The 144179-nt window shown below is 43.0% G+C and overlaps 1 protein-coding gene across 1 annotated transcript; it reads left to right on the top strand.

The window, feature by feature from the left end:
- The first annotated feature begins 55770 nt into the window (after positions 1-55770).
- On the top strand, positions 55771-95233 carry LOC124549533. Its single transcript, XM_047125250.1, has 4 exons — positions 55771-55820; positions 73911-74016; positions 86692-86790; positions 94714-95233. The coding sequence occupies exons 1-4, from the start codon at positions 55809-55811 to the stop codon at positions 94746-94748; spliced, it is 252 nt and encodes an 83-aa protein (XP_046981206.1). The 5' UTR covers positions 55771-55808; the 3' UTR covers positions 94749-95233.
- The last annotated feature ends 48946 nt before the right edge of the window (positions 95234-144179 follow it).

Here is a 144179-nt window from a genome sequence, read left to right as displayed (position 1 = left end):
AACAAGAAGATTCCGTGGGATTCTGAGAAACAGAGGTCAATGAGAAATAATGCGGTTGAAGCTCATGGAAGTTTGTACCTAGAAGAAAGCTCAAGGTAAAACGACAGATTACGAAGTAAAATGAATTAGCAAGGCATACGGGAGAAATTAACTTACCAATGAAGAGAGCCGCAGATGTCAAGACTTGCAGTAAAAGTATCTGTGGCTTTAAAAATCTTCATGTCACAAGGGACGATCAATAAGTAATGCAACAATTTCTTCTGAAAGCAAGTTGGTTTCATTCTGGATTCCAATACATCATACACCACTGGCCATTAAAATTGCTACACCACGAAGATGACGTGCTACAGAAAAGAAATTTAACCGACAGGAAGAAGATGCTGTGATATGCAAATGATTAGCTTTTCAGAGGATTCACACAAGGTTGGCGCCGGTGGCGACACCTACAACGTGCTGACATGAGGAAAGTTTCCAACCGATTTCTCATACACAAACAGCAGTTGACCGGCGCTGCCTGGTTAAACGTTGTTGTCATGCCTCGTGTAAGGAGGAGAAATGGGTACCATCACGTTTCCGACTTTGATATAGGTCGGATTGTAGCCTGTCGCGATTGTGGTTTATCGTATAGCGACATTGTAGCTCGCGTTGGTCGAGATCCATTGACTGTTAGCAGAATATGGAATCGGTGGGTTCAGGAGGGTAATACGGAAAGCCGTGCTGGATCCCAACGGCCTCGAATCACTAGCAGTCGAGATGACAGGCATCTTATCCGCATGGCTGTAACGGATCGTGCAGCCACGTCTCGATCCCGGAGTCAACAGATGGGGACGTTTGCAAGACAATAACCATCTGCACGAACAGTTCGACGACGTTTGCAGCAGCGTGGACTATCAGCGCGGAGACCATGGCTGCGGTTACCCTTGACGCTGCATCACAGACAGGAGCGCCTATGATGGTGTGCTCAACGACGAACTTGCGTGCACGAACGGCAATACGTCATTTTTTCTGATGAATCCAGGTTCTGTTTACAGCATCACGATGGTCGCATCCGTGTTTGGCGACATCGCGGTGAACGCCCATTGGAAGCGTGTATTCGTCATCGCCATACTGGCGAATTACCCGGCGTGATGGTATGTATGGGTTGCGATTGGTTACACGTCTCGGTCACCTCTTGTTCGCATTGACGGCACTTTGAACAGTGGACGTTACATGTAAGATGTGTTACGACCCGTGGCTCTACCCTTCATTCGATCCTTACGAAACCCTACATTTCAGTAGGATAATGCACAACCGCATGTTGCAGGTCCTGTACGGGCCTTTCTGGATACAGATAATGTTCGACTGCTGCCCTGGCCAGCACATTCTCCAGATCTCTCTCCAATTGAAAACGTCTGGTCAACGGTGGCCGAGCAACTGGCTCGTCACAATACGCCAGTCACTATTCTTGATGAACTGTTATATCGTGTTGAAGCTGCATGGGCAGCTGTACCTGTACAGGCCATCCAAGCTCTGTTTGACTCAATGCCCAGGCGTATCAAGGTCGTTATTATGGCCAGAGATGGTTGATGGGTACTGATTTCTCAGGATCTATGCACCCAATATGCGTGAAAATGTAATCATATGCCAGTTCTAGTATAATATATTCGTCCAATGAATACCCGTTTATCATCTGCATTTCTTCTTGGTGTAGCAATTCTAATGGCCACTAGTGTAATTTGTTATCTGTCCATCATCACAGTTTTTTTTAAGTTTTCTTACCCATCGTCCGCTGTAGTTCATGCAATTATCAAATGCAGCAAGGAGGATGTGAGACGGCTTATTGCGTGATTACGGAATCTAATTCAAGGAAGTAGTAAAACGTCTGAAGTAAGACAGGATACAGCTCTAGAGCTCTGACACAGCAGTTGATGATTTCAGCCATGAGGATAATCTGCCGTGTCCTCCATATTGTATGAAACACACATGAGAACGAACTGCTAAGCGTTTTCCGCGTTCCGGATATTCAGCGAAGAAAGAGTTTCTGTGAATCTCTTCATTGCCATGCGTGAATCACGTAACTGCTCCGCTCATGCGATCCGGGTTGGCTACGAGTACTTAATTATTGGCGAACGCACTAAGAGTGATATACCCCTTTGGCAATGGGCGATTTCAGAGAATGGCTGCTACTACGAGGTCCGGTGGGCGTGGCTGTCGGGCCCTCGACAGCGAACTGAGCGGCGATGTGTCAGGAGTGTGACCCCGCTCTGCGAGCGACGACTGGGCGCGTCCTTGGCAGCGCCACTTTGGTCCGCCGGTGCGGTTCCCGCGTAATGGCAGGAAGCGCCGTAATCTGTGAGCACGCGCGCCGAGCGTCGCGTGCGGTCTTGACATGTGGGCGCAGTTCCTGGCTGTTGGGCATCCCGCGCACGTACCGCCAGTCGGCTGCACCCTGCACGCTTCCCTGATGACTGCCAAGTGCCCGCCTCTTGGCCGACACTTCCACAGTGCATGTGCTAGCACGGCTGTTCCGCGTCTCCTAGTGTATAGAAAAACTGGTTGTACTACACTACTGGCCATTAAAATTGCTACACCAAGAAGAAATGCAGATGATAAACGGGTGTTCGTTGGACAAATATATTATACTAGAACTGACATGTGATTACATTTTCACGCAATTTGGGTGCATAGATCCTGAGAAATCGGTACCCAGAAAACCACCTCTGGCCGTAATTTCGGCCTTGATACGCCTGGGCATTGAGTCAAACAGAGCTTGGATGGCTCGTACAGGTACAGCTGCCCACGATACCACAGTTCATCAAGAGTAGTGACTGGCGTATTGTGACGAGCCAGTTGCTAGGCCACCATTGACCACACGTTTTCAGTTGGTGAGATATCTGGAGAATGCGTTGGCCAGGGCAGCAGTCGAACATTTTCTGTATCCAGAAAGGCCCGTACAGGACCTGCAACATGCGGTCGTGCATTATCCTACTGAAATGTAGGGTTTCGTCGGGATCTAATGAAGGGTAGAGCCACGGATCGTAACACATCTGAAATGTAACGTCCACTGTTGAAAGTGCCTTCAGTGCGAACAAGGGGTGACCGAGACGTGTAACCAATGGCACCCCATACCATCACGGCGGGTGATACGCCAGCATGGCGATGACGAATATACGTTTCGAATGTGCGTTCAACGCGATGTCGCCAAACCGGGATGCGACCATCATGATGCTGTAAACAGAATCTGGATTCATCCGAAAAAAGGATGCTTTGCCATTCGTGCACGCAGGTTCGACGTTGAGTACACCACCGCAGGCGCTCCTGTCAGTGATACAGCGTCAAGGATAACCACAGCCATGGTCTCTGAGCTGATAGTCCATGCTGCTGCAAACGTCGTCGAACTGTTTGTGCAGATGGTTGTTGTTTTGCAGACGTCCCCATCAGTTGACTCAGGGATCGAGACGTGGCTGCACGATCCGTTACAGCCATGCGGATACGATGCCTGTCATCTCGACTGCTAGTGATACGAGGCCGTTGTGATCCAGCACGGCTTTCTGTATTACCCTCCTGAACCCACCGATTCCATATTCTGCTAACAGTCAATGGATCTCGACCAACGCGAGCTACAATGTCGCTATACGATAAACCACAATCGCGACAGGCTACAATCCGACCTATATCAAAGTCGGAAACGTGACGGTACCCATTTCTCCTCCTTACACGAGGCATGACAACAACGTTTAACCAGGCAGCGCCGGTCAACTGCTGTTTGTGTATGAGAAATCGGTTGGAAACTTTCCTCATGTCAGCACGTTGTAGGTGTCGCCACCGGCGCCAACCTTGTGTGAATCCTCTGAAAAGCTAATCATTTGTATATCACAGCATCTTCTTCCTGTCGGTTAAATTTCTTTTCTGTAGCACGTCATCTTCGTTGTGTAGCAGTTTTAATGTGCAGTAGTGTATTTATGCACCGACTAAGCGACAGTGTCTGTATCATTTTTCACATAGTCTCTAAGAATGTCGTTAGTTGCTCTGTACATAGAGCCGTCATAAAGTAAATTACAGATGTCGTCATACACTTAGACCGTTGCAGAACAGCAGTGGCGCAGTGTAAAAAGAAACTCCATATGCTGAGCTCCCTGCAGGTACCGTTGTTCTAGCAGGTGGTTATAATTAAAGTACAGCTATTCACATTGTCCTGTGTGGGTTGTAGTTATCTTATGGTAGTGGAACTTGCGGAAATGATTTACGCTGGAGAAAAATTAGTCATATAATGAAGTCTTTCACGACCGGACGTTTCAGCTGCCGAGAATTATCCCGGGTTGTATGCCCGTGCTCCATGGATCTCTTCTATCCCTGACGTTTCGTCCTAAGCTAGGTTGCACATCTTCGGAAGTCCTCCTTGTTGTGCTGATTCTTGCTGACTGACGAATCGGACGTCGAAGAACGGTCTAAATACCATTGAAAGTGGGCGTGGTCTGGACTTGACGTGATAGCCTAGATAAACCTTGTCAAGGATAAAATATAACTATCGATCATGGTACGTCATAGATAAAAACTTCTCATCGATTCTGTAGCGCCACTGTCCATATTCCGCTGAGTTTCATACCTACTTCCTTTTTGTTAAAATTATCCCCGTATTTATATATGTCGATGGCTTCTCTATATAGCCGTCGATAATAGTTCGTCATAGTACACAAAACTTCAGTTTCCGAAAATTTCGCTACGTGATTAGCCGACTGAAGAGCGTGTTCCGCCACGGCTGACTTGTCCTTTTTCTCTACTCGGCAAAGACTTTCATGTTCCTTCAACCCTGCATTCACACTTCCAATGTAGACCCTACCACATGTATACGGAATCTTGTACACACCCCTTGCAGACAGAGGGGACGTTTATCCTTAACGGAACGAAGTGCTAGCCTATTTTGTTAATTGGTCTGAAAAACGGTCGAACGTTATGTTTCCCTAAAATCTTGCCGATTTGGTCCGTTACTTTTTTGATGAAGAGTAGAGAAACCGTGTTCTTCCATCGCTGTGTCCTATCGTTGTCCTTGGGCCTCTTGTTATTCGCTCGCAAAACTCTATTTATTTCCTTACTAGAGTACCCATTCTTCTCAAAAGTCTGCTTTAGATGTTTTTAGCTCTGTCCACTAGACTTTTAATTACACCTCTTTTTTGTTGTGGATGATGATTGGAATCGTTATGCAAGTATCTGTCGTTATTTGTAACCTTCCGAAAATCTTTATGTTTCAAGCTGGCATCAGTTTGTCTCATGACGAAGACATCCAAGAAGGATATTGCATTGTCTTTCTCCATTTCCATGGTAAACTGGATTTTAGGATTTAATTTAAATAACAAGAGAATTTATCTAAAGCTTTTTTGCCATGTGATCAAACCACAAATGTGTCATCCACGTATCGATACCATCGACATGGTTTCTTATTTGCTTTTTCCAGAGTAACTGTTCGAATTTCTTTCCATGCAAAAATTGGGGATCGTAGGACTCATGGGTTACTCATGGCCACACCATCAACCAAGTTTGCCCACCAGGTGCAAATCTGGCGCCGTGAATTCAAGAAAGACGTATAGAAATGTTTCCATATGTAACGGATTCAAAATGGAAAGTAGGTAGGAAAGTTCAAACAAATGAGAACGGCAAACTCATGATTTCATTACCAACTTCCGCTTAAACAACATGTTCATTATGAGCACCAGAGACGTACACGAGTATTCCGTAAAGCGACGTGATCAACTGTTGAGCAACGTGTTCCTGTTTGGTGGCCTTCAGATCCGGTAGAGGCTTGAACGTGTCCCTGGTAAACGTGTTCTTTCAGATATTCCAAGAGCCAAAGTCTCATGCATTCGAATCAACCTTGCAGGCCCTACATCTGGAAAACCTCTGAATATAACACGTTCGTGAAGGTTACATGAATCAGACCTCCGACTGGGTGAGCGACACTATATATTGCCCCATCTTGCATGAAAACAGTTGTTTCCAAGCAGTTGTGCTCTTCCAAAGCAGGAATCACATGCTGCACAAGGAGGTCTCATAACGTCACGGTACGCCTGGCAGGCCCTCTGGCTACATACTCTTCAACGGACTGAGAATGAAGGTGTTTGTGAATCCACACCACACAGCCACATGTGGCGAGTGCAGTGGCCCTTCGTGCACAACGTCCGCAGCTCGTGGTCTCACGGTCGCGTTCTCGCTTCACGAGCACGGGTTCCCGGGTTCGATTCCCGGCGGGTTCAGGGATTTTCACCTGCCTCGAGATGACTGGGTGTTTGTGTTGCCCTCCCATTTCATCATAATTAATGAGAGTGGCGAGACTGGGCCGAGCAAAGGTTGGGAATTTGTATGGGCGCTGATAACCGCGCAGATGAGCGCCCCACATACCAAACATCATCATCATCATCTTCGTGCGCAACACACGGTTTAACAGTACCCGAAATTTGACATTTCTGTGTATCTACTGCACCCTGTAGTGTAAAATGTGACCCATCACCACACTCATTATTGCCCAACTTTTATCATCACCAGGAACCGGAGAGCTACTTCAGAACGTTGCAGCGGATCATAAGATTTGAACTGCTGCATCGTCTGGATCCTGTACGTGTACCAGTGTAATTTAGACCGTAAAACTTTCCGTACTGTTGACCTTGGGATGGACAATCCTCTTGATACTGCACGGCCACTAACACTACCTGGGGCACATGCTGCACGGTCAGTTACAGCAACAGCAGCCTCGTCAATAACTTCTACCGGGATAGGGCGCTTCCTCTTCCAGGTGCCACACCGAGGTCACCAGTGTTTTATAATTTCCTTATCATCTTCTTCAAAACATTTAATGACATTGGGCCTCTCCTCGTATCTTTCGCCGGGATAGTTTCTTTGAAAGGGCACGGCCGATTATTTCCCTGTCCTTCCCTAATCCGAGCTTAAGCTTCGTCTTAATGACGTCGTCGTCAACGGGACTTTAAAATCCCCTCCTCCTGCTCCTCAGACCTTTCAGTCGCCGATACTCTCTCGGTGCAGCGCTGTAATTGCCGCCGCTCGTATAAAACATTCCCGCTGACGGCATACTTCTACATAGCCATATTGTTGACTCATGTTATGGCTTGTCAGATGACGGTGTGTATGTCATACAGTCGTGTAAACATACACTGCCAGATTTGCACCTGGTGCCCAAAACTGGAACTAATTTTTCCAACGTAAATCGATTCCGCATAAACGCATTAGTGTGTGTACCAAGTTTCACTCCGAACGATAATTACAGACCACACTGGACGTCTGTGAGTAGGTACTCTCTAATTATAGCAACCCGATACTTGGTCATGAAGGGCACCTTTGTAATGTCCTCAATACGTTCAAGTGTCAGCCTGGGTAGAACAGAGTTCTATGTAGTTGTTGGTGCATTAGGCCGTGAAACGTCCCCTTTGAACAATTTATACATGACTGTGCTTTAACTGACACACAATATTTTGTTAGCGCAACGCAATCTGACTTTCAAAATTCCCTACAAAAGAATGGCCCTGACTAACATTAAACGATACCTTTCACAAATCACTTACCTCACAAAAATCTTCGCTGTTCAAGCTACTGCAATACAGCGAGCGCCACTACTGCCAGCTAACTAAAAGATTCAAACTATGGAAGGCACTAACTACTGATAGGGATAGTTAGCAAATGAAAGATATTAATAGAGAACAAACAATGTATTTACCTTGATATCATCATATATAAATATAGCAGTTCATGACAAATTACAAAACTCCGCCATCTCTCTCCCCACATCCACCACTGCTGGCGGCTCACCTCCAACTGCGCAACGCTACGCGCTGTTCACAGCCAGCTGCCTAACACTACAATGGCGAGTATTACAACAATGCAAAGCAGCCACAGACTGCACACAGCACAGCCAGTGATTTTCATATTGAGCGCTACGTAACATTGCCAATAAGAACCTAAACAGCCTACTTACAGCCGAAGCTAAGCGAATTGGTCTGTGGGAAAATTGTTGTCGGTCTTACGCTTCCGTAACCAAGGGGGAAAAGTGTTTAGTGCTTCAAGAGGCACTGTGTCAAAGATTTATACCGCTCACAGGAAAAGTCAAAAAATATCATACGCTAAGTCACAACGCGGAAGAAAGTCTGTGTTGACAGATGGTCATTGAAAAGAGCTGTGCCGAAAATTAAGAGGGCGACTGCTGCAAAAGTCACTGCAGAACTGAATGTCGCACTCACGAACCCTGTCAGCACCAAACCAACATGAAGATAGCTCATTGTGCAGGGATTTGCAGGTCGAACTGTAATTCCGAAACCATTTATCGGTGATGGAAAAGCCCGTAATAGGAAAACTTGATGCCTAAGCAACAATGGACTCTGTAGCAGTGGATGAAAATCATTTGGCGGGTAAAGTCTTGTTTCACATTGTTTCCAACTTCCGGCCGGATGTACCTCCCATGAGTGAGACATGGTTCGTTGATGATTTGGGCAGCCATATCGTGGTATTCCACGGGCACCAGGGGTACTTTCCAAGATAGCATTACTACCAAGGATTTTGTGACCCTTCTGGCTCATCAGCTCCATCGCAAGGTAGAATGTTTGCTCCCCAATAGCGACGTTGTGTCCCAAGACACATGACCCCTCTTTACACAGCTCACGTCTTCCAGGAATGGGCTGTGGTCGAGCGGTTCTAGGCGCTTCAGTCTGAAACCGCGCTGCTGCTACGGTCACAGGTTCGAATCCTGCCTCGGGTATGGATGTGTGTGATGTCCTTGGGTTAGTTAGGTTTGAGTAGTTCTAAGTCTAGGGGACTGATGACCTCAGATGTTACGTCCCATAGTGCTTACATCCATTTGAACCATTTTTATTCAGGACCTGTATTTATGCATTCCAAGTTGTTTTGGATGGCAAATGTTTTCCTCCGACGTACTAGGCATATTAATGTGTTGTGTTTGTGGTGTTGCCATATTTGTGTCCACTGGTTGTACTTCTGTTGCGTTACAGATGTATCACAGTATGTGACTGAATTGGCGCGGCAACTGAAAACGTGCTCCAAAGTTGAAGTACGTGGACACTACGATTTTTGTGAGCGAAACATCTAAACTGCACTCAGTTTTGCTGTGAATTCTGGCGATATATGGACCAAATGCAACATCGTGTCCAGCAGTAGTGAGATGGTATGAACCAGATGACACAGGTAGCACGGATGCGGGTGATACTGACCGGGTTGTCCACATCTTGCACCACACGATTTGCATCTTTTCTGGAAACTTAAAGGACGTTTAGGGGTTAGAGTATCTTTACCGACGAAGGCGTTGATAGAGCGCTTCTCGAAGCCTCCGTCACCAAGGAGCAGATTTCTATCGTTGAGGAATTGAGCGATTGGTAGTACCAAGAGTATACATTACCTGGCAGAATGTTAGAACTCTGCGACTGTCGTTTACAGAATCTTTGTGACTACGAAAAAGAATGCCATGTATCTGTGTCACTTTGAAGACTAGTGCAGCTTTCAATAAAAGTTACTTGCCTGTCGTAATAACGTCTAACTTTCTTTCTGCAGTCCTCTCGTAAATATCGTTCCGTTGACAATGGTAGCAAATAGTTTCACAAGTTGCGAACTAATAGAGGAAGTTGTCATAACATTTTAACTGTTACCTTAAAAAATGTCATTGACGGCCATGACAGCTTATGATCGCTTTAAGCCTAATCTACGTATTTACTGTCTAATGCGACACATTTTCCCAACGATGCGTGACTTAGCGGGGACCTTGGGTGTTCATCTATAAGACACATCTCTTCAACCGAAAGCTTTTTCTTTTCACTATTTGGAGAGGTGGTAGTATGGACGGAGTTTGAATGCAACCTTAATGTGGGGCTCTATTTGACCAGCCCGTCGAATCGTGTAGTATCAAAATTTATGGAGCATTCGCATGTGACAGCGCCTCGATGTTGGACTACATGGGGCAGTCAGGTGAGGGATACTCGTCGTCAAGGCTCTGGTCGACCGTGTCTGACCATTACGAGGAAAGGTCATCGTATTGTGCACCGAGCACATCGTGACCCCTTCAAATCTGCACCTACCATCCGAGGAACACAGACGGTAGCATTTGGAGCGACAATGATGTCTGGGAATCATCGCGTTCTGATGAATGGCGTCTCATTGTGTTCACTGATGAACTGCTGATCTACCCTAGCCTTCATGACACTCGTTGGCGAGTAAAGTGATGACCTTGGGAGATTTCATTCTACCAATGTTTTGGAAACTCACTGTGCGGTTACTCGTAGCGTCATTGTGTGACGAGCCATCAGGTGAGACTTTATATTACGGCTGACGGCTGGTAGTAATTGATGGAACTGTGAGGCAAAAACGGTACGTCACGGACGTCCTACGTCCTCGTGCGTTACCTCCCGTGCAACAGTATCATGGTGTCATTTTTAACGGGACAATGCTCATTGTCTGTGTGATGCAGAGGTACTGCCATGGCCATAAGATTCCCAGATCTGTTCCTGACAGAACGTGTGCGGGACCGGGAGGGACATCAACTCCTTCCCAGTCTAGTATCCTGGATATCGTAGACCAGTTACAAAGTTGTAGGTTATTTTGCCTCAGGAGACATTATAACGATTTTACGACACCCTTCCCAATCGAATCAGTGTAAGCATATCCGCCGGTAGACGTTATAAATGGACTCATACTGCCAAGTTTTTTGATAATTTGACTCATTGAAATAACGTCACATATTTTTCACAACCCGTGAGTTTTCATTTCGTTTCCTCCTCCCATGCTGGGTGTTTTACTTTTTTTGTCAGGCGCACATGCTGTATTAGGCAAATCCTGTGGTCTAAATTCTCTGAAAGCTAGATGAGAATAAGAGGTCCTATTTGGTTGCTAGTTCGCTACCTTAATCCTACACTGGATTCCTTCTTGTGAGATTAATTGGAAAGCCGATGCTGAAAAGGATATTCTGATAAGGATTCTCACTGCATATAACACTGTCCGAGTAAGGTTTGAACAAATACGACAGAAGTTTGTACGACAATATCGTGTCTTCATGAAGACTGGAGGACCTCACACTGTACTCCTGCTATGAATGTAGCATTTTGGGCAAGTTGGCCAGACGAGCGAATCGTTTCAAAAATGCACCTACTTCGATTTTTATGATCGTTACCAGTGATAAATTAAAATTTTTTTAGTTTTTTATAGTTTCTACTCTGTCAGTTACGGGTCAGGATACATTTACCCTTATAGATTAGAGTTGGATATTCTTAACATTATCAAGCAAACTTCCCGTGTGCAGTCAGGTTAGGCTAGTCAATGATATGTGGAAGATCATTTAGATGGTTCTATGTATTGTGCTGAGAAGCTCTCGACGCTAAGTTATATAAAGATAGCTCGAACTGAAACCCACCTAACGTCTCGTCCTTGGAGATGGCATAGCGTTGCGCAATATGTCACTTGCGGCCACAAACATAACCATGTGTTCTTGACTTGCGAGACAAATAACGGGACGTATCGTTCCGTAGATTAGAAAGGAAACATTTTTTGGCGGACAAACAACTGTTTTCTGCACCCCACTACTCTTACAAAATAGTGTTATTAGCGGACGGCAACCTCGCTTTGGCCCGCGAAATTGGTATCTAAACTTGTCAGTTTTCCAAAGTCAAATATTCCGAGTTCCAACCACTACACAGGGAAACGTACGCTGCTAAGAGGCAATACATAGTTTCCATCCAATTACCAGCAACTTGTGCAGGTAGGCTCCACAAACACGGAGTAGAGTAACAGTTCAAAGCAAAAAAAGGATTTTGGTAGTGTTAGATGGGGAAGATTTGGCAAGATCTGAATAGATTGGAAGGCAACTGGGAATCATAAATATGTACAAAAAATACCTGAATTGTGTTATAATTCGAGTGGTTTGTAACGGACAGAGGGGTTCGGCAAAGTAGTCTGCTCTGTCTCACCAGTGCTTTTTAATATAGTCATGGACAACATCATAGAGAAAGTTCGTCAACGGTCAACAGCAGATGATGTGAAAATGATAGCATATGCGGACGACGTGATGATTTGGGAAGAAAATGAAACTGGAAGAACAACTAAAAACCTAGCAGAGAGTAACTGAAGAAGCAAGTATGGAGAGCAGCTTAAAAAAAGTGAAATAATGATAATCTTCAGGAAAAAATAAAGGAAACCACTACATGCTTTCAGGCACCTAGGAAATAAATTAACCAAAAAGGAAACATCGAGGATGGAACTTCGGAGAGAATAGAAAATTGTTCGAAATTTTTTATTGTGTATCGGACACAATTGGAAATTAAAACATACCCTTAAGGAAAAGATCTTGATGCACAAGTCATATTACTTGCCAAATCTTATCCATGCATCAGAATGAAAGACTTGGACAAAGGAAGATCTGAGCAGAGTACGAGCAACGTAATGCGCTTTCTACGCGGGTTTCTCGGTAAGACGGAAGGGGACAGGAAGAGGAAGGAATGAAATAATTCGGAACAGTGTGGTGAAGATCAAGCCCATAAAAGAAACAAATCTTCTTGCAAAGTGCAAGAAGGCCTCCTGCAAGGATTATAAGATGAGCATTAGCATGGAATATGAAGCCCGTGTATGTAAAAAGAAAAGGAGAATGATGTGTGGCATCGATGGCCGTGAGGTCCCATTCGGTGAAGTTTGGCCGCCTGGTTGCATTTCAGGTGACGCCATATTCGGCGACTCGCGCATCCCACCCACTCCATGAGCGGAGAAAATCTTCAAACCTGCCGAGAATCGAGCTCCAGCGTGCTGCATGGTGGGCAAATACCTTTTCAGTCAGTTTAGCTGGCGGACGCTTCTGTTTGTGTGTGTGAAAGGGGGGGGGGGAGGGGAGGAAGGGGGCTGGGCTTCTCATGGGATATGGGCCCTCAGAGGCGTATAAAGCTCGTACACAAGGTAAAATATCCTATACTTTTCGATGACATCATCGAAGAACATTTAGTGGAATCTGATATAGCTGTAAACGTGTCAACATTCTTAGCGTTTTGCGGAAAGCCGACCGCATAACTGGGTCGTCAAGAAGGTAAATACTGAGTTGGAAAGAATCCTAAGGAAATACACGTCCTCATGGATTGCTCATAGCTCTCTCGTTCGAAAGGTATTTCTTACTCTTCAATCCACAACCAAGTTAGATTAACAGAAGGTACATGGACATTACAGAAATGTTCCACAAACTGCAGTGGGAGATATACAAGGGATATGTTGTGCATCACGAGAAGGTGTAATCATACAAATCGAGAGTGGACTTTCCAGGACGAGTCACGAAACATATTACCTCCTTCCAATGACCGTGAGATATAATTAAATTACGTCCGGCTATATGAAGGAGAACAGATGTTTTCCCTGCGCGTTCGTTGGGAATGGAATCGTACGGCGTGAAAATAATGACGCTGTTTTACCCTCCAACACATATCGTACTGTGGCTTGCGTATTTCTGATTAGCTTAACGCGAAGGAGGAGAAGTGAAAGGATATTATGAAATGAATTCAAATTTCTTTGCCAACTGTCTGTAAAACACTAATCGAAAGAGTTAGTTTAGACTCCATAAACATCAAATGCGATAAACGGAGATGTGTGCGAAATTAGTTCAGATATTCGGAGCAGAAGTCACGAGCAGAAATTGTGTTTACGAGTGATTTAAAAGATGTAGAAAGGAAAGGAAACTATAATGAGCCACATTTGAGTCACTATCTTGAAATATAAAGACTGATGTCGAATGTGTATGACATGTACTTGAAAAAATATGCCACTCACTCTTAGACTGACACTAGCGGTATTGGTAAGCGGAAAATCAGTTCTCTACTTGCACAGCACAAATTACCTCATAAGGGCAACATAGTTGGAAACTGTTGGAAATTACGTTCATGAGCCTGAACATTATGACCACTTGCCTAATAGCGTGTTTGTGCACATATGGAATGCAATACAGCAACAGTACTGCGTAGCATGTAGTTAACAAGTCCTTGATAGGTTTCCGGAGTATGTGACACAAGATATCTGTTGACAGGTCACGTACTTGCAGTAAGTTAGAGGTCGATGGTTTGTGGTTGCGGAGCTGGAGCCAGAAAATGTCCTGCATGTGTTCTGCCGAGTTCAAATGTTGGGAATTTGGTGGCCAAGACATAAATTTGAGTTGATTTCCATGCTCCTAAAACCACCGTAGTACGATTCTGGCTTTCCTGCTGGAAGATGCAACTGCCATTGGGGAAGACATTAAGGATGAAGAGTTGTAGATGTCTAACATTCTGCGTGGTGTCTGTTTGTTCTACACACGGTCTCCCTACCACTTTCGCGCGACGACACTCTGAGCGTGTTTTTTGGGGAATTGACTAGTTTGAACCTGGGACCTGTTGCTGGTAAGGAGACGTCAGACCACACATGATATGTAGAGTTCAGAAGAGTTCAGTGAGACTAGCGATGATAAAAGCAAATACTTAATGATTTCAGCGTCAGCTCCACTGCACTCCCTGTAAAAGAATCTTAATACTAACTAAATTTAGTGGAAGGGGTTCAAGGCTTTCCTATTTTTAGTTAGCTGGTAAAATAACGTCGAAAAAGCAGTTAAGTTTACCATTGGAAATTTTATTCTACTCACAAAACATTGTTTATAAATTGCACTATTGATAAAAGGAAATGTTTTAATATAGGATGGTAAAAACCAACTGCGTTTAACAAAAATGTGAACGATTATTCCCTGAATTGGTTTCCAAGTTCTACAATGGATCGAAGGATGACCTATACCATATCACATCTATAATCTAGTTTTAAATTAAGTTTCACGAGAGAGAAAACTATCAAAATGGTCTACAGTTAGCCTCAATTATCTTTAATTACTTATCTAACTTGTCGTAAATTACAGTGGCTGATGTGGCTTCTCAATAACTATATAACAGAAAAATCATCGCGTTTCAGATTTTTACTTCAAGTGGCAAACGTGAACACCATGAGCTTAAATTGATGATCGACGCTAGTATTCCGCAAAAAGGGGGTGTAACAGATGAGACTTCTACAGTTCTGACTGAAGCTTTATGCGCTGTTATGTGGCATCGCGTGCGTTCATTACCTTGTCGGTGTTCGTCAGGGGGCGGCGGAGAGCACAGCTCCGCTCATCTCGCCGTCTCGGAAACAACTCTCCCCTAACTTCTCCTTACTACAATTTACCGAAGTTGGTTTTAAAAAAACTATCTGGTTGTGTTTTCATCTGACCAATCAGGGTCTCAATGTTAACCTTAAGCTCCGCCTACAAAAATTCTGCCTATCCAATGAGAAACGTTATACTTTTCGTGGTGGGGCAATGTTTTTAAAGTTTGCAACGTAACAGAGAAGCGAAAAAGTCTCACGCTAAAACTTGCAGCTGGTGTGGTCCTTTTAGCGTTATCGTAAGATCTATACTGTTCTTCTGGAGGGCTCTATCTTTTAACATGGGCTGGGGGGTGGTCCTGACGTAACAGAGACGCGAAAAAGTCTCACGCTAAAACTTGCGGGTGGTGTGGCCCTTTTTGTGTTATCGTAAGATCTATACTGTTCTTCTGGAGGGCCCTAGCTTTTAACATGAGCTGGGGGTGGTCCTGATGTAACAGAGGCGTGAAAAAGTCTCACGCTAAAAGTTGCGGCTGGGGTGTGGTCCTAGCGGTTAGCTGGCGACGTGGGTGTCCGTCCCTTATCGTAGGGCCTTCCAGCTTAACACGGTTCTGCTCTCGGCCTCTGTTCTCGTTTCTACCCTAGGAACTGCGTCTGTCTCACGGTGGGAAGGTATGACATGCATTTAGGCATTCTTGTGTTAGTCTGTGGTATTCCATTTGCTCACTCGTTACTCGTATTACTTTGGTTAATTTAATGTCACGATTTATTCGGAGCTATGTGACATACTACTGGATTTGCTTATCATGTCAGGGTTTTCATGGAAGGTGTTGGATTTGCCTGACACCTTACAGATGGTCTGAAATAATGTTCAGGTAGTCGATAACTGTTATATGTCTTCGTTTATCACCACAGATTCCACAGAGGCACAAATGAATTTCTTCACTGTGATGCTGCCTCCCACTGGCCTAAGTACGTGGCGCAGCGTGGTGCGTGTTTAGAGCAACCATTTGCTTGGATGACGATGTAATTGGACTCGAACATCGACTTGTTGTAGGAAGAAACATGATTCATTCGACCAGACGGCTCGTTTCCGATAAATCACGGTCCCAGTTCGATGATCCCGTGCCTAATGCAATCGTAATGGACAATGCCTCTGGGTCGGGATGGGAACACGATTGCTACGGAACCAGAAGTACAACAATGTGCGCTGTACGGTGTGCTCTGAAAGATTTGTGCCTGCACCAATACAATCGCCTACCTTACTTTTCAGAGCGGACAGGCCTCTGACCTCCGCGCTCTGTGATGACGCAGCGACGTCCAAACTTGTTGCCTACTAGTGGTTTCACCGATCTTCAGCCTTTTTCCATAGATGTTCACCACAGTAACGCACGGATAGCCGTCCGGTTTTGCCATTTACAAGATGTCCATTCCAAAGCGCCGGGCCATAACAAACTACCCTTTGACAAAGTTGCTTATGTCAATGGATTTTCCCATTTGCGGCCCGTAACGTCGTTGGAATGGTTCATCACTCGTCTCTGCTTTACTTCTCCACATCTACAAACGTACTCTGCAAGCCACCGCTTGGTCCGTGGCGGGGGTACCACTAATCCTGTTCCACTCGCAAACAGGAAAAAATGGCTCTGAGCACTATGGGACTTAACATCTGTGGTCATCAGTCCCCTAGAACTTAGAACTACTTAAACCTAACTAACCTAAGGACATCATACACATCCATGCCCGAGTCAGGATTCGTACCTGCGACCGTAGCGGTCACGCGGTTCCAGACTGAAGCGCCTAGGACCGCACTACCACCCCGGCGGCACTCGCAAACAGAGTGAGGGAGAAAGTCTGTCTAAAAGCTTCCGTACGAGCCCTATTTTCCCTCATCTTTTCTTGGTGGTACTTAAGCGAAACGTAAGTTTGTGGCATTAGAATCGTTCTGAAGTCGGCTTCGGATGCCGTTCCTCTGAAATTCCGCGCCGAAAGAGCGTCGCATTCCCTTTAGGGACTTCCATTTGAGTTCACGAAGTATCTCCGCAGTACTCGCGTGTTGTTGGAACCTACCGGAAACAAATCTAGCAGCAGGCTTCTGACTTGCTTCGATGTCTGTCTTTAATCCGACCTGATGTGGTTCCCAAACATTCGAGCAGTACTCCAGAATGGGACTGATTAGAGTTTTAAACGTAGTCTCATTTATAGATGAGCTGCACCTTCCTGGAATTCTGCTAACAAACTGGAATCGACCGTTCCCCTTCCCTACAATGGACCGTATGTGCTAGTTCCATTTTATATCGCTTTGCAACGCTGCACCAACATATTTAACCGATGTGACTGTGTCAAGCGACACGCTACTAAGGCTGTATTGGAACGTTACAGAAGTTTTTCCTATTCATCGGCATTTACTTAGATTTTTCTACATTTAGAGGAAGATGCCGTTCAGCACACCAACTAGAAATTCTAAGTCATCTTGTATACTCGCACAGTCATTCAAGGACAATAACGTTCTGTACATCATCTCGTCATTAGCAAAAATGCTTCAAATGGCTCTGAGGTCATCAGTCCCCTAGAACTTAGAACTACTTAAACCTAACTAACCTAAGGACATCACACACATCCATGCCCGAGGCAGGATTCGTACCAGCGACCGTAGCGGTCTCGCGGTTCCAGACTGTAGCGCCTAGAACCGCTCCGCCACACCGGCCGGCGCGGCATCAGCAAACAGCCTTAAATTGCTGCTCACCTTGTTTTTAAGATCATTTACGTGTATAGAGAATAATAGTTGTCCTAACAAACTATCGCACCCTGTCACTTTCCGACAACGCCACCTGATGGCATTGAATCTCGTGATGAGCAGTTTTCTTACTGTTTTGATGCATCGTTATATATTTACGCCCTGCAACCGAGATGCACGTTGTTGTTGAACCGTTAATAACATCTACAGTGTATGAATTTCTACGGGCTTCAGACTAATGAGATAATTGTTTTTTTCTTGAAAAAGAAAATCCTGCAACTTTATGCACATTTTCAAAAATTAATTGTAATCAGTACAACTTTCTTTGCGTAGGAATAAGAAAATTTGTTTCTTTTCTCCTTCAATTTTCTTTGTTTGATGACAGTTGTAATCGCGAAGATAATGTCTTCAGCCCAAAAGGGGGGGGGGGGTGGTGTTCGTAAGAATTTCGAATTTCGGTGTAGGGACAAAAAGAGTAATAATGCTATTGAGGAGAACATGTCAAGTGCCATAATCCGATTTTTCGATTTCTCAGAAACTTCGCTCAGTGGAAGAGAAGCCAAAATAAACAGACTCTTGTCTCATCCGTATGCACTTGACGGCTTCTGAGAAAATGACAGTAAAAGTTTTCGGAGTAATTTACCTACCTTTCAGTGCGGAAAAAGCTTAGCATAGCTGGCGGCATAATTACTAACGTTCCGGCTTCTCATTTTTGCGTCCCGCGCTCTAAACCCGATGATTGGTTTTATTCATTTTGTTTTATTCTTTTCGTTTACCTACCCATGTTTCTTATCAAGTTAGGGGGTGCAAGAGTGTTATATTACTTGTAAAGTTATAACTTGCTTTCACAACAAGTGCCATACATTTGCTATATAATATGTTTGTATGGTATTTCAGGGGTTATAATCTTTTTGAACCCTCATATTCTTATATTTCATTCTTATATCAATTCTTGGTTCTCGTATTTTATTCTTATGATTATTCTTTAGGAAGATATAGTGATTTCTTTCGGATGATCCGATGGTACAGACATTCGAACTAAAGAAATTTTGAACATCACGAGCATCGCACGAAGGTAGGTTTGTCAGAGCGATGTTTCGCTGTATGAATCTCACTCGGGAAAGACGTGTCGTTAAAACTGCTGAAGACTTGACAATAATTTTGCGGAAAGCCATGCACAACAGATCACTTCTCCGAAAACTGGCTTTGCATTTGATTATGAATTAAGTTAAACTACAGGAATTTCACCGAAAACAATTTCCAATAATTTTTCCATTCATTTATTGTTTTTTTTCCTTCTTTTTTTTAATGGTTTCAACAGACATACAGTTAGTAGACAAATACGGACAATGTTATTTCAGTATGCGTTGGAACATACTCGTGGAGTAATCCTCTACGGTCATGGGTAGATAAATGAAAAACAAACGTGAAAACAAGAATCGGTTTTCGAACATTGGGCGCAGAACTATGAAGCCCTGACAGTAGCCGCTGCGCCACCGCTTGCACTGCGCTGTTTACTCAAAAACTTTGACCGTCGTTTTCTGAGAAACGATCCAGTATCTACGGGTAATCCGAGACATGGGTTTGCTCATTATGATCCCTTTTCACTGAGTGAAGTTTCGGGGAAATCGGGTTATACCACTTGCCGTGTTTTCCTGGTCTGCAGAAAATGAGCAATAAGCCAAAACTGATTTTGTTATGAAAACATTTTAGGGAAGTACTGACAGCAATAAACTTTATTAATAACAGAAATATACTCACTTCCGCTCTCCCTTAGTAACTCGACAAGCATGAACAAATTATCCGCAGGACGTATTTCTTTGCAAGCACATTCGAACAAGATCAAATTTACAGAACACATTCTAGGACACAATACCAGAAGGAACTGATGACGAAAGGACTATCGGAGGACGAGTAAAGATGTTATGGACATAACACACTGTCAGAGCTGTGCCTTGTACCACATACAATATGAATTTTAAGTAATGCGATAAACTTCCTGACAGGGAAAGAACCACAAAGTTCGACTGAATATACGACCTGAAATGGATGGTGAGTCCTGCAACAAATCAGTTAGCACTGGCACATTACATTGCACATAACGTGGTATTAACGGCTTCCATGTTCAAAGTGGCCTCGAAGCAATGCATTGCAAGTATTCACTTGTCGCGTTATGAATTGAGCCATTCTCTAGAATGTTCCAAACTGGAGTCGAATAGCATCATAAGTTACTCGGATACGCTGATAATGTGTGTGCTCGTCAGCAACAGGTTTAGTATAGACAACACTTTTCAGATGTCCTCGCAAATGAAAATGGGCAGCTTATACCCAGCGATCGAGGTGTGAAAGCACGAGCGCCTCTCTTTCTGCCCAAGATGCTGAGGTTTTGGCGAGCAAGAATACGTAAGTGGCCAGGTAGTCCATCACCTACGAGCCACATTACCTGTCGTACTGATGAAGGCACTTTCGCCAGCAAAAATGTCAGGCAGTTCTACAGGAACATTAAAGCGTTGTGTGTCCGCCAATAAGCCCTGCCCAAATATTGATGCTAAACCGTTTCTGAGGTATCGGCTTAACACTTCTCCGAGAATTTTTTGTTACCTACAGATGACGACTGTATGGGTTCGTATTGCCATATAGACGAAAAGTGACGTGTTGCCATAGACGAAAAGTACTTCGGCTCGCTCCTGGAATGAATAGCGGACCATTGTGTTTCAACTTAGCTGAAACCACAAACCTGCAACATAGAGAATAATGTTCCTAATAAGTGACACTGATGCTGGAAAATATACATTAATTAAACAATAACTTCATGCTGTCTCATGCGCATCTTAACTTACCATTACTAATTGCCGTATGTAGACTCACAGTACATTCAGTTTCCCTAGATTTCCGAAAGTTGTTCACGCTGTACACTTCGCTGGCTGCTAACTTGGGTACACTCAAGAAATATTTGAGTAATACAATCCAGTAAGTTGTAATGGACGGCGGATGTTTCGCACAAATGAAATAACGTTGGGTGTGACAAAAGAAGCGCAACACCTCGTACAGCAGTGCTAAAAGACTTTCCGCTGACGATTCTATTGTGTACATGCAACAGTCGTCGTTGAACAGTCGTAAGGAATTACAGAAAGACTTGCGCAAAATTTCCGCTTGGTGTACTGAATGGCAGCTCTCTTCATCTATGGATAAATTTAATGTCGGTACAATATCTATACACTGAGCAAGAAAGAAAGCAAACCAAAGAAAAATTTGGATGAGGAATTAGATATCAGGGCGAAGGAATAAAAGCTTTTAGGTTTGCCGATGACATTGTAGCTCCGTCAGAGACAGCAAATGTCTTGGGAGAGGAGTTGAAAGAATGGGGAGTGCCTTTAAAGAAAAATACAAGATGGACCTCAAGAAAAGTGAAACAAAGTTATTGGAATGTAGTCGACTTAAATCAGGCGATGCCGACTGAATTAGATTACGAAACGAGACAGTAAAACCAGTACATGAGTTTTGTTTACTATTTGGCAGTAAAATAACTGATGACCTGATGATGGCCAAAGTAAAGCGGATATAAAATGTAGACTGGAAATGGCAAGAAAAGCGTTTAGAGAGAAGAAATTCTGTTAACATCGAATACAGATTTAAGTGTTACGTAGTCTTTTCTGCAGTTACTTGTCTCGAGTGTGGCCTTGTACGGAAGTGAAACGTGGATGATAAACAGTTTAGGCAAGAAGAGAATAGATGCGCTTGAAATGTGGTACTACAAAGGAATTCTGAAGATTAGGTGGGAGGATCATGTAACCAATAAGGATGAACTGAAAAGAACTAGGGAGAAAATAAATTTGTGACTTAACTTGACTAATAGAATGGATTAATTGATAGGACACATTGTAAGACATTAAGGGCTCACCACTTTGGTACTGGAGGAAGTGTGTGCGGGGGGGGGGGGGGGGGGGGGGAAGGAGAGGTGGGAGAGGGGAGCAAAAGCTGTAGAGGGAGACCCAGGGATGAATACAGAAGGAGGTTCAAAAGGATGTGAGTTACGGTAGTTATTCAGAGGTGAAGAGGCTTGCACAGGATAGCGTGCTTAGATGCATCAAACCGGTCTTCGGACTGAGGACCACAAAGACAACAAATGTAATATAATGCCTGTAACAAAGAGAAAGAAGCCGATAGCATCTAATTACGAGATAATTGGTGAACGTCTTGTAAGTATTTAGGTGTAATGCTGAGAACAGTGTCAAGTGAAATGATAACATAAAATCATTATTAGTGAAGGCGAGTGGAAGACGTAGGTCTGTCGGACTTATCTACTGGGAAAATGCCGTGCATCAGTAGAGGAAATCCCATACATGACGCTAGTGCTAACAATCCTGCTGTTCATGCTTTTGGAGTCCTTCTCAAGTTCTGTATACCACGTACGAATGTCTGAGAGAAATTCTGCGGAAACTTACTCCTAAATTGCTATCGTTGGTAGAAAGACGACGTCATTGTCGTGGAACAATATTGGGTTAATGCTGTATAGAGAACCTGTCCACTAAGACTGCCTGTGGTCGAGCGGTTCTAGGTGCTTCAGTCTGGAACCACGCGGCTGCTACGGACGCAAGTTCGAATCCTGCCTCGGGCATGGATGTGTGTGATGTCCTTAGGTTAGTTAGGTTTAAGTATTTCTGAGTCTAGGGAACTGATGAACTCAGATGATAAGTTCCGTAGTGCTTAGAGCCATTCGAACCATTTTGATACTAAGACTGTGACAGCCATGACAGTGCCACAATTGTATACTTCGCGTTCGGATCATGAGAAAAATAAAAGAGACTGGGGCTTTTTAGAGGCATAGAGACAGGAGTTTTTCCATGACTCAGTTAATAGAATGGAACAGGAACGAAAATGGTAATATCTGTAGGACGTATCCTTTTTGCTGTAAAGAATGACCTCCTGAAGTCTGTTCTCTTATTTAATATTCACACTGTACACCAGATGATCAAAAGTATACGACCACCCAGTAGTTAACATTAATATGGGGTTTGTCAACGCTTCGCCTTCATGACGGCTTGAATTCTGCTGGCGATATGTTTGGTGAGGTCCCTGAATATCTGAGTAGAAATGGCAGCACATCCTCCCTCAATAGCCAGAACCAGAGAAGATTTTGGACTCAGAGTCGTTGTGATTGCTGGAATGCTGGCAGCGGTTTGGAAAACAAGAGTGATTCCATCCGTTGATTTCATGCGATTTTTTACAGCTACCCCGCACTGTGCTCGACGGCCCTTATCCGTTGGTACATGAGCTCTGCTCGGTCTTGGTTTAATTGTGGTTATTTCTTCGCATTTCCGCTTCACAATCACTTCACCAGTAGTCGACTTGTGCACTTTAGACTTTCCGTCACTTATTTTTTACTCAGGTCCATATTCGAACTCTGAGCTCTGCTGACTGCCCCACTGTGCTGCTACAGCTCCTCTACTAACAGCACAATACTCCCACCTCCATTTATACTAGCGGGTCCGCCTCTAGTGACATCTAGTATCAGTCGTGCATTGCACAAGGTGTCGGGGTACTTTTCATCAGTTAGTGTATATTAAATAGGGATGAGAAGAGGCAGCAAGAGAGAAATGGTGTACTGCTGTAAACCGACGTCATAGTTCCAGAGGTCCCGAGTTCGAGTCTCGGTCCGGCACACAGTTTTAATCTGCCAGGAAGTTTCGACTTCATAGTTGATCACTAGACTGGAGGGGGGAGGGGGGGAGAGAAAGAGAGAGAGGGAGGGAGAGAGAGGGAGGGAGGAGGGAGAGGGAAGCTGGATGGGAAGAAAGGGGGGAGACGTCCTCGTGAGAAGACGGCCAGCAAATCGAGTTAGGAAAGAAGGGCGTTAAACGAGTGTTGATGAGTGCTGATTGGGTACTACCTTCGACGGCTGGTCAGTCAACGGCTTCCTTGGTGTATGAGAGGCAGAAACGATCACCATTTACGTCCCTCGGTGCTTGAGTCAGCAGCCCGCAGCCCCGCCATTCTCTCGGGACCCTGCCCCACATCTCCTGCAACAGATCTGAACATCTGCGCGGCCACCACTTTAGTGCATTTCGCGTCTTTGGCGCCTGTAACGGCCCAGAGCGGAAAAAAAACTGCCAATGCCGGCTAGAGTGATTGTCAATGTATCTGGGTTGCGCCGCGGTAACAGGTGTACGCTCTCCGGCGGTGCCAATTAGCGATAAAGCGACATTTTCTAGAGAGCTGCAGTTAATCTACTTCGTCCCGGCGCGACCGATGCACGGCAGTCGATGTAGAGCTATGACACGTTTCCCCTAGTAGCAGTTCACCAATGCAGAAATAATATGACCGTGTTTCAAAAGGCCTTCGCTTCGACTGGTTCGCGTCGCGTTCCATTCCTTAACAATAGAGGCATGGCAAAGCATATCAAGCAGGGACTGTCTCTCTGAACACGACGTCCGTCGTTATAATTCGTTAGGTACTTACCTATTAAACTAAGTTCCAAGTCTGATTCACAGACCGCAAGTAACCAAACTTGAATACTGTCATGAACCTGAGGTGTGTCTCATTAACAGACACAAAAGTAACTTCCTGTGCGCTCCTGTGCGCTTCGTGACGAATACCTGTGTGCTGCGTAGGCAGTATGAGATGTTTCTCCTACGTGATGCGTTTACCTGAGGGAGTAATGTCTGAGCAAACTATTGAGATTCACACCTAGCTGTTAGCGAAGGCAAGTATAAAGTAACGGTGTTTACGGGCTGTAAAAAATTGGTAATCTCTGATTACAGCTGGTGTCAGCCGACTAAAACAAATGCATGGGCGTAACGAAGCTCAAATTAACTGATGTAGTACTGTGATACTGTGCTTCAGTATGAAAGAAACTGCTGCCAAACACTGGATGCCTCCAGTGACAAACCGTTCAAGTTTGTGGGGACAATGTGACGTCCGATTACTAAGACATCGAGCATATACAGAGGACGATAGATGAAAATCTGAATAGGCAGGCCCTCCATTAAAGGCACAATACATTTCGAGAAAGCTTTCTTAAATACATACGGGAACCAAGTTACAAACTGAATTTAACAACAGTCCATAGCTCCGTATTCATCACTCCATGTCGTGAATAACTAGAGTAATTACAGGGAGGTTATGAATACAGGGACAGTTTCCGTGGAATGAGATTGAATTGTATGGCTCTGAGCATTGTGGGACTTAACATCTATGGTAATCAGTCCCCTAGAACTTAGAACTACTTAAACCTAACCAAACTAAGAACATCACACAACACCTAGTCATCACGAGGCAGAGAAAACCCCCGACACAGCCGGGAATCGAACCCGGGAACCCGGGCGCGGGGATTGAATTGTACTAAGTGTTTATTTCAACATATGAGTGTTGAGTGCTTAGTGTTTTATCAATGTAGCGAGGGAAGTGACCCAAAACATGCTCGAAAGTAGGTCCATGCTCAGTTTCTTCGTGATGTTCGTGTATCTTCAAGTAAATATCGGAATGAGATATTGAACGTAACTGCAGTAGAATTCCTTATGTACCTTTGCAAACTGGGCAAGCGATCCTTCGCTGGTGGCTTTGAACTAGACTCAGAGACATAATGCGTCTCCATTTTATCGTGTCCATTGTGGTACAATTGTGTGGAAGTTCTGGCAACAATATATACATCATCATTCACAGATTAGACCATAGACCAGTTCCAACTGGCCGACTGCTGCGTACAAGGTAGTACTATGATCGATTTCTTATCGTGGGACTTGTGACCAACATGTCGCCTTTCTATCCAGCTACTGTTACCAGTATTTCAGTACGCTGCCAGAGCCTGCTACAGAAGACACAGCTGCGAAAAATAAAATTAGTAAACTTAAAATTGGTTCTAAACCTACCAATAGAAACAGAAAAAGATTTGTACATTGTTTTAGAGAAAGACTGACAGATTTACGAAGGCGTGCTGAAAAGTAATGCCTCCGAATTTTGTATGTGAAAACAAATAAAACTTTTTACATAAAAGAAACGTTATTTAGGTCTTTATTCTTCATGTCTACATATTAGCAACTCTCTGTCACTAGTGTTCGTCTACACATGGAGCATCGTCTTCTTCAGAATCACAATGCCAGACCATACACGAGCACTGCTACAACAATCCGACGCCTTGTGTTTTCTGTCATCGATCATCACTCATACAAACCCGTCATGGCCCCATTCCGTTTCCACCTAAGTATAAATAACACCTTCGAAAACATCTCTTTGATAGTGATGACGCGGTACAACCAGAGGTAAGGTTGTTGGTCTGTCAACAAAGATTCTATAGTGATAGTACCAACAAACTGGTCTCTCCTTGGACGGAATGTGTTCGTTGCCAGGAGCATATATTGAGAAACAGATATATAGACAAGAAGAATAATGATGTAGCATGTTAATTACTCTTGCAGTATTTAAAAAGCTTTAAGAATTTTCACACAAAAAATTCGGAGGCGTCACTTTTCAGTTCGTAGAAAAACTATTATCTATGTAGAGTACATACTTAGTGATTTTCTCCTACCTTTCCTACCTTACATAATAATTTAGTTTCGTTTATAATCATCATCATCATCTTCTTCTTCTTCTTCTTCTTCTTCTTCTTTTCCTTAGTTCCAGGAATTGGGATAACTGCCTCCTCTGCCAACAAAGATTATTGCTGAGTCCATCTCATTTTGAGCCTACCAGGGTTTCTTCTTCCTCTCGGCCTGTATCTCAGCACTTGTTTCATCAGTCTTTGTTCTGGCATCCTACTCGTATGCTCCTTCCAAGCGTCCCTTTATTTGTCTATTGTGTTGTTTATCCCTTCAACATTCTGTTTCTCACTATTTGTTTCACTTCTAATGCAATCTCGGAATGTGCAGCCCTTCACTATTCATTGAAATCTCATTCCAGCTGCCGCTGTTTCACTCTTATTTCTCTTATAAGAACGCAGGCTTCAGTCCAGTACAGTAGAGACATCACAGCCGTAGTTTTATAAAACTTTATTTTGTTTCCTTCCTAACTCTGAGATCCTGTATAGAGATCAAGATATACAAAGTGGTCAGTAACAGTCGGAAAAGCTTGTAAGGGCGCTGCGGGGTAGGTTGTGTTGAGAAATAATTATCAAGAAAGAAACTAAATACCTGGCACCGTTTTCGATTTAACTAGCAAAAATTGGTTCAAATGGCTCTAAGCACTACGGAACTTAACATCTGAGGTCATCAGTCCCCTAGAACTTAGAATTACTTAAACCTAACTAACCTAAGGACATCACACACATCCATGCCCGAGGCAGGATTCGAACCTGCGACCGTAGCGGTCACGCGGATCCAGACTGAAGCGCCTAGAACCACTCGGCCACAGCGGCCGGCAATTAATTAGCACTGAAATGAGGAAGTTAGGTCGCAGCTCTCCCAAATTCAAGCAGCTTGCCAGAGCCGGGGTTGCCAAACGTGTTCTCCGTTAGGTTTCCTAAAAACCGATCAAGAGAGCGATACAAAAATTGGGCTTGTGACGCTAGTAAGGATCGAATTAGAGCCAACAGCTGAGCAGTCGCGTGGGCTACTATCTACGCTATGAAAACAGCTGACACTAATCGTATCGATTTGAACGAGCAACGACCTGACTAACTTCAATGCAAACTAGATAGGAAAGGAGGCAACACATCAAATGTTTTCTTAACAATTATTTCTCAGCATAACCTACCCTGGAACACCATTACGAGCTTTTCAGACTATCTCTGCCCCACCCTGTATACTAAAACTGACGAAGCTTACTGTCAGTGCCTCCATTATTCTGATAACGTATTTGGTTTCATTATTGCTGACAATTTTTAATCTGAGTGGCTCGACTTCTTTAAATGTCAATACCTTTGCCTAGCATCTACAACTTACGTATCGCACAATGTAATTTATTTTCATCGTCAAATACAATAAACGTCATCTGCAAAAAGGCAGGAGTTTATTGTTTCATACTTATCTGTAACCCAGGCTTCATCTTTTCGTAAGACAAGCCACAGGAATGTATTGCATTTATGCTTACAATGCTCTGGTCGTCGAAAAATTTGACAAAAACAGCCGTCCGGCTGTCCCATCCACAGTGTCCGAGGTCCTTCTCGAAAATGTTAAATTCAGTAAGTTCACGTGGACAGTATCATCTGATACAATCTGTCTCCGAATTACTACTCAAAACTCTTATGAAACAGGTTTTTATTTTTAAGAAATTTAAACGCAAAGAAATCCCTTGATCTCAGTCACGTCCCTCGGGCCCCGAAGAGGGCGACTGATGGTCGTAGCCGCACACAATTCCTTACTTTCACACAAACCGTGTATTCACCTATAGTAATACGTCTTTCCTCAAAATACTTGCTACTACCTTAATTCTTGTTTGACACTTGAGCGTCGCGTTGCATTGTTCAGATTGTCGCATATGCTTTTTCTCATTATTTTATCCCCGTACAACCATCTTCTTATAAAATTTGCACTGTGCAAGTACGTGCCAGCATGATCGTGGCGCCGGCCGAAGTGGCCGAGCGGTTCTAGGCGCTACAGTCTGGAACCGCGCGACCGCTACGGTTGCAGGTTCGAATCCTGTCTCGGGCATGGATGTGTGTGATGTCCTTAGGTTAGTTAGGTTTAAGTAGGTCTAAGTTCTAGGGGACTGATGACCTCTGAAGTTAAGTGCCATAGTGCTCAGAGCCATTTTGAACCATGATCGTGGCCGTATGTCAAAACGGTGTCCGGAGTGATCATAGGAAATACAAAGAACTTTACACGCTTCTAGTAAGTAACAGATTTACAACTTCGACAAGTGACATACACAGAATAAAATATGAAGATTACTCAATGGTTGCATCGAATGAAACCATTATTCCAGCAAGACTGTTTGTTTATTCAGCTGGATTATTTATGCGTCGCGGTTAACTAACTTCAGCTATTTCGTCACATGTAAAACCACTGTCTCATAGGCCTGTATGATTAAGCGTGCTATTTACGTGATCGTGCATAGTGTTGGCCAGACATTGAACGCGTGTGATCTATTGCACTTATTCCCGAGTTGCAAAACTCCATCTACATAACGATTACTGCCTTCTGTTGGCCTGCTGAGAGCTATGCAGATTTTTTAATAGCTGACGAGTACTACCTACACCCGTTAAGAAAAGCTTTGCATCACCCCGATATTGTGCATATGAGTTGCTGTTGTGACTGTTTCGGTGTCGGTCGGAAGGTTAACCCTGACTTTGTTTGTAAACATGCACATAGTTACCATGAAACTACCTACGTGTAGAACGTCGCTCTCGCCTGAATTTCAGTTGAAGGTAACGGGACGCATTGGAGTCGTCTGTGGAACAGTAGAGTGAACATTCTTCATGCCATGAAAGACAGTTGCAACCAGTGATCGAGTGCGCACACCAGGTTACGTGCAGGTGGCTTGTGAACTAGGAAAGTTTCTCTACGTGTACACCGGAGTCAAAGCGATGCGGCGCGTTTAATCGGTTCCATTTGACGGACAGTGTTGAGAACTTCACCGCACAGGCCATCCGCGATCGACAGGTGCGTAGGACAATCGATATCTTCGACTTTTGAGTTAGAGGAACCTTTGTCTTAGTGCTCTAGAACTGAATACTGCAATCTAAGAGGCTACAGGACGTCAGGTATCACAACTAACTGTTAGAAGACGACTGAAAGATGCGAACCTTCATTCACCATAGCGAGCGCCACAACACGATGGACTCCGTGACAGATGGCAAGAAATCACGCATAATGGGCGCTCCAGGATTAGCATTGACTGTTGCTTACGGAAGAAACTTCGATCTGTATGTACCCTGATAATCGCAGACAACGTGTCTGGAGACAACCCGATAATACTGAACGCCTCCAACAACGCGTCCCACGTGTGTGACAAAGTAGTGGTTGAAGCGATGTTCCAGGGTGGCGTTATGTGTGGCCTCAGTAGCCCCTCATGTTTGGCTAGGAATGTATCACTGCTCTATGGTCAGGGACGAGCTTCTGCAACGAATAGTGGGACCGCATCGCCAACATTTTGGTGAAGGTTTGATCTTAATGGACGATACGTCGCGTGCTCATCGTGCTGTTCCTTCAGCATGTTAGGATCACCAGATGCAAGCCCAGCATGTTCCCCGGACATGAACGTAGCCGAATATGTATAGGATCGATTGAAACGAGCTGTTCGTGGACGTCTATAATGACCACGCACTCTGCACGAGTTACGCAGAATCACCATAGAAAAGCGGCGCAATTTGGACCAGGGCTGGCATATTAATCTCATCGATGTGGTGCGACGACAAATTCAAGCCTGTATCCGAGCATGGGAACGTTCCACCACGTACTGTCGTTGCTTAGGAATGCTGCGAAACATCCCCTCACCCTCCCCAAGGGCATCAGAGTATAAGAGTATTTTGTAATATTTGTTTCTATTTGGTGATACGGACACACTGTAAATGAATATACACGTTCACCTCAGAGCCAGTTTTTGTTTTTCGTTTCATGAATTTCGAAATAAAGGGGTGGCGTAAAATTTTTATAAAACTTTATATAATCTCTGAACAAACTTGTTTAACCACACAGATGTTGACAGTTGACGGTTGGAGTGCTGACACATTATCTGCGAATTCAGTAAGGCTGGCAACTGATGGGTTATGCATGGGGATCGTATCCACCTGTACCGCATCAAAACAGCCTGAAACGACGCAATGAAGCGTCGAAACGGGTAGCGACAAAATAAAATAAAATCGTAAGGACGGCTGTAGGTGATTTTATTTTTTTGTCAAGATAGTAAACTGCCGTCGTCCCAGAGGCGTCCTGCTAAAATGATGGACATACAAAAACTCTCCAATGATGGGTGGCCACTGAACCGCCTCCCCCTATGTCTGGACGTCGTTTCACCTTGGATTCGCCACGTGTTGAAGACACTCAACACAGCACTCCTCGAACACCCGCCAAGATGTACAGTTTCCGAAATGCTCATGCCGAGCCTCCGGGCCATCACAATCTGACCTCGGTCAAACTGAGATAGAGCGCGCATCTTCCCCATTCTACACACAGACAGCACGCTCACTGATGTTACATGCACGGTATGTGCGTCTGACTAGCAGTCATTTCTCGCCAGGTGACACTGCTATCGCCTGGATGCATTTATATCGATAATAGGTAGGTGGTAATAATGTTATGGCTGATCAGTGTTACGTTCAGAAGAATAGAGCAAAATGGGTAATCTCGTATGGACAAATATAGTTCGTCAGTACAAGTGTTGCACAAGGTCGCACAGCTCATGATCATTTGAAAAGACACACAATGAATGCTACAAAATGTTTCCCCCATACCTTAGAGAAATAGAGAGAGGGAGAGAGTGTGTGTGTGTGTGAGAGAGAGAGAGAGAGAGAGAGAGAGAGAGAGAGAGAGAGAGAGAGAAAGATGTTCACATATGGTCTGATATGAAAGGAGAAAGGATACTACCATCCGCACGAGCACGTGGATTTGAACAGATCATAAAAGAATACTGAACTCTTGCTGCAAATCAGACAAGCAAGTGACACAGGAGCTATCCTGACTAAGCATGACTCGAAAATGTGGATAAAATGGATGAAACCTAAGTGAAATGTGAGTGAAATGATAGCTAAATCCTGCAGCTTGCAGCGATTTCGCCCATTTATGCCAAGCGCCTTGTTGAGACCACAGGACAGGCACCTCCAATACACGACACAGCGCGCGAGTGCTCCTTTCTCTTACGGACTTGTGAAACCGGACCGAATTTTGACTTTCAGTGCTTTAATTTGCTCTCACAGCTTGAAATCCCTGAAGCAACCGAGACTTGCGACGCCAGAAGTCATAAAGGTAACAAGTGCTCGCTAGTTTAACGCGGTAACCACACAAGAAAACAAACGACAAGGGTGGGGCCGGCTTGCGTACAACATGGAACAGTGAGACGCGCACTGCGGATAACGTGTTGCATTATAGAGGGACCATTTATAAGTATATAACATGTTTAAAAACAGCCTTGCAAGAAATATGGTGTAGTTTGATAAACACACAGTGTTGTAGAACCATGCATCAAGAAATACTCTGGTAAGTAACTTATTCAATGACGTGTTGCTGCCAAGTAACATGGCTCGTTGAAACTTGGACCACACACAGAAAGTACTGCTATAGCATAGTACAGAAGTTAACTGAGACATATACGCAATGAGACGAACAGAAGTCACACTTTTAATTATAAACAGTGATTACACTGGAGTCACCGCGATTCATGATGTTCACCTGGCCATTACAAACAGCGGAACATGGTCTTTGACAATGCGCACAAAGTGAAGGAATGTAATTTCACATGAACGGTGACCGGGAAGTATACCGTGTTCAAAGATTTGGAGTTCAGTATGCCCATGGAACATTATGACTCCCCACAAGGAAGAACCTGGGCCGGCAAAATCAGCGTGTTCGACAGTGCCGGAATTGCCCTCATAAGGCGAGAGATGACTTGGACAAGATTTGTGATTGGTGTAAAGAATGGCAGCTAACTCTAAATATAGATAAATGTAAATTAATGCAGATGAATAGGAAAAAGAATCCTGTAATGTTTGAATACTCCATTAGTAGTGTAGCGCTTGACACAGTCACGTTGATTAAATATCTGGGAGTAACATTGCAGAGCGATATGAAGTGGGACAAGCATGTAATCGCAGTTGTGGGAGAGGCGGATAGTCGTCTTCGGTTCATTGGTAGAATTTTGGGAAGAGGTGGTTCTTCTGTAAAGGAGACCGCTTATAAAACACTAATACCACCTATTCTTGAGTATTGCTCGAGCGTTTGGGATCCCTATCAGGTCGGATTGAGGGAGGACATAGAAGCATTTCAGAGGCGGGCTGCTATATTTGTTACTGGTAGGTTTGATCATCACGCGAGTGTCACGGAAATGCTTCAGAAGCTCGGGTGGCAGTCTCTGGAGGAAAGGAGGCGTTCTTTTCGTGAATCGCTACTGAGGAAATTTAGAGAACCAGCATTTGAGGCTGACTACAGTACAATTTTACTGCCGCCAACTCATATTTCGCGGAAAGACCACAAAGATCAGATAAGAGAGATTAGGGCTCGTACAGAGGCATATAGGCAGTCATTTTCCCCTCGTTCTGTTTGGGAGTGGAACAGGGAGAGAAGATGCTAGGTATGGTACGAGGTGCCCTCCGCCACGCACCGCGTGGTGGATTGTGGAGTGTAGATGTAGATATAGATGTCGATGTAGAGGTGGGAACATAAAATACATCCAGGAACATTGCAGTGGTGCAGGTGTTATTGTGTGGTGAGGCCTGATGTTGCATGGGAGTACTGACCTCCAGATCTTTGAAAACGGTACACTAACCCGTCAATGCTATTGTGACCCTGTACTCCTTCCCCGTGTGCATTTTCTCAGGGGTGTACTCATCCCTGGTTAATTTTTTGGATGACAGTGCCCGACCACATCGAATAGCGCAGGTGGCAGAGCTCTTAGAACAAGAGGTTAGTCATCATCTGTGATAAGATCCGTTACAGTTATATTTTTTTATTTCATAAAACTGAAGTACAATCCGGTTTCGGACTTCGTACCGCATCTTCAGGTGCATTTGTAAAGTTATAAATGAGTAACTAGGCTTATCCAAAGAAAGCTAAACTTATTCAAAAACATTTTAGAAAAAAAATCCAAGTACGTACATGAAATTCTAGTCATAGAAGCGATACAGGACATAAAACAGGAGACCCTCTCATTTCTCAGGAGTGACGGAAAGCCTCTCACAGACCAGAGCCTACATAAAAAGAAATATGTCCCTAATTTAAAAGAACTGAAAAACCATCAATAAAATCCTGGTGTAATCTATTATACGGCCCTCTGCCCCATAGTTCCCATTCCAATTCTTACAAAGATCTGGTCTTAATAACTTTCTAAACATGGATCCGCATAAAGTTAGATATGAAGTCTTTCAAGCACTGAAATGCACAAAAAATGGGATATGTAGCCTGTGCACTTACAGGCGTGTGTGAATGGACAATGTGGCCCCTGAGTAAAGGTTGTGCCTCATTAGTGCTGCATAAGGCCCGTGCCAAGAACGCATTGAAGTTGAAATGCCGGAGGGAGACGCCTTGTAGCCGTAGCGTAGGCCAGTGCACTGCTCGCGCCAACTGACGGTCAAGATCTGATATATTATAACCGTTATCATCGTGTCTAAGAACTCAAAGACTTGCGTCAACTGCAGTGAAAGCTAACTACACACATGTGCCAGAGAGGTACTAATATTACGCGTTACAGTGTGTCCCTTAACGAACAAATGGGCCTATAACCAAGTAAATGGGCATGACTCTTATAATGGCATTCAATTGTCGGTACAGGCCCGTATCATTGACGTCGATATGCAGTAGGATTTTGGAGGATACATTGTGTTCGAACATTATGAATTACCTCGAAGAAAACGGTTTATTGACACACAGTCTACACGGATTTAGAAAACATCGTTCTTGTGAAGCACAACTAGCTCTTTACACACACGAAGTTTTGAGTGCTAGTGACAAGGGATTTCAAACTGATTCCATATTTCTAGATTTTCAGAAGGCTTTTGATATTACTACACAAGAGGCTTGTAGCGGAATTGCTTTGCTATGGAATATCATCTCAATTATGTGACTGGGTTCGTGATTTCCTGTCAGAGGTAACAGTTCGTAGTAACTGACGCAACGTCATCAAGTGAGGCAGAATCATTTCTGGCATTCCCCAAGACAGTGTTATAGGCCCACTGCTGTTCCTTATCTATATAAACGAGTTGCGAGACAATCTGAGCAGCCGTCTTAGGTTGTTTGCAGATGATGCTGTCGTTTATCGTCTAGTGAAGTCATCAGAAGATCAAAACAAATTGCAAAACGGTTTAGAAAAGATATCTGTATTTTGGTTACACAATAAATCAGTCAAGCCTAAAGGGCATAAATTCTACTAATACCTAGGGAATACAATCACAAACAACTTATTTTGTTAAGAACACATTGAAATGTTATGGGAAAGGCAAACAAAAGACAGCATTTTACTGGCAGAACACTTAGAAAATGAAAGACACCTACTAAAAGACTGCCAATACTACGTTGTGCGTCCTCTGTTGGAGTACTGCTGCGCGGTCTGAGATCCTTACTAGATAGGATTACGGAGTACATGGACAAGGTTCAACGAAGAACAGCACGTTTTGTACTATCGCGAAATATGGGAGAGAGTGTCACAGAAATGATTGAAGGATTTGGGGTGGACATCATTAGAACAAGATGTTCGGCGAAGCTTCTCACGAAATTTCAGTCACCAACTTTCTCCTCCCAGTGCGGAAATATTTTTTTGACACAGATCTACATAGGGAGAGACGATCATCGTCATAAAATAAGGGAAATCAGAGATCTCACGCAAACATATAGGTGTTTATTTTCACGCGCGCTGTTCGAGATTGGAATAATAGAGAATTATTGTTAAGGTAGTTCGATGAACACTCTCCCAGGCATTTAAGTGTGATTGGGGGAGTATCCATGTAGATGTAGATGCAAACAAACTAAAGCAACGGGGAACAAACTTATAGGGTACTTTATAGCCTACCGACAACACAGACGAAGCAGCTAAAAATTACAGCAATACTGATCATAGTAACACTAACCATTACAATAAACACCAAAATGAAAATTTTTAAGGGCTACTGCACGCAGAAACAATAGCCATATCAATGAAAACCAAATAATAAAAATCAGTGATAAAACAGAAAGTTACCACACAGACACCAAATCAAAAGTAAAGTTTCAGGGTGAAATATCGAAGGCATTCAACATAAAAACAGGTGTAAGGCGAGGTGATGGCCTATCTCCACTCCTCTTTAACTGCGTACTAGAGAAAATAGTAAGCGAATGGAAACAAAAACTAAAAGAAGAGAAGCTATCACCAGTCAGACTGGGAACTAAAAACAAAGGTACCAAAATTTACTGTTCAGCATTTGCGGATGATTTTGCCATTCTTTCTGAAAATCTCACAAGTGCTGGAATACAAATCAAACTCCTAGAAGAAATAGCCAACAAAGCAGGTTTAAGAAGAACTGTAGAAAAAACAAAATTGATGACAAATATAAAGAAATGCTCCGGAATCCCTAGTAGCAGATGTTGGCCAGATAAAGAGGTTAAATAAACATTTGAGAGAAATTATCCAAGAAAATGGCTTACAACAATTCGTTACAGAAGAAAGAGTACATAAAATGGAGAGAGCTTATGGCATAACTAGGTATGTCTACAACAAAAGGTGTCTGTCTAAAAATTTGAAGATACAGCACTACAACACAGTTGTAAAACCAGAATGTCTTTATACAAGCGAATGTTTAGTACTGAACTACAAGTTACACAAACTTGAAGTCCTAGAAAGAAAAATCATTCGAAAAATACTTGGACCACCAAAAAATACAGAGGTATTGAAATTAAAAAGCAATGAAGAAGTTTATTGCAACATGTTATTGTTAATGTTGTGGTCTTCAATCCATAGATTGGTTTGATGCAGCTCTCCTTGCTACTCTATCATGTGCAAGCTTCTTCATCTTCCAGTAACTACTGCAACCTACATGCTTCTGAATCTGTTTAGTGTAGTCATCTCTTGGTCTCCCGCTACGATTTTTACCCTCCACGCTGCCCTCCAATACTAAATTGGTGATCCCTTGATGCCTCAGAATATGCCCTACCAACTGATCCCTTCTCCTAGTCAAGTTTTGCCACAAATTTCTCTTCTCTCCAATTCTATTCAATACCTCCTCATTAGTTATGTGATCTACCCATCTAATCTTCAGCATTCTTCTGTAGCACCACATTTCGAAAGCTTCTATTCTCTTCTTGTCTAAACTATTTGTCGTCCACGTTTCACTTCCAAACATGGCTACACTCCATACAAATACTTTCAGAAACGACTTCCTGACACTTAAACCTATACTCGATGTTAACAAGTTGCTCTTCATCAGAAACGCTTTCCTTGCCATAGAAAACATAAATGAAACACTATGAAACCGGCGACTGCTATTTTTTGGACACTTATACAGAATGAACAGCAACAGGTTAACCAAACAGATCATTAAATATCTTTGGGACAAGAAGTCAACAATAGCCTGGATTCAAGAAGTTATGAAATATTTGAAAAGAAACTACATAAGTGAAAAGGATGCAACAGAAAGAGAGAGTTTCAAAAGGAAAGTGTTAAAAATGGAAGGATTCCAAGGCAAGAGGGAGATGAAGACAGGGCCAAAATGGTCCGAGAAGAGAAAATAGATACATAGTGAAAAGATGAAAGAGTACTGAAGGAAAAAGAAAGAACGAGAAAGAAGGAAGCATTGAAATTGGTGCATGGTCCTTAGATGACACAAACGTAGAAAGAAAGAAAAAAGAAAGAAAGAAGAAGAAAGCAAACTCCCACACAGAGGCCTGTAACTGTGCTGCAGCTCAAAGGGTACAAACCTCTCCCTTCCCCCCCCCCCCCCCCCCTCTCCCCCTCCGCCGATGTTTGCCGAATGGGCTACCTATTCTCCCGACTTATATCCCATCGACCGATTGTGGGTTCCGCTGGTGAGACTTATTACAGCACATCAATGTGCAGCATCAGCCATCTAGTAGTTGTCAGCCGCGCTTGTCGAGGAGTGGAACGCCCTACCACAATAACTCTACACCTGACTTGTGGCTAGCATGGGAGGACGTTACAGAGCATAGATTTCCGCATGTCGTGGCCCATTAAGAACCATATCCCACCGTTTGTAATGTGTTGGGGAATATCATGAATCGCGGTGAATTTAATTACCTTTGTATGGTCTTTAATAAAAGTATCATTTCTGATCGTCTCATTGCGTATTTGTATGAGTTACCTTCTGTATACTGTAGCAGCGTTTGTATGTATGGTGCAGTGAAGCGCAGTCCGAATGCTCACAACTTAAGTGCCGTCGGCGGTGGAGCAGACAGGATAGTGGCAGTTTCTTTGTGGGAGAAGCAGTTCTTATCACGGCACGGTGGGAGATGTCCTTGCGCCGTGTGAGGACCGGGGGCTGGAAAGTGGGTTAGTCGGCAGTCCTCGTCAGGCGACGCGACGCCCCGGCCCCTGGGGACAATGCGGTCCGCGGCCGTCAGCCGAGCGTCGCGAGCCGTGGCTGGCTCGCTAGTTGCACCAGCCACTGAGCGCCAGAAGCACAGTCGCTCGAGGGTTCCCATCAAAAACTGCAACTGGCGCCAACGTTCAATGACCACTCCGGTCAGATATTAGTCCCCCCATCCCCGACGGTACAACACTGTATAAAATCGTCAGCAGATTTGATAACACCCACAATTCGGCCAAGAAAAACTTCATTATCATATCCAGTTGAAGGCACTCATGGATGATCCAGGTTCCGTAGTGGATGCTAATTTCTACATTACGCCCGCCGTCCCAAATAGTCTCGCACATTTTCTATAAGGTTATGGTCATCAGATGATTTAGTGGGTCAGTCGAGATGCGACAGAGTCATTAAGGCAGATTCATACATACATACATACATTAATGCTTGTTCCAAAGATCATGATTACGACATTTCGTAATGATGTGGAACGCGTCGCTTTAACATAAGTTTTCTTTGCATTAATTAATTAATTTTTTTACAGTTACTACTTCATATCTAAGAATTCATCTATTGAGTAGAAGGAGTTGTCATTCAGAAATTCTTTTAATTTGCTTTTAAATATTGGTTGGATATCTGTCAGACTTTTAATACTATTTCGCAAACGACCAGAGATTTTTGTGGGAGCATAATTCACCCCTTTCTGAGCCAAAGTGAGATTTACTCCAGAATAGTGGACACCATCCTTTCTTCTAGTGTTGTAGCTATGCACTGCGCTGTTATTTTTGAACTGGGATGGGTTTTTAATGACAGATATCATAAGTGAATATATGTGTTGTGAAGGTTCTGTGAATATCACGACTTCCTTAAATAAATGTCTGCAAGGTGATATTGGGTGGGCTGATTACACGCTTTTGTCCAATGAATACTTACTCTCTTAATGACGTATTGCCCCAAAATATGTTGTCATATGAAAGCAGTGAATGAAAATAGGCATAGTAGGCTAATTTAATAATGTGATTATCACCAGAATTTGCAATAACCCTAGTAGCATAAGTAGCTGAACCTAACCGTTTCAGCAGATCATCGATGCGTTTCTTCCAATTCAATTTCTCATCAATGCACACACCCAGAAATTTTGATTATTCTACCTTAGCAACAGACTTCCGTTCATAGTCTATGTTTATCAATGGTGTTATGCCATGTACTGTACAGAATTGTATAAACCGTGTTTTCTCAAAATTTTGTGAGAGTCCATTTGCAGAGAACCACTTAATAATTTTCTGAAACACATTATTTGCAATTTCCTCAGCTGATTCTTGCTTCTTGGGTGTGATTACTATACTTGTATCATCAGCAAAAGGAACTAACTTTGCAACTTCATGAATACAGAGTATCAAGTCGTTAATATATATTAAGAACAATAAAAGGGACCCAAGACTGAACCCTATGGGACACCATTCTTGATACCTCCCCAGTTAGAGGACTCTGCTGGTTTTTGTAGACTATCTGTACTGTTAATTTCAACCTTCTGCATTCTTCCAGTTAAGTATGAATTAAAATATTTCTGCACTGTCCCATTTATTATAGTCATCTTCACAGGAGAAGAAATAGTGTACCTCAACGAATCACAACACTTTTTCGTCAAATATGCCCCAGCTAAATGTAGAACACACGTAACTGTTGCTAGAGTCTGTCTGAACACAGTCTACGTAAACGTACTGTACCGTAATACTGTAATTACACCAAGGCGCAGCACGTTTGCATGGTCTTTGTACAGACAGACTCTTAAGACTGCCTTTTAGTCCCCGCACTGGAGATGGCAGCCTGATGGTAGTTTCTCTTTTGCTGTCCACAATCCCCCAGGAGACATTGCTTTCCACAGCTCATCGCTGCTGGCTTCTGCTGAAGACGGAAGTGCTGACATTGTAAGTTGGAAGCTCCTTCCTATTTGGTATTGGTCCCACGCACTTGACCAACATTCAGTTAATACTAGGCAGAAATCCAATCAGCTTTCGGATAGCACCTCCATAACTCCTGTGCAGAAAAGCATACAATATTTTGCTTCAACCTTTTTCATAAAGTTGCAAGAAAAATCAAAAAATCTTAGCAGTAATCCTCACACTTTCTACATCCACATGGATACTCTCCAAATCACATTTCAGTGCCTTACAGGGGGTTCATCGAACCACCTTCACAATACTTCTCTATTATTCCAGCCTCGAACGGCGCGCGGAAAAAACGAACACCTATATCTTTCCGTGCGAGCTCTGATTTCCTTTATTTTATTATGATGATCATTTCTCCCTAAGTATGTCGGCGTCAACAAAATATTTCCGCATTCGGGGGAGAAAAGTGGTGTTTGGAATTTCATGAGAAGACTCTGGTGCAACTACAAACGCCTTTGTTTTAATGATGTGCACCCCAAATCGTGTACCATGTCAGTGACACTGTATCCACTATTTCGTGACAATATAAAACATGCCTGGAACTTCCTCGGTGTGCTCCATTAATCCTATCTGGTAAGAATCGCATACCACCCAGCAGTACTCCAAGGTCTGAACTGAAGAACTGGCACATTCATTCTTTTCTACCCGGGCGTTCTGGAAAAACTTTAAGAAAATTTCTGTGGTATATTGTTGATTATGCTAATATTCAGGGTTATCCATCCGCCCCTACTGATGGATTTTATGCAACTCGCAACGTCTTCGAATACCATGCAAAAAATTTTCATGTTCTCGCACTTGCTATACGCGAACTATTAGTCCTACAGAAAAAATTAACGGGACCTTTTTTTAGCAAATTCAATGTAGTGAAATTTTTTACTGGGATACATTTTCGCTGGAAGCTGTAGTTTTTGAATTATTCACGTAAAACGTACAAAAGTGACATTCAAACACGTTTTTCTTGAATAACTCGAAAACTGTGGCCTCCAACGGAAACTTATCCCCGTTTCAAATTTAACTACGTTAACTTTCCTACAAAAAGGTCCCGTTCATTTCTTCTGTAGGACTACTAGTTTGCGACTAGCGAGCGAGAGAATACGAACATTTTGAAGGTGGTTTTTGAAGGCGTACGAAGTTTGCATGTGACTCGTGTAAATTTGACTTCATTTATTATTAACGTTGGGGAGTAATTTAATATACTGTCTCGTTCCTCAACCAAGTAGTTCGGCTCCTCAATTTGACCCTACAGAACTAGACGTATAAATACATAAAAAATAAAAATGGATCTCACGGTCATTTTGTAAACAATTTCCATTGCAGAGTGATTTTATTTTTCTAGTGTACTACGAACGACCCGAAGTTCGCCAACTGCTTTATGCACGACCGAGCCTGCATGATCATTCCATTTTCTACTCCTGCAAATAAGTACATCCACGTCTTTGTATGAGTTCACTGATTCCATCCTGTGACTCACTGAGTTTTTAGTTACAGGATACTGCCCTGTTTTGTTTCTTGAAGTGAACAATTTTACATTTATGAACATTAAAGAGTGTTGCCAATCTTCGTACCACTTTGATTTCTTAACGAGGCTGCACAATCTGCGAAAAGTCTGAGGTTCCTTCTAATATTGGCAACCAAGTCACCAATTTACTACATGAATAGCAAGGTTCCAACCACACTTCCCTGGATCATGTCTGTAGTAACTTCTTCATCCGTCGATGACTCTCCATCCAAAATAACAAACTGTCTCCTCCCACCCAAGAAATCTCTCCACATACCGTACTCTCTGTATTTCCTATTAGCACTTGAGATGTAGGCTGAGTGTCGGGCTTTCTCGGGTGATGCGTGCAGGAAACACTTCGCTATTTGCACTCCGTTACGTAAGTGAGCACACGGACATCGCGAAACCTTGCCTGTCGGCGCTGTGGAGGCGTCCGTGTGTGTGGCTGAGTCACGCCGGAGGGTACCGGGAGGATGACTCGCAGCCCCCCTGCTTTATCTTTCTCCACATCCCAAGAACGGGCGAAGTGCTCGAAGCGGTGGGTCACTTCTCGCACGAAATAGAACGAGGTCTCTGTCGACGCTGGCCTCGGCATTTGCGTAGATCAGCTCAGAATGAAAGGACAGATAGCAGAGGGATTTATTAGACTGCTGCCACTCTGTTAGTGAAGGAAGCCAGCACCTAAACACCTCTAAAGAGCGGGCCGCCACAACAATGCACTGAAAACTCATTTCCTGCTGCCGGTGTTTGGTTTCTTACGGTAGCCGATAAAAGGCGTTTTTCAGTCGCTTAACCCGGCAGGGACAAAACCTATTTCTGAGTGCAGTGCTGAATAAACAGCGTTAACATACAGGGTAACTGGTATGTGTATTGTGTGTTGAAATGACTTCAAAAGCGCTATTATAGCAGCGTAGCCATTTCTTAAGGTGAAAAAAGTAGAAATGTGTGTGTGAGGGATTTACCAGCACTCTATCGCATACACACATACTAGTACTTGAAGTCCTGGAACGGTGCAGCATTATTTCTCTGAGTAGCTGAAGGCTATCATAAGATCCTCTTACAACGTTTCACCGAACAGGTACAATTACTGTTGCGCTCAAAGTTTGTAGACCACAGATTTTATCTGATTTGTGAGATGTGATATCGAAGTAAACTAAATGTCAACTGACAGCGACCTGTTCAATATTGGAGAACGAATTTTTTTCACTTAGTAACTCTTAAACGCCGGCCGCGGTGGTCTAGCGGTTCTAGTCGCTCAGTCCAGAACCGCGCGACTGTTACGGTCGCAGGTTCGAATCCTACCTCGGGCATGGATGTGTGTGATGTCCTTAGGTTAGTTAGGTTTAAGTAGTTCTAAGTTCTAGGGGACTGATGACCACAGATGTTAAGTCCCATAGTGCTCAGAGCCAACTCTTAAACTCAACGAGAATAAATAATTTTCTTTATATGAAGTTCTCTTGTGTCCACTACTTGTCGAGTGGCTGTCCGTGAAATAACGGCATATCACGTCCTTCTTGCGATTTTACCGTCCCCTTGTAAGCAAAAAGTGAACAAATACACTAAAAGTAAAACTACAGAAGCAAGGAGGAAAATCAGACGAAAGAGAAAGAAATAACATTCTATCTTTCTGTAATCGCCTTCGAAATGTGGGGGATTACTTTCGATATCCCTCACTGTATGCTGATACGAATATTCCGAGATTTCCAGGAAGCAAGCGCCGAATAGGAAACCATTGTTGTAGACCTCAGGGTGCCTAAGCCACAATTACTAGAATGTCGTCTAACCGACATTGCTAGTTCTAGGTTTGACGCAGGATCAGGAAAATTACAGAAGTCGAAATAAATAATAATTAGATAAAAATACTTGCACCTAACGAGATGCATTTTTACACAGTGCACAAGTGTTCTGCTTGCATCCAGATTTAAGGACTTTGTTCCAATTTTAAATTACGTTAGGAGAATGCGACTATGGAGCCACGACAGCTTGTAATCTCAAGTAGTTATGCAACTCAGCTAGCACTCCATCGACAGGAAAAAGAATTCTAGTCCTCCTTCGTACAATTATTTAACTGTTATGACCACCAAGATGTTGCAAACATATTGTTTCTTTGAAGAATGCGTCTGGGAGAAAGCCCAGTTGAATTATGTGACAGGGTGTCTTGACTGAGATTCTACTCGTTTCTCCTAAATCATTCTCTTAGAATGAAAGAATTGTTTAAAAAATAGTCTCTTTCACAGAGATTTCTTCTCCATCCAACGGCACTTCATGACTCCACTGTTGGCGTTAAACACTATCAACGACGTATGAAAACAAAAACTAAGCAGATACTGTATGGTAGGCATTATTTAAGGAACGTTTGGTTAAAAAGACAAAAAATCACTCTAAACTTTCACTTTTCCATTGACGTGTCTGTAAGTACAGCTGACAAGTTATGTAAATAAGGATGACATATGAAAATAATTTACTCTTTTTTTTCAAAATCAGATATAGTTTTAGTAATATTCAGAAATGGTTTCGTCAAGGAATTCGAAAAATGATGTTTATTTCTTTTTTTTCAATCCCATTAGAGCAAATCAAATTCTTAGCACTCAGTTGCTTCTCTTTTATAGAGCTAATCATTCTTTGGTTCATAATGTTCTAAGGCAGATGTGTTTGCAGAACTAATCACAGGAAAATATTCCGTCTGTTTCGCAAGACGAAAATTCTTCTCTTTTCCGTGTCCGAGCAAAACAACCGTGACAGCTTTAGTGGGTACCTATGTTTTAAATGTCTGATTATATTTGACTTTTGAGCAATAACAATACTGACTAAAATTTCAGGCTACAACTTGTTGCTATAACTCTTTCCTTAAACTGTCGTAGACACTATTTCTTTGCAATGAACGGGATGTGAGGATCTGATCTACGTTGATATTGAAAAGAAATGACAAAATTTAAGTTCTGATTTCCAGGTGACAACAGTACCCCGTGGGTGGTTGAAATAGTATCTCACCCATGATACAGAGATATTTGTTGTATTTCTGTAATTGATCCTCATAAGGAGATTTTGAAGCACAGGAGAAAGAAATTAGTATTTAAGTTCCCGTCATTAAAGCTGAAGCACGAGACTGTAGTCAAAAGGAGGAGGAAACCCAGTTCTTTGGAGTACAAAATCAGTTCCTTTAATGCCATCCGCAAAGAAATGAATAAATGAATAAAAATAAATGTCACGCTGACCTTGATCGGTGGACTTTTGGAATACTATTTTTAGGATATATTGCACTATTACAAATGTTACTTAGGTCATGCTGAATATTATTCGAATGTTAATTATGCACCGAAAGAAATAGCAGTAGTTACAAATGTGTTGGATGTTAAATGTAACGGAGCTTCGAAGGGCAGTAACTGCGTAAGAAGCAAGTACAAGGACACAGAGACAGGAGGTGGACCGTGAAATAAAGCTGTGAACCAAGTCGTGAAGGCCTGCATAATTGCTATATTTTCGCACCAAGTACCTCACAAGGCTAAGTCCTACGTTCACAGCCCTTGTAATCTGACCGCTGAAGCCGCGGAAGCGATGCTACGTCCGTCATTAGTGTGAGAAGCGTGGTGAAGCCGTCGTCATTCCACGCAAACTACTGTTAGGAGACGAAGCCGAACAGTTGTTAATGCTGGCGACAATTTCACTGTGTCGAACTTGCGGACAGTACATTGAAAGACTTGAAAAGACAAGAATATCTGTAAGCATCGTATGTAACTGCCAAATGGAAGTTGTCATAGCCGCACGAGATCTCTATTCTGTTCTACGTATTTCCGACAATAAAGAAGCCCAATGTTGGAAGAATGTGACCTTCAAACTAGCACAACAGAGAGAATGTGTATGACGGAGAATGTATCTTCCAGGTTTTCTCATAATGAGTCTTTTACTCTTCGACGATGTTTATAAGGCAGTGAAATTCCCTGAGTCCATAACGTAGGAGACAGGTTCAGGCAGATCGAAAATTTTTGCTGGGGAGGGAGGCGTGGCTCATTTTATAAGCAATTGTCTTTGAAGTATATATTCAGACTTCAGTCAGTAAATTTCTAAGAATAGAAGGTTGTTGGGAAAACAAACGATACAGAATGAAGGCAGTAACTAATTGACCTTTCAGTGCATCTGACGTGCTGTATCAGGTGCGATACGAAGCTTAAAGTAACATTTTCCTGTCGGCATTGTGACAGCTTCTCTATATAACTGCAAATAAGTCATGGGAGCCCCAGAGATTCGAGCACACGGGAGACACGAGATATTCTACACTTTAAATTACGAAGTATAGGTTTTGCCTATTTGTTGTTGTTTTATTTAACTTTCAAGTCTTGTTCACAGTGAGACGATTCGAACTGGAGTAACAGTCTCTAACTTCTATCTTCCTTTCAGTTAGCACACGGAAAACCAAAATAGAGCAGATATGAGCTGTTTCATGCTTAGAACTACGAAGAAACCATCTAAATACAACCTATTCTTCCTAATACTTTTCCCCAACATGCTGAATTAGCGCAACTGCGCCCCTCGCAGTTTACAGCAGCCTTGTTGTTTCCCCAACTTCATGCTAGAAGCAAGTTTTACATATTTAGAAAATTATGAAAATCAAAACCACAAAAATATAATGATTTAATATAAAATATCTGTTTATCCAGCAAACGGCAACTACTACATAAAACGCCGCAACCTAGATTTAAATGGTGATCGTATTTCAACAAAACCTCCCAAAGGTGCCTCCTAACGGAAACTGTGGAAGCTGCTTAGCTCGCATTATTTATGACTTGATGAAGTGTGACATAACCACCTCAAGTGCCCAGCGATTGTATGTATAAGGTTTGTGAAACTGATAGCAATTTGTTTTCTTTATTTAATTACCAGTTTTGATCTATGAGGTCATCATCGTCGGATGCATCTGTCTTCCTAAATTAGCAAAGAAAACAAAGAAACTGTAGCCAAGATAGACACTGTCAAAAGATATAAAAACATGATAAAACTGTGATAAAACATAATTAGCCTATAGTGTTATGTCACCTGCAGTATAATGTGCTTGTAGCTGCATTACAAGCAAATGATGAGGCTTGGCCACTAGATGTCGTTTCCCGCAACTAGTTTATAGTTGCATGTTGCAAAACTATGATTTTGGTATTAAAATTCTGCGTAAGTGAATTTAACTTAAGTTCATACCACAATAAAAATGTAGCTTGACAATAAAATGAGGTTCGTGGTAAAATATTAATTATGATATAACGATGCCGGGTCTCAAAAGGGTATTTACGACGTATGTAGTGTATTAAGAAGTTTGTTGTAGGCTGCATAAATCCTGTCTGCTTGAGACATTCACAATCCCTAGTGCCAGTGTGTCTGTCTTCCATCTCTTGCTCCTACCTTCCAGTACACTGACAACATATCACATACAGAGCTTAATACTCAAGTTATAACACATACTTGAGCAGGTAGGCTACCGTGCAACACCCAACAGTGCACAGAAAAGCCAGAAATTTCCTCATATAGGCATTGTCATTTAATAAACTCCTTAAGGTGGACCTGCGTATGCTGGCAGAGAATAGTCTGTTTTTTCTTTATGTCACGACTAGTTTCAGACTAGTCGTCCATACCTAACGACTGTATAACATAAAAGTATCTACAGTCCAGTCGTGCCTCATGAAAGCCACATACACATTGAGGTGACAAAAGCCATCTAATAACGTGTCGGACCTCTTTTGCCCGGCGTAGTGCAGCAGCTGACGTAGCATGGACTCAACAGGACGTTGGGAGTCTCCTGCAGAAATATTGAGCCATCATGCCTCTATAGCTGTCCTGAACTGCGAAAATGTTGTAGGTGCAGGATCCCAAAGTTGTTGGGAATATGAAGTCCATGAATGGCTGCAGATGGTCTCCAAGTAGCCGAAAATAACAATTTCCAGTCAATGTTCGGTTCGGCTGGACCAGAGGACCCAGTCCATTCCACGTAAACAAAGCCCATATTATTATGGAGCCACTACCAGCTTGCACAGTGCCTTATTGACATGGTCTACGACTTCGTAGAGTCTGCTCCGCACAGGAACCCTACCATCAGCTCTTACCAACTGAAATCGGCACTCATCTGACCAGGCCACGGTTTTCCAGTCGTCTACTGTCAAATCGAAATGGTCACGAGCCCATGAGAGGTGCTGCAGTCGCATTTGTCGTTTGTTGCCATAGCACATTAACGCCAGATTTCGCCGCACTGTCATAACGGAAACGTTCGTTGTTCATCCTACATTGATTTCTGCGGTTGTTTCGCACAGTGTTCCTAGTATGTTAGGACTGACAACTCTATGCAAACGCGGCTCCCACCGATCGTTAAGTGAAGGCTGTCGACTACTGTTTGTCCGTTATACTGTTATACCTGAAATTTGGTACTGTCGACACACTCTTGACACGGGACTTCTCGAAATATTGGATTCTCTAGCGATTTTCGAAATGGAATGTTCCATGCATCTAGCTCCAACTGCCATTCCGCGTTCAGAGTCGATTAGTTCCCATCGTGCGGCCGCAATCACACCGGAAACCTTTCCGCATGGATCACACGAGTACGTACGACAGCTCCACCAATGCACTGACCTTTTATACATTGTGCACGCAATATTACCGACATCTGTACATGTGCTTATCTGTATCCCATGACTTTTTTCACCTCAGTTTATTTTAGTTACCATCATTATCAGTGTGTATCAAGCAGATGAGAAGAAGTAGGCGAATAATGCAATACAGTGTGCTGAAGATGACTGTTTAAATAGGAGAGGAGAACTGGAAGTTTTGAAAGGACTACCCGGTGTGCCGCGCGGAGTGGCCACGCGGTTTGAGGCGCCATGTCACGGAGTGCGTGGCCCCTCCCGCCGGAGGTTTGAGTCCTCCCTCGGGGATGGGTGTGTGTTGCTCTTAGCATTAGTTAGCTGAAGTAATGTGTAAGTCTAAGGACCGATGACCTCAGCAGTTTGGTTCCTTAGGAATTCACACAAATTTGAACATTTGACTACCCGGTGTGGACTCTTGAGTTCTCTTGGTCTTTGTGTCGAATTCAGGTTAAATTTTAATTTAATTTAGTGGTGCTGAAATTTTTGGTTCTAGTTGGTTTACAGTAGCTATTGATAGAGATACTCATGCACGTTTAACAAGGCTAGAGAGATTTAGTGAAGGAGGTGTACGACTATTAGTACAATGAAAGTATTCTCTTTTAGTAGTCATGCAGACTGTTGACGAAGTTCTGAGCAAATGGGGTAGGTTCTCAGATACGTGAACGTCTCGAAGGCTTCTTACGTAATACAAAGTAGTACGTTCTCCTGGACAACGAGGGCTCATCAGAGACAAGGCTACCGTTGAATGCCCCAGGGAATTGTAAGAGGACCGCTATGTTTCTCTGTATACATATGTGATCTGACGGACAGAGTGAGCAGTAATTTAAACGCTGTTTGCTGATGACGGTGTGGTGTACCGGGTAATGTCGTTGAGTTACTGTAGGAGGATACAAAATGACTTAGACAGAATTTATATTTGGTGCGATGAATGGCAGTTTGATCGAAATGTAGAAAAATAAAAGTTAATGTAAGTGACTAGGATCGAAAAAACTGTAATGCTCAAATACAGTATTAATTATGTACAGTTATGTCGATTACATACCTAGTTGTGTCGCTGTGAGGCGATATGTAATGGAACGAGCACATAAGGTCGGTAGCTGGGAAGGCGAATGGTCGACTTCGGTTATTGAGAGAATTCTAGGTATGGTAGCTCATCTATTTCGGACACCTCGTATTGAACACAAGTGCAAGCCAGTCTTGAGTACTCAAGAGTGACTGGGATCCCCAACAGGTCGTATTAAGGGAAGACATCAATGCAGTTCGGAGGCGTGCTGTTAGGTCTGTTACCGGAAGGTTCAATCAACACGCGAGTATTGCGGAAATGTTCTGTGACGTCTAACGGGATTCTCCGGAGGGAAGAAGACGTTCTTTTCTCGACACTGTTGAGAAAGTTTACGGAACTAGTATTTTCAGTTGACAGCAGAAGTATTCTGTTGGTACCGACGTACATTTCGCGTAAGATCGGCGAAGACAAGATGAAAGATATTAGGGCTGATGCGGGAGGCGTATACACAGTCGTTTTTCCCTCACTCCATTTGCGAGTGGAACAGAAAACGGAATGACTAGTATTGGTACAAAATATTCCCCACCATGAACCACATGGTGGCTTATGAAGTATGAATGTAAATGTAGATCTACCGAGAGAGGTGACACATTCGTTAGCCACCCGATTCACATTCCGTGGTACGATATCGAGATCTAGGTTTCCCTATATCGAGTAGCACTTACGTCGAGACAGTTCCTTAGAAATGAGCACGGCTGATTTTCTTCGCAACTCTGTGTGTCCCTAATGACCTTGCCGTCGACAGGACGATAAGCCCTGATCTTCATTTGTACAAGGATCTGTAAACTGAATAAAGACAAATGTCAACGTGGAATGCATATATGTGAGCTAAATTACTGAAATACATAAACCTTACAGTTTCTTAAGTATTGACATAAAACGAGGAATATTTATGATTTGCTCTCAACACATAATATTTAAAAAGAAGTGGAACTTGCAGCTTATGAAGATAGGTGTGTTAGTTCACGTATGAGTATGTAAATGTAGTTACGTTGAATGTGGAGAGATGGTGAACGCTAAGCGAAGCGACTGTAAGCGGAAGTACGAAGTAAATGTCATCAGTGTCGTTATGACGTGATACGTGGAACAAAGTTGTTTATATAAAGTTCTGATGTTGCTGAGCAACAGTCATACAATAATTTTTAAATGAACATACCGCCCTTTGACTGTATCGTTTCGCCCTTTTATGCCAGTTTCAACTGAAAATAACACAAACTCAATCACTTGAAACTGACATAAAAGGCGTAATCCTAGGTCGTAATTAAATAAACAATAATACAGTCAAATGGCGGTGTGCTCATAACAAAAGATGTTGTTTGTACATGAACGGCGATGTGCAGTTTGTGTAGTAAGATGTGTGAGACAGCAGCATTGTTTAGGTACGAATGAACGCAAGAGCGCAGTTAACTGAGAAAAATGAGCAGTTGCAGCCGTGCAACGGAAGCTAAAGTACCGTAGTGAAACATCTAACAGGCGCTTGCTACACTCAGCACGATGATTCATCAAGCAAGGGCATCTTAGTCAACAAAATAAGCTGAAAGGAGGTTATGAGTGGCAAGCGCGTAGCAAATGTAAAGGCAAAATCCAGTGCCGGTACAGTGAAGTATGTAATACTTACGCACTTGTAAAACACAGTGGTCATTAAGCGTGCAAGGCCGTCTTAGTCACACTATGTGGAACAAGCTGTTTCCACAGAGCGATGCGAACGATTGATATTAAATACACATCGTAGCAGGCATGAAAAGAAGACAAGATGAAGGCCACACCGCCAACCGTTACAATACGCGAACGCTGTAAACCCACACCATTGTTCCGAAATGGATTAATTTGTAAAGTCATCTGTACGAAACAAATTTAAAAAGTAATGACATTACAGATACCAGCGGATGAAAAGTGAAATTCAGCATCTAAAGAAGACGTGGCATGGTGTAAAAAACTGAAAACCCAGGATGCAGCCACATTCTCACGAGTATAGGAGTAAACTGTCCGGACATACATTTGTATTAGTGGCTTTGCTCAATGCACATACTCGTATTTACTCGATTCAGTAAATTAATCACGTTTGCAAGAATGTTTGTTCGAAGCAGAGCCAAACATTCCTAGACAAGAATGTAACAAAGGTTAAAAACTAATGGTTGAAGTAACAAGATGAAATGAAAATGGACCAAATTCGAAGAACCTTGGAGACACACCCACTCACCCACACACACACACACACACACACACACACACACACACACACACACTGCGTAACGGAGCGCTAAAGACCGAAGAAGATGGCTGTGGGCCATTAGTTGTTAGAGTCACCAAACGGAATGCAGTTTGCAGACTACGGCAGCTTGCAGATCGACAGCTTTTTTCACTCTCATTATTTTATTAAAATTCATTCCGAACATCGCATACTCTGCATAGTCATGGACCTGTTGGCCACTTGAAAAGTGTACAAATGCCGAAGTTGTGTTAAAGTGCTGAATTTTTAGCCCCAAACTGGATATTACTCACTTATTTTTTTCTGAAATAGCAGTTTTGCAGCTACACTATATTGATTTTATTTCATTTATTTGTATTTAAAGGCCGGCCGCTGTGGCCGAGCGGCTCTAGACGCTTCAGTCAGGAACCGCGCTGCTGCTACGATCGCAGGTACGCATCCTGCCTCGGGCATGGATGTGTGTGATCTCCTTAGGTTAGCTAGGTATAAGTACTTCTAAGTCTAGGGGACTGATGACCTCAGATGTTAAGTCCCATAGTGCTTAGAGCCATTTGAACCATTTGCATTTCAAACTTGGTGACTAGTTTCGGAGTTGCAGGTATACTTTCAAGAATTCATTTTTGTAGTGGTTGAACCATCAAGCTGGAACATGACATCGCCACTTGGCACAGTGAACAACCAACCTGCTTTATAGCTTGGGTGGTTAGAGGACTGAGCAGTTCGGAATGGGAACACGACTCCGAAACTATCACCGAGCGAGATGGCACACTGGACTCTCATTCGGGAGGACGACGGTTCAATCCCGTGTCCGGCCATCCTGATTTAGGTTTTCCGTGATTTCCCTAAATCTCTCCAAGCAATTGCCGGGATGGTTCCTTCGTAAGAGCACGGCCGACTTCCTTTCCTAATCCGATGAGACCGATGACCTCGCTGTGTGGTCTCCTCCCCCAGAACAACCCAACCCGAAACTCCCAGAGAAGCATGAAATGCACTGCCTGAAAAAAATGTGAAGCACCGAGAAGAGGACGAGGAAATGAAATGAAAGTTCACGGACTGGACGGTGCTACCGCATTGATTACAAAATCGAGTCAAATTTACAAAGAACTTATCAATATGAACCCATTTATCAGTATGAGGTTGCACTGACCTCTGTCCTGGATGCATGCACCGATTCAGTTGGGAAGTGTGTCATAAAACCACTGCATTCTCCACTGGAAAACTGGCACACAGCTGCTGTAACTGGTCCTTGATATCTTGGACACTGGCATTGAGACGGAGATGAAGTCCACGTTGGTCCCGCACATCTTCCATGAGGAACAAATATGAGGTTCTTGCTGGCCACGGGAGTACTTCAACATAACATAGACATTTCATAGAGGCACGTTCAATGTGTGGACGAGACCTGTCCTGTTGAAGAATGCCATCAGGATACTGTCGCATGTGGGATTACATGAAGACGCAAGATGTCTTTGATGTACTGTCGCACCGTCGGAGTTTCTTCAGCCACCACCAGCAGTGGTCTGAAATTGTACTCGACGACCACCCACGCCATGACGCCTGGAGTACCGCGGCTGTGCCTCTCCAAATCATTGGAAGAGAGGGGTTTCTCCTCAAGTCGCCGCCATATTCGGCGTAGATGGTGATCCAGCATAGTGCAGAACCGCGATTCATTGCTGAACACAGTACAATGTCATTCTTCAGCAGTCCACACTTTCGAGTCGCAGCACGACTCAAAATGCACCTGTTTGTCTTCTGGTGTTTGCGGACGGTAATTCCCCAGTTCCTAGTCCCGCTGCTGCTAGTCTCAGACCAGTGGTTCGGTACGAAACATAATGTCGCAGGAAGATCATTTACTTCTCCTCGGACGGTAGTTAGGTTGGGTTGTTTGGTGGAAGAGACCAAACAGCGAGGTAATCGGTCTCATCGGATTAGGGAAGGACGGGGAAGGAAGTCGGCCGTGCCCTTTCAAAGGAACCATCCTGGCATTTGCCTGGGGCGATCTAGGGAAATCACGGAAAACCTAAATCAGGATGGTCGGACGCGGGGTTGAACCGTCGTCCTCCCGAATGTGAGTGCAGTGTGCTGACCATTGGTTCAAATGGCTCTGAGCACTATGGGACTTAACTTCTGAGGTCATCAGCCCCCTAGAACTTAGAACTACTTAAACCTAACTAACCTAAGGACATCACACACATCCATGCCCCAGGCAGGATTCGAACCTGCGACCGTAGCGGTCGCGTGGTTCCAGACTGTAGTGCCTAGAACCGCTTGGCCACTCCGGCCGCCTGCTAACCATTGCGCTACCTCACTCGGTCTCGGACGGTAGTGTGGACGTGAAGAGCTTACGATATACTTGGCGCACAACACGGCTATACTCCCTTGCAGTGGTCAGATGTGCTCGGCCGGAACCTTGACGGCGAGTGTGCTTGCCCTCAGATTCCAATGCTGGCCAACATCGGCGCACTATGACATCCTAGTACCCCAAAAAGCTGGGTATTGTACGATTCGACCAGTCGGCCGAATAGAGACTAACAATGAGGCCCCTTTCAAAATCTATCATCGGCTGATAATGCTGTCTCATACGATACGTAACGTCTCCCTGCCTTTCACAGTGATCAGCCAACATCTGGCACTGTTGGCTTCCCTTATATACCCTAATAAGCCTGGTAACGACACTAAACACTAATGTACTCTTGTGGGGGTTCTACCTGTTACAGAGCCCGGCCGCTGTGGCAGAGCTGTTCTAGGCGCTTCGGTCTGGAACCGCGCTGCTGCTACGGTCGCAGGTTCGAATCCTGCCTCTGGCATGGATGTGTGTGATGTCCTTAGGTTAGTTAGGTTTAAGTAGTTCTAAGTCTAGGGGACTGATGACCTCAGATGTTAAGTCCCATAGTGCTGAGAGCCATTTGAACCATCTGAACTACCTGTTACAGATAACTGCAACTCTAATCATTTACATACCCATCGATGGTGTGTGCACGTACGAAGTTTAATTGACGGCTGTCCATATCTTCGGGTGCTTCGCTTTTTTCCTCAGGCAGTGCGTAAATAAACTGCAAAAATAAAGTGTATTAGTGGACTGTCGGTTTAGAGAGAGTTTGTCAGCTACGGACCTACAAATAAAATTCTCCTTGCAAGATGAGGGAAAAATATTATTACTCACTGAAAAAAGGTCGTTTTTATGTGTAGCTTTTTTTTTCAGTAACAGTTGAATAGAATTGGAAGAAAAATCAGCATTGGCCGTATTTTGTTGTTTTATTGTCAGCAAAGTCGATTTTCGGTCACTTAGTGACCATCCTCAGTGCTGTAATATACAATTAAAACTGGTAGGCACTGGTATGAAGCTATAACCACAGGCTTAGAGCGATCACATCCTCAGTGCTGTAATACACAATTAAAATTGGTAGGCACTGGTATCAAGCTATAACCACAGGCTTAGAGCGATCACATTTATGTGATCGCTCTAAGCCTGTGTGCTGTAATACACAATTAAAATTGGTAGGCACTGGTATCAAGCTATAACCACAGGCTTAGAGCGATCACATTTATGTGATCGCTCTAAGCCTGTGGTTATAGCTTGATACCAGTACCTACCAATTTTAATTGTGTATTACAGCACTGAGGATGGTCACTAAGTGAGCGAAAATCGATTTTGCTGACAATAAAACAACAAAATACGGCCAATGCTGATTTTCCTTCCAGTTCTATCCACTATTTGGTCGTGGTGCGCACAACACGCCATGGAGTCGCCAATCAACAGTTGAATAGTTATTGATGATCTAATTTCGCCCCTTCGAGCGTTATTAAGGTACCAGCTGGTAATGACAGTCACAAAAGATATGGGCAGCTTCAAGTAAAACAAAATAATTTCTCTGTTGGAGTTGTTCCCCAAAAATTCGAGATCTACTCCCTTTCGTTACAACCAAGAAAAGGTAAATAAATGTACTATCGGCGGTGCGTGAAGTACAAACCGAATAATAAATATCAAGTGAAGCGTAGCCTTGAGAGTAGATATCACTTACGAGAATCATGAACGAATCTTCCCTCGACACCGACTTGGGATGCAGGTAGTTTGTATCACAATGCCGTTGTCCTGGAGATATCCTTTTCCCTAGACGGAGGTGGCAAAAACAGCCATTTTTGTCTTAAATGGAACAGATCCATCTCGCCGTGTGTCCTTTACAGGAGTAGCGGCTACCGTTGCACCTTCTGCAGGAGGCAACGGCAGCCTTGTACTAAACGATACGCGAATTCCGCCGGGGGCGAACTGACGAGGACAGTGTCTACGGAACAGATACGTCGGAAAATCAACCGGTCACAGGTAATTGCCAAAAAAATGGCGGTTCGTCCTAGACACTGTTTCCTGCCGGCTGTCGGTGTCCCCTGAGGACGGCGCCCGGCGTCTGTCGCGGGCAAGGACGCTCCCTCCCCCCTCTCTCGCTACTTGCTACACGGCGACCACCAGCGGCTATAAAGGAAGGCCGGCGGCCGTTCGCCAGCACATTCTCAGTCCTGCCCGTTGCAGCTGATCCGACGCAGTCCTCAACATGCTCAAGCTGGTGAGTCTCCTCTCATTCTCAGTTATTTGTTTAATCGTTCAATTCAGACGTTCGCGACATAAACAAAGCACTGAAGCACTCTGCAAACGCCTGTGACCGAACTTCGCTAGACAGCATCAGTCATACATCTGGTTCCTCCAATAGGCACAAGTTTAACCGCAGCGCCCTCGACGACCACAGGTCATATATTTTCACTTTCAGCCATCATTTTAGCAACATTACAAATATTTGTGGTAATTTAAAATTTTTAACAAGAGCTGTGGGTCAGTGGATTTTGATTAAAAGTGCCTTCTGATTCACAAGCTAGTAGACTCCCTCTTCGTTTTATTTATTTATTTATTTTTTGATATCTTAAAAATGCAATTAGTGAATCCTGCAGTGCCCACACACATTATCATTTTCCTTTTTTCTTTTGTCTACTTGTTGGCTACATTAGCCCATTTCAAAAAGTATTTTTTTTTGTGTTCTGTTTGTTAAGTGTCCAGTGAACAAGTGATGAATAGTCCCATTATACTTGCGACTAAAATACGCTGTCGACTTTTCTATGAATGAAAAGAAAAATTCGAAAACAAATTTTCAGTATTTCATTGTGCCAAACTGAAGAAAACCAGTGTAGTCTCATTTTGATAATCAAAGCAGAATAATTGTTTACTGCTTTTGGAGGCCGATGATGGTGGTGTTTGAAGGAGGTAGGGGGGAAGGGATTCAAGGGATTAACAAATAATATAAGTCGTCATAATGGTAACTGATTCGAATTTTGATGTCGTGAGCACTTTTTCATTATACCTCTGCTTTCCCATGTCTTCCTAATTCTCCCTATTATCAAAAACAGTTTAAACCAATAGGAAATTTTAACTGCTGCATTAAACCAGTTTCACGGTGCAATTATCTGTAATGTATTTTATAAACTCAAGAAAATTTTTACACTACCATACGAGAATGATGGAGCAAATTCTTTATATTTTTTTAGTGAACGGACCATTTCAGTATACGTACTTCGAAAACATTTTCTGATGTTACCAGTACTCACTAAGTACCCTTTTTTCATTTAGTAACGTCTCCTTTACCTTAGTTCTCAAACTAACTGAAGTCCACACTGAAAAATGAGATTATCCCTTGTTTAGTGAGTCGAATTAGGTTTCGTGAGCGATCGATGAAACTCTTGTAGCAGAACACGTTACAAACAAAAGACTTCAGTAAGAAGACAGCAGAAAACATATCTTTGCAAGAAGTCTGCTTCGAAAGTATAGTGCTGAGCGACACGCGCTTATATGCGAACAGGCAAGGGCTGATGCCACTTCAGCGCGTTGTCTTTCAGTCGTCCTACATCTTACAGCGAAGTTCATTATGTGCGTATAGTGGTTGTATTGACAGTTGGGCAGAAGCGGAAACGTATTAATAAATAACTGAAGCTGTTTCACATTAATGAAACGTGGCTAAGTTTGTTGGCGTTATGTTGTGTCAGTGTCGCAGAAAGAAAAGTATTTTTGTTGCAAGAGTTAGATGATTTCCCCATGCTGATTCGTCAGGTATAGTCTCAAATCAGGTTGAGAAAGATTTTTACGTTAAGCTGGTCAAAGGTATTATCGAGGTGAGGGAACAGTCCTCGTAGGAGTGCTAGCACTAGTGGCACAAACACCGAATCATTCCTATAACACCACACCAACATGGTGTAAACTACAGTGAGCGTTAATGTCACGACAAGAATATATTTTCAGCTCGTTATGAAATTTTTAGCTCTCTGCTTGCTTTGCTTGCTCAGCCTTGTGTTGCTACGCAGGAAGTTCGGTCTTTCGGTTTCTTAACTCACTGTCAGCCGACTCGTTGATTTCCTTTTGCGAAGACATTCTGGGCATGAAATTTTGGCACAATATAAGATTTCACAGTGGAGGAAAGTGTAAACTTGTGTAAAATAAAACTCCATGTGTCTGCAAAGTTTCGGATTATTATTTCATTCAGTTGTAACACTACTTCTTTTATTTGCAATGACAGTTTATTCCTACAGAACCAATAGGGCAGTCGAGCTGACGGATGGACCAACATAAACAGTGTCGGCTGTTCTCACGCCTCGAGAAACAGCGGGAATGTTTAGCGCTGTGAGTGCAAGAAAGACGTATAGAAATGTGTTCATCAGTAATGAGTCTGCAACGGGACGCGGACAGAAAAGGTGAAATAAGTGAGGAATATGTAACGTTGATTTTCTTATTAATTGCCGATTGCACAGTTTGTTAAATATGAGCATAAAGGACGCCCACAAAATGCTGTACAGCGCCAGATTTGCATTTGGTAGGCAAAACTGGAACCTTTTTTTCTGAGTAAATCCTTTCCGCGTTAACCTATTAGCGTATCTACCTAGTTTCGCAACCATACCTTAATTACAGACGACAGTGGACCTCCGAGAGCAGCTGGAGTTTAATTGTAACCACCCGCTATATCTCCACCTTCTCGATCGAATAACAGTGAAAATTTCAGCCACCACGAAGATTCGACCGTTACAATGATGTCAAGCGTCACCACATGAGTACTCTTTGAAGACAGGTGACGCTTTTCTATATCTGTCGCTTTTGCAAAGACAGACCACAATCAACGTGCACATTCAGTGAGCAATAAACGGAATCAAAGACAAATTTATAAGGGGAGTTAAAGTTAAGAGGAAGAAATAAAATCTTCGTATTTCTGACAGATTATGGCAATAACTAGGAAAAGGCATGGAACGGTATGGATAGTGTCTCGAAAGGATATTGTGTGTTTTCAAAGTAAAAGATGGGTCATGGAATGCAGTTAAGTCAGTCGAATAGGAAAGGAGATACTAGAAATAGTGTATGAGTTTTGCTATTTGGGCTGCAAAATAGCTGACGATGGCCGACGTAGAGAGGACGTAAAATGTAGCAGTAGCAAGCCTGAAAAGTAGAAATTTGCTAACATCGAATAACGTATAAATTTAAATTTTAGAGAGAATTTTTCTGAGGATGTTGGTATGGAGTGTGGCCTAGATCGGATATCTAATAAAATCAGATTGGGGAAAAAGAAGTGTACAATAGGTGGTGGTAAGTTCCTAAGGAACCAAACTGCTGAGGTCATCGGTCCCTAGGCTTACACACTACTTAAGCTAGCTTGAACTAACTTACGCTACGGACAGCACACACACCCATGCTCGAGGGAGGACTCGAACCTCCGACGGGAGCAGCCGCGAGAACTGCGGCAAGGCACCTGAGACCGTGCGGCTACCCCGCGCGGTGGAGTATGATACAACTTCACCGAGAGAAGGGATTATTTGATAGAACACATCCTGAGGCATAAGGCAGCAAGAAACGAGTTCAAACAGATGTAGGCTGCAGTAGAGGATGTTCAAATGTGTGTGAAGTCTTATGGGGACTTAACTGCTAAGGTCATCAGTCCCTAAGCTTACACACTACTTAACCTAAATTATTCTAAGGACGAACACACGCACCCATGCCGGAGGGAGGACTCGAACCTCCGCCGGGACCAGCCGCACAGTCCATGACTGCAGCGCCTTAGACCGCTGCAGTAGAAATGAAGAAGCATTTAAAGGACTGATTAGCGTGGAGAGATGCGTGAAACAAGTATTCTGACTGAAGGCGGCGCAGGAAGTAGTTTGTACCTAGACTAAATCCTTACATTTAATCTCTCAGTCAAAGATCAGCGGTGCAGATTTTTCGCTGGGAAAATCGTACCTCTTGTGATGATTTGAGACTGGCAGGAGAGTGGAAGATGAAGGGCAAATAATAGGATGAATAAAGAGTGCAGGGAAGGGACTAACAGATATGTGGAGAACTCAGATGAACGTCTGTGGTAATCGACAGACGGATTTATCCTAGGACACAAATGTTCCTTACGACGCTGCATGCATTTGTGACGTCGGGACCCCTAGCTGCAAGGCCGTAAGTGTGAATAATCGCGAGCTGTCGCGCGGACGGGCGTGGGAAAGTGCACGTGCAGTGAGTGGGGAGACCGCCGATTCTGGCGGCGATACGGGAGGGCAAGGTCGCTGGTTAGTAGCAGCAGCTGCCGGCGTGTCCTTCACACCGCCGCGACCGCCCGACTCCGCGTGCGGACCGCCACGTGCCGAGCAGCCTGCAGCTAGCACTTCCTGGGAGGTCAGGGCGTCAACCCGCGGCGCGTATGTACGGCTGGTCCAGAAATTCCGTCGGCTGTTTTTTAAAATTCTGGATTACACAAAAATAAACAAGAAATGAATTTGTTCAAATGGCTCTATGATGTGTTGGTAAATGTGCCAACACCTTGTAGATAGAGGCGGCCTAAATGCACGCTATCTAACGCGGACGGGCGTGAATTCTGGAACAGGATAAGTAGTGAATTCTAATAAGAAAAGTATGCAGCTCCTCGAATACTTAACTTTATTCTATCCTTGTGGTACATCGCTCTTGATAATACAAATAAGACTATCTTCAGATACGGTTAATGGCGCCTTGCTAGGTCGTAGCCATGGACTTAGCTGAAGGCTATTCTAACTGTCTCTCGGCAAATGAGAGAAAGGCTTCGTCAGTGTAGTCGCTAGCAAAGTCGTCGAACAACTGGGCGAGTGCTATTCCGTATCTCGAGACCTGCCTTGTGGTGGCGCTCGGTCTGCGATCACACAGTGGCGACACGCGGGTCCGACATGTACTAAATGGACCGCGGCCGATTTAAGCTACCACCTAGCAAGTGTGGTGTCTGGCGGTGACACCACACTCTAAGCACTATGGGGCTTAACATCTGAGGACATCAGTCCACTAGACTTAGAACTACTTAAATCTAACTAACCTAAGGACATCACACACATCCATGTCCGAGGCAGGGTTCGAACCTCAGACCGTAGCAGCAGCGCGGTTCCGAACTGAAGCGCCTAGAACCGCTCGGCCACAGCCAAGAAATTAACATCGAATCAATCAATAATGTGTTCTTAGTTGTTGTTTACAAATTCTTTCCAACATTCAACAAGGTGTTCAATGCCTCGACAGTAATGGCTCAAATGGCTCTGAGCGCTATGGGACTTAACGTCTGAGGTCATCAGTCCACTAGACTTAGAACTACTTAAACCTAACTAACCTAAGGACATCACACACATCCATGTTCGAGGCAGGCTTCGAACTTCAGACCGTAGCAGCAGCGCGGTTCCGGACTGAAGCGCCTAGAACCGCTCAGCCACAGCCAAGAAATGAACATCAAATCAATCAATAATGTGTTCTTAGTTGTTGCTCACAAAATTTTTCGAACATTCGACAATGTGTTCAATGCCTCGACAGTAAAAGTTATCTACATTCCACTCGAAGACATCGTTCAGTCAAACCCTCAATTCCACGTCATTACTGAGCGAAACGCCAAGCAATGTATTCGAGAGGGCTCGCAACAGAGGGAAATCCGAAAGGGCCAAGTCGGGGGAATGCGGAGAACGTGGCAGCACTTCTCAGCCAAGCTTTTGGGTGGCTCAAGGCTCTCAGCACTATGGGACTTAACTTCTGAGGTCATCAGTCCCCTACAACTTAGAACTACTTAAACCTAAGTAACCTAAGGACATCACACACATCCATGCCCGAGGCAGGATTCGAACCTGCGACCGTAGCGGTCGCGCGGTTCCAGACTGTAGCGCCTAGAACCGCACGGCCGGTGCCCCTTTATATGCACTTGGACATGAACAGTGGGTAGCTGAACTGATACACTTCACCGTGCTGTTTAGTAATGTCAACAAGAGACAATTTAGTGCTTGCTGATGTGTGACAATACGTGCTGAAGCCGAGGGAGAGCATATCATCACTGTCAAAGCTTTCAACGAAAAATATTTCGGTTGCCAAGGGAACCATGATTGTACTCAGGTGTGCATCTCTTCGAAGCAAATCGATGACGAAAAATGTCTTCCTCCAGGGCTCCAAAATTATAGAAATCGCATGGAGAGAGTCGGGACTGTATGAAGGATGTTTAAGCGCTTCCCGCAAAACTTCTGCAGAGTAGTCGATAAAACCTTGGTAATGTTTGGGCCTTCCATATGGTTCCGAATTCTCCCCATGCGATTTCCATATTTTTGGAGCCCTGAAGAAAGACATTTATGGCCGTCGATTTGCCTCGGATAAAGAAGTGCACACCTGCGTACAGAAGCCCCGAACACAACTGCAAAAATTTTTCCATAAGAGCACTGACCTTTTTGTCTCAGAGTAAGATAAATTTATTGACACTTATTGCGATACTTTTGAAATAACAAACAGTTTACTTACTTATTTTGTATCTGCGTCGTTTTCGTTTGACTGACCTTCATAATTAGTCAAAGAACGGAAAAATCTTTACCCTGTATGAAATTACAGGCAGTCTTTTTTTTTTACGGACTACTATTCAACAAGTATTTGTTGATTCACTGAATTTGTGTTATTTGGTAACAGTGCTTAATTTCTAAAATTTTAGGTGCCAGAACTCACCTGTTCAACCAGACAAACCCTTCCCACCACCACTCCTACACCCCAAGACCAGGCATAAAAATCACAAGTTTCGATTTTTGAAAACTTGTGATTACAAACAGAAATTTAGGTTTTTTTAAACAAGATTCCTTATAATCGAAACAATAAAACTGCAAGATTTAGTATAAACAACAGGTGCTACCATCAGCTCCGTGGCATTGTCACTTTGCTCTCTATTTCTAGTCCACACACATCGGCACCAGTCGGTAGCCTTCGTAACTTTGACGTCATGTTTTCAACTGCTGCCGGTTGCAATGTTCAAACATTTGCATTGTAGCTGCTCGGGGAAGCGGAGGTTTTGGGTGTACACTTGTATTCCTAGGTTAAAATGGTTTAAATGGCTCTGAGCACTATGGGACTTAACATCTGAGGTCATCACTCCCCTGGAACTTAGAACTACTTAAACCTAACTAACCTAAGGACATCACACACATCCATACCCGAGGCAGGATTCGAACCTACGGCCGTAGTGGTCACGCGGTTCCAGACTGAAGCGCCTACAACCTCTCGGCCACAACGGCCGGCCCCTAGGTTTAAAAAAAAAATAGATAAAAAATGAAACTATGAAATGATCCCTGGGAGGTGTTGGAAAGCAGTTTCGGCCGAAATTAGGCCCTGTTTGCAACTGAATTTGTCAGAATCTCTTATAAACAAAAGGGAGTCGCAAATCTATGGTACAGGCAGACCTTTAACGTAGGCTCGGTGTAGTTAAAGAATTTATAAGTTATTCTCGAGAAATTAGCTTCCTTTCTCGATAGTATTTTAATTATTTGTTGATACATTATATGTAGAAAATGATCATTAATTTCAACACGAACGTCATGTTCTTCATACGTTTTACGTCGCTGTATATGAATACGACCTGTTTGCTTGTCTTGTACTACAGGGTCTAGAACTACAGCACTTCGATCCTCGTGTACGTAGATACTCGTACGCGTGCGATTGATCTTCTGCTCCGCGGTTACCGCGTAGATCAGTGGGTGGCCCCTGGGCACGGTGTACCGTAAGCCAACGACGCCGGGGGTGGCCGGGGGGGCTAAACACACGCGCACTCACGCACGCACGCACTCGGCCGCAAGCCCCGAAACAGAGGCGCGTTCTGCGGGCGGACACGCTGCCACCGCATCCCATCGATTAGAGCTTAATTAATCGCCGGTTAACATTTAAACGGTAATGGCGCGCCGCCTCCGGGGCGTCTCACGGGCCGCTGCCATTAAGAGGCTAACGAGGAATTAATTCCGCCGCGCCGGCAGACAAGGCCCGCGGCCGGCGTGTAGCCGCCTAAGCCCCCAATCGGTTGCCCTGCGAGCGCGGGGATTCGAACCGGGGACGGCGACAGCGAGGGCCGTCGCTCGCGGCGCCAGGAGGGCCGACGTGTTCTGCGGAAGCCCGACTCGACCGAGACCGCCGCACGTGGCAGAGGGGACGCCGGCCAGCGCTTCCAGCGGCTCCAGGGCCAAGGTCGCGCTGCCTCCTGCATTCCGCACGCGCCCGGAATATCAGTTTGTGCAGTAAAAACGTCAAGAGGAACGCGTCGTAATTTCACGTTTCAAATAAGACCAGGATTGCTTAACTACAGGGATTCTCTCCCTCGTAACGTCGAGAGACAAACATATATTCTACGTCTACATCCATACTCCGCAAGCCATCTAACGGTGTGTGGCGGAGGGTACCTTGAGTACCTCTATCGGTTCTCCCTTCTATTCTAGTCTCGTATTGTTCGTGGAAAGAAGGATTGACGGTATGCTTCTGTGTGGGCTCTAATCTCTCTGATTTTATCTTCATGGTCTCTTCGCGAGATATACGTAGGAGGGAGCAATATACTGCTTGACTCTTCGGTGAAGGTATGTTCTCGAAACTTCAACAAAAGCCCTTACCGAGCTACCGAGCGTCTCTCGTGCAGAGTCTTCCACTGGAGTTTATCTATCATCTCCGTAACGTTTTCGCGATTAGTAAATGATCCTGTAACGAAGCGCGCTGCTCTCCGTTGGATCTTCTCTCTCTCTTCTATCAACCCTATGTGGTACGGATCCCACACTGCTGAGAAGTATTCAAGCAATGGCCGAACAAGCGTACTGTAACCTACTTCCTTTGTTTTCGGATTGCATTTCCTTAGGATTCTTCCAATGAATCTCAGTCTGGCATCTGCTTTACCGGCGATCAACTTTATATGATCATTCCATTTTAAATCACTCCTAATGTGTACTCCCAGATAATTCATGGAATTAACTGCTTCCAGTTGCTGACCTGCTATATTGTAGCTAAATGATAAGGGATCTATCTTTCTATGTATTCGCTGCACATTACATTTGTCTACATTGAGATTCAATTGCCATTCCCTGCACCATGCGTCAATTCGCTGCAGATCCTCATGCATTTCGGCACAATTTTCCAATGTTACAACCTCTCGATATACCACAGCATCATCCGCAAAAAGCCTCAGTGAACTTCCGATGTCGTCCACAAGGTCATTTATGTATATTGTGAATAGCAACGGTCCTACGTCACTCCCCTGCGGCACACCTGAAATCACTCTTACTTCGGAAGACTTCTCTTCATTGAGAATGACATGCTGCGTTGTGTTACCTAGAAACTCTTTAATCCAATCACACAATTTGTCTCATAGTACATATGCTCTTACTTTGTTCATTAAACGACTGTGGGGGACTGTATCGAACGCCTTGCGGAAGCCAAGAAACACGGCATCTACCTGTGAACCCGTGTCTATGGCCCTCTGAGTGTCGTGGACGAATAGCGCGAGCTGGGTTTCACACGACCGTCTTTTTCGAAACCCATGCTGATTCCTACAGAGTAGATTTCTAGTCTCCAGAAAAGTCATTATACTCGAACGTAATACGTCTTCCAAAATTCTACAACTGATCGACGTTAGAGATATAGGTCTATAGTTCTGTACATCTGTTCGACGTCCCTTCTTGAAAACGGGGATGACCTGTGCCCTTTTCCAATCCTTTGGAACGCTACGCTCTTCTAGAGACCTACGTTACCGCTGCAAGAACGGGGGCAAGTTCCTTCGCGTACTCTGTGTAAAATCGAACTGGTATCCCATCAGGTCCAGCGGCCTTTCCTCTTTTGAGCGATTTTAATTGTTTCTCTATACCTCTGTCGTCTATTTCGATAACTACCATTTTGTCATCTGTGCGACAATCTAGAGAAGGAACTACAGTGCAGTCTTCTTCTGTGAAACAGCTTTGGGAAAAGACATTTAGTACTTCGGCCTTTAGTCTGTCATCCACTGTTTCAGTACCATTTTGGTCACAGAGCGTCTAAAAAGTATTCGTCTGCAGTTCACAGAGCGACACGTGCGGCAGGAATGTTCTCCTCACTGACACAAGACACACATCCAAATGAGGTAACACCAGAGTAAAATTGCGAATTGTTAAGTGCTTATGTCTTGGAGCTAAATGCCGAAATAGAATAGTAAGAAATGTACCTTACTGCTTTCCAGTCTTGTTGTGATGGAGAAATACTGCCCATTGGTACATTTTCTGCGTAGAAAAACCGTCGCTAATTCTATAGCTCTTTGCCATCAACTTCTTGGATAAACGCTTCTCGGGTAAGACACACGTAGCACTTGGGATTAAGATCCAGATGTCAGTAACATATTAGAGAAGATAAATTTCTTTGCCAAGATTGCTAATAACAACCTTTATTCTCGATAACCAATTTCGGTAATGAATGTTACCATCTTCAGATGTTGACGGACGGATTACTACATATTTCTTAAAATACCAGTAAAAGTATGGTTCAGATTGTTCAAATGGCTCTGAGCACTATGAGACTTAACTTCTGAGGTCATCAGTCCCCTGGAACTACTTAAACCTAACTAACCTAAGGACATCACACACCCATGCCCGAGGCAGGATTCGAACCCAGGGCCGTAGCGGACGCGCGGTTCCAGACTGTAGCACCTAGAACCGTTCGGCCACCCCGGTCGGCAGTAAAAGTATAATGCAGTTTTGTCATATGATGTCATGGTTGGAGACCGTGGCTGTTATTTGAAGCCAAATGTTGATGGCGTTGGGACAGCAACCAGCCACAAATTTACTTTCAGTTCCTTTATTCAAATTGTACCGTTACCGGTTTCGAATCGTAATGATTCATCTTCAGACGTTTTACATGCTTTCCTCACACCATGTGGTGCGTCTTTTACAGATTAATTGTCCTACAATATAAATAATACATAATTACAAGCACGACACACAGATGGTTGCGTTACAGATGTTTCATAGGATGTGACTTACTTGAAATGTCGATTTGGAGTGTTTGTTTTCATAACATTCGTCCAACAGACGTGAATACATGTCCCAACACCATCAACATTACAAGTATTCAACAAACTAAAAGATGTTAATAACTTTCACCGTTTTGACTGAGTGACTAAAAGACAGGAAGTGTTTAAGTGTTGACAACGTCTAAGTTCCTGTAGGCAAAGTAGCAGGACAATGAGTGGGTACGAAATTATAAACAAACTACTTGAAAAACCTTTCTCATACTCAGCTGGCTGATTATTGAGGCCACAGGTAGCTTGCAGGATGATAGGAAGATTTTTGTGAGTTATTTAACTGACATAATCTGAACAAGAAACCTGGAAGCAAGGAAACATCTCCGCGTGCGAAATCGTCAACATTTAGTACGTGTCATTTATTGAAGCTAAGTAATTCAGTACTTCTATTGCCATTTTTGACAGCCGTTTTGAACGCTCGTGTAAACGGTGAAATTAATCAAGGCCCCTGTAAGACTAACATCTTGCCTTGAAATGGAATATGAATGGATAAACGAACTACAGCTTCCTTAGCTGGTTGGGTGTCGGCCACATTTGTTAGCAGAATTTCCTAGCTTCTTGCTGGTTACTTAAACCGCTGAGTCCCAAAAACATGAAAAATGCATATAATTTACAACTTTTTCACAAACTTAACTTTTATTATCATCATAATCAACGAATACAACAAGAAGTTGTCAAAAAGTGAACATCCGAGTATTTTATGGAGGAGGTTTCACGTTGGAACTCCTTCGACGTACTTCCCATCATTTCCTGTGCAAACAAGCTCAGAAACACTTACACTGCAGACTCACAACTTACATCAACATTTGCTCGGACCACTTCAGAGAAGTCGGGCATAGTTGGTAACTCGTACGATGTAAATCATCTTATTTGTGAGTTTATCACGGTACGCTCATCTTCCCTGTCGTTGTCAACATTGTCATGAACTGCATTTTCAATGAGTAGTTCATGACCTGGCAACAGAATCGAATTTCCCGATGTACTCGCCTGTAGGAGAACATTCAAAGAAGCATTCTCAGCGTCAACTTTGCTTCAGATGTCTCTGAATCCAAATCACACGGAATTTCTTTGTCTAAAAAACGGACATTTAGATCGTGTGTGATGTCTCAAAATTTTCATGAGCACATAATGCCTAAAACAAATTATAGTCCTAAATAACAAACGAAAAATGGGCCTAAACTTTCATAAATTTACATCCGGTTACAAAAGTAATCATAAAAGTCAAAACGAGTCCATTGCTTTTCTCTGGGAACCATTCACAAAAGCCGTAATACAAACTGAAGTTCACGTTGGAATAACTTTAGATAAACGTACTTTCACTGTCAATGATTTCCTCAATATGATCACTATGGAAAGCCCACACTTAAAGTAAATTATGTAACAAAAATTAGCATACACTAATCTTGTAGAACAACATAGTAAACACTTCGCACCGATGGTTGCCATGAACACTATAAGCATCTCCTGCGTTATACATAACATACGTAGAAGTACCTCAGTGTACCGCTGTCTTGCAAGAGCATCGGTAGTTTCACTCGAAAGGCACCGGTATTTAAAAAAAATGTGGTTTGGGGCAGAAACCATAGGAGCTCAAAGGGATAAGAGGTGATGTTACCTTCCACTGACTGTCGCACCCCATTTTTGCTCATGAGCTTTAAGTGCGGTATGTGTCAGAGAAATTTGATAGCCTTATGTCACTTCTTTTATGCCTTCTCCATCAACGTGATATCTATATTACCAGTTTTGGTATAGCCATAATCACAGTATGAAAGTTCATAAACTGTTTACGTTTTATGTCATTGTCGTATGCCATTGCCATATTGATACGACGTGAACTGAAACGTAAATAATAAAATGTGATCTTTCGTATCATGTTGACGGTCATTAAACGGTATCGGTAGTGATAACAAAGGACATGCAGACAGCTGCATGTCAAGCATTACGTACTATTGCGTTTAGAGAAAGGGAGGAAGAAAGTCAACACCAACGTTCTGAAGCGAGTATTCTTGCCGTTGCGTGGAGTGATTCAGAGTCGGTGCGGCGTACGAACGTGAATGTGAGTGCTCAGGTGATAAGAAATACACTACTGACCATTAAAATTGCTACACCAAGAAGAAATGCAGATGATAAACGGGTATTCATTGGACAAGTATATTACACTAGAACTGGCATGTGATTACATTTTCACGCAATTTGGGTGCATAGATCCTGAGAAATCAGTATCCAGAACAACGACCTCTGGTCGTAATAACGGCCGTGATACGCCTGGACATTGAGTCAAACAGAGCTTGGGTGGCGTGTACAGGTACAGCTGCCCATGCAGCTTCAACACGGTACCACAGTTCATCAAGAGTAGTGACCAGCGTATTGTCACGAGCCAGTTGCTTGGTCACCATTGACCACACGTTTTCAGTTGGTGAGAGATCTGGAGATTGTGCTGGCCAGGGCAGCAGTCGAACATTTTCTGTAAGGCCCGTACAGGACCTGCAACATGCGGTCGTGCATTATCCTGCTGAAATGTAGGGTTTCGCAGGGATCGAATGAAGGGTAGAGCCACGGGTCGTAACACATCCGAAATGTAACGTCCAGTGTTCAAAGTGCCGTCAATGCGAACAAGAGGTGACTGAGCCGTGTAACCAATGGCACCCCATACCATCACGCCGGGTGATACGCCAGTATGGCGATAACGAGTACACGCTTCCAATGTGTGTTCACCGCGATGTTGCCAAACACGGATGCGACCATCATGATGCTGTAAACAGAACCTAGATTCATCCGAAAAAATGGCGTTGTGCCATTCGTGCACCCAGGTTCGTCGTTGAGCACACCATCGCAGGCGCTCCTGTCTGTGATGCAGCGTCATGGGTAACCGCAGCCATGGTCTCCGAGCTGATAGTCCATGCTGTTGCAAACGTCGTCGAACTATTGGTGCAGATGGTTGTTGTCTAGCAAACGTCCCCATCTGTTGACTCAGGGATGGAGACGTGGCTGCACGATCCGTTTCAGCCATGCGGATGAGATGCCTCTCATCTCTACTGCTAGTGATACGAGGCCGTTGGGATCCAGCACGGCGTTCCGTATTACGCTCCTGAACCCACGGATTCCATATTGTGCTAACATAATTGGATCTCGACCAACGCAAGCAGCAATGCCGCGATACGATAAACCGCAATCACGATAGGCTACAATCCGACCTTTATCAAAGTCGGAAACGTGATGGTACTCATTTCTCCTCCTTACACGAGGCATCACAACAACGTTTCACCAGGCAACGCCGGTCAACTGCTGTTTGTGTATGATAAATCGGTTGGAAACTTTCCTCATGTCAGCACGTTGTAGGTGTCGCCAACGGCGCCACCCTTTGTGTGAATGCTCTGAAAATCTAACCATTTGCATATCACAGCATCTTCTTCCCGTCGGTTAAATTTCGCGTCTGTAGCACGTCGTCTTCGTGGTGTAGCAATTTTAATGGCCAGTAGTGTATGTTCCTCCCCTAACATGGGTGTAGGCCTTTGACCACCGCGTTACCTCCCTCGGTGTGGGTAAATGACTCCCCGCGTCATAAAGCTACAATTAGAAGCGAAACGTGCAGCAGCGTTTTACTGCAGTCTATTCCGGTTAGCGAGCGACCTCTCAGCGGGAATACGAACAATGCGCTGCGATCCGAATGCTAAGGAACGCGTCCAAGGCTGCCGCTGCTCGCTTTTAATGCCCAGCTGCCGCTGTCCACTCGGCTTTGGCGAGCGCGACACGGGTTTCCCGGCTGCTCTGTTGTCTCTGCCTATTCCGGAACTGCTCTGAAGGTGAACCGGGGGCTCTCTCTGCCCGCTCAGATCCGCAAACCAATGACCACCGGACACACGACCCACCGCGCTTTACTTAACAGCCCACTGCTTCTGTTTTGAATAAGGCCATTATACATGTTCCTAGCAGGCGTTCAGAGTCGTGAAATGTCTATTCCAATATCAGTTAGCTACAAGCGTGACGTTTAGTACACACGGCATTGCAGTTAAAGCGTGCAGACATTTCCTGACAAGGGGTTCTGCTAAGATGCACGAACGCTTTGCTTGTTCATTTTGTTGATACTTATCTTTGTCCTTTTAATTCACGCTTTTTTCTTCGGGAACTTTCTAGGATTTATGTTTCCCAGTGTACATGGCTGACTGTTAAGTTAATTCTTACAGCATTCTTCAGTTGCTCGCAGTCTTGCTCACACTCTTGTACAAGAGCAAAGCGGTGTGTAAGAAGCCAAAATCACAAGTGTCAGCTCACGGAAATCGAAAATACCTCCCACAAATAATGCTCACCAGATTAAAATTCCGTACCGTTTACCAGAACTGGTCCTAACGGATTCCACTAACTGACTTACTGTTTTGCTAAGACCCGCGCTTTGAGGGTTCTGTACAAACTTAATTATGTATATAGCCAGTTCATTTACAAGCTTTGATGAATGAATTTGAGAGCATCAAAATATGTGTCACTAATGGCCGTATCTTTTGAGGTCATTGACTTAGAAATTTGAAGTTTTTACGCTGTCAAGGGGCCGCAAGCCTTACCGTTTGACATAAATTTCAACCTGATACCTCTAAGCGTTTCTGAGAAAAAAAAGGGGTCCGCAGCTTGTGGTCGTGCGGTAGCGTTCTCGCTTCGCGCGCCCGGGTTCCCGGGTTCGATTCCCGGCGGGCTCAGGGATTTTCTCTGCCTCGTGATGAATGGGTGTTGTGTGATGTCCTTGGGTTAGTTAGGTATAAGTAGTTCTAAGTGCTAGGGGACCAATGACCGTAGATGTTAAGTCCCATAGTGCTCAGAGCCATTTGAACCATTTTTTTGAGAAAAAGGGGTCTTAACAGACGGCGAACAGACGCACTGCAAAGTGATCGTATAAGGGCTCCGGCTTCATCGACTGAGGACTTGTTAATCGATTTGACTTATTGACAAATGTATTATGTCACCTAGTTTATTTTAGTTTCAAGTACAGTCACGTAACAGTTGTGTGCAAACAATAAATTTTAAAAGACTGTTCTAGGCCGTTCTAGGCGCTACAGTCTGGAACTGCGCGACCGCTACGGTCGCAGGTTCGAATCCTGCCTCGGGCATGGATGTGTGTGATGTCCTTAGGTTAGTTAGGTTTAAGTAGTTCTAAGTTCTAGGGGGCTGATGACCTCAGACGTTAAGTCCTATAGAGCTCAGAGCCATTTTTTTTAAAAGACTGTTAGTTAAAGTAAGTTAAACTAAATTTGTGTTCTGCTATTCATGTACTGGGATCTAGCACGTCTCCTACCAGAATAACTGAGCAATGGCTGGAAGCACACTCTGTCGGTTGTGTTTTCAGCTGCATTGGTTCATTTCAAAGTTTTCTGTGTTGCCTGATAAGAATAGTGAACGTACGATTATTCTGGTACACTACGTTTAAGAACAGATTCAGGACGTAGTGGGTAAAACAGGTTTAACAATAATAGTAGGGATGAAGGTGAGAACGTATCATTTTCTCAGTCATGTGGACAACTGAGTCGGCGAAAACCGATTACAATACGTTTTCTTTAATACAACATGTTTTCTTTAATCCAAAACGGTGTTTGAAAAACAAGTGTTGATGCTAATTCTTCCGTACTTGCATACACTGGGTAGTTACAGAAAATGGGTGGAGACTTAAGCAACAAACTATAGAAATGATGGCAACGTGAGACAGATTCGTTGGGTGGTTAGCTATTTTGGGGGAGGAGACCAAACAGCAAGATTATCGGTCCTATTGGATTAGAGAAGGACGGGGAAGGAAGTCGGCAGTGCCCTTTCGAAGGAAGCATCCCGGCATTTGCCTGAAGCAATTTATGGAAATCACGGAAAACCTAATCACTGCGCCACCACGCGTGAGACAGATACTCAGCACTTATTTAACAGATTGTTTGAAATTCATATCTTTCCTACATTTTAGTGAATCTCTAATTTCTCTTGCGGTATAAATTTGTCGATTGTACTTTAAATAAAACCAACGGGTGTGAAGAAAGCATTGTAAAAAGTGCATTTACGAACGGACGCTACTGAAGCGCTGTAAGACATTATAATAGTCAGTATACTGACTACTAGAAAATTATTTTTTCTTTGAAATGCAAGTCCCCCTCTTGCAGTCGCAGTCGCAGATATTTTGTTTCCAAATTACCCTCTTTTCCGAAGTATTAATCATTTCGTTCATTAACAGAATTCTTAAATTACCTGAATATCGAAATGGTACGAAAAGTGGCAGTTGACCTTAAATAACGAAAAGTGTGAGGTCATCCACATGAGTGCTAAAAGGAACGCGTTAAACTTTGGTTACACGATAAATCAGTCTAATCTAAAAGCCGTAAATTCAACTAAATACCTAGGTATTACAATTACGAACAATTTAAATTTGGAGGAACACGTAGGAAAATGTTGTGGGGAAGGCTAACCAAAGACTGCGTTTCATTGGCAGGACACTTAGAAAATGTAACAAACCTACTAAGGAGACTGTCTACACTACGCTTGTCCGTCCTCTTTTAGAATACTGTTGCGCGGTGTGGGATCCTTACCAGATAGGACTGACGGAGTACATCGAAAAAGTTCAAAGAAAGGCAGCACGTTTTGTATTATCGCAAAATATGGGAGAGTGTCACGGAAATGATGGAGGATTTGGGCTGGAAATCATTAAAAGAAGGGCGTTTTTCGTTGCGACGGAATCTTCTCACGAAATTCCAATCACCAACCTTCTCCTCTCCTCCGAATGCGAAAATATTTTGTTGACACCAGCTTACGTAGGGAGGAACGATCACAAAGATAAAATAAGGGAAATCAGAGCTCGTACGGAAAGATATAGGTGTTCATTCCTTACGCGCGCTATACGAGATTGCACTAATAGTGAATTGTGAAGGTGGTTCGATGAACCCTCTGCCAGGTACTTACATGTGATTTGCAGAGTATCCATGTAGATGTAGATGTAGATGTGGATGTAGATGAATCTGGAGCATCATATCTAACAAAATGTGAAGGTGGGTATTGCCCATGCTCACACACGAGGAGGATGAAAAAAGTAGCGATGTCTTTTGCATTAATGACAGAAAAAATAGCGGTGCTGTGAGAGAAAGGTCTATAACTGATTAAATGGCTGTCCTTGGTGCAAAATTAGCCTAACTAAAAGAAACTGTTTACATACATCAACAGTGCGAGACGGAATGTTTGTACTTGTGGTATGTGGCAGCCTTCTTTGGCCATAGCGTTGCAGGACTGACAGACATTTTTTGTGTAATCTGTATGTGGTGTGTGAGACGGCTGTGCTGACGCGTTGCCTCTGTTTGTTGTGTGCAGGTTGCCGTGCTCCTCCTGGTGCTGGTGGCGGTGGTGTCGGCGCAGCAAGGTGCGTACGACCAATTCTTCAACCTGAACACGGCGCGCGACCCTCGTACCAACACCGGTGAGTGCGAACCCGCGGCGGCAGCAGTGCTGCACGGTTGGCCTTCCTCAGCGGCTGTGGTGGCACCCCTGGCATGCTGCACGTTGCATCTCTGCCCTCGCACCCGTGACCCTTGTGCACTCTACACTGTCACTGCAACGGATGCACGTCCCAGACGCGAATGCTAGCAGCACTTACGACATTCCTGCCGCATTCACACGCGACACTACTTTCGGAAGCCAAAAATCGAAATTAGCAAACCGTTATCCATTATCGCGTTTACATGATAAGGCCTGAATCGATTTTTCTATTCAAGTCCAACATTGTTTTCCCGATCGTCAGTTGTTTTATATGAATCAGTTCTCCGGATTCACATCTAGTTGGCTAGTCACAAGGGCTGTTTTTCTTCCGTTCGCTGTAGGAGATGGATAACACCTTTCTTAGTATAATATTTCTTCCAGTCAAATGAATACCCTTAGCTGCATACAGGCGTTGATATAAGTCAACGGGGACAGTTGAAAATGTGTGCCCCAACTGGGACTCAAACCCCGGATCTCCTGCTTACAGGGCAGACGCTCTATCCATCTGAGCCACCGACGACACACAGGATAGTACGACTGCAGGGACTTATCTCTGGCACGGCTCCAGTGAGACCCACATTCGCAACTTATTGTCCCTCACTATATTCATACTGTCCCTGCCCATCATACTCATTACTCGCGGCTTCCCTGCTGATTCCCGTAAGAGTTCTGGCACTGTTTGTGCATCCGCACAAAAGAAGATGGTCAAATGGCCGGTGAGCCTTATATATATTAGCCTAACTAATGGTATGAAGATGGTATGCGTTCTTTCGGACATGTCTGAAAGAACAGATTCCATCTTCATATATATAATATTTCTTCGCTGTACGAAATGTCACTCAGTACACAGCAGCCGATCTTTCTAAAAACTGGACGGATCATGATAACCGACGTACATTTCAACAATGGGGGGAGCGTTCGCATGGGAAAGGTAATCGATTATAGAAGAGAAAATCCGATATCTAGAACCGCATTTCCAAATGGTTTTTGGGAGGTCCGTGTAAACATGGTAACTGAGAAGCACATACTGTCTCATACATGAAGCTATAGCCAACAACTGGCTTCCTTGGCTAACACAATAACTGTTTCCTAGATGAAAGGCTGAGCCAGACATGGATAGAATCCGCTTGGTAGAATATGCTTCCTCTCGAATTTCCCCAAGTTGTGGACTGATATCCAGTTTTTCTGCCAACTATGCTACTAGAAAAAGCAGGCTGAGATTCACTGAAAATATTCCGAAGTGAAAGTCATAAATGAAGAAGTTCATTTACGAAACACTGATCCTAACTATTCTTTGATATTGCATCGTTTTCTAGGATCTTGAGAAGACTCGAGGTGGGATAGTTTGTTTCGTCAACAAATTTGCGAAGTCAAAGCTGGAGTGTCTCTACACTCAACTCAATCAACTAAAAAATTTGTCACGAAGGTGGTCATTCTTTAGATTCCGCCTGGGGTTACATTACGCTCTCCCGTGTAATCAGTGCGTAATAATTATTGCAGTAAGTTATTTCGCAATTCGAGCACATATAGAAGCGCCCCAGCAGTCACGTGCGCCTGTCCATCTTCAGAACTCAAACAGGACGTTTAGATATTTGTGAATTACCTACTCTCCACCTTGCGTTCCGAGGTGATTTGCAGAACGCAAATTTAGTTACTTACCTACACGTGAAACAGGTTATTTATTGCCAAACGGCAGGAACTGGAGGACACGAATTGATTGGCTCAGATGCTGCTACACATGTAGTACGATACTGCAATGCATATGTTGTTCAGAATTACAAACATGATTGACGACATATGGAATCTGGGTCTGGCTCTGAGTCGTGCGCCGATAGCCTATTAGTAGGCGACCACTCGCGGTAAGCGGGCAATCCGGGTTCGACTCCCAGTCAGGCATAGATTTTCAATGTCGTCATTCCGTTATACAGCTGATGATTCTCCATATTCGCGAGTGCATATCAAGCACACTTGCGATAGGTGCCCGTTTAGCTAAGATACGGAAAACAAGGCTTGCAGTACCAGCAAGTAAATTCTGTACCATTATTTCCACTCAGTGGTGTTTCACATTACGTCTTCACACAATAAATAACATTCAGTATTTGCATGGTGTTAAATCTTAATCTTACTAATTACTCAATGCTGCACTGTTAAATAATTTCCATACATTTATGGAGCACCGCTGGATGTACATGTACAACTCTACTACGCACTGCACAGCACAATTGGGAAATGGACTTGATGTCAGTCACTGGTGAGTTTGAACAGATCCAATAAACCGTAAGAGGAAGCTCGGAAAAATACGTAACGGAGCATAAGACTCTTGGTCCCCGAATACAGAGGCAGTAGAGAGGCGAATTTTTCTTTAGTGTTCTACAGGCCAGTGTCCGCCCCCGGTAGCTGAGTGGTCAGCGCGACAGAACGTCAATCCTAAGGGCTCGGGTTCGATTCCCGGCTGGGTCGGAGATTCTCTCTGCTCAATGACTGGGTGTTACGTTGTCCTAATCATCATCATTTCATCCCCATCGACGCGCAAGTCGCCGAAGTGGCGTCAAATCGAAAGACTTGCACCCGGCGAACGGTCTACCCGACGGGAGACCCTAGTCACACGACATTATAATACAAGCCAGTATGTTTTCTGTACAATACGGTGGTGAAAGAAACTTTCTCGGAGAATTTGGGTAGCATCAGCCGCCATAAAACTGCTGATGTCGCTGTACGCCAATTTCTGTTCATCAGGGTTCCTGCATGAGCTGGGTGACCTCCTTGGTTTTCACCACTACAAAGTTCATCTAAGCCTTCACTCAACTTTTGTGGAAATAAGGAGGAGCTTGCGGAATGGTGTAAATTTGGTATGTTTGCCACGAAAATATGCAGAATATATGTGCAAGTAGAGAAGGTGGCCTCGTTCTATATTTACTAACCGTTATTCAAACGTTACGCAAAAGCCATTCGAGTACTGCAAGCTAACACTGCACTTAGGGTTGGCAAGCGTCTTCCGTGACGTAACAGGCGAGAGCTACGGGGAATGCTTGAGACCGTTGGCCAGTTGGTACTTCTGCCAGCGAAAGCGAGTCCGACCAGCGTGTGGGTGCGGCCGACGATTCTCCTCAGTGGAAAACCTGCAACTGGAACTGCGAAGTACCGAACACTTGGAAGCAATGCCAGGAAGTTGCTGCATCACTAACAGGTCTCTCAAATATCTAAACGCGCTAAGAATGAGATTCAAGCTACCGCCTCCTGATAAGAAGGGGCGAAAGATATACAGTTTCAATTAAATACGATCTAATGTGTGTCATAATTTCTAAAGTCTGTGATCCACAGGTATGCTGCTGCTTGATCATGTAAATGATTCGTCAAGTAGGAGAGCATGAAGCCCAGTGACAATGGATACATAGAGAGTCAAGTATTTCCTCAACGCGCAATGGTATTTGTAGAATAGGTAAATGATTCTTCCACTGGTGTTTGCAGACGAAATGATTGAAAATCGGCTTTGCAAAACGAGGCAGAGTTCACATCGTAAGAGTGGTTTTTGTACTTTGTTATTCTTGATGATATAAATCCACAAATATATTATTTTTGTGATATTTCCCCTTTTTTACCGATTCAGTGCTAGGGGAGGGAAGACAGGGGAAGGGGAACGAGTTTCTGATTAGTAGCCCATTACTCGCTCATTGTCTACTTTGACCGCCTCTATTTGTAGGGTAAATACAAATTAATTAACGATAGATGGTCTCCAGATTGTTAATTGACGATTCCTCTTCGAAATAGTATCCACAGAAATTTTGTGGATCAGAGGGTACCGGTTAGATCTTGACCAGCATTGTTGCGACTGGGGATCGATTCCCATCGCTGCAAGATGGGCGGGGGCAGCAACAAAGATTGTTATTTGGTATGGTCGTGCAAAGAAAATTGTGGACATAAGAAGCTTTGCAAAAACTGCAATTATTCTTGATGAATTTCAGTCCACAATCTGTAATAAAAATGTGCAGAATTCCCTTGAGCGTGAGAAAAATCAGAGAAGTATGTGTTTCAGGATTTTACTACGCACGGTGAATTTATTACAGCTCAGAAAGTGACCCAATGGCTCGTGAAATCCACCAACAGAAGCAGATTGCCGTATTTTTCGATGACAGTAGTACGATATGTCCGCTCTGTAACACTGAAGATTTAGTATAATTTGCTTACGAAAGCCGTTGGCGTTTCTTGGACGTTAGGCTTCAGAGAATCATCTGCATCTCAACTCACGTTTCGATCCTAGTTGGTGTTGTAGACTCGCGCTCTTCACTCAGGAACGACAGAAAATATTTTCTCCGTTCAGGTTCCTCGTAAGATCAATTTCTGCATGACATTTGTCTCCATCCCTGAGTTTCAGATTTATTTTCGAATTAGTTTTGTGGCTCTTCTAGTCAAAGTAACACTTACACGCAACGTCTATAAATATTTGTTGGATATTTTCCAATCTCTGTCTTCCTACCCCTCTGCAGCTCCCTGTAGTGCGTTCCATAATCTTGTCCGTATTGTTATTGCTTTCCACATATTTCTTTCCTCACCGATTCCACAAAGAACCTTCGGATTTCTCATGAGTTCGCCATTTTTACTACATCCTTATACAATATCACAATTCAAAAGCTTCGATATTCGCAATGTCAGTGATTCACTCTTATACAATGATTTGCTCCAAGCCTACATTCTCAGAAATTTATTCCTGTGATCAAGGACTATATTGTATGGTAGTAGATTTGTTTTACCGTGGAACGCCCTGTTAGCGTGTACTAGTCTGCTTCTTACATCCTCATCTTCGTCCACAAATTTTGATGTTAAGTTCATCGCTAATCCCTTTTCTGCTACTCGTCATTACTTTCGTCTTTCTTAAGTCTACTGTCAATCAGTATTCTGTTCAAAATGGTTCAAATGGCTCTGAGCACTATGGGACTTAACTTCTAGTCATCAGTCCTCTAGAACTTAGAACTACTTAAACCTAACTAATCTAAGGACATCACAGACAGCCATGCCCGAGGCAGGATTCGAACCTGCGACCGTAGCGGTCTCGCGGTTCCAGACTGTAGCGCCTAGACCCGCTCGGCCACCTCGGCCGGCCAGTATTCTGTGTCCAATATGCAAATCAACAGCTGCTTTAATTCTTTCTGTCACTAAGAATAGCGGTGTCATCACTGAATTCTATGACTGACGTGTTTTCATCTTGAATTTTAGATCCACTCTTGGACTTTTATTTCCACCATTGCTTCTTCCATGTACGGCATGCATAGCAGGGGACAAAACTGCATTTACATCTTACAATCTTTTTAATTCGAGCATTCTTTACTTGGACTTCCATTATTATCCTTCCCTCTTGGCTCATGTACATATTATATATATTATATGTGACTCGTGTTCCACTAAACATTACGGCTGTTTTTCTGAGAATTTCGATCCTCTTGCAGCATTCATCTTTGTAGAACGATTTTTCTAGGCCGAAAAAGTGTCTTGGTTTTTCTTGACTCTTGCCTCTGTTGTCAATATATTGAGCATTATTTCGGTTTATTTGCAGTGTAAATATGGTAAAAATTGAGAATAAGAAACAAAAGTTTTGACGCAGGCAGTCGATCCTACGACCCTCGGATTTCGCGCTGCGCCAACTGCTGCCTGGAAGCTACGCTAACATAAATGGTTCTGTTGTGTTGGCAGAAGAGCCAACACCGTGTTACTAGTGGAGGCCGAAATGCACGCGTTTTAGCTCACGCAGGCTGGCATGAGGAGGGAAGAACTATACTGACGTGAGGTCTGGAACATGACAACGAATTAGAATTCAGAAAGCGGACGTAATTAGTTTGATACTTAACTTTAATCCATTAATGATGAACGTCGCTCTTGACGGTACATGATTCACAATATTATCTGTTCAGAATACATCCTTGAAGTAATTATAGTAACTGAATATGGCGCCTTGCTAGGTCGTAGCAAATGACGCAGCTGAAGGCTATGCTAAACTGTCGTCTCTGCAAATGAAAGCGTATGTAGTCAGTGAACCAGCGCTAGCAAAGTAGGCTGTACAACTGGGGCGAGTGCTAGGGAGTCTCTCTAGACTAGACTTGCCGTGTGGCGGCGCTCGGTCTGCAATCACTGATAGTGGCGACACGCGGGTCCGACGTATACTAACGGACCGCGGCCGATTTAAAGGCCACCACCTAGCAAGTGTGGTGTCTGGCGGTGACACCACAGGTTCATACCTCGCTCCCACTTCTGTGACTTTCCTCACTGACCAACCCAACATTTACCACAAATTTGGACACAATCGGTGATACCGAGTAGGCGCGGTCCCCTTACGAGCCAGAAGCGGCCACTTCCTGCAACGTCAGCAGACAGCGCCGGCTGGGCACTCGAGCAGCTGCGGGCATCCTTGACGTAACAGCGGCCGCCAGGAACCGGACTTGGTCCGCAAGGCGGCCTCTGCGACTGCGCGGCCCTGAAAGCGCCGGTAAGGCTCAGATTCCTGCGCGCCGGGGCAGGTGAATGTCGGCCGTGCCCCTGCGGCCGGCGCCGCTGCCCGCCCTCAAGGGCGCCGCGCCGGGCCCTGCGGCCACGCCCACCGACGGCCACATCCCCTGGGAAGCTGCTCGACTTGAGCGATCCAAACCCCCAAAAACACAGTACCGCCTACCGTGTACACAGGCCAATATGCAGCATATCTGTGCATGTGCAAGTGGAACGATCATATAAAATTAATTGTTGGTAAGGCGGGTGCCAGGTTGAGATTCATTGGGAGAGTCCTTAGGCAATGTAGTCCATCAACAAAGGAGGTGGCTTACAAAACACTCGTTCGACCTATACTTGATTATTGCTCATCAGAGTGGGATCCGTACCAGGTCGGGTTGACAGAGGAGATAGACAAGATCCAAAGAAGAGCGGCGCGTTTCGTCACAGGGTTATTTGGTAAGCGTGATAGCCCAACGGAGATGTTTAGCAAACTCAAGTGGCAGACTCTGCAAGAGAGGCGCTCTGCATCGCGGTGTAGCTTGCTGTCCAGGTTTAGAGAGGGTGCGTTTCTGGATGAGATATCGAATATATTGCTTCTCCCTACTTATACCTCCCGAGGAGATCACGAATGTAAAATTAGAGAGATTCGAGCGCGCACGGAGGCTTTTCGGCAGTCGGTCTTCCCGCGAACCATAAACGACTGGAGCAGGAAATGGAGGTAATGACAGTGGCACGTAAAGTGCCCTCCGCCTCACACCGTTGGGTGGCTTGCGGAGTATAAATGCAGATGTAGATGAAGATGTCATAAGGCTACGAGTGTTTGTTGACGGCTTACATGCCAGATTCTGTCTGATGGACTATTCACTTGTTCGTTTGCTCGTTTTGTGCGGAAGGTATTATTTTCGACACAAACTTGGCACAAATTCGTTTCTGTACGTCCTGGAAGGTTCCTCGTAATGCGTATAAATCACTTTCTGCGAATGCACAGATTTATCCTTCATCAATCATATCAGTTGTGCGAGTGGATTAGGGATTTTCTGTCTGAAAGGTGACAGTTCGTGGCCACTGACGGGAAGACATCGAGTGAAACAAATGATATCTGGTCCCATAGGCCCTCTGCTGCTCCACATCTATACAGGGTGTTAGCAAATTCCCTCTATAAACTTCTAGGAGTTGTAGAGGGGATTAAGTACATAATATTTTGAATAGGAAGCCATGTTCGGAAACGTACCGTTTCCGTTCTACGATGGTTTCACTTCAGATGTTTAACTCATCCACTACCGCTCCAAGAACTGAATTAGGCTTAACGCAGTACAGTTACTAGGTAGCAGGTCGAAAGGAAACATAACGAAAAATTTGTCACTTAAGCACATTTGTTCGTGTTAACATTTAAACATTACGTGTTTACATTATTCCAAGACGAAAAAGAACCCAATATACTGTACGCACATAGCAGTACTGAAGCATTACAACAGCCGCTCGATGTGGCAACCACCAACGTTGTTACAGACAGTGTACTTATGAAGTTTTTTCTGGTACAAGCTCTCCATCCACCTGGTGTATCTTCAATTTCTAGTGCAGCGGCCAGATCTCGTGCCAGCAGATCTTCCTCTGTCAACTGGAGCAGACGTTAAGCTACATCAGGTAACCGTCTGACGTAGTACACGTCTGTTGCACCTCAGGACAAGTAACTTTTCTCTTTCCCTTAGCAGACGTGGACGCATTAAACATTTGAACTAAAAGTCGTAGAAAAGGAACGGCACGTTTCCGGACATGGGTTTCTATTCAAAATATTTTGTACTCATTCTCCTCTACAAGTGCTAGAAGTTGGTAGGGGCAATTTCCTAACACCCTGATTTAGAAGACAATCGGAGCAGGGCTCTTGCATTTTTTACAGATGATCCTCTCATTTACCGTCTAGTAAACTCACCAGAAGATCAAAACCAACTGCTAAACGATTTAGACGAGATGTCTGTATGGTGGGAAAACTGCCAGTTGACTCTAAATAATGAAAACTGCGACGTCATCCACATGAGTATGAAAAGAAATCTGCTAAGTATCGGTTACAAGCTAAATCACACAAATCTGAAGGCTGTGAATTCAACTAAACACATACAGGTTACAGTTATGCACCGTTAAATTGGAATGATCACATAGATAATACTGCGGGGAAGGCGACGCAAAAACTGCGCTCTATTGGCAGAACACTTAGATGAAGCTAAAGATCTATTAAAGAAATTGCCTACAGTACACTTGTACTTCCTCTGCTGGAGTAGTGCTGCGCGCTATGGCATCCTTACCAGACAGGATTAACAAAAGAGATTTGTAAAGTTCAAATAAGGGTAGCTTGTTTACTACTGTCGTGAAATAGGAGAGAAAGTATCACGGATATGATACACAAATTAGGATGATAATCATTAAAATTTAGGCGTTTTTCATTGCGGTTCTATGAGCCCCCTGCCCGACACATAAGCGTGAATTGCAGAGTAGTCAAATAGATGTAGATGTGGAATCTAAAACCTTTCTCAATTGTAGAGCAACAGACCCAGTGGTCCGCTTATGAGTATATTAAACATCTACATCTACAGTCAAACCCTTAAAAGAGGATGCTGGTCGCTTTGGAGCGCCGAGGACAGCGTATAATTGCCACCTGGCAGTCATGAGGTCCTCCGCTGCTGACGTCAGCCATGCCAGTGATGTGGTGCCTACGTACCAGTCGGTTGTACGAATCAGTGCAGTAAGATAAATCGACGTGAAGACATAACAGAATGACAGAAAGAGCATATGACCACACTGTGAATGAAGTTGCCCAAATTGTTGATATATGAACACTGACTGTCCAATGTCTATAAGGAATGGCGTTCCAGCTCTGCACCACGCACTAGGACCAGTGGTCGTAAAAGGATCCTAATCAACGGGGATCGCAGACGAATTTCGTGCCTTATTAGTAATGATCGCTCGTAAACGCCGTAGAAATTGCTGTTATCAGTGAATGCAAGTCCATGGTTCAAATGGCTCTGAGCACTATGGGACTTAACATCTGTGGTCATCAGTCCCCTATAACTTAGAACTACTTAAACCTAACTAACCCAAGGACATCACATACATCCATGCCCGAGGCAGGATTCGAACCTGCGACCGCAGCAGTCGCACGGTTCCGGACTGAGCGCCTAGAACCGCTCGGCCACCGCGGCCGGCTGCAAGTCCATCTCAAAAAGTTTCCGAGCGAGTTTATGTTGGGGATTGCTTGAAATAGACATTTGGAGGCGGATATGTCGCATAATGCTATTTACCACAGAGGCACATAATGCTGCGCACCTTCAGCGAACCAGACAACGCAGAAACGGGACAGCAGCTACCCGTAGTAGCGTGGTGTAGGCGGACGAGTCGCGATTTTACTCCTTTTTTTTCTCTCAAATGATGGTTGGTGTCCACTGTTCGTACGGGCCAATGAGGTGTTTAAACCGCAGAACCTGTACAGTGAAGTTCAGGCCAGAGCTGGTTCTGTGGTGATTTGGTGGTGTTTTTCATACCACTAACTTGGCCTATTTACTCAGATTACTATCAACATGAAGCAAGATATTTCAACACCGTCGGTGACCAAGTGTTGGCCATTATTCTACATTTCCATTATGAGTATGCTGACGACACTCCTGTCTCCCAGGCTGACAAATGCCCTATTTACAGTGCTCATGCATAAGTTCCTGATGCGACGAACACTTAGACACCCTACCGTATTTCGATTGACCTGCTAATTCACCCGATCTTAAGCCCTCGGAAAATGTGTGGGACTATTTGGAGCAAGTGTTGAAACGAAGCAATCAACACCACCATTTTGGTAACTCTACAGGATTTAACTCACAACGAGTGGCTTCAGATGGAAGCTCCAGATTCTTTTCCTCTGCGAATTGAGGCCATTATCATGCCTTGAGGCTGTGTTACGTGGTATTAGCTTGGTGTCTGTTGGAGTAACTTTTTTTCATTATACTAATCTCTCACAAAAAGACCTGAAAATAATAGTGATGACTTATACCTAGTCAACCTGGGAGGATATTCCTTGGCAGAGCTCACAAGCGATATAGCTAGTCTTTGGTTGCCAGATGAACTATTCGCTCCAGCATCTGCAAGTGACTCCTTACATAACGAGGAAAAGAAACGGAAGAAACAAGTTTTCACGGTCATCCTTGGTACTACCAGCAATCTTCCTGATGCAGTTGCCGCAACAATTTCACCCGTTATCCTTGCCCAGAACTGGTTCTTCATCTCTAATAAAGCCGGCAACGATGGTTAAGAGCTGACCTTAATATTTATTTACCACGACGAAGTTTTCTCGAACCAGAATTTACATTTCTGAATGGTATGCCCGAGATAAATTTAGCTATTTGCTTTGGGATTAGGTTTCTTTCCACACATAAAACGATATTCAGCGTCACTGCATTTACAACTAAAAATGTAGTTCGAAACGTAAAACACGATGTAATCCACTCGAACGTGATAGCATGAACATACAAAGGATTAGATGGCAGAACACAAGGTTGTTTGGTGCAGAACAGTATTTTACTGGTGCCTTATTAAAGAGGCAATGATCTCGCATAGTGGGCGATTAAGAACGAAGTAATATTTACTTTTATTGCTGAGAATCAAAGTTTTACGTCATATATGACGACTATTAAATCATTCCGGTTTCGCAGTTATTTCAGCGAATCATATTGTCATTGAAACAAACGAAAATAACTTTGATTTTATCCATAACATAAACGAAAACAATATTGTATCATGATACGATAGAAATTTGCGTAAGCCGTAGCTGAACCTTATCTATTTCTACATAGTAGGGCCAAGGCGAAATGTGTTTTATCTTAGCAAACTAGTCCTATCTTCCTGCCGTATATATTGAAAGGGCCTGGCATGGGGGCAGCGTGTAGCGGTATTTATACTGCAATAGCGGATCCAGGCCATCCTACCTTTCAGATTGAGCACATTTCTCACATACTTTCGAAAAAAGTTTCATGATTAAGCGTTACATCGTTGTATTCCTATAATTTTTCCTTTCGAACGCCGTTGGAAAGTATACCGTTCGAATTTACGTACTTCAGTATTTCGATTGACATAAGAGTTAAGAGGATGAAACAGGCAACAAAATTAGGTGCTCCCTCTCCTCCTATCATTCACTGAGAACCTCGTTTGAATATATTTAACTATTCACGCAAGGAAACGATATTACTCCTCACGTGACCCACTCTGCATAAAGCACAGAAGCAACGACTCTGTTACATTGTTGAGAAAGAATGCAATGGTAATGCTTCTGCTGTAGCATGTGACTGCAACTTGAATGACATCAATTCAGATCCTCTGAGTGACGCACAGTAGACAGGTGCTATGAAACAGGCTGATCTGAATGTTACACAGCGGTATCTCATGAGGTTTTCTTATACAAGAAGCGGTATTGTCTACATTATTACTCAAATAAAGACGAGGGCTATACGAGGGCTGTACGAGGGCTACTGGTTTTTCAAGGTCCGATCTGTTGCAAAATTAAAACAACAGTGAAAAATCCAATGAATCTTTGAGTAGATGAGTCGTACAGTGCCTTTAGTATGCTCATCGATGGCGTCACGTCGAACGCTTAATTTCTGAGCGCACAGTGAGCACGTAAAAGTCTCCCGCTAAGTGTGAAGTGCGAGCTCCATTCGATGTTTTCATGCTAAAGGGTTTCGCCTGATTTCATGCAACCCGCATAACGTAACTGTCACGCATGACCGAAAAGTCCGTCGCTACAATACTCGGTCGCACAAACCAGCTGCAACGAAGACGCTCCTGCAGCTTTATCGCTAGGAAGAAAGCCATACAGCCCAGACTTGGCTCTCCCTGATTTTCATCTCTATGCTCACATGAACCGCTAGCTATGACGACAGAATTTTTGCGCAGACAACGAGCTGCAGACCAGCTGCAAGGCATAGCTAAATGCTGCAAATAAACATCTTTGATTTTCACTGTAGTTTTTATTTTGCGACAGAACGGACCTTCAAAAAATAGCATTCGTAATAAAAAACAAAATGTACCTGAGTAGTACTGGCAGGTCGCCGGTCGCCCGCAGTCTTCAGTGTGAATGGTTTGTTTACTGACGTGCCTCTGTTTTCAGGACCCATCCAGTTCCCGCCAGCGCCTCCCAGCCTGGACAGCAGCGGGGTCGTCGTGGGTGCCTCGGGGTACGGCTTTGTACCACCCGGCACGCAAAACCGTAAGTTGTCAAAGTCCTCATGTTTTTCAGCGATAAAACCTGTTCCCACGTTTACATCGTCTCTGGACAGTAAATCTGTTACCTAACGCGTGTCTCCTCGATCGTCGTTTTAGCAACCACTGTTCTGACCAACAGTATTTTCCAGATTCCACCTTCTGTCATACCTCCGCCAATTCAGTGCATCATTTAATTTCCTACAACCCCATACTACGTTGTATCCGTGACCGGAAGAGTTTCTGTTTTTTACTGAACTAATTATTTTTGTGATTTCTCTGAGAGTTAATTTTGCAAACCTGATGCGTTGTGACGGAGTATGTGGTGCCTGGCCACTTAACTCGAATGGATCTGCATTTAATGGTCCAGTTTTTGTCCCTGCGTTTTCTGCTTGTATTAGGAGGGATTCATTGAACTTGGTCGACAGTATTGTATCAACTACACTTGAATAAAACGCGGCAGCACTTTGACCATAATTTTTAACTCTTCATTTTTCTCAGATGAGACACTAGTTTGGAGTCGATGCAACTATCTTCACAGTTCTCGATCCCCTCCTACCTTCTGTTAATTCCTTCATCTTAAGTTACCTACTACAGTTACATTGTGTCTAATCTGTTATACAGGGTTATTCAGCTGCGTCTACCTATGGATTTTATGCAAACCGCACGCCTTAAAATACGACGCACTCGATTTTCACATTCTCTCGCTCGCTACACGCAATCTGTTAGTCCTACAGAAAAAAGTGAACAGAATATTTTTCTAGGAAATTTAATGTAGTTAAATTTTGCAGTTGTATACGTTGTCACTAGAGGCCGTATTTTTCGAATTAATCATGAATAACATACAAAAGTGACCTTCAGACACGTTTATCTTGTATAACTCGAAAACCGTGGCCTCCAGCAGAAACGTATACCAGTACAAAATTTAGCTACATTAAATTTCCTGCAAAAAGGTCCTGTTCATTTTTTTTCTGTAGTGAGCGAGAGAATATGAAAATCTTGCATGTGGCGTTTGGTGTTACAAATTGCGCAACCCATAGGTAGGGGCAATGTACGTTCTAATGTCCGCTTGTCCCTGTAATTTTCCCTTCTACTATGCCTTTTAGTGTCAGGTTCACAAATATTTTATACTGTAGCTCATGTAAGAATAGTCAGCCTCTTCTCCTGATAACTGTATTTCTGTGATTACTTTTATACTGACCCAAGGAGGTGCCGTGGCGAGGTGTTTGCCTACCATTACTTCACAACCTAGGATTACGATGACTGATCTTAGCATCCTTATTAGCTTGTATGTCTACTACACGCACGTAATACGTACTGCCTGTGACTGGCGAGATGACAAAATGATCTGTCTTTACGGACGAGCAGACTACAAACCAATGTATGGCTGTTTGGAAGACGACGAGCCGAATCTCCACCCGGCCATCCAGATTTAGATTTTCCTTGATTTCCCTTAATCGCTCCAGACAAATGCCGCGTTGTTCCTTTTAAATGACCCATCCTTTACAAATCCGAGTTTGTGCTCCGTCTCTAATGATCTTTCTTCCTTACATAGACTTCTTTCCTCACCTACTCTTTCTAATCTTTCCTTACTTTCTTAGGCTACTGCCAGTACCATCTCTGTTGTGCACATTTCATTCCTACATAGTGGTGTTTTTCATACCTACAATTTCACGAAATTCTTCCTCAGGGCAAAGTCAGATTCTATTCTAGAAGAGATCATTTCTTTAAACACTTATTGGTCTTTCCCTTTTGCTGCAGTTTCTTTATTTATTCGGAGTAGCAGTGTTCTTATGTGGCGATAGAAGGGTTAAAAATGCTAAATACTGACACGATTCAGAAAACACCCTTAACTGTTGATCGTCTCAGTCGTGGGTTAGAATAGTCGCAGGTCAGTGAAACATTATATCGTGTTACTTTCAATAGAATCACGCCTAGTAATGCTACGTAATCTTGTATACAACTTCTGTCGTTTTGCCAGCTTTACTTTTTAAAACGCGCTAGTTCATATACGGCATCAGACTTTCTATTCGTTGAGACTTTTTACCAACTTCAGACAACCATTTTTCTTATGAATTTCAAAGTAGATGTTTCGACTGGTTTTCTTAAATATATGGTGTATAGTTGTTGCCTAGTGGTAAATATTGTCGTAACTGAAATTAAAATAAATGAAACTGCGGAATTAAAATTGGTTCATGTCGATGATAATTTATGCGAATTTTAATCTGCAGCGTAAACAAAAGCTTTTTTTTATTATGTCACATATCCTTATTTGGCTGTAATTATTAGAAGAAGATCTACTTGTCACACACAGTCAGCGGATTTAGGCTCTGTGCCCATTATCAGTGATCCTACAGTTGAAAAAAAGTGCGAGATTGAGACCGAAATCGGCTGAACGTGTGAGTGCTATAAAGATTTAACAGTGGACCCTTGCGAAACTTTCTCACTTTTATAGCATTCAGAAATGGCAGTTTTTGGAATGAGTATAGTCGTTGGGATAAGGGTAGTTTGGGAACGAAGATAAAATACCTTTAAAAATGAGTCGAACGACTTGAAATAATAATCATGATTTTATGATACATCCTTGTATATACATTCCTTTGCACGTTATGTTGGACAAAATTTTTTACACAGCCTTACAATACATCGGTATTGCACATTTGACGTAACAATGTAATATTCGTGTACTTTTTGTTGTTCGTTTTCTTTAAGGGATACAGATATGTTAGTTGATTTAGTTACCCCTGAAAAGGCTCCATATAACTGTTCGTGAGTGAAGACGGCCTTTGGTAAATAGAATCCTGATCTGTGAACCTTTGGCCCTGCGACTTGTTTATTGTGAACGCAAATGCAATTTTCATAAGCGACAATCTTCTTGTGAACTGAAAAGACATGCTTACAACAGCTTTCCCTGTGCAAACAGCTGGGCATTGATTGTAAGGAGGGGACCCGTGCGAAACTTTCGCACTTTTACAGTTGTAAACAATGACGAGTTTTGGAATAAGTGTAGTCCTTGGGATATGGGTAGTTGGTGACAATACAAAAACGTCTGTCATTTCGGAAAGCATATTCGTTTAAATTATCCATTTATTAAATACTTTAAAACAAATAAAATGGTATTGTACGCAGCCAAATACGAATAGACACACACATCTGTCAGCAGTGGATGTGTTCCATCAGATGTATTTGACATCTCTGTGCCTAGCTGATACAGTTTTGGTTTTTATTTTAGCCTCTTAGTGTTGCATGTGAGGGTCTTTTCTATGAGCTCACCCCCCTGTTTTGAATTGCCAGATGGCAATGTGACACATGTAGGGGCTTTGTAATTCACGTATCAGGTTATCAGAAGATGGCACTATAATTTTGCTGAAACTAGTTAATCAGTATCAGTACATCTGCGAGCTGGCCAATAAAATCTCTATTTTGGAAGCTTTTTTAAATTTTTGATACGGTATTTGACATAAGATAATATGGAAAGGGTCCTATATTCGTAATAAGTTAAATTCGTAAGATATGGGTTTGAGGCTGGGCATCCATGATGTCCGTGATAGTTATAAGCGTCTTATCTTAACGTTTTCCACAAATAGTAAGTTTTAGCACAAAGCCGGTAAGCAACGTCAGAAGCCTGTTCCATGTACGATTAGTATGTTTTGAGAAAAATAAATGTTGATTTGAGAAATAATAGCTATGATATAATAGTTACAGCGAATTAAAGGAAATATGATGTCAGTTAGAGGTCATGTTCGCTTTAGAGGGGATTTTAGACGGTCAGGATACACGGACTCAAATGCGACAGCTATGCTCGCTGCGGTAATGAATCGCCGCTTACTTAACAAGTGTGCGGCTAAGCTGCCAGATAAGCACGTTATTGGGGACTCCCAGTCTGGACCCACACAAGGGCGTGCTTGGCCGCAGCGTAACGTAATTACCGGAACTCACAACAAAACCCGCTGCCGACCTGACGGACGTGAGTAACTTTATCTGATACAGCTTGTGATTTGGGATCGAGTAATTTCATAGCGGCCCGCGGGCAAGTTGTGAGAGGTGCGTGCAGCGCGGCGCGGCGCGTCGGTCAGTGGGGGACCGGCCACAATATAAATGGAAATGTGGCCCGCGACGCATCGATGACTGCCAATTAGCGCCACGGCACAGTGGCGCAGAGCCTCGCCTGCTGCCAGCCGCTCACCTGTGCGCACTCTCGCTGCTCGCTTTTGGCGAATTACTAAAGTTAGATTGAATGCCGACCAAGTATCGCGCCCAGCTCACGAGCGGGTATGTGTGTCTCACTCTGTCGCGAAAGTGATAGCGCCCGGAGTACGCATGACGTCAGCGTAAAGGACACCTGCTTCGCTTCTCCGTATATTCGTGTCTACACCTTATAATACTCCATTTTCCATTTCCATTCTCACATGACTTTGTCTTTTACAACTGCTCTTCTCAACCTCTGTCTCTCGTCCTAGCTACCCTTTGAGTTAATGATTTCTTTATGACTAAAGATTTCTACGTGGTATTTCGTCCCACCGAGTCTGTTCTGTCTACTCTGATGTTCAAACCATTCGAGCCTCTCTTAAAAATGCCTGTGTACATAGCGGTATTTCATGACGATCAATAAATTCTACATTATTTAAATATGTTAACTATACACTCTTTCTTAGCGGTTGTCGTTAGGGTCAAGCAAATTACTTGCAGCCCAAAAATACTCGTCTTCTTCTAAGGCGGCCCGGGTAAGATAAAAGATTGAGCTCCTCTGATCTCTTCGCTTCTCCGTATATTCGTGTCTAAATCTTACAATACTCCATTTTCCATTTCCATTCTCATATGACTTTGTCTTTTACAACTGCTCTTCTCAACCTCTGTCTCTCGTCCTAGCTACCCATTGAGTTAATGATTTCTTCATGACTAAAGATTTCTACGTGATATTTCGTCCCACCGTGTCTGTTCTGTCTATTCTGATGTTCAAACCATTCGAGCCTCTCTTAAAAATGACTGTGTACATAGCGGTATTTCATGACGGGACACTTGCAGAAAATTGTACGAAATCAGTTTTCCCTGCATCAGGACATTTTTATTCAAATAAATACTGTTATTACGTGAGAGTACAGCCTTACAGAACATTAGTCATTTCTCCTGCATTAAGCTCTTTCTATTCGAAAGAAACAATTTCATTGATAATTAGGCAACGAAATAAAGTACTTGTTTGAGACCGATATTTGACCAGTTCGACAACGGTGCTGTTTCGTAGCAGCATAGATAAAATTTCACCATGTCCTTCGTCTTGCCAATACCATTAACGTAACTTCCCCACCAACTTTTGCTGAAATTTAAAAATCAAACGATAAGATGGTTTGTATTTAGGTGCTCATATTTTCTGGAGCACTCAATTAGCATCGTGCCATTAAATAAGGGCCATCGGTGTTTCAGTATTTCACTAGATTAAGTTGCCAGGATGAAGCGTACAGCAAAAACTGGCAATTTACATTAATACACTGGATGTACCACACCCAAAGGGGTACACATTTAACACTGTGGGTAAAATATATTTTTGTAATCATCTAAGATGCTAAAGCAACCATTTGATTGAATGATTTGTTTTTCTTAACGGAATATCTTAACTCATAAAGCGAAGAGTACGGTTGTGCAGCATAGATGGAAGTGCTAGGTACAACAGAGAAACTAAAAAATTCGCCAACGGCTGCGTTAAGCAACTCCTAAAGCGTCAATGAGACGTCACAAGTGTTCCAGAGTCGTACGCTATACGAAAGGCTTTAGGCATCACTGAGATATTCACTCTCAAAACTCAGAGAGCATACATTTGCAAGACGCGCCAAATAAGATATTACTTCCTTCTACATACATGTAGAAGACGATGGCTGCCTAAAGAGAGAAATTTGAACTCTTACGGAGACTTTTCGACAGCCGTTCTTCCCATCCAGCATTCGTGACTGGGACAGGAAAAACATAATGATGCGCGAAGTGCTCTCCGCCACACACCGTAAGGTGGCTTGGGTCATGTCGAAATGTTCGCAAGGAAACGTTTTGTACAGTTAACTGGGAAATGCGTTAAGCTTGGAACAGACGTTTTCCTCTTGTACATAGCGTGGCAGGACTGAAAGGACTTTACTTCGCACTAGGTGCTAATTATACCTATAATCACACGTCGTAAATATTTTCAACATAATTTTTGTGCTCAATTGTTCAACAACTCAGGCGGACAGTCTCCCAAAACCTTCAGGGTCAGACATTGCAAGGAACAGTCGTTTCTCCTGAGTGGAGAGCAACCACGCCAACTCCGAGTCGTGTGAAGTTGCATTCCGTCATAGCGTAAGCGATAGCAGGGACAGAGCTGCGTAATAACACAATGGTAATTAAGCGTGTTTGGCAGCAGTCTTTCTGTGCATCTTTGTGCCCGTCAATTACCCTGACCATATGAGTTTCCATCGGACACCAACTGTTCTATAGATGTTCACCTGCTTCTGACTTACTAATTCTGTAAGGTTCTCATTTCACTGTGCTCCTTCGTTTTTTTTCCGTCTCTGGACGTATCATCACCTCTCTATGAGAAATAGCTAATGCTCAACGATGGGTGGTGATCGTTTCTCAACAAAAACTAATATTACTCAGCTTTCATAGATCAAGGAATGTTACTTGCACCGACAATCTATGAAACTTACGCAATGCTGTAACCATCCTCTCATCCGCCGCTTACATCCATACTGGAACCTAATGTACGTCTTTTGAAATATACATTTTTGTCCTTCAAGAGTGTGGAAACTGGACTCTTCATACGTCAAACTATAACTTTTGTACTGAGTAGCTGCATTGTTTCTTATTTTTTAGCATCTTCCTTTGATGAGCAAAACACTTCAATCACAAGTCTTAAGCTTTGATCGGGTTGCTCCCTTTCACATCGTTTCTTCCGTAGCGACAATTCCTGCGTAGATTTCTGTGTGCCAGCTATGGATTTCGAAAAAAAAAGGAAGAACAAGTGAAGGAGTGTAGCTCCAGGTCAAAGAAACAAACTGAGCCATTTAACGTCACCAGAAAATGGCCCTAAGGACAGCTGAGGCAACAATCAAGAACTCAAGTTCCATAATATTCTAATTTTATATGAAAGGGTTACCACAATTGTTGGCATCGCTTCACTCCTAGTCTTGTTCTCCTAACGAATTATTTATATTTGTCAAACTAATGGTACAGTGTAACTCATAAGTACCTCCGAGGTTTCAGAAAACGGCTGCATGAAAACTGCAAGATATACAGAAAGCAGACACACATCAGCGGACAGACCATCTTTCCAAGTTTCTGACGCTCTTTATAGCTACTCAACGCGGGCGCCGTATGTGACAGAGTAAACGTCAATAGGTGCGTGGAATTTATTGAAGTTGATGCTGTGGGAAGGCGCAACACCGCCACCAATCGAGATCTTTTCACTGGGTTGCCTTTCTTCGGGCATCAAACTAATTCGATGTTACAATACGGAGCGGATGATTTCAGTAAATGTTTAGACACGACTACCCTCTAGTGGTGGACTCTGCAACTAGGACAAGGTGCTTATTACGAATCACGACTTGGAGAGCTGCTCTATCCACTGACATGTGTAATATTCCTGGGCAAACTGCAGAGGTACTTATGAATAGCCCTTTGTTTTGACCGTAATTATTATACATGTCTGTGAAGTTAGTACAATCAACGCTAATAATGATACGCAGAGAAAAAAAGGCACAAAATAAATGTTCTGTACCATTACTTGCAGCCACACGGCTATCGTTTAAGCAATCCTATTATGTAATAAAAATGTTTAGAAGTTAACAGATTACATCACATTTGAATGACCGCTACTTTGCTAGCTGTACGTTCACGTTATACAGTTTGGTGAAGTCATGTTACGCACGTGATGAATTGTCTGTAGACTGCTTTCCCGGTGTTTCAGGTCGTCCTCTGTCTGTCGGCCGCCACTTCTTCTGATCCCTCCACCACCGCCTCGCACGGTCACGAGCAGCAATGCGATGTGACGCGAGCGAGTCTCAGCCATCCAGCACTACACCAGCTCCCAGCACCTCACCCCACCCGCCGCAGAGCAGAATCTGCCAACAACTCAGCTGTACTCCACACACTTGGCCGCAACCACCGGTCCATCGACTGTCGCGAGGCAGAGAGCATCAGTGGGCGCGCGAGCAATGCGCTCTCGTCTGTCTGTCTCTCGCGCCTCGACTCCGTCCACTTCTGCACCGTCGAATCACTACACGAGCAGGCGGGCGTCTGATCACGCTGCCGATCTGGTGACGCAGCCGGCTCTGACGTAGATGCCATCGTCACTAACTGCTGTTACCAACGACATCCATGTATTTATTGTCACTATTGTCATTTCATTGTAACTGTTAATGCGTGTGATTCTCTGTGATTGCTGGTTTTATCATGTTGATAATAAATGCAGTTGCGGAGCTATTAAACACTTTGTACTTATTTACCATACTTTTCCGCCAAATATACCCACTATTTATCTAACTATGTGTGTGTGTGTGTATGACAGAGATAGAGAGAGAGAGAGAGAGATAACATGCCAGCAGAGCACCACCAGTTTCACATTATTTCCATGAACTAGAGTAATGGAGAGATTCCAGAGTAATAAGATTGTGAAAGGTTTCTACATTTGAGAATCTGACTCACAAGGAGAAGTCCCCATGGATGAGATTGGTTTCTTGAAACCATCTGTACGGTATTGTAGGTAAGGATGCCAGGTATCACACCCTGCAATTATTCACCTCTCGTTTCGAAAAAAAGAACTTTGTGATATCAGTTGATATGCTAGAGCTTTAAAAATAGCACTGGTACGCAGACCAGCGGTGTAGTGTAATAGGTAAGGTGGATGCCCCACAAGCAGAAGCTTTTGGTGCGAATCTCCTCACGTGCTTTGAAATTTATTTCTTAATCTTTATCGAACTGCTTTTGATTGCTCTTTTTTTAAGTTCACAGAGTCAGATATAACTTTTTTTATTTCTAATCCTTCGTCACATCATTTTAATTATAATTTTACTTTATATTTTACTTTTTTTATCCTTCCTTTCGTTCTTTTTACATTTAGAACATAAAAATAAATGAATTTAATTATTTTTATTTATCTGCCATAATATTGGAACGTTTGAAAATGTCGGTCTGTCGGTTAAAGAAAGATAAAATAATCTATTTATCTTGACTATGGGGTGGTGTCAAAAATAAATGAGACGTACATTTTTTTGGATAGTGATCACAAACATTTAAAACATAAATTTTTGTTCCACTATGAACAAACTAGCGCAGATGAAGATTTAAACGAAAGAAGGCATTGTAAGTGAAAAGAAATCCAAGCAAAGTTGGGAAAAGAAATGACGAATGCAATAACATGGACAAAAAGATGATAAAACGAAAGAAATTAAATTGAAAAAAATACAGAATAAGAATTATAATCACATGAACAAAATTCCAAACGAAGCAAGAATCATAGGAAGAAAACGTGACAGCAAATCAAACAGTTAATACGCTACTTAAAGTGATGTGAATAAGGAATAGAAATAAAAAGTTACATTTAAAGCAATTAAGTGAATAAAAATAACAATCAAAATAATTTCGCTAATGATTAGAAATAAAAAATTTCAAAGCACGTGAGGAGATTCAAACCCATGACCTTCTCCATGCTGGTAATGAACCTTAACCATTCTGCTACACCGCCAATCTGCTTGCTACTACTATTTACAAAGCTCTAGTGGATCACGCAGAACTACAAAGTTTTTCTTTCCGTCGATTACTCAAAAAGGAGGGCCCGCCAGGGTGAATGGTTGCAGGGTGTGATACTTGGGATCCTAGCCTACACAACTGTCCAGATGGTTTCAAAAAGTCAATCCCAGCACTGGGGACCTCTCCTTGTCAGTAACAGCATATAAATAGAGAATTTCATAATGGGTATTAATATTTGTGGTGTCACCGCCAGACACCACACTTGCTAGGTGGTAGCTTAAATCGGCCGCGGTCCATTTAGTACATGTCGGACCCGCGTGTCGCCACTGTGTAATCGCAGACCTAGCGCCACCACCAAGGCAGGTCTCGTGATACGAGAGAGCACTCGCCCCAGTTGTACGCGAACCTAGCTACCGACCAGATGTACGAAGCCTTTCTCTCTCATTAGCCGAGAGACAGAATAGCCATCAGCTAAGTTAATGGCTACGAACTAGCAAGGCGCCATTAGCCCTACAGTGATGGTACTTAAAGTCTCCTGTGTATCGTCAAGATCGATGTACCAGTAAAGTTAAGTATAAAACCTGCTCCGTACTTTTCTTCCTAACATTAATTACGTATCCTGTTCCAGTACTTCACGCCCGTCTGCGTTAGTCTAGCTTGCCTTTTCAGCCATCTCAACTTCACGGTGTCGGCCCAGCTACCGACACAACAATATTCATGTCTGTATTTATTGCAATAAAATAACAATAAAATTTACGACAGTAAAACACAACAACAAACAACTCACATGGTATGCACATACGAAAAGGAAAGTTGTCAGTTGATAGTTAAAGAGATGACATCACAGTTACCGTTATTTTGCGCAAACCAGTTATGTTGACCACTGATGTGTCGTGTATATGGATGGTTTTAACCCCTTCAGCATCAACTATGGCCTGAAGATGGTGCATGGTACCGCCGAAACTGGTATCCACGCAATAAATGACATCATAATGACAGCTGTAGGTGTTTCATTTTCTTACATTACGAAAAGGATGTCAGCAGAAAGATTTCCACGATGGATCATGGAATGAGAGCCTCCAGGAACGAAGCAAGGAGGGAGACCACCGCCACATGGATACAATCCGTCTTGCGTATGGGTCTGAGGGAACCAATAGCGAGTCAGTGTCGTCGTAACTGCCGTCTGCGTCACGTCTGCTGTGCAGCGAGCTGCGTTAATTTAAGTATTAACTGTATTTTTCTTACTTGTCACTTCTTCTTCCCTGTGTTTTTGCTTTTAGGAAGCTTTAATTGTCGAGTGCTAGTAATAGTGCTCCATAGATTTCGTGTTTGTTTTGAATACAGTCAGAGAGAGTCCCTTTAGTCAGCAACAGCGCCAGTAGTGCTAGTGTTTGTTTTCAATACAGTCCAGAGACAGGTAGTGCTATTTTCTAGTAACCACAGTTTAGTCAACTATCAGCCGCCTTTAGTGAATTAGCAGTCTAGTTAAAAGTTGATTAACTCTCTACAGTAAATTGATTCCTTAGGATGGATAGGATGTGTGACTGCTGTGTACGGACGCAGGAGGAGCTGGCCACTGTTCGCGAACAGCTGAACGTGTTGATGGCCGCGGTCAGACGTTTTCAGGCTGCTGCCTCGGAGTGTAGCGGCAATGGGGAATCTGGTGCGTCGCATGGTACACCCCAGGTGTTACATGCTTCGCCCACTGTCCCTGCTGTCGAGACATCTTCGCGGGTACCGGGCGCGGTTGGGCCACCCTCTCCCCAAGGGGAGTGGTGGGTTCAGCGGCATTCGCGGCGCACGAGGCGGAGGGTCAATGTGGAGGCTGGCCGTGTGGCATCGCCCGCCTTGCCTGTGAGTGGACTTGTGGCCGCTCCTTCAGCAAGGTCCGAGCAGGCACACGGGGGGAGGGGTTTATTAGTTATTGGGAGCTCCAACGTTAGGCGGGTGATGGAGCCCCTTAGGGAAATAGCGGAAAGGTCGGGGAAGAAGGCCAGTGTTCACTCCGTCTGCTTGCCGGGGGTCTCACCCGAGATGTGGAGGAGGGGCTGCCGGCGGCGATAGAGAGCACTGGGTGCACCCGACTGCAAATTGTTGCTCATGTCGGTACCAATGACTCCTGTCGTCTGGGTTCAGAGGCCATTCTCAGTTCGTACAGGCGGTTGGCGGAGTTGGTGAAGGCGGAAAGCCTCGCTCGCGGGGTGGAATCTGAGTTAACTATTTGTAGTATCGTTCCCAGAACCGATCGCGGTCCTCTGGTTTGGAGCCGAGTGGAAGGCTTAAACCAGAGGCTCAGACGATTCTGCGGAGATGTGGGGCGCAAATTTCTCGACCTCTGCTATCGGGGGTAGAAATATAGGGTCCCCCTGAATAGGTCTGGCGTGTACTACACGCAGGAAGCGGCTACAAGGGTAGAGGAGTACGTGTGGAGCGCACATGTGGGTTTTTTAGGTTAGAGAATTCCCTCCCTAGGCCCGACAAGACGCCTCCTGAGACGCGGCAAGGTAGGAGTAGGTAAAATGCAACAGGGAATAACAATATTAATGTGCTAATAGTAAACTACAGGAGAGTCTATAGAAAGGTCCCAGAACTGCTCTCGTTAATAAACGGTCATAATGCCCACATAGTACTAGGGACAGAAAGTTGGTTGAAACCAGATGTAAACAGTAATGAAATTCTAAACTCGGATTGGAATGTATACCGCAGAGACAGGCTGGACAGTGAAGGGGGAGGCGTGATTATAGCGATAAGAAGTGTAATAGTATCGAAGGAAATTGACGGAGATCTGAAATGTGAAATAATTTCGGTGAAGGTCACGGTTAAAGCAGGCTCAGACATGGTAATAGGATGAAACTTCCTGGCAGATTAAAACTCTGTGCCCGACCGAGACTCGAACTCGGGACCTTTGCCTTTCGCGGGCAAGTGCTCTACCAACTGAGCTACCGAAGCACGACTCACGCCCGGTACTCACAGCTTTACTTCTGCCAGTACCTCGTCTCCTACCTCTATGGTAATAGGATGTCTCTATAGGCCCCCTGGCTCAGCAGCTGTTGTAGCTGAGCACCTGAAGGATAATTTGGAAAATATTTCGAGTAGATTTCCCCACCATGTTATAGATCTGGGTGGAGATTTAAATTTGCCGGATATAGACTGGGAGACTCAGGAACAAAGAATCCAGCAAAATTTTTTAAGTGCTTTATCTGTAAACTACCTTGAGCAGTTAAACAGAGAACCGACTCGTGGCGATAACACATTAGACCTTCTGGTGACATACAGACCCGAACTATTTGAAACAGTTAAGCAGAACAGGGAATCAGCGCTCATAAAGCGGTTAGTGCATCGATGATTTCAGCCGTAAATAGAAATATTAAAAACGGTAGGAAGATATTTATGTTTAGCAAAAGTGACAAAAAGCAGATTTCAGAGTACCTGACGGCTCAACACAAAAGGTTTGTTTTAAGTACAGATAGTGTTGAGGATCAGTGGAAAAAGTTCAAAACCATCGTTCAATATGCGTTAGATGAGTATCTGCCAAGCAAGATCGTAAGGGATGGAAAAGAGCCACCGTGGTACAACAACCGAGTTAGAGAACTGCTGCGGAAGGAAAGGGAACTTCACAGCTAACATAAACATAGCCAACGCCTTAGAGACAAACAAAAATTACGCGAAGCGAAACGTAATGTGAGGAGGGCCATGCGAGAGGCGTTCAATGAATTCGAAACTAAAGTTCTATGTACTGACTTGGCAGAAAATCTTAAGAAATTTTGGTCTTATGTCAAAGCGGTAGGTGGATTAAAACAAAATGTCCAGACACTCTGTGACCAAAATGGTACTGAAACAGAGGATGACAGACTAAAGGCCGAAATACTAAATGTCTTTTTCCAAAGCTGTTTCACAGAGGAAGACTGCACCGTAGTTCCTTCTCTAGATTGTCGCACAGATGACAAAATGGTAGTTATCGAAATAGACGACAGAGGGATAGAGAAACAACTAAAATCGCTCAAAAGAGGAAAGGCTGCTGGACCTGATGGGATACCAGTTCTATTTTACACAAAGTACGCGAAGGAACTTGCCCCCGTTCTTGCAGCGGTGTGCCATAGGTCCCTAGCGTTCCAAAGGATTGGAAAAGGACACAGGTCATCCCCGTTTTCAAGAAGGGACGTCGAACAGATGTGCAAAACTATAGATCTATATCTCTAACGTCGATCAGTTGTAGAATTTTGAAACACGTATTATGTTCGAGTATAATGACTTTTCTGGAGACTAGAAATCTACTCTGTAGGAATCAGCATGGGTTTCGAAAAAAACAATGGTGTGAAACCCAGCTCGCGCTATTCCTCCACGAGACTCAGAGGGCCATAGACACGGGTTCCCAGGTAGATGCCGTGTTTCTTGGCTTCCGCAAGGCGTTCGATACAGTCCCCACAGTCGTTTAATGAACAAACTAAGAGCATATGGACTATCAGACCAATTGTGTGATTGAATTGAAGAGTTCGTAGATAACAGAACGCAGCATGTCATTCTCAATGGAGAGAAGTCTTCCGAAGTAAGAGTGATTTCAGGTGTGCCGCAGGGGAGTGTCGTAGGACCGTTGCTATTCACAATATACGAGGGTCGGTCAAAAAGTAATGCCTCCCATTTTTTTCTACTTAAAGAAATTAAGTTAAGTGAAAAATTTGAATTTGGCGCCATTCCTCAAACCTTCTTCTGCAATCCACTGCAGTAGTAACTTTCTGTGTCAACAGGTGGCAGCACAGCAGAAGTTTGTAAGATGGCCGACATCGATGTTCGTTTGAGACAGCGTTGTGTGATTGAATTCTTGAATGCAGAAGGTGAAACGCCCATACGCATTCATGAAAGACTGAAGAAGGTGTATGGTGTTGTGACAGTGGATGTCAGCACTGTTAGACGATGGGTTCGTCGTTGTAAGGAAGCTGAAGGGCAAACACCGTTGACTGACGAAAAGCGGAGCGGCAGGCCGGTGAGTGCAGTGACTCCACACAACATTCAGCAAGTTGATGACATCATTCGTGGTGACCGTCGGGTGACTGCAGATGAAGTGTGTCGCATTATTTCTCTTAGTAAAGGCAGTGTGATCACGATTATTAAACAATTGGGGTACTCAAAAGTTTGTGCACGGTGGGTTCCAAGAATGTTAACCGATCAGAATAAAGAGGCAAGGAAAATAATAGCCTCCCAACACTTGCAGCGCTTCCGTTTGGAGGGAAATGAGTTTCTGAAAAAAATTGTGACCGGGGACGAAACATGGGTGCATTTTTTTGAACCCGAATCAAAGAGGCAGTCAATGGAGTGGCGTCACACAAGCTCGCCGAGGAAGAAAAAATTCAAAACTGTGCGATCGGCAGGGAAAGTTATGGCAACAGTTTTCTGGGATACAGAGGGTGTGATTCTGGTTGATTTTTTGGAGCAGGGATGCACAATAAATTCTGTTCAATACGTCACAACCCTCAACAAACTTAAAGCACGTCTTCAGCGAGTTCGCCCAACAAAATCAATGGCAGATGTTCTTCTTTTGCATGACAATGCAAGACCACACACCAGTCGTCACACCTCTGACGAGATTGTCAAAATTGGATGGGAAGTTTTGCCTCATCCCCCATACAGCCCTGACCTGGCACCATCAGACTTCCATCTGTTCGGGCCACTAAAAGAAGCTCATCGTGGGATTCATTTTGAAGATGAGGAGGCCGTCAAAACATCCGTGCGTCAATGGCTTAGGAAGCAGAGCTGTGATTTTTACCGTGCTGGGATACATGCCCTTGTTCAAAGATGGACCAAAACTGTAGAGATGGGCGGAGATTACATTGAAAAATGACAAAATGATCCTCAATGTTGTGGTTTTCAACCTATGTAATTGCATTTAAATTTCCTGACAATTAAACGTAGAAAAAAAAATAGGAGGCATTACTTTTTGACTGACCCTCGTACATAAATGACCTTGTGGATGACATCGGAAGTTCACTGAGGCTTTTCGTGGATGATGCTGTGGTATATCGAGAGGTTGTAACAATGGAAAATTGTAGTGAAATGCATGAGGATCTGAGCGAATTGACGCATGGTGCAGGGAATGGCAATTGAATCTCAATGTAGACAAGTGTAATGTGCTGCGAATACATAGAAAGAAAGATCCCATATCATTTAGCTGCAATATAGCAGATCAGCAACTGAGAGCAGTTAATTCCATAAATTATCTGGGAGTACGCATTAGGAGTGATTTAAAATGAAATGATCATATAAAGTTGATCGTCGGTAAAGCAAATGCCAGACTGAGATTTATTGGAAGAATCCTAAGGAAATGCAATCCGAAAACAAAGGAAGTAGGTTATAGTACGCTTGTTCGCCCAGTGCTTGAATACTGCTCAGCAGTGTGGGATCCGTACCAGATAGGGTTGATAGAAGAGATAGAGAAGGTCCAACAGAGAGCAGCACGCTTCGTTACAGGATCATTTAGTAATCGCGAATGCGTTACGGAAATGATAGATAAACTCCAGTGGAAGGCTCTGCAGGAGAGACGCTCAGTAGCTCGGTACGGGCTTTTGTTGAAGTTTCGAGAACATACCTTCACCGAAGAGTCAGGCAGTATATTGCTTCCTTCTACGTATATTTCGCGAAGAGACCATGAGGATAAAATCAGAGAGATTAGAGCCCACACAGAAGCATACCGACTATCCTTCTTTCCACGAACAATACGAGACTGGAATAGAAGGGAGAACCGATAGAGGTACTCAAGATACCCTACGCCACACGCCGTCGGGTGGCTTGCGGAGAATGGACGTAGATGTAGATGTAGATGTTGAGAAAGTCACGGCAGATAAACGTCCCGCCAATACGGTGGCCAAAGCTGGCTTCGAAAAACCAAACTCAATGGCAGTTCCCAGGATCCGCTACAAATGTGAGCGAATAAAGTCCACTTAAATTTACGATTATGCATGTATTTGCAGTTACACTTACATTACCGCAAACGAGCAGTCATCCGTGTTTAGGAAAGGTGGTTAGTGATACACGTATGCTGAATATCAACTGCAAGAAAAACGTAACAATCAACTAATTCGATTCCACAGCGTGATTTTCTCCCCTGGCATGATAACAATATGATGAAACACAGAGAAAAGGTAATCACCAGAACTTGTTGAAGCTACAAAAACACATGAAAAACGGATTGATTGCCGATTTTCGGCAATAAGCTCAAAAAGTGGAACATTTGAAGAGAGCCTAGAGACTTGGAATTTGAAAACCTGTTCAATTCTCATGATCCATTCCCGCCGACCTTCAGCATAAGACAGAATACTGACTGGAAATAAGTCACCTACGTATCAAAGACCGTATAGAGCCCACAGACCCTTACAATCGATTATGGAAGAATTCGTCAACCAGCAGTTCAAAGTTGGCTTATAGAGGAATGCGTAAATATAGAGCTTGTTGCGATTATTGCTTATTAAATACTAAAACAGTGAGAGACGTACACTGATAAACCGACCTACTATCGATACGAAACTATCCAGACGATAGCAGCGAGGAATGACTGCTAGTCACACTCACGCACGGTGCTTGTAGTTTCCGTGAGCGTGCTGGCTGTGTGCAGAATGGGGAAGATGCGCGGCCTATCTGGTTGATCGAGTGCAGATTGTGATGGCCTGGAGACTTGGCACGAGCATTTCGGAAACTGCACGACTTTGTCGAGTGTTCGGTGAATGCTGTGGTGAGTGTCTTCAACAAGTGGCGAAACCAAAGTTAAACCACGTCCAGACGTCGTGGGGTTGGGCGGCCACCCCCTTATTACACATATCAGATGCTGTAGGCTAGGCAGATTGGTAAAACATCACAGGCGGCGAACTGTGTTGGAACTAACATGAGACTTTATTGCTGGGCACAGTACAAGTGTGTCTGAACACACAGTGCGTCAAACACTCCAAACGACGGTCCTCTGCAGACGACGACCCAAGCATGTGCCAATGTTAACACCACGACACCGACAACTACGTTTGAAAGGGGCACAGGACGTTGGCGCAGTGGCATAGCGTTGCATGGTTTGATGAATCCCGACACCTTCTTCATCACGCCGATGGGAGGGCGCGAATCTGTCTTCTTCCTGGGGGGCAGCTCCTTGACACCTGTACTGCGGGGCGAAGAGAAACTGCGGGCGGCTTCATTATGCTCTGGGAAACATCCACGTAGGTATCCATGGGTCCAGTGGAGATCGTGCAATGCACTATGAGGGCTAAGGAGTATCGTACACTGGCTGCAGATCACGTGTAGCCCTTCATGACGATCATGTTTCCCTACGGCAGTGGCATTTTTCAGAAAGATAACGCGCCATGTCACAAGGCCAGGTGTATGATTCGAGGAACACAGTTGCGAAATCCAATTGACGTGCTGGCCCCCCAACGAGACAAATTTAAATCCGATCTAACACATCTGGGACGTGACTGAACTTGGCGTCAGAGTTCACCGGCCCTTCCCCGAGATTTACGGATATTAGGTGACTTGTATGGTGAGGAAACGTATCGTGAGGTAAAAGAAATTATTTAGATAGTTAATGGAGCTCAAAATTTGATAGTCATGGGGGACTGGAATTCGACAGTAGGAAAAGGAACAGAAGGAAAAGTAGCTGTCTGCTATAGACTGGGGATAAGGAATGAAAGAGGAAGCCACCTGGTAGAATTTTGCACAGAGCGTAATTTAATCATAGCTAATACTTGGTTTGAGAATCATGAGAGGAGGTCCTGTACTTGGAAGAGACCTGGGCACAATCGAAGGTTTAACACTGATTATACAATGGTTAGATAGAAATTTAGGATCCAGATTTTAATTTGTAAGGAACAGATGTGGGCTCTGACCACAATTTATTGGTTATGAACTGCAGATTAAATTTGAAGAAACTGCATAAAAGGTAAGAATTTAAGGAGGTTCCCACTGAAAGAACCATAGGCTGTAGAGGGTTTCAGAGGAGCATTAGGGAACGACTGACAAGTACATGGGAAAGGAATACAGAAGCAGAAGAGTGGGTAGATTTGAGAGATGATATAGTGAAGGCAACAGAGGCTCAAATAGTTAAAAATATGAACGCTAGTAGAAATCCTTGTGTAACACAACAAATACTGAATGTAGTTGATGAAAGGAAAAAAGGTAAAAATGCAATAAATGAAGCAGGCCAAACTGAATACAAACGTCTAAAAAACGAGATCGACAGGAAGTGCAAAATGGCTAAGCACGAATGGCTAGAGGACAAATGTAAGGATGTAGAAGCATATACCACTAGGGGTAAGATAGATACTGCGTACGAGAAAATTAAAGAGATCTTTAGAGGAAAGATAACCACTTGTATGAATACAAGAGCCAGTCCCAAGCAAAGAAGCGTAAGCAGAAAGATGGAAGGTGTATATAGAGGGTCTCTACAAGGGAGATGTCTTGAGGGCAATAGTATGGAAATGGAAAAGCTCGTAGAGGAAGATGAGAAGGAAGATATGATACTACATGCAGAATTTGACAAAGCACTGAAAGACTTAATTCGAAACAAGACCCTGGAAGTAGACAACATTCCGTTAGAACTACTGATAGTCTTGGGAGAGACAGCCATTACAAAACTCTTCCATTTGGTGAGCAAGATGTATGAGACACGTGAAGTACCCTCAGATTTCTAGAAGAATATAATAATTCGAATTCTAAAGAAAGCCGCTGTTGATAAGTGCGAAAATTACCGAACTGTGAGTTTAATAAGGTCGGTCGATGGAGTGGTGGGGACCTCGATCAAGCAGTGGATGTTTAGCATAGCGCTTATGAACTTTCTGATGTATGGAAGAGACCTCCTGCACTTCGTTTGTTTATAATAAAGATGTAATTGTTCTATTCCCTATCCCAGTGGTGGACGTAACAGCACAAATGGGTTGGTCATTGGGCGCATGAAATCCCTTTAAACATGGAAGCAGGGGATGTTAGTGTAATTTGTTTATGCAGCTTCACTGCGTAATTCAGCGATGACTTGTCTCACCTGCAGAGTGTTTTTAAGGTAGATACGTATCTGTAATAAAGTTCCTAAATACGAGGGCTGTCCAGAAAGTAAGTTCCGATCGGTCGCGAAATGGAAACCACAGTGAAAACCAGAAACGTTTTATTTGCAACAGTTAAGTACACCTTCCACCTACTTCTCTACATAGTCGCCGCTCCAACTTCCAGTTTTGTCGTAGTGTTGTATTAACTTTCCAATATCCTCGTCATAGAAAACAGCCGCCTGTGCTTTCGGCCAGTTATCTGCACTGGTCTGCAGCTCGTTGTGTGTGGAAAAATTATGTCTTCATAGCCAGCGGTTCTTGCGAGCAGAAATGATACTCAGGGGGAGCCAATTACGGACTGTATTGTAGATGATCAAACACTTCTCATCGGAAACGCTGGAGGAACGTCTTCATTGCCCCTGCTGTGTGCGGCCGAGAGCTGTCATGAAGAAGCAACTGCTCGACAGTTGTGTTATGTGGGATGCATGACACAGGCGAAGTCTCTAACCACGCCCTCGTACTTGGCGGGAGACGCTATTCCCTACGCATCTTCACGTACTCACTGTTCTCTCAAAACAGAAAAGAGCGACTCGACACGATCGATGGGGATACTAGAGACACTGTTCCAGCACATCTGTGCAAAGCTTTACCGGATTTTCCCAGTGGTTTCCATTTCGCGACCGATTAGAACTAACTTTCTGGACAACCCTCGTAAATAAACCTTGCATTTCTAAATTTCTGGCGTTTTTACAAGTATTTCGTATTGTCACATTCATATTTTAGGCTGCCTGGTAGTGATATCATAGTGCGCTGGGCATTTTTGGGTTATATATTATAGCGATGACGATAAGGTAACATAAATATAGTGGCAGCTATGTTTTGATTGTGGATGATAAGTTTTAGTGGGTGGGTTATAAATTACAGCAGTTGAAGATAACCGGGCAACATTACAGGCTACTCCTGTATGCCTCAGCCAATGAAGTAATCTTCCCACTTGATTTCCCTGAAATTTATACCTCAGCCAATTGGCCGAGAAGGGAGGGGGAAGGGAAGGGGAAGGGAAGGATATAAGGCATAATACTGGTAGCACCAAACGCTTCAGGTAATAGGATAATACCCACCTCTTATTTTTGAACTTCGCATCATTTACACCTCACCCGATTGGTCTAATACATGTAGTGTACTTCGCCTATTCTTCTTCGTCCGGCAGTGAATTATGCTTTGAGCCACTACTCATGACTTCTTTCCCCGCAGTTCAGCACGTTATGTTAATACGAGGATTCTGTACCAAAACTAAGTCACTATTTCTGCAGAAAAATCAGAAATTCTGTTATTATTCTCATGTATAACGTTCACATAGAGAATCTTCAGACTGAAAGATACAGAATCTTAGATTCGATGTGTTCAGTCAATTACGCGGTTGCTTATTATAGAAAATAGCATAGCATTTTCTTTCTTTCAGCTTTCCTGTAGTGAGTAAAGCAGACGGCGGGCAAGATTACAGACTGGTGGCAAACTGTCCTCTAATCTCCCACAGTGCTGTTAGGATGTTTCAAATGCGGTTGTCTACGAGTATATGCAGCCAGAATTGTTATCCAGTGTGCGCTTTATTTAAACAAAAGTAATGCCTTTGCGTGGCATGGGAATTTTTTGTGCCTCTTTAATGGCCTTTATCGACGAAACTTTTGGTGGATGAAATTGTTTTCCGTTGCGCTTAAACATTTTAATCTTAGACAGAGGCAAATATTCAGTCTTAGTCTGATGTAACATGAGAGATTTGTCTGAATATTCGAGGTCAGTAGAATGTAGTTTTGTAACGATGAAAACAAAAGAGATCACTTTCAATTGATGATGTGTTCATTAGAGTCGTAACTACCTGAAGCGGTTCCAAAAAACACATTACACAAATGTCGGGGTATTCTGAAGTTATTTGGACAAACACATGAAAAGCAGAATAATGATAATCGCTTACCCAAATTGAATAGCGAAATTTCAGAGGCTAAAAAAAGTAGGGACGATAAACAGGCAATTATTAGTCTAAATTAGTTTTGGCGAATACACCTATTATCAAATACTCAGTCAAAATCTGTTTATTTCGTTTCACTCTCGAGTTTATGCAACGCCCCAGTTCATTACACTCATGACAACTTCAGACTAAGGGGAACATAAGTGAAAAGTAGGATGCTAAATTATTTTACGTTCATTTCTACTAAATGTGTTAAGAACTAGCTTAAAAGAATAGTTATGAAGTGTGTACGGGATTAGCCGAGCGGTCTAAGGCGGTGCAGTCATGGACTGTGCGGCTGGTCCTGGCGGAGGTTCAAGTCCTCTCTCGGGCATGGGTGTGTGTGTTTGTCCTTAGGATAATTTAGGTTAAGTAGTGTGTAAGCTTAGGGACTGATGACCTTAGCAGTTAAGTCCCATAAGATTTCACACACATTTGAACATTTTTGAAGCGCATAAAAATCGAGATTATAATGATCGCACGTGCAACTCATAGTAATAAGTGATAGGCTGGGAATACAGACATTCAAGACAGGAGCAGCAATATGTTACAGAGAGCTTACTGAATTAGTTCGTACGTGGATTGCCTGTCATGTAAAGCTTTCACTGTACACTGCGTTTGGAGGAATACATACGTGAATATGCTCGCACTCGGATACCATTTCGGAATGTTTAGGGAAATAGGAAGATTATCATTTTAGTGTTGTAAAGGAGTATGTTACAGAATATACTGCTTCATTGTTAACCTGCAGTTATCTGACTCCACTTTGCCAGAGAAACTTGACTGTAGCTGAAGTACCCACGGACACCTGACAGAGTTAACTTTTAATACAGTGGCTGCACCATCCCACCATGAGTAACGGTTAATATCTCACTGTGCAAAACGTCGTTTTCGTACAGCAAAGAATGAAGAGATGTGAACGAAGCTCCCTCGACCGAAAATCCCACTATATTTTAAGGTATTTAACTTTGAAGGGGAATTCGGAACAACTCTAACAACATTAAAGTTTGAGCACATTTCTCTTGGAGTACAGCGGTTTTTTTACCGAAACCGATAACCTCACAAAAAAATGAAGTTTCCTGCGGTTGTGACAGTTCATATTCATTTTATATAGCAACATTGTTCAGTAAAAATATACTATTTTGAAGCACTTCACTTGCTATGGACCAGACAGGTCAGCTTGTGTCACTGGTGACAGCTAAGTGCACAAAACAGAAGCTAGCTGCTACCTATTAACCCTAAACTTCCTTCCCACCTTAAGTTGAAAAGTGGAAGTGAAGGTATACCCTCCTAGGTTGTCAGGCTGCGTAATGTGTGTCTTTAAATTTCTTCTTCACAGTAAAGGATTGGACGCATGCGCTGAGATATTCAGGATCTTCCGCCGTTCTCGGTCAGATGGACACTGTTTTAAACATCGATTGTGATGAGTTGTGGGACGCGACCTGACAGTGACTACGGTCACGAAAGTCCCAAACTGTGGAACGTTGGTGATTTTAAAAAAAAAAAACAACATTATCTGCATGTTTTAAGGCCCAAAAGAAAAATAGAATGGTTTCAGTGTGTCGAATGAAGCATTCGATACCATCGTACAGTAAATTGTTGGCAATAACGTATAACTGTCGCTTAAACATCTTTGTATAGCTTAACTATCGGAAATGTACTAGAACTGAATTTTAAGTAATAACACTGGCGTTGAAGGGATTTAGTGTTATTTGCTAAAACCAACTTCTTGTAATGAAACGTTTTCTGTTTCGGTATATGCTGTTGTCAGTGCAGTATTTCGCTATTTATTTTCCCAACTTCTTCCAGTGCTTACGGCCATCATAGTCCAATTTATTTTTATTACATTGAAAATGAAAACATCGTGCTGCGAAGATTGTTTCATCACGAGTGTAAAATGTTAAAAATGGTTCAAATGGCTCTGAGCACTATGGGACTTAACTTCTGTGGTCATCAGTCCCCTAGAACTTAGAACTACTTAAACCTAACTAACCTAAGGACATCACACACATCCATGCCTGAGGCAGGATTCGAACCTGCGACAGTAGCAGTTCCGCGGTTCCTGACTGCGCGCCTAGAACCACGAGACCACCGCGGCCGGCTGTAAAATGTTATCATGGTTGGTTGATCACTGGTGAGTGATTTATATTTGTCCTGTGGCTGGGCTCAAATATTTTCGCCCCTAGCGAGACTTTACTAAGTGACAAGTTCAGTACCACTGCAAGGACGATAAAACTGACTAACTGGACGGGAATAGAACATCATTAACTATATCAATTTTACGTGTATTTGTTTCCTGATCCATGAAAATCGATCTGTGGATTTATTGAAATTTTAGAGCATCTCCTAATATGCGTTGTGATTCCAGCGAGAGACACGGCGATCCTTTTGGAACCGTATTCGGAAGATCTCCCCCCCCCCCCCTCCCCAATCCCCCTACCACCTCCCCACCCGGCCATTCAGATCAAAATCTTCCGTGAGTTCTTCATTTACTCCAGGTAAACATCCAGAGCGTTACTTTGAAACTGATGTGACTGGCTTCCTTTCCCAGCCTCGACAACCCTAACTTGAGCTCTGGCTCAGGGGGTTAAACCCTACTCTTCCTTTTCTTCTTTCGGTAATGCTGTATGGGCGTGTGAATTACTTTGTAACATGCTGTTTACATCACTCTGACCCATATAATTCCGACAAGTCAGTGGATTCCTCCATTCACAGCCACATTCAGATGTAGAAATATCTTATTAATATGTTGCCCGTTTGGCTCTATTGCTCCTGTATATCATGCAAAACATTTACCGGAAGTAATTTTTCAGAAATTCAGTAATTTAGGACTGAGTAGATGCGAATTGTTTGTGCTCCTGCAGAATACTGTCAAATACTTAACAATATAGTATATTTATTTAAACTAGCAAGAACAGGGCATTCAAACCTGACTTACCCACAAACAGGCGTTTTACGTATTTTGCAATACATTCAATACAATAGACATGTTATAAGTTAAATTTCTGACCCTTTGAGTCCCAAAAATATGAAAACAAATATAATTTAAAAAAATTTCATAAAAGTAACCTTATTATCATAGTAAGCAAGGAATAAAGAAAAAAATTGGCAAGAAGTAAACCCTTAGGAGATGGTTTCATTTTGAAATATAATTGTTTAAATGTTTCACAGAATTAACCTTTATTACTATACAATGCAATGAACACAAGAAGAAATTGGAAAAAAGTAAACAGTCGATTGTTTCCGGGTAGTGGTTTCAGTTTGGAACCACTCGGACACACAGTTTTCAGTCACCCATCATTCCATTCCACCTATATGAAAGCAAATGCACATGTTTGATAGACAAAATACCACATCCAGAATCGTCCGTAAACTCATAATGCCTGAAACAAGTTATATTCCTAAATAAGAACTAAAAATCAGTTTAAAATTTTATAAATTTTGTACCAATGTGGTTTCATTTCGAAACCACTCGTAAAATCAATAGTACAGACTCAAATTAACGCTACAATAGCTTTATGTACGTTCACGTACACTGTCAATGATCTTCTCAATACGACAAATATAAAAAAAACGCATGTCAGAATCTCCTACAATCACGTAGCGCACTCTCTGCGCCGACTGTTGCTTTGAACTCTATTAAGTGACTGCTACAATGCACTACATTCGCAGAAGTACCTCGTCGTACCTCTCTGCCTTACAACAGCATCTCTGGTTTCATACTAGAGGCACTGGTATCTGATAATAATGATAAAATGGCGGTTTCAGTCAAAACCCACTGCTACACAAAGGGTTAATATACAACATTACAAAACTTTAAGGTATTAATGTAGTGTAAAAAGAGAAAAACAACAAGCAGTTCGTCAGTACAACAATAAATTTACAGGTAATTAGATTTAAACAACGAGGGCTAGCAGCAGTGATCACGAGGGAGCGGGTGGAAGAGAGGAAGAGGTTTGTGACGAAACATAGATAACGAAGAGTGGGGAAAAGAAGCTGACGTGACTGATGCAGATATGAAGAGAATGGAAGAACAGGGGAGCATACGCTTTACTCTTTGATGCACGGAAAAATTTACGTCAATTTTTTGAGAACCGTTATGAGAGCGACAAAGAATCGTTTCAGTTTCTTAAAAGCAACAGAGTGCAGTGTTGTATGTTCCAGAGGGGGACAGATGCAACAGAGCAGGAGTTTGCGAACGTTTTTGTTTTATGGATGAGCACAGCAAGGGTACTATATAAGTGAGACATTGTGTTTCGATTATGCTGATATGACAGGTACTCAATCGCCGAAGCAAGGTACTGTGGTGCATGCGGTAGTCACGTAACTTCGGCCGCAAGCAACTTAACTGGGCTTTTAAAGCAGTGACGTAGTCAAACAGACGGATGTTGCTTATGTAACGCACACGTGCATACATGGTTAGTTCTAACGGTATTGTGTTTTCGCTGCTCTGCCGTCTTGGATTACATCGCAATAGTGGATATTAGGTAAAACGAGTGATTGCACAAGTTCACTTTTCACATCCTGCAGAAATAAGCTACTAAACTTTCTGTGAGCATAAATTTCTTCCCCCATGCGACGACGCGTGTTTTCTGTCCAGTTGTGATGATCATCGAGTGTTACGCCCACGATCTCCATTGTCCTCCGATATGCTATTAGCAAACAGAATAGGAGACAGGTATTCGCGGTATTCTGAACTTATTAATTTTTGAGGTAATACTAAAATTACTTCATATTTGCGGTAAGGCAACTGCAGGAAAGGCACTATGAGTACGGGAAGGACTTAATCATGGCCTTTTTAGATATTGAGAAGGTGTATGACAGTATCTGTAAGGACAAGCTCTGGGATGTGCTGAACGCAAAAGGGATAGATGAAGAGATAACACGAAAAGTCAGAAAAATGTATGAGGGAAGTGAGAGTTGTGTGAAAGTGGGGAGGGAACGTACTGCATGTTTCAAACTGGAAAATGGGCTGCGACAGGGAAGTGCACTTTCGCCTTTATTGTTTATTATTGTTATGGATGAAATCCTACAGCAAGTATCAGATGCAATTGGAGATCGTAAAATGAAAGCAGTGCTTTTTGTCGATGACCTGATGTTATGGGGAAATTGCGAGAAGGAGGTGCAAGAGCAGTTAGATGTATGGGAGGCAATGGCAGCACAATATGGAATGCATTTCTCTGCAAAGAAAAGTGAAATAATTGTCACAACAAGGAAGAAGAATAGGCCAAATGTGGATATAACTTGTGGAGGGGAAAAACTACAAGTGGTAGAGAACTTCAAGTACCTGGGAAGCATGATTGAAAGTAAGGGGGGAAACGCAATGGAAATAAATGAAAGGTGCAGAAAAGCAGGGCAGTTCTACAAATGCATTAGGGGGCTTATTTGGAGCAAGGAGGTGCCACAGAAATCCAAGGGAATTATATACCGAACCTACTTTGTCCCCATATTGGCATACGGAAGTGAGACATGGGTAATGCACAAAAGCGACAAAAGTAGAATACAGGCTAGTGAAATGAAGTTCCAGAGGAGCAGGTTGAGTGTAACAAGACGAGACAGATTGCGAAATGTGTATGTGAGGGAAAGACTAAAGGAGGAACCAGTACAGGACAGGATAGAAAAATCAAGACTGCAGTGGTATGGACACATGAAGAGAATGGATGAGGGAAGAATTCCAAAGAGGATGTTTGATCTGCAACTGGAGGGGAAGAGGCCCAGAGGAAGACCAAGAGATAGATGGGTGAAGGGAGTGAAGGAATGTGTGACGAGAAGAGGAGAGAACTGGACGAAGGTGGAAGAGGGGGAATCGTGGAAAGACAGAACGCGATGGAGAGACTTGTGTTCCCGACAGACCCAGCCAGTGGCTGGAAACTGTCCAAGATGATGATGATGACTAAAATTACTTAGCATTTTTTGCCATTGTGTTTAATTCTCAGTTTTGTGATAATCTTTCCAATGAAGAGAGATCTAGATGTTCGCAATATTGTAAAGCTGGAGATCATCGGCATGGTGTCTGCAGGAGGACAGAACCGACAAAGTATCATTGACAAACAAGAAGAACGATAGTGGGTCCAGGGCTCACCCCTGTAGCACTCCTGGGAGAACATGCTCCCACTGAAAAGTGGAGTCTATTTCTGGCTATAGTAGTCCTGACTAGGGTCGTCTGTATTCTGATACGCCGGTTATTAATCATAAACTCGTTTGAATGTGGGCATTAAGCAAAGGAACTTATTTCCATGTAAATCCAGATAAGTGCATATAAGTGCCAGGACATGGGCACTTACAAGTTAGCTTGCCAACACTATTATTAATAATAAAGGGTTGGCAAGGGCATCAGATTATGAGCCTATTGGATGCGATAAATATGAGGCACTCTCGAGTAGTATTCCCTGCATGTCTGCATGACTGAGCCACTAACTTAAAGCCTTGGTGAAAAGTGTCGGAAGTTGAGAATTGTGTAATATAAAGTCTGCAGCTGGCCGTAGCTCGCCGGGCCGCCGTGGGCGGCAGGTAGCGGTCACCGGAAACGTGGGACAATACGGCGCTTTTGGGGATAGCCCGGCATCCGGAGGCACCTGTGCTGGGCAACACGAGGCGAAGACGGGAATTTCGTTTGCCTAGGGGCGATATGACCTACTCGATCATTGGCTAGATCTCAGAAATGCCGTTGGAGGGATTTCGGCGATGATAGAGCGTTCGACATTGGCCGAAACTGAGTATTCTTCCGCCGCGTTTTCGTACGCGTGTGAGACGGGAGAATTGTGGAGAGAGAGGACTTCGCCTTCAGCCATCGAGCAGTACGGACTTGGAAAGGGCGTCTTTGCCATCGCCTTCGAAGGGAGATATACGGTCTGTATCGCACCACTGCACCAACGCGTGTTCCGTGCAGAGTTCTGCGGTTAGAGCTTTTTTGTGTGTTCAGAAGAGAGATTTTCACCAACGCTTAACCACTTCCAACAACTTAACTAATATTCTTGATCTGGTAGTTATCCTTGCTAGGTGCCGAGTATTTATCAACGCAGCTGCCGGTAATAGGGGCGCGTAATTGCAAATTGTTAATGTGCCACTCTCAGGAGTGTGTGGATGGACAAAGAAATTCTCATTTTTTATGTAAATTTTGTCAGTTGTGGGAGATATCAAATTAAAATGCCAATATTACAATAGAATTTACCCTGTCCCCGTAAGTTTTACATGTACTCTAGTCACTGCACAGGCTGCCCAGACGGGAAGGAAAGAAGGTTTGCGGTCTTCTATGTCAGCGACGGACAAATAAGCTTACGTAACTGGAGGCATATGCACTTACCTGGACTTACATGGAAATAAGTTCCTTTGCTTAATGCCCGCATTCAAACGAGCTTATGATTAATAACCGGCATATCAGCATAGCATGCTTATATTATTGATTGGTTGATTGATTTTTTCTGAAATAAATTTCCGCCATTTGACTCTTAATTGTTCATTTATTTTACGCAGTCATGATTTCGGCTCTGTAGCCCTTCTCAAGTGCAGGTTGAAATGTTAAAATATGTCTGACCTGTCTGTGGCATGTCACCGTCGAAAATGCGTAAGACCAGAAATATATATTTTCGGCGATGACATGCCACAGCCAGGTCAGATATATTTTAACATTTCAACATGCACTTGAGAATGGTTACAGAGCGAAATCAAGACTGTGTACAATAAATGAACAATTAACAGTAAAATGTTAGAAATTTCTTTCAAAAAATTGTATATCACTGTGGTCCCTCAAGAAGGAAAGTTAATTGGCTGATTGATTATCGCAACAACCATGGCCAAACACAAAAGATAACTTACTATTTAGCACAACGGATAACGCAAAACTAAGCAAGCATGCCAGGCAATACAACGGAAATTATACTGAGCTATGTTACTTTCTTCATTTCTCACTCTAATCATTTCTTTCCTTAAATCAATTCTTATATTGTTTGGATACATACTATTCGAAAGTAAGAGCATTTAAGGATGGAAAGAGGTATGGGGTTGGCAAATTATTTACGGAATCAGTGATATTGTTTGATCACGATCAGTGACGGTTTATTTAGATAAACAAATGTGAACCTAACCAACGACGATCTGAAGTACATTTATCAGACAAAATTCAAAATTGAGGTAAAAGCATATGATCATCAATGATTATTATGTAGAATCCCTTAAAGTGATGTTACAATGGGGCTTAAGGAAGCAAGCATCATTAAGGTTTGATTCAGACTCGCGTGAGATTTAGTTCCAAAGTGGGCGTGCAAAAGGATCGCGTAATTCATGTGCATTCGTACAATGGAAAAAGCGAGCAATGATACATTCCACCCCCTGTGTACTAGTAAAGACGAAAGAGAGCGAAAGGGAAGATCAGTACATGGCGTTGTCGGAAGTACACACAGCCTGGAGCGTTTTGTTAAGTCGGAAAAACGGTTAACGGTCAATAACTTCTCCGTGGCGATAGGAGTACATTCGGGACGGAATCTCACTAACTACAAAATGCGTTGCAGCGTTATACAGAGGCTGCGACATTACAGACACGTGGTGTTGTGCTGAACAAAGATCGCGATGTTTAACAAAAATAAAGATATATTGAAAGGTTTTAACTCGACACAAATTTCTATATACGATACATGGAATACTGGGCAGACAGATTTAATAAAAAATTGATCTCACAGTGATAAAGACACCAGACTCCGGTCCACGTACGATGATTGTTCAACCCGAAAGAAAGGGGGACCATTTACTCTTGACGCACAAAATACAGTGAAAGGTTCACAACAAGGGATATCGAAATGTTTCCCCAGCATAACTAATGCTGACACATAGCAGATTCAATAACTCTGCAAGAGCGTGACCATTCACTTACCAGGGCGCCGTCAGAGTGACGAGAAAAACGGGACTGCTCAGAAACCTGGTGTGTGTGTGTGTGTGTGTGTGTGTGGGGCGGGGGGGGGGGGGGGGGGAGGGAAGAGTTGCGTATAACAACCACGCGAAAAATTTTGAGCCTAACGATAATCTTTAGCTCTGCTTTCAACTTTCGTTCTGTGCTAAATAAACTGCTCCACCAGGTTAGGTTGGCGCCGGGCGGTTTAAGGCGTCTTGTCACGGTCCTCGCTGCTCGCTCCGTCGGAGGTTCGAGTCCTCCCTCGGGCATGGGTGTGTGTGTTGTCCTTGGCATAAGTTAGTTTAAGTTACATTAAATAGTGTGTAAGCTTAGGGCCCGTTGACCTCAGCAGTTTGGTCCCATAAGACCTTACCACAAATTTATAAATTGTTTTAGGTTGGTAATGACTCCACGTCATGCATCTTAACTGTTCATTCCCGAATCGTATACAGGGTAATTCACGAAGATATGCAAATATTTTAATAAGTTATTCTACAAGTAAAACTAAAGGAAAAAGTTCATATAAACATAGGTCCGCAAATGTTTAGTTACGGGTTTACGGCTAATAACAGATTTTGCCTGAAATGTAGCAACTCCGCTAATATGAAGCCATCGCAAAACTGTACGAGCTTAAGTAAAGCACGATTTCCATTTATTTTGTTGTTATTGATCTGGTGAATCTAATAAAACATGTCTCAGACATGTATCTGCAGTAATTTTCCAGAACATCCAGAGAAGCACAGAAGTAATATCGTAAAATTTTTAATTTATTAACTACTTGGCCGAATTTATTTTTTAAATTCCAGACAATTGTACAACGTTTTCAACAGAAAATGTAGAGAATTTAATTTTGGAAAAATGACGGTAATAACGATATCTGAAATGTGTCAGATAATCTGCTTTTTTTAATACCACAGCGCACGTAAATTCATGTTAAACCGGAAAAAACGAAGTTCAGTGTTAAGGAAGTTGTACAGTGTACATACACTTTCACAATACATACACAACCAATGTTCAAAAATGTCCCCACCGAGTTTAATGTATTTAGCTGCACATGTATGAGCAGACTTTGTTGCTCATTTCAGTTTCACAAGGTTGTTCTTAATTTCGTCTATTGCATTCATAATGCGGGCAAGTAATGCCTCAAGTGTGCTGACTTTGTCCTCATAAACTATGTCTTTCATCCAGCACCACACACAAAAATCCATTGGTGTTAAATCGGGCGATCTGGGTGGCCACAGACGTGTAGAACCATGACCAATCCATGTCTGGGAAAAATGTTCATTTAAATGTGTAGTAACGGCGTTGGTGAAATGTGGAGGCGCGCCGTCATGTTGAAAATGCATTTGCAATCGCGTAGCAAGTGGAACATCTTCGAGCAAGCGGAGCATTTCTTCTTGAAGGAACTTTAAGTACGTCTCGCCAGTTAGACGCCCTGGGAAAATGAATGGTACAATGAAGTGTGTGTTGATTATACCACACCACACATTTATGCTAAATCTCTGCTGGAAACTGCGTTGCACTGTTGCATGTGAGTTTGCTTCAGACAATACGTGCTCGTTATGTAAATTGTTTATACCATCTCGAGTAAACTGTGCTTCATCAGTAAATAAAATGTATTTGTGGAGGTGCCGATTAGTATGTAAACAGTTGCACAACTCCAAGCAAACGGCAGGATCTCCCGGATATAAATGATGCAGTTTTTGTTTATGGTAATGATACAGATTATTGTACTTCAGTGTACTCCATACCTTAGATTGTGAAATGCCTAATCTTTGAGAGATACGTCGTGTACTGGTACCCGGGCTACGTTGAACAGCCTCATCGTCTTCACGTATCGAGCGCTCGTACTGATTATGAACGCTAGGTAGAAAGCCTGTCTCTCGTAACACTCCAAATACTCCACTAATCGTACGTGCATTCGGAATCCTCCGAGTTGTATAACGTACGTGACATTCGTTAACTGCAAACGTAGCATTACCATCTCATTTGCCATTAAAAAAACACCATATCGGCCTATTTCTCTGTCGCAAATTTGAAAGGCATCTCTATTTCATAAATAATCTATAAACTACAACAGTTACTGTGTGGTTTCACTTAAATCATTGTTGTTATTATGTTGTTTCACTGAACAATACAAAAAACTAACTCTTTTCAAGGTTAGCAAACGCTTGAAACAAGTCACTAACGGTTGCCGACAACGTCATAAACGTTTCTAAGTTCTTAATCGAAAGTAAACAAATTTATTTGTATAATAATCTTTGCATCTCCGGATGTCCTGGAAAAATACTGAAGATACACGTGTGGAACATATTTTATTAGATTCACCAGAAAAATAACAACAAAATAAATGGAAATCGTGCTTTACTTTAACCTCGTACCGTTTTGCGATGGCTTCATGTTGGCGAAGTTGCTAAATTTCAGGCAAAATCTTTTATTAGCCCTAACTAAATATTTTCGGACCTATGTTTATACGAGGGTGAGTCAAATGAAAACCTTAAATATTTGTTTAAATATTATTTATTGTATAGAAGTGGTACAAAGCTGAATCACTTTTCAACATAATCTCCCCCACGCTCAATGCAAGTCCTCCAGCGCTTACAGAGTGCATAAATTCCTTTAGAAAAAATTTCTTTTGGTAGTCCGCGCAACCACTCATGCACCGCGTGGCGTACCTCTTCATCAGAACGGAACTTCTTTCCTCCCATAGAGTCTTTGAGTGATACAAACATATGGAAATCACTTGGGGCAAGGTCTGGTGATTATGGTGGATGAGGAAGACACGCAAAATGCAGGTCTGTGATTGTTGCAACTGTTGTACGGGCAGTGTGGGGCCTTGCATTGTCATGTTGCAAGAGGACACCTGCTGACAGCAATCCACGTCACTTTGATTTGATTGCAGGCCGCAGATGATTTTTTAGGAGATGTGTGTATGATGCACTGGTGACAGTGGTTCCTCTAGGCACGTAATGCTCCAAAATGACGCCTTTTTCGTCCCAAAAGAGAGTCAACATAACCTTCCCTGCTGATGGTTCTGTTCGAAACGTCTTTGGTTTTGGTGATGAGGAATGGCGCCATTCCTTGCTCGCTCTCTTCGTTTCCGGTTGGTGGAAGTGAACCCAGGTTTCGTTCCCGGTAACGATTCTTGCAAGGAAGCCATCACCTTCTCGTTCAAAGCGCCGAAAAAGTTCTTCACAAGCATCAACACGTCGTTCTCTCATTCCAGGAGTCAGCTGCTGTGGCACCCATCTTGCAGACACTTTGTGAAGCTGGAGCACATCATGCACAATGTGGTGTGCTGACCCATGACTAATCTGTAAACATGCTGCAATGTCATTCAGTGTCACTCGATGGCTTTCCTCCACTATGTCTTCAACTGCTGCAATGTTCTGTGGAGTCACAACTCGTTGGGCCTGACCTGGACGAGTAGCGTCTTCCACTGAAGTCACGCCATTTGTGAACTTCCTACTCCATTCGTAGACTTGGTGCTGTTACAAACATGCATCACCGTACTGAACCTTCATTCATCGATGAATTTCAATAGGTTTCACACCTTCACTACGCGAAAACCGAATAACAGAAAGCTGTTATTCCCTGGTGCAAGTCGCAAGTGGGGCGGACATCTTTATACCGATACTGGGACGGTGTGTGTGCATCTGCACTATGCTGCCACCTACAGGCCATTCTGCACGCTGTTTGCAGCACGCTTACCAACTTACAGGATAACGGCACGAAATTTCGATGGGTTATTGCAAATTCAAAGTTTTCATTTGACTCACTCTCGTATGAACTTTTTTATTTAGTTTTACTTGTAGAATAACATATTAAAATATTTGCGTATCTTCGTGAATCACCCTATATTTTAGGATATGTATCGACAGGGAAGGATTATTACAAATAAAATAAAAGAATACTTTGGTCCGTCCCTTCTCCAGAGGCTGCCGGTAAACAGAATAAAGCAAGGCGAATAGTGAAAACCGACACAGAAAGTGCGCGAGATGCGTCACAAATGCGAGGTTTATGAAACGATTCTCACTGAAAAGTCTCACCACGACGATCCCAAAGACAACATGTTGCTTTCTGCTTTTCAAGTAGTGTACTATCCGAAAATTTTAGATTCCTATTTTTATAAGCTGTAAGTCTAGTAAACATTGGCTCCCAATGCATACCTTAAGAGCTTTGAGAACTACTTCATTGTCGGTACTGTAAGACAAAACCCTCTCCTGCTAGTTTTTTACTTTACGGTAATGGCTTGGCCGAAACTGATAGAGAAGAACAACTTTCATTGCACTGCAAGCCGAATACGTTGGCAGACCGTTGCTGATCTAACGACCTGCTCAGTTAGAACGGTAGTGCATTGAGTAATCTTAAGACTGTGCCTTATAGCAGTGAGAATATGATACTTGATCGGATGCATCGCGTTTCCCATCCATCAGGATATACCGTACTCCAGGAAAGTTACCAGTAGCCCGATACACGCAGTCGGCGATATTACTTTACAGGAGACAATCACCTGAATCTGCACGATCTTTGTAGCTTTTCTACTTACATATTTCCATACATACTACGAAAATAAGTACTACATGTATCAGCATCAGCCACTCCCTGATGTACTGTGTTTGAAAAGTGAGGGAGTGAAAACGTCTTTATGCCTCCAAAATCTCCTTATTGTATTCCCAGGTTACCTATCCAAGGTGTACGACGGAGACAAACAGAATGTCGCACGGTTCATCTCGAATACATCTTCTCTAAATCTATGCGACGCGTTTTCTTGATAACAAACTCGCCCTTCCTTCAGAGACGGCCGTTTATGTTCCCTGAGAATCTGTCACCTTTTAGTATGCATACAGCTACCTGATGCAGTTCTAGCAGTGCATCGTAATGCAAGTCAGGAAGTCATTACAGAGGTCGGGAACAATAATAAAGCTCTTACGCTAAAGCTACTACCTGGATCGCACTTTCTTTATCTACAGTTTTCGGCAGACTGCCGTCATGGTTCAAAACACAAAGGAAAAAGCAATACGTAAAAAATAGTAAGACGTACCATGTGTAATTGTATACTATGCACTTCTCACGATAAGTTTAAATACTATTTTTGATGTGATACATTGCATTGATTTTTTACTAGTGTTTTGATCGAATGACAGCAATCTACCACTAAGCGTAATTCTTGCAAATAAATAAAGTGCGGTCCGGGCAATTAATTTTAAATAACTGAACTTCTTGGACGTTTGCAATCAAGGCTACTTGATAAGAACACCAAATCAAGAATCGGTAACACTGGCTACACTATGCAGTTGCTTTAACACATACATTGAATTTTCTCTGAATCCTCTTAACGAATCCTTCTATTCACCTTCACTGCAAGTGATTACGTAGTAACTTGCTGGAATCACTTTTACGGAGAGTGTAGTTCGAACACCTTTCCGCCTGTTCACAGTTTTGGTTTCACGTGATTTCACTGCATCCACTTAGGCGAATGCTGGGATAGTTCCGTTCAGAAAGGCCATGCTTAACTTACTATATCATCCGATCATGCGTTCCCTCTCCGACGGGACGTGAAACAGTTATCTCCCTTGTCTTCCATTGTCGTCGTTTATGGAGATTGTTACGTCCACTGTCGCTCTTCGTTGGAAATCGACGTGAAATGCGTGTGACTGCTACAATACTATTCAATGGAAGCGTCCGACAACTTATATCAGACTGATCTTACCTCATCAATGTGCCCTGGAAGAATATCAGAAACCTCTGTTAGGCTCTGTCTTATGAGAGATGAACTCAAGAAAACATCTAGCGATATGGTAATCATCGAACAAAGACCGAAAATTCTGTAATCACAGCATAGTCTAACGCAGCTATTAATATACGAATTATTTGCTACGACACCAGAAACATCTTCAAAATCAGAAAAATAACTGTTCATTACGATTAATTTTTATGACAAAACTGAAAATTACGGTACCTTGCCTGTAGTACATCTAAAGGTTTATCCCAAAACTACCAACATATTGAAACTGTAAACAATACATTTGCGAGGCACTACAACATAAAAAAATGGACATTTGGTCATATCATACATATTCGGGCTCAGTAAGATTACTTTGGCATAGGTTGGTTTGTGGGGGTTGAAGGGACCAGACTACAAAGGCCATCGGTTCCGCTTTGGCATAAAAACCCTTTAGGCGTAAATAATTTATACTAGTAAAATTAGCTATTAACTCAGAGAAGTCATGGCGAAAGTGCGACAGTAAACCGTATTGTACAAACAACAACATTAAACCAGCTACAGCTGCAAGTAACGTATTTAGTGGTATCAAAAAAATAAAGGTAAAACAAGCTACGTAGGAAGGCAGTAAATGGATTTTTACAACTAACTAGAAATTTTCAGCAGTGACAAAGAACATAATCTGTGAAATAAAATGCGGAGACACGAAATTTAAAATGTCTCAGCTCGGAATTTACGAAGTTCAGTAGTGTAGGATTTATTTCAACTGTGACAATATGAATGTACTGTTGTGGCCGGCGCTTGTTGTTTCCGAACGATTCTCAGATTTGCTTCAGAATGAGTCGTATAAATTTCTTTCCTTATTTTTACCTGCCTTCGTAGCTCAGTAGTCAGAGTGTCTGGCTGCTATACGCAGGATGCTGGTTCAATTTCGGTTCTGCCATAGTCTTTTCCTTGGTGAGACGGTTGGAACAGGGTACACCCCGCCTCGTGATGCCAATGGTGGACGCCATAATCGGCCGGGAGAGCTGTCTGCTGATCCATGCCCGTACACATCCCATCCGAATGACTCCATTCACAGAGGATGACATGGCGGTCGGTTAGTATCGATTGAGCCGTCTCGAGCAGAACGCGAAGCTATTGACTTTTCATGATCACTGTGCAGGCCAATATTGCTTTGCAGAGAATATTATATATTCTTTTGTTCTCGAAGCAGAAACTACGAAAAACCAGATCTTTAAACACTGGATAACTTTTTGCAATGTACAGGCGCTGGTCACATAAAACTGGCAAGGCCTAATAACGCTGCTATGACCTTCAGAAGGTTCGGCACACGGCCTTACATAAAAGAACGCAGGGAAGTCAACTACCCAGGCGCAACTGTGTTAGAGCCAGCCTCCAGAGAGGGTGCCGCTCGATAAGGCCTATTTTATGCTTCTGCCCTACATCAGATAGATTGTCACCAAGTTGACATGTATCTGCCAAATGCGGATATAAGCAGTCACGTGCCTCTAGTCAATATGAAGTCATTATTAAGTCCATCCAAATAATAGATATGTTATCCCAAAACTCCAGTCGGCAGCGGTGGCCGAGCGGTTCTAGGCGCTTCAGTCCGGATCTGCGCGACTGCTACGGTCGCAGGTTCGAATCCTGCCAGGGGTATGGATGTGTGTGATGTCGTTAGGTTGGTTAGGTTTAAGTAGTTCTAAGTTCTAGGGGACTGATGACCTCAGATGTTAAGTCCCATAGTGCTCGGAGCCATTTGAACCAACCCTACGCTCATCTATAGCTCATTGTCTATGTCAAAATGTCTTCCAATTACGGGGTGTGTTGTGGGTGATCAAACAGTTCCCATCGAAAACGCTGCAGGAACATCTTCATTGCCCCACCAGAATGTGGTCAGAATTGTCATGGAGAACGAAACGAAAGACTTATGTTATGAGGGCTGCTTGAAATCAGGCGGAAATCCCTCATCAGGATGTCATAGCTGGCGGGAGGCACTATTTTCTAGGCATCTGTACGTGCTCACTGTGCGCTCAGAATTGAAAACAGCGACGCGACGGGCATACTAGAGACACTACCCAACACATCTGTGCAAAACTTCATCGTATTTTCACAGTGATTTCTATTTGGCGGCCGATCGGAATGTGCTTTCCGAATAGCCCTCGTATAAACAGCCCTTCGCTGATACGCCAAATATGAATAAATATCAATAAATATAACTTACCCTTGTGTATCAGATGACTGAAGAGCTCTCCCTCCTCCGTACGAGGAGGAAATGGAAAGTGAAAGAAAAAAAATGGGTCAGTATCCGTACGTTATCAACAGTACCGCTAGGAAGCGTCAGCCCTGTGTACAGCTGCTTCCAAGAGCAGCCAAACTGTACATCCTACCTGTGGTCGTGCTTATCGTTCACTGGATTCGGGACTAGATCAGATTCAAAGACACATGAACGCGTAAGTGAACACTGACTTACTACATACTACAGTTAAGTGTTATTAGGTTTCTATTAATAAATAGAACAATAAGCAATAGCCCAGTAGGCAGTACAGTAGAAAAGAAATGGACATCTCTAAAGAGAGCCATCACCTAAGTTGGAAAGAAAAACATAGGTACAAAGAAGGCAACTGCGAAGATATCATGAGTAACAGTAGAAATATTTCAGTCGATCGATGAAAAGTACAAAAATGTTCTGGGAAACTCAGGAATACAGAAATACAGGTCGCTGAGGAATGAAATAAGTAGGAAGTGCATGGGAACTAAGACGAAATGGCTGCATGAAAAATGTGAAGAAATACAAAAAGAAATGATTGTCGGTAGGAATGACTGAGCATACACGAAAGTCAAAACGACCTTCGGTGGCATTAAAAGTGAGGGTCGTAACATTAAGAGCGCAACGGGAATTCCACTATTAAATGAGATGCAGAGGAGAGAGCAGATGGGTGGAAAGAATACACTGAAAGCCTCTATGAGGGGGAAGATTTGTCTGATGTGATAGAAAAAAGAAACAGGAGTCGATTTAGGAGAGATAGGAGATCCAGTGTTAGAATTTAAAAGAGCTTTGGAGAACTTAAGATCAAGGAAGGCAGATAGGATAGATAACATTCTATCAGAATTTCTAAAATAATTGGGGGAAGTGGCACAAAACGACTATTCACGTTGGTGTGTAGAATGTATGAGTCTGGCGATATACTATCTGACTTTCGGAAGAACATCATCCACACGATTCCGAAGACTACAAAAGATGACAAGTGCGAAAATTATCGCACAATCAGCTTATCAGGTCATGCACCCAAGCTGCTGAGAAGAATAATGTGAAGAAGAATGGAAAAGAAAATTGAGGATGGGCTAGATGACGATCAGTTTAGCTTCAGAACAGGTAAAGGCACTACAGAGGCAATTCTGACCTAGTGGCTGAAAATGGAAGCAAGACTAAAGAAGAATCAAGACACCTTCATAGGATTTTTCGACCTGGAAAAAGCGTTCGACAATGTAAAATGGTGCGAGATGTTCGAAATTCCAAGAAAAATAGTGGTACGTTATACAAATACAAGCTATACATATACAATATGTAGAAGAGTCAAGTGGGAATAATAAGAGTGGACGACGAAGAACGAAGTGCTCTGATTGAAAAGGGTGTAAGAAAGGGTTGTAGTCTTTCGCCCGTACTGTTCAATCTGTACGTCGAAGAAGCAATTATAGAAATAAAGGAAAGGTTTAGGAGTGGAATTAAAATTCAGGGAGAAAGGGTATCAATGATACTATTCGCTGATGACATTGCTATCCTAAGTGAAAGTGCAGAAGAATTACGTGATCTGCTGACTGGAATGAACAATGCAATAAGTACACAATATGGTTTGAGAGTAAATCGAAGGAAGACGAAAGCGATGAGAAGTAGTAGAGACGAGAACAGCGAGAAACTTAACATCACGATTGATGGTCACGAAGTAGATGAAGTTAGGGAATTCTGCTACCTAGGCAGTAAAATAACCAATGACGGACGGAGCAAGGAAGACATCAAAAGCAGACTAGCAATGGCTAAAAGGGCATTCCTGGCCAAGATAAGTCTACTAGTGTCAAACATATCTCTTAATGTGAGGAAGAAATGTCTGAGAACGTGCGTTGGGAGTACAGTACTGTATGGTAGTGAAACATGAACTGTGGAAAAACTAGAACAGAAGAAAATCCAAGTATTTGAGATATGGTGCTACAGACGAATGTAAAAATTAGGTAGACGGATAAGGTAAAGAATGAGGAGGTTCTGTGCAGATTCAAAGAGGAAAGGAACATGTGGAAAAAACAGATAAGGAGAAGGGACAGGATGATAGGACATCTGTTAAGACATGAGGGATTGACTTCCATGGTACTAGAGGGAGCTGAAGAGGGCAAAAACTGTAGAGGAAGACACAGAGTGGAATACGTCCAGGAAATAGCTGAGGACAAAGTTGCAAGTGCTACTCTGAGACGAAGATGTTAACACAGGAGAGGAATTCGTGGGGGGTCGTATGAAACCAGTCAGAAGACTGGTGCCAAGAAATAAATTAATAAATTATTGTAAACTGTTACTAACCGATATTGCCCTCACTTTGCCGTAGTTGTTGCCTAAACTTATTTGGCCATCTGCTGTATAGCTGCTGCATGTAAGTAAGTCTAAACAGCCTATCCCCTTCGCGTGATTAACTTTCAGATAATAAAAATCATAAAATTCAAGTTTTTTAACATTTTTCTGTCAGTACAATCCGACATATAAACGTATGTTAACATTTTCTAGGTAACGCACTTTAAAGATTCACTTTGAAATACTTGTTGTATAACGTAAAAAAATGAATGTACTCATCTTGATTTTCTCGTTGAGTCGTTGGCTCAGCTTCTCGTCATGTCGTTTGTTAGGCGATTATTTGTAAGAGGCCAGGTTCTGATAAAATTCCGTGAAGACACTTCATTCTTAAGAAACAAATTGCCGCAGTTATGCTCATTAATATCACATAACATTATTAAATAATTAAATAATCTTGAGTATAATATTGTAACGTACTTTTTGGTATCTCAATAATGTTAAATGGTCAAACGTCTGCTGGCTACTGACGAAAGAAGCAGATGCAGTTTAACGCTTTCATAAGAAACACCAAATTGAAAGTAAAGGACTCTCAAACTATAATGAAAAAATTAAAAAAAAAACAATATAATGATCCCGAAAACTCTTTCAATGAAGATGAGATACGCAATTTTCAGAGAGACGTCGTCGAAATATGAATGGTATAAAACGGTTTATTAAACAGAGATGTATCGTCAACTACTGCTTCTCAGGTCACCCAAACGTACAGATTCGTTTCACAAGCCACCTCATAAGGGCAACTGATTTCGGTGGTAGAGACTTCCTGCCAGATTACACATTTCACACCAAGAGCATTTAGCGAATACAACAACACCTCACTGTTATTCTGAAGTGAACCATGACATAAAACAAAAACTGTTCCTGGCGAGGACCATTATCTAAACCACATGTTCCAAAGGGATGGCTGTGAGTCACGTGACATGAAGTCAGCGTTCTTCGAGAAAAGGAAACGTGAAAATGTTGAAAATTCACTTGATGAGTCACTCTTTCCCTCCTGCTGCGCTACATCCAGCAAAGTAGGCGAGTCCTGGAAAGACGAGGTATATTTTACCGATTTCCTAAGAAGATCAAGGAGATGCTACGCCCTGTTAAGGACAGTCCCAGCCTCAGGATACCTGGGAATTTAAACTTCCCTTGTGAGTGCGGAAGCAGTTACATTGGTCAGTCCATCTGGACCGTTTTCGACTGCTGTGCTGAACATCCACGGAATATTAAAAATCTAGAACTGGAGAAATCTGCAGTTGCTGAGAACAGCATCACAAACAAATATAAAATACTGTTGGAAGAAATAAAAGCTTTGCCCCCGGCCCCTATATACTGGAATTCTCCAAATAAAGAGGCTGTAGAAATAACAAAGTGTGAGAAGGTCTTCACCCGCAAAAACGAATATCATCTTACGTTGCATGGAATGGAGCTCTCGATGCAGAGAAGAGCCAATGATATTAGTCATAATGTTTACGCTACGGCGGGAGCGGTTGTGCCACCGTAGCGAATATTGACTCCATCTGCGACAGTATTACGTAGTTAACGATCACTTACAAGCCGTCTGTGGGCTATGTAAGACCCATCAGATCACCGAAGTTAACCCCCCCCCATCTCCTCCCCTCCCTTCCTTCTTCTTCTTCCCTTCTCCCCCCTCTCCTCCTATCCCTCTTCTTCCTTCCTCCCCTCCCTTCTTCCCTCCTCCCTCGCCTCTATGCCACTGGCAGATCCTTTCTGTTTGCTCATCGCCATCAGTGTACTGCGTCAGTGTTGTGTTTGGTGCTGTTCTCCTGTGCGTCCAGAGTTGTGATTTTAATTGTGTGCTGTATTTGTACATAGCGGTATTGTCCGTTGTTGTTATGTGCTACTCCGTCTGTCGATACTTTTATGATCCACTGTGTGGTATTGCTTGCGTGCGCTAATTTTTTACAGTTTTTATCTGCATTTTACAGTCGCCCCCTTTTTGTGTACACCATATTTTCTCCTTTCTGTTCTTTCCAATGTCTTCCTTTGTATAATTCTAGTGTTTCGGCTGAACAGCAGCGCAAATGCTGCTGCCAGCCCGCCCCAGATGGGACACTGAAATACAATAAAGGAAAAAAAACGGAGTTAAGCGCTGTCGGGTTTGGCTAGCACTTGGATGGGTGATCATCCGGTCTGCCAAGCGCTATTGACAAGCGGGGTACACTTCGCACTTGTTAGGCAAACTGACGAGGTGCTTGATCGAGAAGTAGCGGTTCCGGTTTCGTAAACTGACATTCAGCTGGAAGCCCCTACATATCTGCATCCAGTGACGCCTCTGGGCTGAGGATGACACGGCGGCCGGTCGATATCGTTGGGCTCTCTAAGGCCTGTTCGGACGGAGTTTAGTTTGCTCCTGACGAAGACGGTGATGGTAGTCGTCGAAAGGTCAAACTTTTGCTCTGAATTGGCGCGGCGTTTTATGTAATCTAACAATCTACAGGCGAACTAATCTCCACTTGCCTGAAACTGTGTACTGGATTCTGTGCGCAGCAGCTGTCTTGTCTCAGAGATTACGTGGGTAGGAAGCGGCACAATCGTACTGCGTAATGTACACTTAGCACGTAATCAGGCCCTGTTACACGAGACACTAGCGGCGTGTTGTGGCTCTCCGGGCCGTGTAGCACGTGCATCACTCACTCCAAGCTTAACTGGGTAGGAAGTGAGGCAGGGGTAGGGAGTGGTGGTGAAGCAATGCCACTGTCAGCTTAGGCAAGAGCCCCTTAACAAAGTACTGCCGTGTGATTCGTCTTCCACAGCAAAGTTCCCGTAACAGGCCAGAGTTCGGCTCAATACAATTATTTGCTTACCTGTGTCACAGTACCTGTAGTCTAATTTACATTCGTTGACAACTGTCGTTGAAGCTACGAAGTTGCAATGTTGTAGCGACAAGTACATTCAGCAAGCAGCCATCACTATTCACCGCTCCCCGCAGAAGTCTATTCTTCTTTTATTGTTTTGTTTTTCAGTCATCAGTCTTCTGACTGGTTTTGTGTGGTCTGCCACAATTATTTTTTGGGCATATTCTCCAACAGACTCTGCCCTTTACTGCTCCCTCTAGTACCATGTCTTGACACACGTCGTATCAACCTGTTCCTTCTTTCCAGTGTTTTTCGTACGTTGAGTTCTTTACCGATTCTGCGGAGAACCTCATTTCTTACCTTAACAGTCTAGAAAACAGAGCATCCTTCAGTTGCATCATATGTCAAACATTTCTGTTTCCTACACTCCAAAATTCGCTACCATACAATGCTGTGCTCCAAACGTACATACTCAGAAATTTCTTCCTAAAACATAGGCCGATGTTTGATACTAGTAGACTAATTAATCCAAGACGGTTCTCTTTGCTTGTACGGGTCTCCCCTGCTCCATCCATGAATTATTTTGCTTCCAAGGTACAGTTCCTTAACTTAGTCTATTTCTTGGTGACCAGTTTTAATATTCAGATTAACTTTAATCTAGTATCTTTCTTCGGATGACTCTCCATCCATGTTCTGTACTCATTAGACTGTTCATTCCATTCAACAGGTCCTACAATTATTTATTTTCATAGCGGATACCCGTGGTCTAGGGGTAGCGTCTTTGATTCATAATCAAAACGTCTTCGGTCCCGGGTTCGATCCCCGCCACTGCCTAAATTGTGATAAATAATCACCATTGGCGGCCGAAGACTTCCGGCATAAGAAGTCAGCCTCATTCTGCCAACGGCCTTGGCAAAGAGGGCGGAGGAGCGGATAGAGGTTCAGGGCACTCTCTTGTCCTAGGGGTGGGAAATTGCCCCTAAAGGCGGAATAATCAGCAATGATCAACGACATGAGGATGCAGAAGGCAATGGAAACCACTGCATTAAAGACACGTAACGTGTATCCACATGACATGTGTCCTGTAATTGAAGAAGTGTCATGATGATCTCTCCATTGGCAAAAGATTCCGGAATAGTCCCTCATTCGGATCTCCGGGAGGGGACTGCCAAGGGAGAGGTTACCATGAGAAAAAGATTGAATAATCAACGAAAGGATAACGTTCTACGAGTCGGGGCGTGGAATGTCAGAAGCTTGAACGTGGTAGGGAAACTAGAAAATCTGAAAAGGGAAATGCAAAGGCTCAATCTAGATATAGTAGGGGTCAGTGAAGTGAAGTGGAAGGAAGACAAGGATTTCTGATCAGATGAGTATCGGGTAATATCAACAGGAGCAGAAAATGGTATAACAGGTGTAGGATTCGTTATGAATAGGTAGGTAGGGCAGAGAGTGTGTTACTGTGAACAGTTCACTGACCGGGTTGTTCTAATCAGAATCGACAGCAGACCAACACCGACAACGATAGTTCAGGTATACATGCCGACGTCGCAAGCTGAAGATGAACAGATAGAGAAAGTGTATGAGGATATTGAAAGGGTAATGCAGTATGTAAAGGGGGACGAAAATCTAATAGTCATGGGCGACTGGAATGCAGTTGTAGGGGGAGGAGTAGAAGAAAAGCTTACAGGAGAATATGGGCTTGGGACAAGGAATGAAAGAGGAGAAAGACTAATTCAGTTCTGTAACAAGTTTCAGCTAGTAATAGCGAATACCCTGTTCAAGAATCATAAGAGGAGGAGGTATACTTGGAAAAGGCCGGGAGATACGGGAAGATTTCAATTAGATTACATCATGGTCAGACAGAGATTCCGAAATCAGATACTGGATTGTAAGGCGTACCTAGGAGCAGATATAGACTCAGATCACAATATAGTAGTGATGAAGAGTAGGCTGAAGTTCAAGACATTAGTCAGGAAGAATCAATACGCAAGGAAGTGGGATATGGAAGTACTAAGGAATGACGAGATACGTTTGAAGTTCTCTAACGCTATAGATAAAGCAATAAGGAATAGCGCAGTAGGCAGTACAGTTGAAGAGGAATGGACATCTCTAAACAGGGCCATCACAGAAGTTGGGAAGGAAAACATAGGTAGGTACAAAGAAGGTAGCTGCGAAGAAACCATGGGTAACAGAAGAAATACTTCAGTTGATTGATGAAAGGAGGAAGTACAAACATGTTCCGGGAAAATCAGGAATACAGAAATACAAGTCGTTGAGGAATGAAATAAATAGGAAGTGCAGGGAAGCTAAGACGAAATGGCTGCAGGAAAAATGTGAAGACATCGAAAAAGATATGATTGTAGGAAGGACGGACTCAGCATACAGGAAAGCCAAACAACCTTTGGTGACATTAAAAGCAACGGTGGTAACATAAAGAGTGCAACTGGAATTCCACTGTTAAATGCAGAGGAGAGAGCAGATAGGTGGAAAGAATACATTGAAAGCCTCTATGAGGGTGAAGATTTGTCTGCTGTGATAGAAGAAGAAACAGGAGTCGATTCAGAAGAGATAGGGGATCCAGTATTAGAATCGGAATTTAAAAGAGCTTTGGAGGACTTACGGTCAAATAAGGCAGAAGGGATAGATAACATTCCATCAGAATTTCTAAAATCATTGGGGGAACTGGCCACAAAACGACTATTCACGTTGGTGTGTAGAATATATGAGTCTGGTGACATACCATCTGACTTTCGGAAAAGCATCATCCACACAATTCCGAAGACGGCAAGAGCTGACAAGTGCGAGAATTATCGCACAATCAGCTTAACAGCTCATGCATCGAAGCTGCTTACAAGAATAATATACAGAAGAATGGAAAAGAAAATTGAGAATGTTCTAGGTGACGATCAGTTTGGCTTTAGGAAAAGTAAAGGGACGAGAGAGGCAGTTCTGACGTTACGGTTAATAATGGAAGCAAGGCTAAAGAAAAGTCAAGACACTTCCATAGGATTTGTCGACCTGGAAAAAGCGTTCGATAATATAAAATGGTGCAAGCAGTTCGAGATTCTGAAAAAAGTAGGGGTAAGCTATAGGGAGAGACGGGTCATATACAATATGTACAACAACCAAGAGGGAATAATAAGAGTGGACGATCAAGAACGAAGTGCTCGTATTAAGAAGGGTATAAGACAAGGCTGTAGCCTTTCGTCCCTACTCTTCAATCTGTACATCGAGGAAGCAATGATGGAAATAAAAGAAAGGTTCAGGAGTGGAATTAAAATACAAGGTGGAAGGATATCAATGATACGATTCGCTGATGACATTGCTATCCTGAGTGAAAGTGAAGAAGAATTAAATGATCTGATGAACGGAATGAACAGTCTAATGAGTACACAGTATGGTTTGAGAGTAAATCGGAGAAAGACGAAGGTAATGAGAAGTAGTAGAAATGAGAACAGCGAGAAACTTAACATCAGGATTGATGGTCAAGAAGTCAATGAAGTTAAGGAATTCTGCTACCTAGGCAGTAAAATAACCAATGACGGACGGAGCAAGGAGGACATCAAAAGCAGACTCGCTATGGCAAAAAAGGCATTTCTGGCCAAGAGAAGTCTATTAATATCAAATACCGGCCTTAATTTGAGGAAGAAATTTCTGAAGATGTACGTCTGGAGTACAGCATTGTATGGTAGTGAAACATGGACTGTGGGAAAACCGGAATAGAAGAGAATCGAAGCATTTGAGATGTGGTGCTATAGACGAATGTTGAAAGTTAGGTGGACTGATAAGGTAAGGAATGAGGAGGTTCTACGCAGAATCGGAGAGGAAAGGAATATGTGGAAAACTCTGATAAGGAGAAGGGACAGGATGATAGGATATCTGCTAAGACATGAGGGAATGACTTCCATGGTACTAGAGGGAGCTGTAGAGGGCAAAAACTGTAGAGGAAGACAGAGATTGGAATACGTCAAGCAAATAATTGAGGACGTAGGTTGCAAGTGCTACTCTGAGATGAAGAGGTTAGCACAGGAAAGGAATTCGTGGCGGACCGCATCAAACCAGTCAGTAGACTGATGACCAAAAAGCGGATAGCAATATGATCAGCAACAATCGATCATGGATGCTCTTCCACTCTAAATTTTAATCTAACTTTTCGAACCTTTCTTTCATTTCTGTCACTGCTTCTTAGATGTATAGATCTATAGAACGGTAGGGGTGAACGACTGCGTCCCTGTTTTACACACTTCTTTCTTTGTCTTACTTTCTTATTCTCCCCTCTTGCTCCTTGTGATTACTGTGTCTTTTCCTACGACGCACTCTCATTTTTCTCAGAATTTCGAACAGCTTGCACCATTTCACATTTTCGAACTCTTTTCTAGATCAACAAATCCTATGAACGTGTCTTGATTTATTTTAAGCCTTGCTCCCGTTATCAGTTGGAACATCAGAACTGCCTCTCTGGTGCCTGTATCTTTCCGAAAGTCAAATTGTCGTTACGTAATAGATCCTCGATTTTCTTTTCCATTTTTCGAATATTATTCTTGAAACAAATGGGGTGCATGAGCCGTTAAGATAACTGCGATAGTTCTCGCACTTTCCTTCCTTGCTATCTTGCGGATTGTGTTGATGATATTTGTCCGAAAGTCCGAAAGTATGTAGACTACACATCAACATAGTTGCTTGGATGTGACCCCCCCACCCCTCCACGTTCCCAATAGTTACAGAAACTTCAAAGGAATGTTATCTATCCCTTCTACATTATTTGATTAGAAGTCTTACAAAGCTCTCTTAAATTTTGGCTCTAATGCTGAATTCTCTCAGTGTTCCACACCTTGTCACGGAAAGCGGGCATTGATACAGACCAGAGATGATTACCTTTTGACTATGCCCGATGGACGAGATCCACTGATAGCGTTTTGAATTGCCAGTTACCGGGGAAGAAGTATTGTAACTTGTGAAAACCTGGACGAGTACGCGTATCATCTACATCATACACCGTAAGCCACCTAACGGTGTGTGGCGGAGGGTACTTGTACCATAAACAAGTCCCCACTTCCCTAATACATATGAGAATGTCACGCGGAAAGAATAACTGTCAGTCATCTTCTGTATTAATTCTAATTTCTCGAATTTTCTCATCATGGTCATTTCGCAAGCTGAATGTGGGAGCAAGTAATATGTTGTTCGTCTCTTCCCGGAAAATGCTCTCTCGAAATTTCAATAGTAAACCTCTCCATGACACACAACATCTTTGTAACACCTGCCATTGGAGCTTGTTGAGAATCACTGCAACGCTCTCACGTGGATTAAACGATGTTGTGACGAAAAGAGCCGCTCTTCTTTGGATCTTCTCTATTTCTTCTATTAGTCCTACCTGGTAAGGATTCGAGACTGATGAACAACACTCAGGAAATTGGTCTAAGAAGCGTCTTGTGAACCACCTCCTTCGTGGATGAGTTACATTTCCTTAGGATTCTCAATATGGCATCTGCTTTTCTTAATATTACTTTTATATCGTCATTCCACTTAATATCGCTCTGGATAGTTACTCCTAGATATTTTGCGATAGATAACGTTTTCTGAAGGAGGCAGGGGTAAAATACAGAGACCGAAATGCTATTTACAATTTGTACAGAAACCAGACGGCAATTATAAGAGTCGAGGGACATGAAAGGGAAGCAGTGGTTGGGAAGGGAGTGAGACAGGGTTGTAGCCTCTCCCCGATGTTATTCAAGTGGCTCAAACGGCTCTGAGCACTATGCGACTTAACTTCTGAGTTCATCAGTAGCCTATAACTTAGAACTAATTAAACCTAACTAACCTAAGGACATCACACACACCCATGTCAAAGGCAGGATTCGAACCTGCGACCGTAGCTGTCGCTCTGCTCCAGACTGTAACGCCTAGACCCGCACGGCCACTCCGGCCGGCGATGTTATTCAGTATGTATACTAAGCAAGCAATGAAGGAAACAAAAGAAAAATCCATGGAGAAGAAATAAAAACTTTGAGGTTCGCTGATGACATTGTAATTCTGTCAGAGACAGCAAAGGACTTGGAAGAGTAGTTGAACGGAATGGACAGTGTCCTGAAAGGAGGATATAAGGTGAACATCAACAAAAGCAAAGCGAGGATAATGGAATGTAGTCGAATTAAGTCAGGTGATGCTGAGGGATTTAGATTAGAAAATGAGACACTTAAAATAGTAAAAGAGCTTTGCTATTTGGGTAGCAAAATAACTGATGATGGTCGAAGTAGAGAGGATATAAAATGTAGACTGGCAATGGTAAGGAAAGCGTTTCTGAAGAAGAGAAATTTGTTAACATCGAGTATAGATTTAAGTGTCAGGAAGTCGTTTCTAAAAATATTTGTATGGAGTGTAGCCACGTATGGAAGTGAAACATGCATGATAAATAGTTGGGACAAGAAGAGAATAGAAGCTTTCGAAATGTGGTGCTACAGAAGTATGCTGAAGATTAGATGGGTAGATCGCCGGCCGAAGTGGCCGTGCGGTTAAAGGCGCTGCAGTCTGGAACCGCAAGACCGCTACGGTCGCAGGTTCGAATCCTGCCTCGGGCATGGATGTTTGTGATGTCCTTAGGTTAGTTAGGTTTAACTAGTTCTAAGTTCTAGGGGACTAATGACCTCAGCAGTTGAGTCCCATAGTGCTCAGAGCCATTTGAACCATTTTTTTTAGATGGGTAGATCACATAACTAATGAGAAGGTATTGAATAGGATTGTGGAGAAGAGAAATCTGTGGCACAACTTGACTAGAAGAAGAGATCGGTTGGTAGTACATGTTCTGAGGCATCAAGGGATCACCAATTTAGTATTGGAGGGCAGCGTGGAGGGAAAAAATCGTAGAGGGAGACCAAGAGATGAATACACTAAGCAGATTCAGAAGGATGTAGGTTGCAGTAGGTACTGGGAGATGAAGAAGCTTGCACAGGATAGAGTAGCGTGGAGAGCTGCTTCAAACCAGTCTCAGGACTGAAGACCACAACAACAACAACAATGTTTTCAGAGATTTGTGATCAATAGTGTAGTTGTACAGTAGTGAATTTCTTTTCCTGTGCATGAGCAATATTTTACATTTATTTATGTCCCGGATCAACCACCAGAGCCTGCACCATTCGTCAATCCTAAGCAAGGCTGTAATGTCTTCTGGCGATTCTACTTTCTTATAGACAACCGTATCATTTACGAACTGTCTTAAAGAGCTTCCTACATTTTCTACAAGATGATTTATATATGCTGTAAACAGTAACGGTCGTATCGCACTCTCTTAGGGTGCTCTGGGAATTAGCCATACATCTGTAGATTTTGTTCCGTCAAGAGATTCGTGTTGAGTTCTTGAATACAGTCCCAGACTTCCTGCACGCCGAACTGCGCGGAGTGGCCACGCGGTTAGAGGCACCATGACACGGATTGTGCGGCCGCTCCAGCCCGAGGTTCGAGTCCTCCCTCGGGCGTGGGTGTGTGTGTTGTTCTTAGCATAAGTTAATTTAAGTAGTGTGTAAGTCTAAGGCCGATGACCTCAGCAGTTTGGTCCCTTAGGAATTCACACAATTTCTATTTTATTTATTTATCTTCCTGCACGGCGACATGCACAAACATTACATCTGTCGCGACATTGCTTGAGCCGCTTACTGGATGATTTGATGTTTCATGCGTATAATCTGCACGTGGTTCAAGAACTGAGAGACTTGGGAATTGTTAGTTCCCGTTTTTTAAGGCTGGCGCTGGAAATGTAGTATTTGTGAATGCCAAACTATACCATAAAATTTTGCAGAATTTTCTCATTCCGAAATAACAGTCACGAGGGCCGCTAAATAACGTTAGCTTTCTGCAGGCTGGTGCAATGACTCACACAGCACGCCAAAGTATGGATATACTACGACAAACATTTCCAATGCGTGTGGTAGGCGGTAGCCTTGGCGACGTGACGAGGCCATCCAGTTGTCAGAACCAACAGCTCTCTGGGGCTGTGTGAAGCAAAGGGTCTTTGCCAATCGTTTTCAGGCAACTGACGAAGTTGAGACTGCCATTCGCCGTAAAGTAAGTGCCTCTGCGCAGGAATCCTTCAGAAGACGCCTTCCGCAGTACATCCAGGAAGACGAGGGATGTGTAGAGGAATTGATTTTCGTAGTGTAGTGAGGTCTGGCGATATCTGTTGCATACTGTAGCAGTTGTCAATATAAGTACATCTATTATATAAATGAGTTAAATTACTACTTGAATTCAACCTGTTTCTATCGTTTAAGTTGGCAGATACAATACGCACCAACATGTATGGCGTTTCTAAGCTCGCAAACAAACGCTTTTCATATTAGTTAGGATCAGAGTTACGTTTCTTTTTGAAATAAGCGAAATTTTTGCACCCAGAAAAGTTTTCTAGTTGAGAAATGGCAGATTATATGCTTTTCTTAGTGGAAGTGGCATCAAAATAGGCAATGAAAGACTCCCATTGCTGTACCGCTATTGGGACCAGTTCACTCCACTCACTGTTTAAATAACAATAATTCTAGCAGAACATAACCGTTACACATGACTCTCAGAGCAAAACAACTCGATGGTAGGAAAAACGCCATAGACCGATAAAAATGAGGAAATTCTACTGAACATCAAGAAGAAGACTAGAGAGACCGTCAAGACAGCAAGAGAACTGTTAGCGTCATCATCATCATCACCATAAACTAAAGGCTACGCCTTGTCGATTTAGCCACGTCCCTCTCTTCACTATCGTCCTCTTCAATTCTTCATATGATTTTTCCCTATATCTTCTTTGTTGTTATTAAAATACGTTGCTCTTGGCCTGCCTCTTGGTTTTTTCCCCTAAAACTTTTCCTTCATTCTTTAAGAACTGGTTGTGTCTCATTATGTGCCCTAACATTTTTGATTTTCGTCTTCCTAAATAATTTAGCAACGTTCTGTCCTTATTCACTTCTCTAAAACCTGTTCATTACTTTTTTATTTACCCAGCTTATTTCGTCAGTCTTCTCCATATCCACATTTCCTTTGCTTCCAGTCTCTCTTTCTCTGCCTTTCCCAGAGCCAAACACTACGCATACGTATGTTAAGACACTCCAGACAAAAGTTTTGGCAAACTTTTTCCTACTTTCTAGGCTTATATGATTTTCTGTTAGTAAATTCCTTTTATTTTGGAAAGTTTGCTTTGCCAAGGCTATTCTTCTCTTTATATCTGTGATACATTTCTTGTCGTCAGTGATTATGCTCCCCAAATAACAGAAGTTCTCAACCTGCTCTAGAACATCATCTTCTAGTTTAATATTAACTTTACAATTTTCTTTTGTCTTCCCTATTACCATAGTTTTTGTTTTCTTCTTATTTATCTGCAAAACGGATACAGTGTATTCGTTCCCCGTTAATTTTAATTCCTTTCGTTATTATTTTCAATTTTTCAACGGTTTTTTCAGTAAATAAGTTGAACAAATATGGTGATAATCGGCATCCTTGCCTTACTCCCCTCCTTATTTTTGCTTTCTTCTTCACACCATTCACTTCTATCTCTGCTTCCTGCCGTTTATACAGGTTCCAGATTAATCTTCTGTCCCTCTAATCAAGCTTTATTTCCTTCATTGTTCAGAATAACAATTTCCAATTAACCATGTCAAATTCGTGTTGTCAATCTATAAAGGTCAAGTAGGTTTTCCTATGAACTCCAATTCGTCTTTCTAATACCATCCTCAGAGGTAGTACTGCTTCTCTAGTTCCTTTTCCGCATCTGAAACCAAATTGGTCTTCTCCTAGATTTGCCTCAATTTTCTTTTTCTTCGTAGACCACGAGTATACCTCTGAAATCTCGTCGTCCTTCTTACAAGCGACGGCCACCCACGCAGCCTTCTGATTGTGCTGTAGCAACATCAGCAGCTTCTTCTTGAACAGTTCTCAGACCCAGCAACGCCATCCAGTCCTTTTTTCCCACAATCTTTCTGTGTTCACTCTCGTCCAGTTCTCGCCTCTTTTTTTCAGCACACACCTCCTTACCTTTCAGCCATCTGTCCCTTGGTCTTCCTCTTGGTTGTTTCCTTCACACCTCCACTTCATGTATCTTTTTGGGAATCCCTTTGTTTTCCATTGTCTTTAAGTGGTCATGCCCTCTTAGCCTTGATGTTTCAGTCCTGCTCTGGAAGGGTTCCTCTTTCACTATTTCCTTCATCCTTTCATTGCTAATCCTGTCTCTCCTTGTCACTCGTATCTTAAATCTGAGGAACTTCATTTCAAATACCTGTAATCTGATTACATTTCTTTTCTTCATTACCCATGTTTCAAATGCATAAGTTACTACCAGGATGTAATAGCTTCTATATGTACCTTTTTTTATGGGACTTCTTTGGTCCACACCACGCTCCTAACATTCCCAGGAATGCTTCTGCCTGTTTGCCAGCTTCCCTGTTCTTTTTCCCATTTCCTTCACTGACACTTTTCTCTTTCTTCAATCGTTCAACTGCAGTCCTTATTCCTCCAGCTGGTGCTGCTATACGAACCATTAAGAACAATGAAGGGAGACGGTCTTACAGTCATAACGCAGCTAACAATGAAATGCATGAATTTTCGTTTTCAAATATAAAATCGTCATCACACGAACTACCTGGGCAGCCTTTCAGGTGATAATTGCGCGAAAGAAAAGTAGAAATTCATGACTGTGGGAAAATTAGAAAAGAAGAGTATCGAATTATCTGAGTTGTGGTATTACAGTACAGCACTGAAAAATACGTGCACTATTGCGATTGATAATTCTGAGGTTCTGCTTCGAATTTATGAAAAAATGAATACATGTAAAACCCCAACTAGATGATGGTCGGTATTACATGACATGTACTAGCAAAAATATTGTAGTTATACTACTAATGAAATTAATAGAGTTCTAAAAATTCTAAAAAACCAAAGCTCATGTGGTGCTGATGAAATTTCAAACAGAATTCTGAAAATTTGTTCCAACTTAATAAGTAATGTTCTTCGTTACACATGTAATTCATCACTGGCGCAGGGAAAATTTCCAGACAGGTTAAAACATGCAGTTTTAAACCTCTTATAAGAAAGGTGACAAGACAAACCTAAACAATTATCATAAAAATTTCCTTACTGAAATCTTTTTCCAAAATATATGAAAAAGTTGTATTCTCGAGAGTAGTCTCACATTTGTGTAGAAACAATTTACTTAGCATAGCACAGTTTGGACTCCAGAAGAGTTGCTCGACTAAGAATGCTGTTAATACATTCACTCATCAAACAGTACAAGCTTTAAATATAACATACTACCAGTTGATATTTTTTGGGGTCTTTCCAAAGTGTTTTATCACTTAGATCATATTACTTCCTTGGAAAAACTCAATTTTTGTGGAACTGATGGCATTATGAACAGTTGGGGTGAATCAGACTTCACAAACAGAATGTGAGAAGTTGTGCTGAATAATTCAGACAATGATGGGAGGGTAGTAAACTTCAGTACTTGGGAGAAATCAAAAAAGGAAGTCCCACAGGGTTCAAGTTTTGGTCCACTCCTGTTCCTTTTATATATGTGAATGACCTTCCACTTAACAGTCAACAAGCAGAATTGATACTTTTTGCAGACGATACTAGCATTGTAATAAAGCCCATTAGAGAGAAAGCAACAGATGGTACCGTAAATGACATTTTCCAAACAATTATTAAGTGGTTGTCAGAAAAAAAAGACAAAAGAAAAAAAGGTATTTCAGTTACGAACAGCAAACCGAGTCACACCAACAATCGATATAGCACTCGAGATGCAGTCAGTAAATAGGCTACTATGTTCCAAATTTTTGGCTGTACATATTGATGAAAACTTGAACTGGAAGAAACATGTTACTGAGCTTCTCAAATAATTAAGTTTCGTTGTTTTTGACAGTATTGGAAACAAACGAATTAATGTCTTGACATATTTTGCATGTTTCCACTCAGTAATGTCTTATGGAATAATTTTCTGGTGTAACTCACCACTTACGAAGAAAATACTGATTGCACAAAGGTGAGCAATAAGAATAACATGTGGTGTTCACTCGCGGGCGTCATGTAGATATCTCTTCAAGGAGCTAGGCATTTTAATTGCTCCGGCACAGTACATACACTCGCTAATAAAATTTGTCATAAGTAATACGTCATAATTTAAGAAGGAGAGTAAGGTCCATGCCCACAACAGTAGAGGGAAAAGAATTATTACCCGTTATTAAAGCTGCCAGTGGCTGGGAAAGGAATTCAGTATTTAGCAACAATAATCTTTGATCATTTGCACAATGAGATAGAATGTCTGACAAATACTGACCCGTTCCACATCACTGCGATAAAAGAATCGCTCAAATGATCTATGGAACATGTAACTAACTAACTAACTAGTACATTGGGGAACTGCATAGAACAGATTTGTGAGGAGAGCCATAGTTTGGAATATATTCAACAAATTATTGAAATGATTGGTTGCAGGCCCTAGTCTGAGATGAAAAGGTTGGTACAAGAGGGGAAGTCGTGGGGTGGAATATCGAACCAGTCAGAAGGCAAATGACAGTACCTATTATAAAGGAGTCAACAGCTCCGGGAAAAAAAAATCACGAAACAGCCGGCAACACTGGCCAAATATAACATAAGCACGCAATGGAAAAAAGTGTGTAAAATTCTACATGCTATCGCAATTTTAAACAGCAATCAGCAAACAGCTTTCAAATTCCAATGTCGTTAACTTTTTCCGGGCCAACACTTCAAGGTCTGCGGTGCAATTTTGGTCTTGTTCAGGATTTTTTTACTTTTTTTTTTTTTTACACGAGTTGCTTGTTGCGAGGTTATGTGGATTCCCGATTATCAGATGATAGTAATAGCATACAGTCAATCCAATGAAACACTCTCTCACGGCCTAAAGGTCATACGACTTCCCGTCACACTGGCTGGAACAGCGTTGATCGGTAATGACGTTTAGAAACGTAGCAAATCAAGTACTGGAATCTTCGAAGAGAATGGACACTGGTTATTTGTTACAGGAACAGGTCGGCTTAAGTCGTACTTCAGTTTATGCACGAAGTCGCAAATGCTTTGGATGAGATTCTGATGTATCTTGTATGTCTGCATCAACACTACTGCGCTTCATATCTGTGACAAATGCTCGACGTGAAACTTATAGTTGTAGGACTTGTAAACCGAACACTACCTCTACTTCGCCCAGCTTGAAAACATTCGCTGGTCCATTCTAAGTAACACAGAGAAAATAATTTACCACATGCGGCTACGTTCGTTAGATTTAAAAGCATACTACCTGTTACAATCTAACACGAGTGCGTAGGAAATTATAATTTCGGTTGTAATTCGCTGACGTTCACACAATGCTGTGCTCCAAACATACATTCTCATAAAGTCTTTCTCGAATTAAGGCCCGGGTTTGATAGCAGGGGACTACTTTCGGCCAGGAATGCCTCTTTTGCTAGTGCTAATCTGCTTTTTATGTCCTCCTTCCTCCGTCTATCATGGGTTACTTTGCTGCCTAGGTAGCAGAATTTCTTAACTTCAACTACATCGTCCTCACCAATTCCGATGTTACGTTGCTGGTCGTTCTCACTTCTGCTATTTCTCATTACTTTCGTCTATCTTCATCTTACACGCAGTCCACATTCAGCAC

The sequence above is a fragment of the Schistocerca americana genome, chromosome 1 (assembly GCF_021461395.2).
Source record: "Schistocerca americana isolate TAMUIC-IGC-003095 chromosome 1, iqSchAmer2.1, whole genome shotgun sequence".
Taxonomy (NCBI): domain Eukaryota; kingdom Metazoa; phylum Arthropoda; class Insecta; order Orthoptera; family Acrididae; genus Schistocerca; species Schistocerca americana.
The sequence above is the reverse complement of the archived record's forward strand: the minus strand, read 5'-3'. Positions and strand labels throughout refer to the sequence as shown.

Excerpts from the sequence above, each read along its gene's own strand:
- LOC124549533 (XM_047125250.1), top strand. Across the intron at positions 74,017-86,691 it reads CGACCCTCGTACCAACACCG|GACCCATCCAGTTCCCGCCA; the intron begins GTGAGTGCGAAC and ends CTCTGTTTTCAG. Across the intron at positions 86,791-94,713 it reads ACCACCCGGCACGCAAAACC|GTCGTCCTCTGTCTGTCGGC; the intron begins GTAAGTTGTCAA and ends CCGGTGTTTCAG.